The 113,582-nt window shown below is 33.0% G+C and overlaps 3 protein-coding genes across 6 annotated transcripts; 2 read left to right on the top strand and 1 right to left on the bottom strand.

The window, feature by feature from the left end:
- The first annotated feature begins 676 nt into the window (after nt 1-676).
- Nucleotides 677-15,263, top strand: LOC126704450 (inorganic pyrophosphatase TTM1). 3 transcript variants are annotated; one of them, XM_050403481.1, is made up of 14 exons: nt 677-951; nt 2,111-2,268; nt 2,850-3,216; nt 4,369-4,483; nt 4,870-5,065; nt 5,187-5,300; nt 5,417-5,590; nt 6,799-6,993; nt 9,070-9,192; nt 9,262-9,374; nt 10,605-10,728; nt 11,564-11,836; nt 12,865-13,045; nt 15,178-15,263. In XM_050403481.1, the coding sequence occupies exons 3-14, from the start codon at nt 2,877-2,879 to the stop codon at nt 15,213-15,215; spliced, it is 1,986 nt and encodes a 661-aa protein (XP_050259438.1). In that variant the 5' UTR covers nt 677-951; nt 2,111-2,268; nt 2,850-2,876; the 3' UTR covers nt 15,216-15,263. The 3 variants fall into 3 exon arrangements, with proteins under 3 accessions (XP_050259438.1, XP_050259436.1, XP_050259439.1); XM_050403479.1 differs by lacking the exon at nt 15,178-15,263 and having other exon boundaries at nt 12,865-13,487; XM_050403482.1 differs by lacking the exons at nt 2,111-2,268; nt 15,178-15,263 and having other exon boundaries at nt 750-951; nt 12,865-13,487.
- Nucleotides 15,264-16,106: 843 nt separating this feature from the next.
- On the bottom strand, nt 16,107-19,314 carry LOC126702726 (H/ACA ribonucleoprotein complex subunit 2-like protein). Its single transcript, XM_050401546.1, has 4 exons — nt 19,094-19,314; nt 18,080-18,149; nt 17,143-17,248; nt 16,107-16,527 (listed from the first exon to the last, which is right to left on the bottom strand). Exons 1-4 carry the CDS (start codon nt 19,227-19,229, stop codon nt 16,366-16,368), a joined length of 474 nt encoding a protein of 157 aa, XP_050257503.1. The 5' UTR covers nt 19,230-19,314; the 3' UTR covers nt 16,107-16,365.
- Nucleotides 19,315-25,998: 6,684 nt separating this feature from the next.
- LOC126701403 (phenylalanine--tRNA ligase beta subunit, cytoplasmic) lies at nt 25,999-43,770 on the top strand. Of its 2 annotated transcripts, none has more exons than XM_050399481.1 (21): nt 25,999-26,185; nt 26,622-26,700; nt 26,808-26,863; nt 26,956-27,053; nt 29,299-29,428; nt 29,535-29,650; nt 31,951-32,017; nt 32,679-32,720; nt 33,663-33,704; nt 33,875-33,951; nt 34,251-34,377; nt 34,470-34,637; nt 38,005-38,133; nt 38,242-38,376; nt 38,541-38,675; nt 39,342-39,416; nt 40,190-40,297; nt 41,384-41,473; nt 41,560-41,643; nt 43,208-43,294; nt 43,409-43,770. In XM_050399481.1, the coding sequence occupies exons 2-20, from the start codon at nt 26,643-26,645 to the stop codon at nt 43,274-43,276; spliced, it is 1,806 nt and encodes a 601-aa protein (XP_050255438.1). In that variant the 5' UTR covers nt 25,999-26,185; nt 26,622-26,642; the 3' UTR covers nt 43,277-43,294; nt 43,409-43,770. The 2 variants fall into 2 exon arrangements, with proteins under 2 accessions (XP_050255438.1, XP_050255439.1); XM_050399482.1 differs by having other exon boundaries at nt 43,208-43,298.
- Nucleotides 43,771-113,582: the final 69,812 nt, after the last annotated feature.

The following is a 113,582-nucleotide window of genomic DNA, read 5'->3' as shown; positions in this document are numbered from 1 at the left end:
TTTTTACCTATTAATAACAACTTATCACTTATGATTGTTGTAAAAATATTGTGACGTAACATTACTTTTAAAACATTTTTTTCAAAAAGAGTATTTTGGGTCTTATAATATCTTTTTATGGATAAAGTAGAATTTATTTATTTTATAGATAAATTAACTAGAACCAACAAATAAAATAAGATTTGAACGAATACAAATAAATTAATAAAAATATAAGTAATTAAAGAAAAAAACATATATTAAGGATATGTTTGGTAAGATTATTTTTGCCAACTTATTTTACTATTCAGTTTATTTTTACTACTATTCATGGGTTTCACTGCTTTTTTTGTCCTATTTATGAGTATTACTGTACTATTTCAGCTAACTTTTACTTTTATCTATACTACTTTTAGTAAAAATTATTTGTTTCAGCAAAATAAGCGGATCCCAAACAGATTTAAAGATGCTATATGAATGGGAGCGGGTCGAAGCTATTTATTTACTGTAGATATCTATCTCCCATGTGGAGCTTAATCTGATCTATTACCGTCATCTTTTCAAGCCCGTTTCAGGGGAAAATAAAATAAAATATTTTCAAGCCCCAAAACTAATAAATAAATAATAATAATAATAATAAAAGTTTATGGATAATGTTCCATACTTCCATGACCGTTGACTACCACTACTGCAGATATCTAAATTTTTCATCATTTATTTAGATAATTGTGATTTAGAGTCATATTCCCAATTTTTATGAAAAATGTTTTTTTTTTTTTTTTGGTCTTTAATTTGTACCATCTCTAAATTTCACACACACTTCTTGGTTGGACCCATAACATCTCACCACGTGTCAGTCCCCACTCTCTGATGAGAATCACAATTAATTCCATCCCAATGAAGAATATTTCCAGAACCATCTACTTCTGCCTGTATTGATTTCAAGAAAACTCAAAGAGCTTCATTTTCATGGTAATCTCAGTTATTCTTTGTTTTTTTTGTGAATTTAAATTCTGGGTCATTCTTATTTTTTGGATTCTTGTTCTGGGCAACTCTAGTTCCAGCTTTATTGCTGTTAAATTTGGCTGCTTTGGCTTTTAGCTTGATCAATTCCATAGAAAATTATTGGTTAACAATATTCTGACTATGTCACTTTCTTTTTTTTTTTCTTTTTTTTTTTGATGAACGACTATGTCACTTTCAAGAATAGTGTCATTGAGATGGTTTCTTGTGAAATTTTAGTTTAGCTAAGTAATCCATATTGGGTCTTAAGCTGTGAAAGTTTCAGTGGTACTAAGAAATTTTCTTTATTGGAATCTACATGTGGGTGTATTCTTTTGTAAAAAAAAAGGTGATTTTGTGCAATGTTTGAATCTTTGTTCTGCTTTGACAACAATCATATCAATGCAAGAAACACCATATGAATTTGATTGGTTTTAGTTGTATCTGTAGACAATTTATTTTATTCAAGTGTTACAAGTAATAATGTGATTTTTGAGAACTCTGGTGGATGAACCATTGGTACTTTTGTGGATCATCCGAGACATATTACTATTTTCTGTTTTACTAGTTTCTGAACTGTAAGAATGGCTGCATGTATGCCTCTCCTGAACATGGTATGATAGGGGGTTTGGTTTACTTCATCAATAATGTGGCACCTTCTCAATCAGTCCATTACAAGATTCACATTAATTTTGATTTTTTTTTTAAAACTAAAAAATTCATTAAAACAAAAAACGGGCACTACCCAAAAACACAGGCTGTATACAAAGAGTAAAGCATGAAAACAGAAAAGAAGGAACTATCAGAGAAAGAGACATGATAGAAAGCATAAAAATAAAAAACACAACTAGTGGAAGCTTCAAGGAATCCAGAAATTATAAGAATCCCACGACTGACACTGCAAGAGACTCCAAAGTCCAATCATAGAGAGACTGCAAAATAGATATTTCAGTTTCGCCACACTGTGACATCCATTTTAATTGATTGAAGATGACTGGTAGAAATGTGTCTTTTGTATGCTCAAATTCTTGTTCTTTTTTAACCTTTTAATGTGCTTTTGGTTCTTAATTGATGAATTTCCTTAACTCATGATTGCTAAATTACTATGCTGAATTTGATGTGGTAACAGCTTCTTGATTCATCTAGTACAAAAAGAAAGAAAGAAAAAGGGAAGAAGGCTTCTTGATTGTATTTTTGAAAGCCATTGGATACACAACTGGTGACTTCTCTGGACATCTAATTGATTAAATTCTCACTTTATGGATGAAGGAAGCATCCAAATCAGTGGTGGGTGTTATTCACCATTTGCCTTTTATAAATATTTGTTAATTGTTTTTTGTGCAAAGTTTGTATAATTTGGTAAAATGGTATACTGGAATGCAAATTCTATATATTTTGGTAAGAAGGTTACTAGGAAGGTCAAAGATGGAACAAGTCATCAATTTTAAATTCATCATACAGTTATTTGATTGATTTTGGTTTGAACCTGCAATAAAGTGTTAAAGGAACCTGCAATAAAGTGTTAAAGGCTGCATTTTCCAATCCCAAACCAATAGGCCCAGAAGAACTTTGATTCATTGATACAGGAAGGAGGAAGTTGATACCAATATTTATTCACACTAGCCTATTATCAATGTATGTGGATGCTTTATGCTTCCTCTATACTTATGGAATAGATTCCATGTATCTACTGATAAGTATGCATTCTGATATTCAATTAAGAACTTATATATCTTAGCCATGTATTTAAAATTACACTATAGTTTGCAGTTATGCAATTTCAATTGCTGTTTGATATGCATATATTAAATACATTCTAATTTTAGCTTTTTTATTTTATATACTTCTTCTTTTCTCTCTTTTTGCAGCTTGGAAGACGTATGTTTAGATTTTAGATGGCTCTAGATCCTTCTTCTGGTGCTGTTTCACCTCGGCGACGTTCGGGTCTCTTGCGGGATCAGGTCCAACTGGTTAAAAGAAAGGACTCTGACCGCTATGAAATCATCCCAATCCAAGATCAACTATCATTTGAGAAAGGTTTCTTCATTGTAATTCGTGCATGCCAGTTGCTGGCTCAAAAGAATAATGGGATAATATTAGTAGGAGTTGCAGGTCCTTCTGGAGCTGGGAAGACTGTGTTCACTGAGAAGGTGCTCAACTTTATGCCCAGCATTGCTGTCATAACAATGGACAACTACAATGACTCTAGTCGAATTATTGATGGGAACTTTGATGGTAAAGTTGAATTTCTTCTGTTCCCCCCCACACCCCCCCCCCCCCCCGCGGTACTTTTTGTACGTTGAAGTGACCAGCAATTATTGATGGGAAAAGTTGATGGATGCCCTAAGGACATTAGTTTAGGAAATATTTTTAGAAACTTTTTATAGGAAAAGAAAAAAACAACTGATTTTTTTGACAGCTTTCTGAATTTCCCATGAAATAGTATCAAAACTTTACTAAAATGGTCCATTAAGAAATGCCCTAAGGGCACCCATTAACAAGACCCTTTATTGATATCTGTGGATTTCTTACTGACAATTCTCTTGAAAGTACTTATAGGCATTAATTACTGTTACCTCTCAAGCAATTGCATTTTTATTCTACCATATTCCCATAGAGTGGGTGAAAATAAATGACATGCTTACTTTTTTTACATCTGGTTGAGGAACCCTCTAATTATTGGTGAAGTTGACTGTTAGGACTTCATAGATTCAAAGAATATGGGTGTACAACAAATAAATTAAAATTTTTAAGGATATCCCCAAGCTTACAGACTATTCAGATTGTTATTTGCCAATACAAAATTTGCATGATTGATTTAGAATCCATTTTCATCACTCTTGCTCCTACCATCTTTTTGTCCATCCCACTATACTGAGTGGCTGAGATATCACTAATATAAATAGGTTGTATACTCCTGGATTTGAAGGAGCATATCTCTAGTTTGAGTTTTACCCACAGTTCATGATGGTAAAACACTAAAACTGACTAGTTAACTTCCTTTACCCGGATCTGTGGTTATGACTTACCTTCATGCGTGCCAATTGTATGGTAAATTGATTTTATTCTATTTTTTCATTATTTCAGCAACACATTAAGATTAAATTCCAGTTGAAGTTTTCTTAAATACTTTCAGTGAAATATGTTGCAGACCATGAAGGATAATTTTGATCATATGCCTATCACCTGTTGTCTGACTTTGTGGAAATGTCATTCACTTTCCTTTATTTTAGTTCTCCTAAGTATATGTGTGTGTGTTTGTGTGTATTTTTTTTCTCCTCTTGGTCTTTCTCCAGAGCTTCTTAACTGCTTATCATTAAATTTGATGATTCAAGATGAGAAAAGAATGCATGATAGGGCTCTAATGGTTATCATGTTTTGTTACAGACCCACGCTTGACGGATTATGACACCTTGCTTGAGAACATTCATGATTTAAAAGCAGGGAAACCTACTCAGGTCCCTATATATGATTTCAAGACTAGTTCTCGCATTGGTTACAGGTTTTGTATTTCTCCAGTCTCTTTATCATAAAAACTCTTGTCTAGGAATTGTGCATCTTCAGATCTGCCTGCATGGAGAGGGAAATGTGATTTAAGAAAAAAAAAAAAAAAAAAGGAAATAAAAACTTAAATTAACTTCACTGTTTCCTAGTTGATTATGATGCATGACCAGAAAAGCTTGCCATTTAAGAAAATCTTTTGTGTCGATGTGTTATTTAGAGTTCTACTTATTTCATCATTCATGCATGAGCTCATATAATTTTCTTTGCTCATCATCATCATCTCTCTCTCTCTCTCTCTCTAGCTCATGTGCCTTTATAATTTAAACTGAGTCCAACATCTACATCTTAGTTCTCATTGCTTAGTCATGCTGATACTTCTTATAGGACAGTTGAAGTCCCCAGCTCCCGCATTACAATTATTGAAGGCATCTATGCCTTAAGTGAAAAATTGAGGCCTTTGCTAGATCTTCGCGTCTCTGTCACGGGTGGAGTTCATTTTGACCTTGTCAAACGTGTTTTACGGGACATTCAACGTGCTGGCCAAGAGCCTGAAGAAATAATTCATCAAATCTCTGAAACGGTTTTTTCACTGACCACATGCTAATTATTTTACTCAAGGGCTTTGACTGAGGTGCCTCAGTAACTAGATATTGAGCATTTGAAGCATCTGTAGTAATTCTTATAAATGTGTTCTTATACAGGTATATCCAATGTACAAGGCTTTTATTGAGCCAGATCTCCAAACAGCACATATAAGAATCATCAATAAGTTTAATCCATTCACTGGATTTCAGAACCCCACTTATATACTAAAGGTGAACCTTTAGTTTACTCATTCAACCTGCAGTTTTTATAGTTTATTTGTTAGAAGTGCCTCATGAATTTGTTTACTTCATCTAACTATTGCATTGAGGGCTTTCTATTATTGTAGTCAACAAGGGATGTGACAGTGGATCAAATAAAGGCTGCTATTTCTGGAGAATATAAGGAAACTACAGAGGAAACATATGACATATATCTTCTACCACCAGGTGAAGATACTGAAGCGTGTCAGTCATATCTGAGGATGAGGAACAGGGATGGCAAGTACAATCTCATGTTTGAGGTAGGGCAATTGTAAAAGATATACATATAAGGATTTGATTTAAGTTTTAGCTAAATCATACCTTTTGAATGCATTGTATTAGATTCTACACCTTAATTAGTTTTATTATTTTTTTTGTTTTTTACATTTCTACTGATTCATACCACCTGTCCATTAGTCAACTTCCTACTTTTACGTTTTTACTGTTTCGTCCCTTCTGACCATTAGTCACCTGTTGTATGTTCGGCCCTCACCTTTTGTATCGGTACATTAACAATGGGTCTCTATCAGACTTCTAGGGGCTACTTTATATTTTCTTCCACCTCTGATCAGGATAAAAGAATCTTCTGGACAGGCTTGAATTTAGGTACTCGTATGAAATTTGCGACACTTCAGACCTTATATGGCCTTTAACTGTATTATCTTGGATGCTACGCCTTATTTAGCTATTTGTTTACCTACTATTTGGTTTTATTTTTCTTCCATCCTAGCTGTTAGTTATGTGGTAGTCAACTGACGGACTGTTACAAAAGGCTGCGATGCCCTTCACCTCTTGTATAAAAGGCTGCACCTGACTTCAGTGGCTATGCATCACTTCACCTTCTCCTCATTGAGAAAGTAGATTCACTCATTATAGAGCCATGAAAGTTGTAGCATATACCATATATCGTACCTAAAGGCCTTCTGTTTTTTCCCTGCTTACTACAAAGCCAGTCTACTTAAAAATTAAGCAGTTTTTTTCTGTAATTATACCTTGGTATTCATATTTCTCCATTTCCACTGAAAATATTTGTATATTGGTGTTTAAGAAATGTTCTTATATTTTGGATTGTTTGATATTTTGCAATAGCAAACAATCATCACCTTTTGATAAGAAATTCTATAAAGCTTTTGGAACTATTTGTGGAAGGAAGTACGCCAAAAAAACTGAAGCAGGAAATCAAGATGAAAAAGTTTAACATTGCATTTTGGGAGCTAGATCCTGGGCACTTTTGTATTACGTGTCGAAATTTCATTCATGACACCATATGATTGTATTGAACTTTAAGAATCTATAAAGTATTGAACATGAGCAAAACTAATTTCATAAAGTGATTGTGTTCTTGAGTGGCCAACTGGGCTTTCTGATATGTTCTAACTTCATAATTTGAGTTTTTCTGAGAGACCTGTGAAGATTGTAAAATGTAGGAAAGTTAAGTGTTCTCACCATTTCTGCTTGTTGTTTCCAGGAATGGGTTACAGATAGTCCATTTATAATATCACCTAGAATCACATTTGAAGTCAGTGTGCGCCTTCTTGGAGGGCTCATGGCCTTGGGGTATACAATTGCAGCCATTCTGAAACGGAGCAGCCATGTCTTCTGCAATGATAGGGTGTACGTGAAAATTGATTGGTTAGAACAACTTAATCGCAAATATGTTCAGGTATTCTGCCAATTACTACATTTGTTTGTTTGAATTGATTTTGAGTCCATTATACTAATTCCACTCCTTATTAGTGTTGTGTTAGGTTCTTTTCTTGGTACCTGTTAATCATGCAATGATTAGTCTGGTTGAAATGTTTATGATAGTAAAATTATTGCATGACTTTACTATGATAACGGCTGACTTGCACTTAACCTATATGAGTTCCAAGTCAAGTCCTTGTGTTTGACATAGCTATGTTGTACAACTGTCCTTACTAGTGTTGTGTTAGGTTCTTTTCTTGGTACCTGTTAATCATGCAATGATTAGTCTGGTTGAAATGTTTATGATAGTAAAATTATTGCATGACTTTACTATGATAACGGCTGACTTGCACTTAACCTATATGAGTTCCAAGTCAAGTCCTTGTGTTTGACATAGCTATGTTGTACAACTGTCCTTACTAGCTCTCTCTCTCTCTCTCATGCTGCCTCATATTCACACACGTGTAAATTACAAGAACTGGGAGATATTCAAAATTGTACAAATTATCGTGAAATTAAGTTTATGAGTCATACTTAAAACTTTTGGAGAGAGTGATTGAACATAGGATAAGACATGAAACAACAATATCAAAGACGCAGTTTGGTTTTATGCTAGGGAAATCTACCATGGAAACTATTTTCTTACTTAAATGTCTAATGAAAAATTATAAATAAGCTCGTAAAGATCTTCATATGGTTTTGATTGACTTGGAAGTGTATGACAGGGTACTTAGAGAGGTTATGTGGTGGATTTTAGAACAGAAAGAAGTTCCTCTTAAGTATGTTAAGTTGATTAAGGATATGTACGACAAAATTGTAAATAGTGTGAGAACAAGGCATCACAATTGAGGTTCCTATTATAGGTTTGCATTAATGATTAGCATTAACATCTCTATGCATTAGTGATGGATGAGATCACAAGATCGATTCAAGATGAAGTCTCTTGGTATATGTTTTTTTGCATATGAAATAGTTTTGGTGGAAGAAATTAGACGCGGAGCTAATGAAATTTAGAAATTTGGAGAAATACTTTAGAATCTAAAAAGCTATCAGCTAAGTAGGACTAAAATTGAGTATATGGAATGTAAGTTTAGTTAAAGTTAAAAAAAATGATGTCAATGTAAGCCTTGATGGTCAAGAGATACTAAAGAGCAAGGGTTTTCGATGTCTTGGCTCAATAATTCATAAGGATGGAGAGATTGAAGAGGATGTAAATCATAGAAAAAGCAATATGGATGAAATAGAGAAGTGCATCAAGAGTCTTACCGCTATACTATGAAAGTTTATGTATTAAATTGGCTAAAATAAAAGAATAGGGAGTAGAAGTACAACTACCCCAAAGTTCAGGGGGTGTAAGTGCATTCACCCAAAATTTTATTGGACTGTTATAAGACCAGCTATGTTTTGTGGTACTGAATGTTGGGATGTTAAGAAGTAACATGTTTATAAAATAAATGTAGCTGAAATGAAAATGTTAAGATGGATTATTGGAAATAGAAGGAAATAAAGGATTTGATTAAGGAAATTTGCTTAAGATAGAAGTGATTCTTGTAGATGGAAAAATGAGTGAAAGTCACTTAAAATGGTTTGGTCATTTGGAGAGGAGATAGATTAGTGCATTAGTGTGGAAGAGTGAATTGATTCAAGCCAAGGGAACAAAAAAGGTTAATATATATATACCTAAAATAAGATTAGTAGAAGTAGTAAAAAAAACATATCACTGAAAGAGGTAACAAAGATTATGATTTTGGATAGAATAGAATGTGGAAACGAATGCATGTGACCAACCCAAATTAGTCTATTGAGAATCCATAACTGACTCAAAAATTTTGGAACAAAGGCTGGGTTGTTGTTATTGTTCGGAACTACTTTGAGGGGAAATATTGAATATCCTTGGCATAACAGTTGGACAGTTGAAGCCCATTGTATTAGTAATATGCAGGATTGGATATATTTGTGCTCAGCTGTAGAATTTTATGCATGAATTGTTGCTAATAGCTTATTAGGTGAATTTAAGCTTAGCAATAATGTTCTGCCTTTTCTTTGTATAAAGGTGCAGGGAAAAGATCGTTCATATGTTAAATATGTTGCAGAGCAACTGGGTTTGGATGGTTCATACGTTCCTCGCACTTACATAGAACAAATTCAGCTGGAGAAGCTTGTTAATGATGTCATGGTACGACTCTCTTAGCTGTGTGTGCATATATACCTGACTTGTGCATGGTCTTAACTGGTCAGTTTACAGGCATTGCCAGATGATTTGAAGTCAAAGCTCAGTATAGAAGATGATTTGGTTTCAAGCCCTAAAGAAGCCCTTTCTCGAGCCTCTGCAGATAGAAGAATGAAGTATCTCAACCGGTATTCTCTAGTTCTAGCAAAATTTTTATAGATCTGCAATATGAAATGGGAGATGTTAAAACATTTAATCAAAAAATTACTGAAGTAGGGAAAGAAATCACACAAAGAAGACATCTGTGTCGGTATTGATCATCTGTGTGATTAGTGATTTGTTACAGAACAGCCAGTGGTTCTAGTGGTTGCAACCAACTGGTTAATTACAAGTGATCATGCTTTTAGAAGCTCACATTCCCCCAAATTGCTCTATTTATATATTTCTCATTTTATTGTTGGGAAAGTTTTCATAACTATTTCATTCATGAAGAACAGGGACTGGTGAGGTCTCCTCTCACCATAGTTGTTAATATTTTATGATACATGTATCACATTTTTTATCATTTTGATACATATCTCATAAGTGTCCATAAGTGTTAGTGTACTGCACAATACAATGTACATATCTTATGGTCCAATACATAATATCGATACGTAGTGTATCACCCAATACACTCAACATGCTTGATATCACCTTTATGTTTTTGTCTGCTTCTTTTTTATATAAAAATTAATTAATTGTTTCTTTTGGAAAAATAAATTCAGATTTAATTATCACGATTAAGGTATTAAAATGTTCATTGTTAATTGTATAAAGTATTTTTAAAATTACTAAACATTTAATTTTACAATTTATAATGATTGAGAAGTATACAATAAGTAATTTCATACACAAGCATGTCATATATGTTATTATATGTAATGAAAGATAAATAGGAAAATAATGAAAAATATAATTAATAAAATAGAAAGAGTAAAACATTATAAATTGTGAAATGCTATTATTCTAATTAGTTTATGATGTTATCATTGTTTAAATTAGACACTGTCTAACATTAGTTTTGAGAGTGTTTGTATATTGTACAAAGAATCATAAAAACTGAAAAAAAAAAAATCGAGATTTGCTTTTTATGAATTATCAAAGTTGACAAGAAAAAAAAAGGAAATGAAGCAAAATCTGAAGCTACAAAAAAGAATTTAAGATATACTAAAAATAATAAGAGTTGAAGGCAGCATGAATGCTTTAATTTCTTTATATATATATATATATATATAAATTATAATATTTTATTAATTTTCAAGGTGCCTATATATCTTACTATACATGATACAAAAAATAATTAAATAAAGTCAATTCTTGGTATAGTTCACGAGTTTGCAACTATGCCTCATGATAATATGTTACGTGTTGAGCAGAAGTTTATCACATTCGTTCACAAGTCAACGGGACAAGAACCTGCCCAAGCTGACAAAACTTGCTATCAACAATAGAAGGTTTGATGGGAGAACTCCAGAATCACCTGCAACACTTGGAAACCAAGTGAGTGTTTTTCTGCCTTTAGAGTTGTCCAATGCTATTATTTCAGTCTCTTCTTTAACCACTTTGCAAGAACCTCCCAGTCTGTCTAGTTGTAGAGAATGGAATTGAGAAAGTTCTAGAAAAATGTGGATTCTTATCATTCTATTGTATGGTTACCAAGAAACTAAAAGAGAAAGAAGCACAGACAAGTTTAGATCAATTTTTCGTTGCCAACGAACTCTCTAGTTCAAACCGCACTCCCTTCCCCCATAATCAAGGCTGGATATATATATATATATATATATATGAGTATGAGTTGTGTTCAAGTTATACTTAGTATAACTTTAAGCAATGTTACACCATATAATAACCTTTATTGGATATATTTTGAAATCCCACCATTGAATTACATGTTCTCTATGTCCTCAATACACATGTCAAAGATCAAGATCATCAAAAATCAATAAATATGTCATCTATCAAATATTTAAATTTGAAGTTTTTGTATTTTTGAAACTACGTATAAAAGTTGAATTTAGGGATCGAATAGTAAATAACATCTAATTGGTACGAAATTTGGCACACATGTTAAGCACATAGAAAACATGTAATCCAACGGTGATTTATTAAAATTTTAATTCAATAAAAGTTATTAGGTGGTATAACATTATTTAAAGTTAAACAAGGTATAACTTGAACCCATCTACCCACATGATTGGTAAAAATATATTATTTTTTCCTGCAGATGGTTTTATTTCTTTTATTTTTTCTTCCCTAGTTCTTTCTTTTGCTGCCTTCACGACATCTATATGTGGCATTAGTTTTCACCCATCAATTTGTTTTTCAATTCCTTTAGGGAGTTATTACTCAACTCTCGGAACAAATTTCTACATTGAATGAGAGGATGGATGAGTTTACATCTCGTATTGAAGAGCTGAATTCGAAGATCTCCATCAGGAAAGTTTCAGCTAGTCAACAAAACTTGGCTATGCAGGCTGAAGCTTGCAATGGCTCTGGACCCACTTCTCTTTTTGCGACTGGCTTGGGGAATGGTTCATTGACTGGCACATTATTGCCCAATTCTTCATCTTCTTCCCAATTGGCTAGGGAGTCCCCACAAATGGAAGAGGTATAGTGAATATCATGTCTCCATACTTGGTGGAAAAAAAAAAGGAAAGAATATGTGACTATATTTTCATATATTATTTATGAAGTTCTTGTTTAATGAAATTTTAGCTGCCCAATGTTAAAATGCAGTAGATAGATTACAATCAGAACCTTCCTGAAAAAAATAAAGAAAAATAAAGTATTCTGTTTGAAAAGGAAAATCAAGGAATACTGAATATATCATAATAATTTTAAAGCAAGGTAGTGAATAACTCTGTAAGGATGAGACTTTAAAGTATTCCTTTTCTTATCAATAATGGATATAATATGCGACATTGGATTCAATTTTGCTAATAGTAGGCAAAGCAATTGTTTGGGTCAAATTATTATTGATATGTTCTGTTCTATGTGTACTTTTCTCGGAACATGACTTTTCTTTTGTTAAGTAATTAGAACATGAATCAAACAATAGAATGACATGTAAAAGATTCCTTTTAATGTGGAAGGATGGAAGTAAACACATATGGCTTTGAATTTGTTATACTAATAGAAAGCATTTTGGAATGAAATCTTTATTGGTTCATTCTATTCATTTACAAACAACAAAGCCATAAAAATGTAATAGCACCTGTAGAATAACCTTAAGCGGTCCCAGGTTTTTAAGTACCACATTTGAGGTTTTTTTGTGCTCTACTTCCCAAAGGAAGTTGATAGAGAACATTAGCAGACATTCAACAGGGACTTTTGTTGTCAGCCATTATTTATCCAAGAATTTAAGCATATAGGGAATTTCTTTTCTCTGGTTGTCTCTTCATCCTTAGACAATCAGGAGTCATGGGCATTGAGGCTATTTGTCTGTCTGTCTATGTATCTATCTAACTACCTGTGTGTCTAGAGTCAGATCCATCCATTGCATCAAATCCTACATGCCCCAAGTCACAGAAAAATGCTTTCCTTGGATGATTTTCTGTCATTGTTCATGTCTAAAATATGACTTTAGTTTAAATTTCCCTTGAACACTTGTGATTATTGGAACTGTTTCCTGAACAGATACTTCTTATTGCCCGATCACAACGTCAAATCATGCACCAAATAGACAGTCTGAGCAATCTTCTGAATGAGTCCTGGGGAGAGAGGTCACGAAATGGAAGATCAGATCAGACAAACAGAATGATTGATGTTGATTCCATTGGCATCCCTCTTATTCTAGCTTTGGCAATTGGTGGTTTAGGTGCCTTCTTGTTCAAGGGTTTGACATCACAGAAATAATTTTCTTGCCAAGTGCTTAATTTTCTGTATACAATGAACATTGACATTAGAACCCATTATGGTAGAGAGATATGTGAACATCAATAGGTCTAAAGTTTGAAAAGTTATAGCCAAGTCACATTTTTTTAGGTTTTATAATAGGGTGGTCCTATAGTATTATTATAAATGTTGAAAATCTTGCCCCCAAAAAAAGGGTGAATACCTGTAAGTTTCTAAATAAGTTCTTTTTCTTTCTTGCTGAATAAATGTACTACTGAGTACTGATGGCTGTATAAATATCACTGGTGACTTGGTGAGTGTTGTAAATATTGTATCTTCTCTAGTTTTCTAATACGGTTGTGGACACTCTTCCCTATCCTAGGCATTGCTTGGGCATAATAAAGCCAATATGATCTTCTTTGATACTTTGTTGTTGTTGTTGTTGTAGTAGTATAGTACGGAATGAGTGGATTAGTATCTTACTTTACTTTTACAATCTCTCTCACTCTCTCTCTCTCTCCCTCTCATTTGCTTTGTTGGAGTTGCTTTAAAGGTAATAGTGAGAGCTATTAGTTAATATTGTCAAGGCGGCTCAATAAGATTTAACTATTTAAGGTCTCAGACAATAAATAAACCTTAGCACATTAACTATCCAAACGCAACGGAAATAACTACGTAAAAAAAATATGTAGCTTTTTACTTTTTGCTTTATATTATACAAATAAACTACCTATAATAATAATAATAATAATAATAATACAATTACAAAAGTGAAAATATGTCACTCATCTAATTATTTTCGTTTGACTAAACTTTGCTTTTATCTAAATAAGTGACACTATAGAATACTTCTAATAAAACTATTAAGAGTATTTTGTCTACAAAAACTACAATTTTGCCTACCCAAAAAGGATAAAAATAAAAAATAAACGAAACTTAATCAAATAAAAAATTTAAGAAGATAGTGATCGGAAGAGATGAAAAATTGAACTAAAAATACAATGCTTGAAGAAGATGAAAGGTTAAACAAAGTAAAAATTGCAAAAACTAAATAATAAGAATCAGCTTTGTAAATTTTTTTTTTTTTTTGGGTGAGAAGAAGTTTTGTAAAAGTTATTGCAAAGCTTCCATTATTATATAATGGCTTAGATATATATGTATAGATATTGTTTGTGGTTTTAGATTATTCATTGATTTTATTGTTTAGTATAAATATCTAAATTAATGTAGATGAATATGTAAATGCAAAGTTATACATAAAGTTAAAACTGTTAAAGTTGAATGTGTAAAGTCAATATATATATATATATATTGTCAACAAAATTTAGGAATAAAAAATAAATAAGAAAAATAATAATTATGTAACCAATGATATGGCAGATGAAGTGGTGCAATATGAGCATAGTAACAATAAATGTTACACTTCAACTTTTAGATATATATAGAATAGACCAGCCTCATCACACGCGCGAAATGCAAGTGATGAGGCTCTTGTTTTTGGATTTAGTGTCATAATTTTTCATTCACAATCAAATTTTCTATTACATCTTTTATATAGTCGGGCATCATAGAAGATAATAAAGTTACCAATTCACAACACATATAGTTGATAAAGTACAATACACAATATGATTCAATTGAGAAAGTAGTATATAAATTTGTTCAAAAGCTTACCAATTTTGACATGAAAATGTCTTACCATTAAGAAGAATTCAGTATATAAAACAATAAGTGGAGAAGAAAATAGTGTCGGTTGGAAATCAGACAAAAGAATGAAAAAGAAGCTGAATGAATATTATGAGTTTAAAGTTTTTGGGATCTAATGTTATTAGCATTTTTTCTTATGCATTCCATAGTGTTGGAAAGGAGAAGAAATGAATAAATGAAAGGATAAGTTTTAGGAATTTTTTATTTTTTGTGTTTTCGATAGAACGTGGGAATGGGGTAGTTTTAGACAACATCAAATCATGCATCAATTAGAAAATCTGAGCAATCCTCTGCATGAGTCCTAGGGAGAGAGGTGGCAACATGAAAGAACAGATTAGACAAACAGATTGGTTGATGTTGATTTCATTGGCGTCCCTCTTAATCTAACTTTGGCAATTGGTGCTTTAGGTGTCTTCTTGTTCAAGGGTTTGACATCACAAAAGTAATTTTCTTGCCAAGCTGCTTAATTTTCTGTATACAATGAACATTTACGTCATAAGTTCATAACCCTTGATGTAGAGATCTGATTATCAATAGCTCCACAGTTCGAAAGTTATAGCCAAGTAACCTATTTATGTGTGCGTGTGTTAAGCTACTAAGCTAAGATGCTCGGCAGGAGCGATTTGCCACTTCCGCCTCTCTAGGTTTCACAATAACCTCCTATACAGAATGAAAAATGGGTCTTCTCCTCTCACCCCCTCCACCATATGAAATAGTGAAATACAAAAGGAATTTTCAATTCCAAAGAATTGCCCGTTTGTTTGAGGAGGGGGCTTCAAGTCCTGCATTGACAAATATCAGATAGGATCCTGCTGTGATCATTCGGAGCCAAGCATCGTCCATTGGTTCTATTCTCGATTCATGATATATAAATTGTCAAAACAAAATGGCTAAACAGATACCAACGACCCTAAGATTTTTGGCTTGAATGCATGCTTGTTTCCGGCATATTTAGAGTTATGTTACTGGCACTAATAAAATGTTTTGTTTCCAAATAAGGGGAACAAGAGTTGCAGATTATTATGAAATTGCAGAGGAGACCTGTTGGTGCAGACATTCAAAACTGCTAGTACAATCAAGTTGATGAGAATACATGTAGAATAGTCATGGTACATTGAAACTAATTTGATTAAAAAAAACAGAATCAAAACAAATAAAAAAAAAAAAGGAAATCAGTATCAATAAGTATATATTATATATATATTTTTTGATAGGTAATAAGTATATATTATATAATAAAAACAAATTCGTGCAACTTGAGATTTTCAGGTTAGAAATAAGAAAACTGCTTCTTGGGCTGTGCAAAATTGAGAAGATAACAAAAAGGACTGAAAAAATGAACATAATAAAGCTTTCTAGCCTCATATTTAAAAGTACGCGTCCAAGACAATTAGCTAGCACCAATGTGTTTATCTTAGTGATTCAAAAGTTGGATCTAAGCTCTATGAACCTACATTGCTTGCTCTTAACACACAAAAGACACCCCAAATGCTTGGACATATGGAAAACATCTCTACCTCTACCCACTTCAAAAGATTACATGAAACAGCAAGATATTCTACCAGCTTAAATAAAGTACAAATGCTTTGTTCTACTTCAGAAAATAGTTGATGCAAGTTCAGACACTTCCGCAGCAACCTGCTTATAGTCTTCATTTAGTTTTTCCTGTTCCTCTGCACCTAATTCTCCTTTTGTAGGCTTGGTTAGCACGAGAACACAGCATGTTGGCCTTTTAGTGGCCCCTGCATTTGCAAGGTCCTGAAAAACCATTAAATAAGAACGGTTAATGACTTAATGTAATTACAATCAACAAAATCACTACACATTCATATGGTAAGATATACTCAATAACCAAACTAATCAAAATAATTAAATAAAAGACTTAGTGATTTATCTGAAGGAACAAAAATGAGAGAAAATATCCGATTCAAAGAAAACCAGACAAACCAAATCCAACCAAGGATACACAGCATTTTACCAAGAATTCCTAATGCTAAACTTCTTTAAACCGGATTTGGTTCAGGAAACTTCTTTGAGCATACCTAAAGGCCTAGTCTATAAGCAATATTAAAACAAACAAGGTAGTAACATTCGATGCACAGGCCAAGATTCACCACTGTAAACAGAAGAGGACCATTCACAACAACTTCTAGTAAAAATTTGAGTTTTCAATGATATTTTTGAATGAAAATAGAAATAAATGATAATCCTACCGTAAAGGAAAATAAAACTTTCCCAAAAGCCAGAGAAGGAACAAGTAGAAGAAATTATTTGGACAAGTTTGCCATTCTCAAGATAGGAAGAAAACCACAAGGATGCAATGCCATGAAAAATATAGAGAAGAAGAAATTAAAGGAAATGCTGCAAACTTACTTCTTTTGAGGTAACGTATATATAGGGAATGTCAGCCTCTTCACATAAGATTGGAACATGAGTAATCACATCAATAGGTGATATGTTCCCAGCTATAACACATATTCTGCACTCAACATTGGGAACAAAACAATCAGTTACAAGTTCCCTGTAACAAAAAAATAAATTCCAGGAAACAATTTTGCATATCAAGCTAACTTTTGACTATGCAAAATCAATCAGCCGAGATGTCTTTATTTAGCAAGAATCTGAAAAGTAGGGAACTATCTCTCCCCACCCCACCCAAAAAAAAAAAAAAAAAAAAACCTCGTTTATCTTAACCTCTACACCCATTTTATGTGCTTTGCAAGATTTCTCTATCATCAGCAAAAATTTCGACTATCTTTGAACGGTATGTCCACCACTTACATTCAATTCATGTATTAATCTCTCATATCTCAAGAGATCTCACCAAGCTTCCACTTTCAATCTTGTTTTATGATCACATAAAAACAAAGTTATAAAATTTATTTACATGCTATATAAAAGACTGATACAGTTCTCGCACATTTGAACAGAACTGTTATCAACAGAAGTACTGAAAAAAAGTACATGCAATTATGCATGATACTAAACAAGAAGAATCATTTATATCAAGGAGATAACTAATAATTAAAGCGGAGCATGAGGTTTCTAACTCTTTAATTGACTTCACACACTGATCTTTTGCCACATCCTTTTGTTATTTATATCCTTAGAATAATTTAATGTCTTGGTAAAAGACATTTAGCTATGTTAAAGTACCCCTTTTCTATCGAAAAATGAGACTATGACACAAGGAGATGAAATGCAATCAATTTCTGTTCTTTCACTTTCTTTTTGAGAAAATTAGGCACCCTTCATTGACTTGAATTTTGAAAAGCCAACAGGAAGAAGAGGAATTTCACAGAAAACTGACCCTTTATGACCACGCCTGATACTCTTAACCACCTCCTTTACTCCTCTCTTCAAGCATTTGTGCTCAGCAGCTGGAAGAACAAATGTGAAATCAAGATAAATACAATAAACAACATACTAAAGAAAAACAATCAAAGTGGAGTTAATAACACACACATTGACTGGAAAATTACATACACCTTGTGCATTTCGATCTTGTAGGAGAAAGAGGTGATATTTTTGAGCTAAAGCTCATCGGCTAAAAGTCCATAACTTTTTTTATTTTTGGGTTAGTAAAATTCCACAATTTCATCACCAAATTCCTACCCTATAAATATACTATATCTCATACAGTTGCAGAAAATCAAGCAATAACATCTGAACATATGATAAAGGATTGTCAAGTGCCTTCATAGGATTGCTGCAACATCTACCAGATGGGCTATAACACAATGTTACATTGAAATCATTTTCAATCAGGCTTTTCAATTCACAATTTGGACAAAAGATAAATTCCATAAATCTAATAACAGTAATCTTCACACTCCCAAACCCGAGGTTAACACAAATTAACCACTTGGCTTAGCCTTATAATACCATTTTCCATGTACTCTTTTCAATTAAAAAGAAAGAAATAAACACAAAACCACAACAATTAGATCAATAAACACTCCTAAAAAGAAAATAAAATATAAGAACAACATCTTCGTACTAAAAATTATCTGAAAAATCAAACAAACCCCACATCTCCTTAATTTTAAGGATATAATAATTTCCAATCAGGCTTTTCAATCATCCAATCAAAACCCACATCTCCTATAATAATTTTCAATCAAAAAATAAAAAAAGATTTTCACATTGTTTAAAATACAACAGTGTTCAAAAATCCAACATGTGTTTCGATGTATACTAATTCTAAAAGGAACCAGCACAAAAGGAAAACAACCCATGTCTTTAGATCCTAAACCAAAAACAAATGACACAAACACACACACGTATATGTATGTAGTAGAGTTACATATATAAAGCTATATACCTCTGCGGACGAGCTTGAGGGTGCGCTTGCAGAGCTTCTTTCCAGCAAGGGGTTTGGCAATGGGGGCGAGGGCTAGAAGCTTCTTCCTCTCCTTCTCCTTCTGCTGCGTCTTCTCTGCTTCGCTATCGCTTCCCATTTTTTTTTTTTTTTTTTTTCTCTCTGAGGCTAAGCTTGGTGTGTAATGTATTAGCGGAGACACTGAAACTAGGGTTTTTGTTTCACCAACAACTGGGGTTTATCATTTATGTTATGAACTAGGGTATTCCTATTGCTTCCCACGTGTGTTGGGTACACGCACGTGCTAAGCTTAGTTTTGTGCTTTACTGAAATTTTTTATATATTTTTACAATTTCAATTATATTTTAATAATGCTTGCAAATGAGAAATAAAAATAAGTTTATATATTTTTACAATTTCAATTATATTTTAATAATGCTTGGATATGCAAGATAAGAAAATCAAATGGTTTTTTTTTTTTTTTGAGGTAAAAGGTAGAAAAACAAAATTAAATGTTGAAGCATAATAATAATAATAATAATAATAATTAGTCGCTAACTCATGCTATACACGGGAACCTACCTATTTGTGAGGTAGACTAAAATAATTTTATAAAAAATTTAAGAAACTACACCATTGCATGATTTGTTCTTGTATGACTTCAATTAGTGTTATAATTTGATGTAGAAGCCGTTGTTTGAACGTGCAATGACTTACAAAAAATTTGTTAAATTGTTTTAGATACTGCAAAAAAATAACTCAAAAATTCAGATATTAAAACTTCTGAAAGACCAAAAAATGTTAAAGAATCAAATAATCACTGCTTATAAATTATTGAAACAAAACAAAATATATATGACTAAACAATAGAGAAAGATGAGTTACATTCTAAAGAATAATTTTAATTATTGCAAACTTTTTTATCTTGTAAAAACCGGTTAAAGAGAGTTTGGTAGTTCATATACGAAAATTACTTTTTGAAAAATACATGAAAAACCATAAAATATATATATATATATATATATATATTTTTTTTTTTTAACAAAGTAGAGGAGAATAAAATAACATAAGAAGAGCTCATACCTCTACTAGGCTTTAGAAAAAAATATTGGGGTTTACTTTACTTTTATAGTGTTCATGATTAATCTCGCAAATTTGGAGATAAATTATCGATGTTTGAGTTTGAGTTCAAGTTAGACTTGTTAGAGAAATAGATATATATGACTAAACAATAGAGAAAGATGGATTACATTCGCAATAATAATTTTAATTATTGCAAGCTTTTTTATCTTGTAAAAATGGCTAAAGAGAGTTCGGTGGTTCATGTACGAAAATTACTTTTTAAAAAATACATGAAAAACCATAATATATATATATATATATATATATTAACAAAGTAGAAGAGAAGAAAATAACATAAGAAAACCTTATACCTCTACTTGGCTTTAGAAAAAAATATTGGGGTTTACTTTACTTTTATAGTGTTCATGATTAACCTCGTAAATTTGGAGATAAATTATCGATGTTTGAGTTTGAGTTTAAGTCAGACTTGTTAGAGAAATAGAGTTTCACTCCTAGTTAAGTTTGAGTTAAACAAAAATAATTTTGTTTAAAAAAAATGATAATGATGAGTTTGAGTTTAAGTTGGACTTGTTAGAGAGATACTCTGTTGGACTTGTTAGAGAGATAGAGTATCACTTTTTGTTAAGTTTGGACTAAACAAAAATAGTTTTATTTAAATATTATGCTGACGTGGAAAATTGTGAGAATTTCAAAAGTTTCAGTTATATATATATATATATATAAGGGTAAAATATTATTTTGGTCTCGAAATTTTACCAAAAGTTTGTTTTTCATTCCTAAACTTTAAAAAAATCATTTTTCATCCCTAAACTATTAAAAAATTCATATTTCATCCATAAAATATTGAAAAGGTTTTATTTATGTTTTAAAACTTTACTAGAAGTTTGTTTTTCATCTCTAAATTATTGAAAAAATTCTTTTTTCATCCTTATTTTTGTCTCTATACTATTTAAAAACTCTTCACAAAGTTTAGAGATGAAAAAAGAACTTTTTAAAGTTTAGGGACCAAAATAGTATTTTACTCTAATAACAACAACAACATAGATAAGGAAAATTCTTAGGTACTCTTGAAGCATGGAAAACCGGTGCGCTCTCCTTTCACATTCATGGTGGACCTTACCATGAATGTGAGAGAAATAAGTATCATTTTCTGTGCTCCAAATAACTTCTAACATTATTTTTTAATGTTAAAATTGTGAAATGACATCGTTTTAAGGGAGTTGATGGAATCGATTATGAATAAAACAACTAAAGTGACCACATTATCAAATTAATGGACTAAAATGAAAAAATAAATAAATTTATTAGGTGAAAATGACAATTGATCAAAATTATATTAAAGTGTGTTTTGCCAAATTTTTGTGTCATGTATGATGGTTAATTTTCATTGCTTATTAAGCACTAGTAAATAGTAGCTATTTTATTTATGTCTTTATTGTGTTTTGCTAACTTGTAAGCAAGGGTGTGCACGAGTTGGGTTGGGCGGGGTGGAGGGCAATATTTTTAACCAATGGCGGGTTGGAAAAATTCCAATCCGCCGTCAATCCATCGATCTATAAATCTAGTTGATCGGTTGAAAATTTTAACTATTTTAACTCGGTTGGTTAAGCAGGTTGGACAAGTTGGCAAATTCAATTGACTTGAATTTTTTTTCCCTGGAGAGAGAATAAATGAAATTATTTCAATTAGGATAATTGTTTTCTCCCTCAAATAAAAGAATAAAGAAAAAAATTGTAATTTTTATTAAAAATAATTACAAATATTACATTTTTTTTATTAAAACATTTCATAATCTGAAATTAGATGTGTACATAGAGAAGAATAATAATAAAGTATTAGAGAGTAGTTAGAGTTTATTATGGAAGAGAAATGTGAAAATGAAAAAAAAAAATGAAATTGAAAGAGATGAGAGAAATAAAGTGGGAGTGTGTGTAAGGTAGAATTTTGCAACATGACAAATTACATAAAAATAACACACACACACATGAGCGGATTGGGTTGTGGTGGGTTAGTGATATTTCAACCTATTATTCAACATAACCCACTAAAGTATTTATTTAACCCACCTAACCTAACTCGCCTCACTTAATAGATCTACATGGATTAGATTGAGTCGATGCAGATTGGACAGGTTGGCGGGCCTTTTGATTCAATCTGAAGACTCAAGGCTGCTTAGGATGAAAACTCAAGCTAAAGAGGACGTGTTCTGGGAAACCAGCACTGAATCAGTCATGGAGGTGGGTCAGTGGCTGTTGGTTGGAGAAGGATGTGTGAAGCAGGAGGCCACCGTCTTCAGCGGAGGGCGGCGGCGTCGCCAGTGCTAGGCCTTGGAACTGTTCATTCTCTCGTGGTTTGTAAATCAGATTGCAAATGGAGATTTTTTGTACTGGGTTATGCAAATTTGAATTGGAATGGGTCTAGTTTCTTTCTTGTGTAAATTTAATTTTGTAATTTTTTAATAAAAAGAAATGACATATCATTTAAAAAATGTCAAATCATTATTTCGTTAACCATATAAGTAACACTACTAATGGAAGTTAACGGAAAGACTTATATTGCTCATTTTAAAAACTTGAGGGACCAATTGTGTATACTTAAAACTTGAGAGACTAATTGCACGCATAGGGTAAACTTTAAGGACTAATAATGTAGTTTCACCTTTTAAATAACAATGACAAGTGGTAGTGGATCTTAATATCCACATTTTATTTAGTTAGTGGGTGATGTGACAATTTTTCATTAGAATAAAAGGAAATTCTAGGTAAAAAAATACTGGATATAAGCCAAACCTATATGAAGCCTTTTATATGTAAATATTAATTATTAATGTGAGTTCTAGTTAACTCAACTAGTAAAGTCTCTAATGGTTAAATAAGATATAGGGTTAAATCCTCGTCTACACTAAAAACTGATTGATGTCTTGGTTTGATGATAAAGAGTTATCATTAAGAGTGGACGTTATAGATTAAAACTTATTCTCTCAAAAAAAAAAAAAAGAATGTAAATATCAATTAAATAAAATTTATTCTTCTAAGAATTTATCATCCTTATTTTCAGTTATACTAATAGTTTTATTACCGTGGTGAATAACTAATCAATATCCCATAGATGTTTTAGGATATGCAATAATGTTCCTTTGAAATGGATTTACTATCTAATTTACCTCTTGTACTGTCGTTAGGGTTGGGGCCAAGGATATTAATGTCTTTTACTAAGCTAATACACCTAGTTCATTTCAGCCTTGCATGTATAGGCACCGTTAGAATGTTAAGGGCAGCATCAAAGGCACACCTTTTAGTCTGGAGTGCCAGAATAATGATTAAATTTATTATTAATTAATGACTTAGGTTTTCAATAATTTCATAGTCACCACCAGGAGTTTTGTAGCTCAACTAACATGTTTTAATTTTTCAAATAGGGATATTCAAGATTTAAATCTTTATTCTCTAAGTTCCCAAAATAATAATATTACCAGACCATAATCTAGAATTAATTCAGACAAACTCCAATTCATAGGCATGTAATACGTTGTACTAAGTCATTACTTAGAATCATAGTTATACAACTTAGAGTTGTTGTGAATTACACGTTAAACCATAAGATAGCAATGCCATAATTAATACACAAAACAATAACATGGTTCCGCTAACTTCACGCCTAAACTCACAGGCAATGCTAACCCAAATAAATCATTAATAACAAGAATTACAACTACAAATAAACTATTTGTGTGTCAGTAGTTGTGTATATATAATTCTATATATGCCAGGATATAGTCCCGTGCATATGTATGCGAATAATTAAAAACAATCATAATTATATAATTCAAATTATACATTTTGTTTTGAGAAGATGTTCAAATTATATATGATATTAACTGATATTACCTTACACTTTTTTAAATTATATATTTTTAAAATATGTAATGGTTTTTCATTATATATATAATTTAGAATTTAATTGTTTTAGACTTTTCGGTTTTTATACCTAATAATTCACTTGACACAAAATTTTAAAACTTAGATGGACACGTGACGGAAAATTGGACTCCAATTGAAATCCAATTTAGAATCTAATTGGATTTGGGCTTTTCGATTTTTACATCTAATAATTCACTTGACACAAAATTAAAAATTAAAAAGGACACATGGCGCGAAATTGAGAATCCAATTAAGATTTAATTGGGGTTTCTCTTTGAACTTTTATATATATATATATACATATTATAAAACTCTCAAACAATAATGGACCCAAAACTTTAATGCACTCAAAGTTGCCCTTGCACTAACACACTAGACAAAGCTTAGTCTTTAATACTCTTACACTTTTGAGTGTGCTTGCACTATCATACTAGACAAAGCTTAGACTTTAACCCTCTGAAAAGACAAAGTTTTGATTCTAACTCTCACATATTTTGTACGACATATATATATATATGTGTGTGTGTGTGAGTGAAAAATAATTTACCTTCTAGTGTTTGGTTAGTGGTTACAACTTTGAAAATGTTAAATATATTGTGATGGTGGTAATGGTTATGGTGTGGCCGTAGTAAAAGGCGATAGTGATGACATAGAGGCATTTCTGAACTCTAGACCATGGTTTTAAAAACTGAATTGGGCATCAAACCCTTTTTTTTTAAATTTTCGGTTCAACCCCGGTTTTTGCCATGTTTTGACCGGTTTTGGAGGTTTTAACCGGACCAGATTGACTCCGATTCCCGATTGAATTGGTCGGACCGACCGGTCTGGTCCGATTTTTAAAACTATGCTCTAGACCGTACTCTTCGAATTCAATTTTTCATTTCAAGCTAGTAATAGTACTTTAAATTTCATTTGGAACAAGGTTAATTAAAATATTGTTTCCTACTCAAACAAGAATAAATTTCTTTTCAACACTTCGAATCAAATTCACCGAAGTTATTACTTGTTCTAATGTATAAAAGTAAAGCCATGATATTCACTTTAAAAAAGAGAAAGATATTCTCAAAGTTATAAAAAAATCCCAAAACATTAAAACTAAAAACATGATATAACACTATAACAGACATATTCCTCGTACGCATATTTCCTTTTAAAAAGAGAAAAGAAAAGATAGAGAAGGATATAATTCCCATTATTTTAAAAAGAGAAAAGAAAAGAATATAATTCCCATTATTTTAGATTTTGTTCTACTACACTTGTATTACTTGTAAAACACAACTTATCTCCAAAGAAGTCTAGAGACACAAAATTTTGATAAAAAAATTTGGCATCTACTAATGTGATAGATATTAGTGGTAGGTAGAAAAAAAAATGATATTAATTGTGAGCTCATATAAAAACTAGTAAAAACTTAACAACTCAATGGGTATGAAAAAAATTGTCAAATAATCCTTATTTACTTAGAGTATTCGTATCAGTTTGTAAAAAAATTTCTATTTATTTTAGTATAAGAACTTACTTTCGATTTTACATATTCACTTTTCAAAACACTCTATATTAGATTATTTATTTTACACTATATTTTATTAAAATATCTAAATTTCTTGATTTTTTTTATTGTTTATCTTTTTTCACACATAACAATTGCAATCCACTTTCTTCCTTTATCTTCGTGATACATAAAGAAAGAATACAAAATTAAATATAAAATAAATAAAATCAGTATAAATTTATATAATTATTGTAACAACTTTATAAATTTACACAATTTTAGTTAGGACGTACCCAAAGAGCCCAACCCAAAAAAAAAAAAAAAAAAAAAAAAAAAAAAAAAAAAATCAGGGTAAGTTGGGTATTAAAGGCCCCCTCCCCTCCAAGACCATATCAGCCCAGGCCCCAGCCCATCATGGAAAGATACGCCGTTTAACCTAATTCCAAATTTAAAAAAAGAAAAAAGAAAAGAGAGACAGGCGACAGACAAGAGAGACTGAGGTATAGAGAGACCGGGAGATAATCAAGCATCAACCACCGGCGACTTATCCACCGACGCCGCCGGCCTCTCCAATCTCCATCCCAATTTACCCAATTTCAAGTATTTGCTATCTCTTTCAAAACCTAATACTGATATGATTTTTCTCTGATGCTCTTTCTCCACACCATACTTTTACAGTTTGTGTGAATATTTGATTATAGTGTGTGTGTTTTTTTTTGTTGTTGTTGTTGAGGATGATTGTGAATTGAATGTGGGAATAATTGATCTGTGTATCTGTGATTGTGTTTGTGAGTCTGTCACTCAGAGACTGAAAATCATTTTTGCCTGTAGTTCATTCTATCTGTTAGACTTTAAGGGTGGTCCAATAACTAAAACCGGCCCAAAGTTCAAAAACCACGATTCCTTTCCTCCTCGTCCAATTCACGCGAACAGAATCCGAACCACAGCAATAAAACCTGATCCTTATCTCTCTCTCTTTCCATCGGGTTAGGGTTTTTCAAAAACATTGTTCATTGTTATTCGTTTGCATATGCAGACTCAAATCCTGTAGTCCACCATGCCTACTGTCAGCATTGGAAGAGATCGTCTTTTCGAGGCTCTTGGAAAAACTTACAGTCAGCTCTCTCTCTCAACTTCCAATCACAAATTTTTTTATATTTAAATTCGTTTATAGGAGATGTTGATCACGTTGTGTTGGTTTGTATTGAATCAATCTCAACAGCGCAAGAAGAGTTCGAAGAGCTTTGCTTCAGTTTCGGGATTGAACTCGATGACGTCGTAAGCGCTTGCTTATCTTTCTCTTTTTGGCTATTAATTTTGAAATGCTTGATTTCTCTATTTTAATTATTATTTTTTTCTTTTTTTTAAAGACTACTGAGAAAGCAATTATGCGGAAGGAAAAGCATTTGGATGAAGAATCTGATGGCGATGAAGAAGTTATCTACAAAATTGAAGTACCTGCTAATAGGTATTTTATTATTTAATATACAAAAACAAAGAACTTTTCAATTCATATATATATGTATGCATGTATCTATATGGTTTTTTGTTTATTTGGGCAAATCCAAGTTAAAGTTGCTCTTTATTATCTCTTAATAGAAAATTAGATGTGCAGAATTCGAATTTTAGCTTCTGTATAAAATGTGTCCTAATTTTATGAAATTTGAATTTTAAACTTCTTAATTATTTAATTTGTGTTTTATTGTAATTTTCAATTAAATAATAAAAGTTAGATTTTTTTTGGAACTATAGAAAACTGGATACTAAAGAGTTTATTCCAATTCTATATAAATGATAGATAGATGATTTTTTGAAGAGGGTGAAAAATGAGGTGGTAAGTTCAAATTTCAAAGGAGTGTGTAACTTATCAATAAAAATGAAAGAAAATACTTTAATATATAGATTTGCTAAAATTTATATTAGTTTTTATGAGAGGGCTCTAAAATTGATTTATGGATACCATAAGAAAAGGATTATTCACATCAAATGTGAAATGTCATCAATTGGATGATTCTTCTTGATATATCTGACCATTTATGGACTAGTTGTGCATAACTTGGCTGAAGGAACTTAAACTAAGTTTTTACTCATTGATTCATAAGTTTTCATAACTACTAGTAGTTTGGCTGTGCAATATATGGATTAATTAAAAATTACATGTAAATATAAAAAAAAAATTTCTATTATTGTTGGAACTATCTCAAAGTTATTGAGCAAATTGAAGCTTTGATAGACTTTCTTCTAGTAAAATAAATAAATTACTTGATTCTTTTGATAATAGAATTTTAGTTTAAGCAAAATTTTTAAATTTTGAAACCTAGTTGAAAGAGTTTTACCAAGATTAAACTATCCTAACAATTAATAAGTCACTTGATATGTAATCGAGTTTAATTTAAGGTAAACTATCTTAATAATTAATGAGAATGTAGCCATTTGTTGCAAAGCAAAGATAGCCACCTGGATAGCCACTTAGCACAACCAAAACTTCTAATATCCAACTTTTATTTTTTCTATAGTATATATATGATGTTATTTTCACCAATAAATTTTACTTTTATTACTTTGTTATTATAAGTGATGTGTATATATATATATTTTGATAAGTAATAAGTTTATTAATGGGAGTGTACAAGGGGTCAAACAATTCAAGGACAAAAATTACAAGAATCTAGAAAATCAAGAAAAGAAAAAAATGATTGGTTTCGTAAAGCAGCCAACCAATCCATTAAAGTTCTAAAGAAAAATAACTTGATGTCTGGTATGGATCTCTCGATATCTTCAAAGCACCTACTATTTCTCTCCCTCCAAAGACACCACAATAAGCAATGGGGAACAATCAGCCAAATATACCCATTTTGATGACGACCAAATCTTAATTTGCCCTGCCAACATGCTAGAAGCCCCACTACAGATTGCAACATAACTTAGCTTACTCCAAACAAACCAAACACCATAGACCATAGGTCCATAGCAACTTCTTCTTCTATTTTTTCCCTTTGGAATATTTACTTCATACCAATTACCATACTACTATGTCTTCATATTCTTAGCTTATTCATGAAAAAAAAAAAGTATGATACAATATATTTGTGGTAATTGTTACGTCACTTTAGTAGTTGATGTTGAACATAGTAGACTAATTCTTAAAGACTTGTAGTCCATAAGTGATTAAATTATTAACTAATATTAGTAATTTGTCATAGGGCATTATGTCTATTTGAGATTTAAGAAAGGGTATTACATGGAAGTACTCATTTCTAGCTAATCCAAAAATTAAAATGACTTGACTTACAATTTTTGTGTTAAATTTGCAAAAGTAGGGCTTATATAAATGTTATATGAATTATATAAAATGTTTTATATCAATTTATATGATAATTTGATTGTGTGATTGTTGTATTTCTCATTAACAATTATTTTTAAATTTATTAAATTATTTTTTTAATATATGTGCTTCACTTCAATCAGGTGCGCACTTTGCACTTTGCGCCTAGGCTCTAAGAGGCCTTTGCGCTTATTGGCTTATGTGCTCACTGTGCTTTTACCAACACTGTTTTTGAGCTAACTCAATGTGGTTAATTAATTTTTAAAAAACCTTAGGAGTTAAGAGATTTTTATTTAATTTTTGTGGAATTGCTTGCTAGAATTTTTTTTTTTGATTATAAAAATTATGAGAGCAATATTAATTATACTCCTTTGATATACATGCACAGATATGATTTGCTTTGCCTTGAAGGGATTGCTCAAGCGCTTAGAATCTTCAACGGGCAGCAGGAGATACCGACATATAAAGCGGCTAACATCAGTACAAAATCAATGCTTAAGATGCATGTGAAGCCAGAGGTTATTATCTTAGAAATTCACTAGTCTATTGTGGAGAAAAATTGCCCCTTAAATGACCTAGTTGATTCTATGGTATTCAAACCCATTTTCTTTTTTCCCCTTGCAGACGTCTTCAATTCGTCCCTATGTTGTTTGTGCTGTTTTAAGAGGCGTAACATTTGATACTGCAAGTTATAACAGCTTTATTGATCTCCAAGACAAGCTTCATCAGAACATTTGTCGGTAATGAATTCTGAATTCCAGATTCACTTATCATTTGTAACTTGGCATACTGTGTCTTCTAGCTGATTGCACAACTGCAGATTGAAACATTTTTGAATGATTAAAAGTTAAAGATTTTTGCTGACTATTGATCATATTTTTCCACTAAATCTAAAAATGAAATGGTTAGTCATTTTTGGTTCTAGTTTTTTCACAGTTTGTTTCAAGGTTGATTTGCATGGTTTATGCATGGGATGTATAAACAACATGGTAATAACAAATAATGCAAACATCAGAATGTATAATGGTAATCTTATGAAATATTCACAATGGTTTGCTTAAATGCATGTGGTTTTATATTTACTCTCAATTTTTATCTAAACTTTGAAAGATATATTTGTGCCTCCATGCTGTCTAGTAGCCTTGCACTTTGATGTAGGTGTTTATGAGTTGGGTTTGGTTGGGTTTAGTATCAACCTACTATGCAACCCAGTTATGTCAAGTTGGGAAGTTAACAACCAGTGCTTACTGAAACAAGTGGATTACCAACTGAACATTGTTTTTTTTTTTTTTATAAGTAAGAAGAAAATATTATTAATGAAAGAAAAGCAAGAAAAATACAATGAGTTCACGGTAGTGAACGAAGGAAAAAGGAGCAAAAAGACAGAAGCAGCCCCTAAACATTGTTTTCAGGTTGGCTATTGCATCTGATTAGTTTTGTTAGCTTGGTAAGTCAACAATGACCACAAAGAGGACTCTTAAGGGGGGCGGGGGAGAGAATTGGAATTAAAAGAGGGAGAGAGGGGGCTGATGAAAGAAGCAACAATGAGGGTGTTGATCTTTTCATTGTAATAGGCAGCCCATGGACATGGCTCCCTGCACAAACTCATCGAAGATACAACTGCATGCGTGTCTATGGTGTGTCAGTTGATTATTATTATTATTTTATTTTCAAAATTTTGACCATAGTTAGGACATGATGGTTGCGACACAATTACTAGAAAATTGAGTAAAAAAAAAAGATGGATTTGAAAACCTGGCACATGTCAGAACTGTTGATAAACTCTATTTAGTTTTGGAGGGCTGGGGGGAGATATTTTCATTTAAAGATTTAACCTATTGAAGATGGGCTTAATGCCTCGAAAGGTTGATGGGATGGGAGAAACAAATTAGCTAAGAGAGGTAGAGATGACACTTATGAGCTCTAGCTTAAATGGCACTCCCTGTCTTAGTAATAATAAGGTGGAGGGTGAAGTCGACCTACCAATAAAACATAAGGAAAATCTTTGGATTTACTTTGTCTTCAGTTGTTGTGTGTCATTGAGTCAATGGTCTTCAAATTAATTTTCTTGATCATTTGACATCTTGTCTAAAGATTTGTTAAAATTAGCAAAAGAAAAATGATGCCTCAAAGCTTCTGTAATGACTACCTACATCATGATACATAATTACATTTCAACTGTATTTACAGTATCTTTCCTTGAACCTTTTGCATGTCCAAGTGGATAGCAAAACACTGGCATACACCTGCTTGAACCAGGTTCATTTACACAGTCAAAATGTTCTTTATTGGCTACAATGATGAAAGGCTGGGGTGGGTTAAACTATGTTATCCATGGGGAGATTTTTGCTCAAACATATGTTATATGTTATCCATGTGGTACTTATTTATCAAAAAAAAGAAAAATGTTATCCATGTGGTACCTTCACAGCTCATGTTAGGATAAAATTTCTTTGTATACACTGGACTAACAAGTAGTAATCATGCGTCTTCGCAACTTTGATTCTGATGCTAAGCTGTATTACACCTATCACTGTCTTTATTATGAGCAGAAACTTGTTTTTTCTGTGCCATGTTCTGGCTAACCTCATATTGTTATATGTCCAAATCGAAGTACTTTCGTTGTATTACTTATCCAAAAAAAAAGGTACCTGCATGGTGAACTTCTGTAGGATGTAGAGTTGTTTCAATTGCCAAAATGTTAAAAAATTGTTGGTATAAATACTATTAATTTCCTGTTGCTGCAACCTTGGTTTGTTGCAGTTGTTGATTGAAACTAAAATGGGGTTGGCTCTGTGAATTGTTTTACAACTACGGAGCATCTGTCATGTATCTTTTTCTGCTATTGTGTGTGTGTGTTGGTGACCCCACTTTAGTAGGGCTTAGTATTGTTTGAGCTGAGTTTATATTGCTTTGTCTTGACTTTATGTTAATTTGTTTAGTATCGTTTTTTTTTTCTTTTGACTTTTCAATTGGAAGGTTCTATTAATATTTTATGTAATTTGTCTTTTCACATGCTTGCCTTTAACATTTGTTTTAGGCGAAGAACCCTAGTAGCGATTGGGACTCATGACCTGGATACATTACATGGCCCTTTCACGTATGAGGTAGGTTTTCTTAATAATAATTCTCCTTTCTCATGGCATGTTACATGTTTTCTTGGTGTTTTGTATCATTTGGTATTGGAGTAGGAATGAAACTAGTTTTGAACGTATGGGTATGGTAGTTCTTTCATTTGAGTTCCTACCTTTGTAGAAGGAAGAGGGAAGTTCCATTTCCAAGCCAAGAGTTTTTCTGGACTTACCAACCCTCTGGTCCTCCAACACTTAAAAAGCTGCATATGGAGTGGAAATAAAACCGTACTGACTCTACCTCCCTTATGAGTAGTCTGTGTGGCCTAAATATGAGTTTTGAGTTAGGAACTTCTTATTCTGAATGGTTGAATTAATTTATTCCTCAATATTTTTTGGCTTTTCTGATCCTATGATAGTTAAATTGGTTTTTATATTGTTAGTTTGAGGGTCTTGAAGATATTTTTTGTTTTTTTTTTTTTTTTTTGTGACTGGCTGTGGGAGAGTTTAATAGTAGTTTGTTAAGCATATCCACAAACATTTTCTGCTTTGGCAAGTTCTCTCTTTCTCTCTCCCTCATATTTGTACTAGGTTGTTGTGCTTAAATCTGCTTTGTGCAAATGTTACTCGTAGGCTTCATGAAATGAGGTAAGACACATTACTGCATCAGTGACTCACAAGAATCTCTTTATTTCAGGCTTTGCCGCCGTCAAGTATAAATTTTGTTCCACTCAAGCAGGTAATGTTTATATTTTTAATTCAATTATTTACCAAGGACATAGTTTTCTGTTGTTACTTTGTCAGCAGGACTGGTACCTGATAGGGTCATGAAAAAAAAGATTTATGCTGGAGAGACTGAATGTCATTTTATGCTTCTGATTAACAGAATGTCATGAAATGCCTTACTTAAAGACACTGTAAAAGAATGACTTTTTCATGTAAAATATAATTCCAGGTTGTCTAATGTGGTTAGTTTGGCAGGAATGTAATAACCGTATCTTTGAAGATAATGAGAGATCCTTATATCTTTTAACACATCTTTTTGGTACTTTATTTCAGTTGGCTCAATTTATTTCAATTTCTGCTGTCTTACAATCTGTTAGCTTTAACTTGAGCTTTTTGTATTTTTTCATGTCTAGAGTGCTCATCGTCTTGAACACGATGTTCTTTTTATTCAATAAAAGTATTATTACCTATAAAAAAAATACGGAGTATGGAACCAATCTGGTTCCCACTGGTGTATTGCTTGACATCTAAGCTATCCTTTCTTCTGGTATGATATTCAATTATCCAAATCAAAAGTATCGAATCTCGTGGTAGACAGTTTCCCGAAGCAGATAGTTTTTTCTCAATTGTGAGCCTCTTTGTTTTTGTTTTGGTGACCTTTTTTTTGGTTGTTTTGGCATACTTCTAGTTTTTGCGTTTCCCTTTGCCAATAAGATTCAGTCTGTAATATTAGCGAATTAACCTTCATATTACTTGGTTATGAGTTTCACTTTATCTGATTTATTTGAGCACTTCCTGTCATACTGGAACTTCCCATACTTTCGTAGATAGCAAAGGTTTATGTAAATTTGCTTCTCACATTTTATATCTTATTTTGTTCTTTTAACGGAAAAATAATGAAGTCAATAAAGAATGTTTGAACTGATTGCTTGTAACTTCGTCTTTTGCAATTTAGGAGAAGAACTTCAGAGCTGATGAGCTGATGGAGTTTTACAAAGTGAGTCTTATATTGAGACTTTTTTTGTTAATATACCTTGACTTTGCAATATTAAATTATTGTAATATAGTCTTTGTGCATAATTCTCAGGAGCTTGAATATTTTATTTTACATCGTTCTTGATGGTATAATTGTTTCATTTCAAAATGTTTGTTTCACTGATTTGGCAGTCAGATTTGAAACTGAAGAAGTTTTTGCACATAATTGAGAACTCACCAGTGTTCCCTGTATTGTATGACAGTAGAAGGTATGATAGTTTCTTGATGTGTTTGCAAGTATAAGAATTCTTAGCTCTTTTACTGTACAGTTTATTTAAATTGCTGCTATTCCTTTATTATTCTATCAATTTCTTCCTCTTTTTTACTGTACAATTTATTGAAATTGCTGTTATTTAAATTGCAATTATGATGGTTTCTTGATGTGTTATTTTTTATATATTATTCTATCAATTTCTTTTAAATATTGTATTGGTAATATAAAGTTTGATGCATTAATGTTTTATTTCCCTTTTTCTTTCCTAAATGTATTTTACTATTTTTTATGCAGAACTGTTTTGTCTTTGCCTCCTATTATAAATGGGGCGCATTCAGCAATCAAATTAGAGACGAAGAATGTATTCATTGAATGTACTGCCACTGATCTGACAAAAGCCAAGATTGTTTTAAACACAATGGTAGGCAATTGAGATGTTCCTGTTCAAGTTTTTTTTGGATTGGAGATCTGATTTGTAGTAGTTTAATGAATGATCTTCCTCTGTTCTCTTAGGTGACAATGTTTTCAGAATATTGTGAAAGAAAGTTTGAAATTGAGCCAGTTGAAGTGATATATTCTGATGGCAAGTCATATATCTATCCTGATTTATCTGTCTACAATATGGAAGTTTCTCTTTCCTATATTACTGGTGCAATTGGAGTGCCCTTGAAGGCTGATGAGGTATTGCAATATCTGTCCAAATAATTATCTACTTTCTTGATTAATGAAAGTTTAAATGTGTCATTCAAGGTGGTAGTGGTGGTTGCTGTTTTTGGTGTGTGTCTGTGCTTATCTATTTATATTTAAATTTATTGGTGGGGTTGGGTAGCATCAATTTTATAAAAACTGTATCATACATTGAAAAGGATCGTAAACGGTAAATCACAGAATGTAAAATGAAGCAGAATGAATATATCATAAATCTTTACTTAATGTGACATTGGATATATAATTTTTGAACATCATAAATTTCGATCTAGTAAACTTGTAAATGAAATATGCATTAGACACCAGATGAAATCAATGATTTACCAGAATTTTCTAATCAATCTGCTTCATGATCGATTCATGCTAGAGGGCCAAGATGCTTTGATTTGTTACATTTTTTGTAAACAAAAGATTGAAGGGTGAAAAATAAGAGATGTCCACACTAAAAAAATTAAAAATTTGAGATGACTTTATAAAATAGAAACAGATTAGAGAGGGAGAGAGAGAAATTGTTTCAAATGCAGGCCTCAAATGCTCGTTTATGTAAAATGGGCATGGAGATTGGACACTGCAGCCAGCAAACGTTGCCAAAAAAACAAACCCTTAATACACCATACAGCTGGCTGCTTTTTGATGTGTTGTAGCACATGGTCAGGTAATCCCAAAAATTTTAAATAGATATTTGCTGGTACTCCCAAAAATTTTACAGCAAAACACATTGATCCAAAATCTTTATTCTTGTAGACATACTGTAAATGATCACTTAAACGATATTTGTAACTTTTTGTAGCATAGTATTTATCTAGAAAAAAACTTTGGGTAGCATAGTATTGTTTGCATGATATACTAGAGGCTGCTTTCACTCCAGTTCTTTATGTTGCTTTCACTGTTTGCTCTTTTTATGCGTTGCTTACTGGCAGCTTATATTTGTATATTTTCGGTCTGTTTCTTGTTTTTACCATTCCCTTTTCCATTCATGTTTTAGTTGAATGCTTACAGATTTACAATTGTTAAAAGGATTACTGATTTAATCATAAACTGTTCTTCTGTAATGTTGGTGAGGAAACATTTAAGCTTTGAAATAACATTCATAATTTTATATTAGACATTTATATGTGTTTTCTCTTTTGACATGTTGAGGCAGATATATCTTTTATAATATAGTTGGCCGAATATTCTTTTAATTGGTATTAAGTTTCTCCCATGATGGTAGTATCCTTGATAAGTGCATAATTGATGACGTTGGAAAATTGCTTGAGGTATTAGTGTTCCCTTTTGAGTTTTACTGTTGGCGGATTTGACTGTTCTTGACTCAATGTGACTTTTCCTATGCGCTTCATGGATACCATGTAAGATCCCTTTGTAGGTAATTTCTTATTTTTACTAGGATTATCTGATTATGTTCATCCACCATTTTTTTTAATCTAAAAAGAAACTTTTTGACGATGTTTAATCAATTCCATGGATGGTGTTGATGACCAAATATGTACTTTTTTTTGGTGTTTTTTGGGGGGGGGGGGGGGGGTCACAAAACGAGTGAAAAAGCCAACTGTGTACTTGTTTGAGCACTAATCAATCTGAAATCTGTAGAGCTTAAGCTTGTGCTGCATGCTCTAAGAGTTGCAGGTACATCAATGGGGTTTTGTGCTATAAATGTGGTGCGGTGGTTGGGTCCACCCCAAATTGAGCTTGAGATCAACTGTTTGAGCTTAATTTACTTAAAAAGAGGTTTATTGCAGCGCCCTGACTGTGAGGTCATTTGCAATGTACACGATCTACTACTAAATTTTGCAATTCAGACCTTGAGATTAATCTGCAACGTTCATTATTACTGAATTTTTAGTGTAGGGTGCATGTTGCAGGCGCCTCCTTAGTTGAGGGTGGGTGATTGCCATTAATCTATTTTTTTAGATCCTAATTTAAATGCTAAGGTGGACACTACAAATTATTTTTGAAGCATGGTGTTGATATTAGCATTTTGTAGTTTAGGATGTGTGTGCACCTTGGTATACTTGTTATTAACTCTAAAAAGTTTCATGTATAACAAATGCGTATTACACTAAAGAAATGCCGCAATTTAATTATGGATCACATTGATTGCTGATAACGAAAAATACACTTGGGGGGCTCAGATGCATGCCTTGTCGGTGAAGAAAGAAGTGATGCCTTTTCATAGGGTTCAAATCTAAGGACACTGGATTGTAGTGTGACTGTGAGAGCAGTAGCATTGGCATGTTGTGGCAGAGTATGTCTATGTTATTAGCTTTGTTAGTCTTAGCTTTTAAGTATATGCAAGGCTAGAATTCTTGTTGGTAGATAATGTTTTGTTACCATAAAAGATTAATGTTTCTATTTATTATAACTTCTACTGCTCTAGGTGTCAGAAATAGGATTGTAGGAACTTAATGGAAAACTTAATCTGGTAGTGAATTGTAATTACTGGCACAGGTGCAGATATTGCAAGAAGAAAAATGTGCAGTAAGTGAGAAGAACATGAAGTGGAGGATAGAACCACATGGGCAATAATGCTTGAACAAACCTTAATACTTCAATTTTCATTAACCAAAGTCTATCATTGTATTTATAAAAAATCAGATCTCTTTTTGTTTGGGTATGATGGAGCATGCTAATAGACTCTTATCCTTCCTATTATGTTAGAATTGGAACTTTTCATGGTGGTACTGCTAGATATAAGGAAGTTGGGAGTAATAAACCAAGCTTAAGGCCATAGTTATAGGGTCAGAACCAAGGCTAGGCCCACTGTCTTCTGATTTTTTTTGTCAAATTCTTCTAAGTAATTTTGGTTCCTACTAATGTTAGCATCAACGTCTGGCCAACATATTATCAATACAAGCATACTTTTTTTGAAATCTTATACTATGGTAGGAGGGATGGAAAGTAGGAGGATTTGAGAGGGGAAAAGAGGAAAGAGAGGATTCTACCTCCCTTCTATTTTGTTGACAAGGGGAGGGATGATGCAAGTGAAATTCTGGATGAGGGTATATTCTTAATTTATTCCCTTCTATCAAACTCTTCCTTTTTTAGTATATAAAAAGCCTAACCCTTCTCTGCCCCGCATGCTGTCAGATTTTTATGGATTGGAAATGGTGGAGCTGATGGGATTCATTCTTTCCCTTTTTCCCCCTAATCAATCAGAGGCTTTTTTTTACTTCCCCTCTCCCCTCCCTCCAAATTAACACGGCATTAGATTAGCAATTGTGTTTGTTCTATCATGTAGAATGTAGACACTTAGTTTATGTTTAATCAGGGTAACTGAATCATATGCAAGGCTTAGCTTGTTTTTTGCATTATCTTATCGCTTTCATTCTCTTTCTTTCAGGTCACTGGTTTATTAAATCGGATGCAATTGCGTGCTGAAAAGTCTCTTTCAGATGATAATGACTCCAAAATTACTGTATCTGTACCCCCTACTAGAAGTGATGTTCTTCATCCATGTGATGTAATGGAGGTATTTTTGGTTCTAGACCTGCGTATTTTTCTGATGTGTTTATCTGCATCAAATATGTTATGACATTCATACTTGTATTTTCATTGACAAGACATTTTTATTGCTAAGGATGTTGCGATTGCTTATGGGTTCAATAGTGTGAAAGATATTGCAATTGCTAAGGGTTACAATATCTCAAAGGGCAGAGCTGTGTCTTTGAAGCCACTGCGCTTGGAAGAGTTTAGTCATATTATCAGATTGGAGGTACAGAACAGAGAACACTCATGTATATATTCAAGTTAGAATAAGAAAAATAAGAATGTTGTGACCTTTTTTTGATTAATAATTCTATTCCTTGTATACAATCTTCTAAATCATTCTACTTGTTTATCTCCCCCTCCTCTTTTACTGTAAAATTTTCCTATCAGATGGCAATGTGCGGATTTACAGAGGTCTTGTCATTTATTTTGTGCTCACTTAATGATAATTTCGCAATGTTAAATCGTGAAGATGATAAATCAACTGCGGTGATTATTGGAAATCCTCGTTCCTCTGAAAATGAGGTTTGTATTCTCAATCTTTTGTGCTTAAATATACTCTGGCAATGTGGGATTTGTCTAGCATGATTTTATGAAGGGTATGAATGTTGCTTGTGATTGTTGTAACTCCTATCAATCTGCCTTTTCTTCTAATTTTGTGTTTGTTTACTCTACTTAGGATTTACTGAGTTTGTCTTTGGTCTCTCTCACTTTGACATATGTTTACTTTCTCCTACTTCTTTTTGAAAGTTTATTTTCTGTCCTTGCCATTATTCATTTTACTCTATTTGCTTTAATCTACACTTGACCACATTTCATGAACTCCTGCATTTCCTCTTGAAGCTAGTTGTGATTGAAGTGGATGCATTTGTTCCTAAGTTGCCATCAAAGTTTCTTTCCTGATCTAGTCCCCCATAGATTCCATTTTGCCATTTAAGTGCAGCCATTTTCTTGCTTGAACTAATTTAAGTGCAGGATATTGAAGTGTGTCTAGCCCTAATATTTTGCATAGTTATGTTAACTGCTTGGCTTAGTCTATTTCAGCTGTCCATACTTATCTCATGTGTCTCTTGAAGCTTTTAATGTGCAAACTAAATATTAAAAAATATCGTACAACATACTTTATATTATATATTATATTTCCTGTTTCTTTATTTAACTGAATTCTGACACGTTCCTCCATTTTGACAGACTGCTCGGACCAGTCTTATGCCCGGTATATTGAAAACTATTGGACAGAACAAAGCCCATCCGAAGCCCATAAAGGTACGTTGTAGTTTCTCAATGGACCATGTTAATAGAAAACCACATTTGTAAAAATATGAATGACATTTTAGATCTTTTATGCGTATCTTCTCATTACATTAGAGTGGTGAACATATTAGAAGCTTATATGGTTCTTAGAGGCCTTGTAAGTGGGTTGCCATATGCCAATAGTAGTAATATTTCAACATAGGGATGTTAAAATGATCAGAATTGTCTTTATATTGTTAAGTGGGGTTTCAAGGTTCTTTATTAAAGTATGGGTGGCAATATATAATGCCACATGATAATATTGCCAATACCTTCTGGCTTCTTCTGGCAATATATAATGCCACATGATATAATTAGAGTGGTATTAATCCATGTGTTGCAATATTTCTTGCAAATTTGGGGCTGTGATAACTGATACTCCCTCTGTCCCAAATTGATGGTCCAGTATTTGATTTTGGGATGTCCCAAAATTTTATCTAGCTTCTAAAATTAATACCCATTAATTTACTATTATGCCACTGCTAAACACAAGCACTTTAAACGAAATTTTTTTTGAGAACTTTGTTTAAGGGTAATTTTGGAAGCTGCTATCTTCTTAATTAAGAGACAAGACAATAAATGATCCCTTAAAAAGTTGGGTTTCCTAAACAAGACCAACAATTTGATTCAAGCATGCTGATTCCTGCATTTTTTTGTATATTTAATGAAAATGTTCCCTTAATTCTTAATAAAATTATCCATTTTCTTTTCAAAAGATGTTCCCTTATATCTAATTTTGGCTTTAGATTTTTGAAGTGGGTGACATAGTGCTGTTGGATAATACTAAAGATGTAGGTGCAACAAATCGTCGCCACCTGGCTGCACTATATTGTGGTGCTACTGCAGGATATGAGGTATATTGATGTCAATGTACTCAATTTGGTCATTACCATTTGTATATCAAGTTGCGATTAAAGAGTGAATCAGCACAATTTTATTTTATATGACTAACCTTTTTTTGTTATTATTTATCATTTGAAAACTTGGTTTTCTGGTACTGCATAATTTATATTTTAAGTAGACTTTTTGGATTTTTTTATGTTTACTTTGCACCTGAGTTTTGAGTGTCGAAACTGAGTATTGGTTATGGCTACTCTACATAATCAAGACATGGTTTACTCAGATACTCTTTCTGTAAGAAAACTCTCAAAAGTTAGTAGACATATTTAGATCTTAGTTTGCCCCAGTTGTTCTTGTTGAACTCTTCTAAATTTGTAGATCATGACTACTTAAGATTATCAACTCGACACGAGATAGACTTAGTTTAAAATCTCAAAAAAGGGAGAAAGAATAACGAAAACTAGAAAGCATTAAGACATTAAATGCAAGTGTAAAATATAAAATTAATCCTTGTAGTGATCCCATGTATGGCTCCTATCATTATCCTGTTTCTGCTTTTACTAGTTTATTACTTTTCAAAAAAGAAGGGTAGAGGAAAAAGGAGGTTTGATAACTGCAGATCCTTCTTTTTTGGACAAACACCAGCCCTTAATACAATTGAATCATCTCCTACAATGTTTTCCTTTGTGTCTTTCTATCAGTCCTTGTCTCTAGATTATGCTATCTGGCTTGCCCACTTCTTTTTTTCCTCCAACGTTCCTACACGGTAAATAAATTGGTGAATTTCCTTATGGGGTGGTATAGGGGAAGATTTAAATTTCATCAGGTGGATTGGAATTGGGTCCTATATGGGGTTTAGGGGGTAAGAAAATTGAACACTTAAACATGGTAGGCAAAGGCTAGTCAAGTGCTTGCCTAAATGTCCAGGTGGGTTACCTTTAGAGCCTAGGCGAGGAAAGGGACTCAGGGTTTTTTTTTTTTTTTTTTTAAATAAATTATTATTATTATTATTTTTAAGAACACCCAAAAGATTATATTGTTCTTTTTGTTTCTTGGTAAATTGGTTCTGTTTTTTTAAACCTTTCAACTATAATGGGCAGGTAATTCATGGTCTGGTGGTGAGAATTATGCAAGTGATAGGGCTTGTTCCACCTGATGACAATACAACATACTACCTAAAGCCTTCTGAAGTAAGGGTTCATCTCTCTCCTGCCTATTGATGTTTCTTTTTGCTACTTTTGTTGGGTGATGAATTATTGCTTGATTTCTTTTGAAGGAACCTGAGTTTCTTTTGGGTACACAAGCTAGCATCATTTACAAAGGAAAGCAAATAGGAACTTCTGGCATTGTGCACCCTGAGGTAATTATTATTCTTTTTGACCTTGTGTTCTAAGGATTATATACTATGGATTAATTGTTGCAGCATAAAACTGCCTTGTTTTTGCTCTAAAAAACTCAGTAGCTTACAGAGTGCTTTGACAGTTGTGAATGTGCTTATAGTTTATTGAAAACCTGAACTACATGTACTGTATTGTAGTTCTGTGATAAACTGTTTGGGTTTGCATTATTTTTGAGGGACCCACAATGGACATACCTGTGAGGTGGAATTCCCTACCTAAGTATTATTTTTTGACATTTATTCAGCAGTTGCTGCATGATGTATTACTTTACAAGACAGGTCCACAATCGCCTATATGGACTTGATAATTTTGGTTCTTCCAACTTAGGGATGTATGCGCCTATGTGGTTGGTTTTCAGTTTTTGCTAAATAGACTCAATCTGTTTGAGAAAGTCCCAAACTGATGCTGATCAGTGAACCGGGATCCTCCAAAAACGGAATCAACTGGTTTGAAGAATGGGAGGAAATACTAATTAATTATATTTTAAAAAAAAAAGAATGGGAGGAAGGACATATGTGGAGGTGGAATTAGGGACGAAGGACTGGATCTGAGATGGTGGTGCATAGATCAAGGTCATTACAGAGCAGATCTGAGATGCGGATTGGGGCTGTGACAAAGCAGATCAACACCACATAGAGCTTTGTCCTGATGGAATGAAAGATGTTTAAGGGATTGAAGGATGGGATGAGAAAATTGAGGCTTATCATCTTAGAGAAGAGAGATGAACTCGAAAGATGTAGAGGGAGGCTGTGACAAGGTGAGAAATGAATGGTGGGATACCTAGGGTATTGCACTGTGTGCAATTGCTCTCAATGGCTGAGATTGAGAGTTAAAAAAGAAACTTTTAATCACAACCCTTGAATTAAATAAGCTTAAAATAATTAAAAAAGTGAAAAGTTAAAAAAGAGAAAAGTAAAAAAATTGAGAGTAATGAGGGGTAATTGCACCGGTGCAATACCACAGGATCCTAATCCTATCTTACATGAATCTTTGCACCTGTCAGGGTGCCACCTAGTAGTGGGGAGGCTTGGAGTTGTAGACTGTTGACATGACCTAGACCCAGACATCCTGGGTTTGTATCCTCACTAAAAGTTCCCTTGGATTGTCTGATACAGAAGGCCTTGTCTTGTTAGGTTCCATGTTCTTATAAAAAAATTAATATTTTGTAGGCATATAGACCATATTCTGAACAGATGTTATTTGGATTTTTTTGGTCCTCTTTCTAAGCTGAACGAAAAAACTGACATGTCGAAATTGAACAGTTGCACCCCTTACCCCTATCAGCCAACCTTTTTATTTCCTCTTAATTCATATTTAGGATATGTAATATTTTACTCTTTACAAGCATGCAAGTAATGTTTTGCGATGAATTTCATCTTTTCTGTATTTGTATCAGAACACTATTTTGTGTTAGGATTTCTTGCAATTGTTTTGTAAAGTCAATTGTTGACATCGTTTATCTCCTTTGTGGTTATGCACAATGACATTGAACTTATTTGAGAATATGTTATATGTGGCTTTCAGGTTTTGAACAAGTTTGACATTTCCGATCCTTGCTCATATTTTGAGCTCGACATTGCGTGCTTTTTGTAGGATTCTATAACAGCAGATGTATGTATTTTCAATCATTTATTCCTCTACTCAACTTTCTTAGGTTTTTACTAAATTTGAATATTTATCATTTTATTTATGATTCCAATGCTCTATATATGTTAATAACTACAGGTACTTTGGCCTCGCATCCTGTGCTACATCATTTTGCAGCTTATCTTTGGTCTCTCAGCAAAATACATGGTGCTCTTGAGTTTGGAGCAATGCTAGGATGAGGGGGAAGAAATTGTTTTCAGTTGCCCAGGATTGGGTCTTGATATAATATAATTAATTAGACATATTTAAGGATTTTTTTTTAATGTTTATAGTTGTTTGTCTTGTGAACATCGTAAGCTATATATTGTTGGCAAACTAGTATATTGATTTTGATTAGAAGATTTTGTAGCCCTCTTCACAAGCTGGATGGATGCCTTTACTGGCCTTGAATACTTTGAAGGGGCTTTAAGGTGGAGAATTAAAGGTATACTTTTGTGTTACGTACATAATGTGGCCTTTAGAATCGGTGCCTTGTGTAGTGGTCTCGAGGCCAGGAAAGTTTATAGGTGTGCACAGATGTAGATCCAATGGAATATGTTGGAAAAAAACAAACCTAAAAGGTTCTAAAACCTAATTATGTTTTTGTTGGCTTAGATCGAGTAAAAGTTAACAGAGGTATAAAACTAACATGACCATCTCTTTCTCTAAAATAATAATAATTATATTTTTGACATTGTCATTTTTATTTATGAACCCGTAAAGCTTTTAGTAAGAAACCAAAAATTAGGAATGAGTTATTCACAATTCTCTTTTGTTATTTCACGTGACATATCCAACATTCCCCCTAACCAACATTTTTATTCACGCAATTGCATCGTTTAAACTTTAAATTTCAACTTTGCACTGAACACCTTTGAAGTTCAACTTTGCACTAAACACCGTTTAAAGAAATAAATAGACGGCTCACACTAACACAATTTCACTATTTAAAGATATAAATGGAAAGTTAGAATGAGAAAAGTTAGTTGAGACAGAGCAAGAGGATTAGAGAGACTTGTTTTCTTATTAAGGTTTTGCTTTAAAATTGGTTTTGATCAACGGTCACAATCATAATTAGAGAAGAAGAGAAACTAGGTGGAGCAAACACAGTCAAAGAAGGGAAAATATTTTTTATTTTTTCAAATCCACAATTCTTACAAGGTTGCCAACGACTCATTCACCAACAGGCATAACCCCAAAAATTGAAAACAATTCGTTGTATGGTGTTGCATTTTGCTAAATGAATGAAATAATTAATTTTTGAATGTGAGTTTTAAAATATTCTTATGTATTTCTGTTTTATTTAATAAAGCCCAATTACTGGATCTGTAAATTCAAATGCTATTTGGGAAGAATAGAAAGTAGTTTGTTCCTCTTAATATTACCCAAATTCTGTTTTTAAATTTTAAATATGCTTGATTAGTTTTTTTACCTCCCTGTAATTGATGCTTTGATTTTAGTATTTTGTCTGTTTATCTGTTATTAATTGTTCAATCTACCTAGAGAAGTGTCATTAATTTTTCGTTGGTTGGAGTACTTGGTAGACCCCATAGCATTCTGCTGCTAAACAGGTTGAAATTCTTCTTTTTCCTTTCTTATTTGGGACATTCGGTACTTTTTCCAATTTGTTTGTAGGACTTACATTCATTCTAATAAATAAATGTTTCTTTACACAACTTATTTTATGTCATTTTCTGAGTTTGTGGCTATAATTACTTCTTACAGCTTTGCTTGACTTTCAAGGCCTTGAACAATTTCTAGAACAAGTGGCTTACATGAATTATGAAGTAGCTCCTTAGGGATTAATTTATAGAAATTTGATCAAGAACAGTAGGTCCTAATATATCATCATCCTCAATAGAAAGAATACTTGCTGAATATCTTCCATCGACAACTGACAGAATTGTTGAAGACTTAGATTCAAATGTTTAGACAGTGCTAACATACCACTCCAAATGATTTACAATGTCATCAAGCTGCTAAACACAATGCATGGGAATAAGGCTCATCCACTAAAACACCCTATTATGCTACAAAACGGCATGAACCAAAATGTTCATGTTTTGCTACACTTCGTACTTTTAATCTTTCTATAAAAATTCTATGTAATTCTGTATGAATTTATATTTTTTGTATTTAATCTTGCTTTATTTGTGTTTGTGTTTGTGCTCTGTTGGTTATATTTGTACTGCTCTCAGCTACAATAGATGGTTTGCAGTTCGCAATTTTTTTGTTGTTCGTTCATGAACTACTCTGGACCGGAGCAATATGTTTTTTTATTGTTCTATTCATCATGGTCTCTTAAACTATAATTTATAAACATATATATTTTTTTATAATTCAATTTTTTTTGTAAATATTAAGTATATGTGTTTGGCTAAACTTTTCTTAATACAGCGACCCACACATAGTGTGGGTTATAGGCTAGTTTTTGTAATTAACGAAGTATGTAGTGGTATTGTATTTATAGACTATGAAGCACATAAGAAGGTCACTTTTTCCACTCTCACGTTTGACTGCCTCACACGATCCAGTTTTTCTCTTCTTTTTTATTTTATTTATATTACATGTGTTCATATCATATGAGCACCCATGCCCCCTGAGCTGTATGTAATTATGTGTTCTTATAACATTATGTCGAAGAGTTCCAATTTTTTTACCAAGGCAATATATAATGAAATGGGTGGTGTATTTCACACTTGTTATTGCTAGAAGATGGTACACCGAGTCATCATTAAATCTTTTACCAGAAAGAACATAAAGCCAACAAGAAAAGTTAGATGATGACTTGGTAGCCCACCCTAAATTGCTGATAACAATTGAAAACCGGTGTTTCGGGGTGACTCTAAAATGGATTTGTGTCCCTCCCATGCTTGCTTTGTCACTTTACAATAATGGGTTTGATTGGCAGTAGTGCTTCAATGCCAATTATAACAAAGCTACATATAAATAAATTATAACAAAGTTTATCTACATTTTCATCCCACTTCCTTGGCCACTTGGGGACTTAATTACGTTGCCTATAAATACCAGTGTGGATTGCTATTGTTATTCATTCAAGAGATGGCTATAATCTATGTCCCTACAAGGCTTTCCATGTTCTCCATTTTTATCCTTTTCAATCAAACTTAGTCTGTATTCACAACCAAAAAAAAACCAATTGTACCCCTTAGCAAAAACAAAAATTCCTAATATTCAACTTGAGCATTGATTTTTTTTTTTTCCCAACTATGTTAGAAATTTCTTCATAGGAATACAATGGATTGAATAATGAATGTGGCCATGTGTGACTTGCAAGACTTGTCAATCTGTCAAGCACGTCACAAAGGAACGTTGAATGTGGCCATGTAGAAAAAAAAACAATTGATGACTATCTGAGACACTCTTCATTACGCTTTTCCAAGTAATTGTATTGGCGGGTTCATGATAGTGACAAGGGTCACTTGCATGTGGAGTGTGGACCTTGGTTACAAAGTCTAGCAATCGTTTAGCACTACTCCTCCGCTGGCTCTTTCTTTGGTTTTTGAGAAGCTCCAGTTGCCACCAGGTGTCGGTCCTGAGTCTTATGCCTTTAAAGGCATAAGACAAGCCAAATTTGGCTTGTTGGGTGTACTCTATACGGGTGTATATGACGGTCGATTTCTCACATCTCAAGGAGGAACCGCTAATTTCACAGATTTTGCCTTCACTGCACCAAATAGGTTGGTTTTATATATAAGATCTTCCATTACTTCACTAAAAGGAAAAGGATGTTTCATAAAAGAAACTAGACATAAGAAATAAAGTTATAATTGTATTTGGGATAAAGATTGAGTCTTGTGCACTAACACTTGCTCACTTTTGACCATGTGTCATTTTCACGGATTCTTGAGCACTAGAATCAAGCCAATTTTCCTTTGAAATATGACACCAGATGGAATGCTTTTACAATGGATGTTGCTTTAAGCTCAAAATAGGACGTGAAGAGTCACACCAAAGTGTTAGTAAAGCCTTAGATATTGCACTTAATAAAATTTTTGTCGTTAATCTGATTCAGGTCGAAGGCAGCATGTGATGGCCAAACTAATGTAGATTTGCAACCCAAGTGTGGGAGGCCATTAGGTTTGGAATTCAGCATTTCAACGAACCAGCTCTACGTAGCTGATGCATATTTTGGGCTTTCGGTTGCCGGACCTAAAGGAATGCTTACAACCCAACTCGCCAACAGTGTAAATGGTGTGCCCTTTCGCTTTCTTGACGGTTTGGGACTCCACCCGATTACAGGAGATGTTTACTTCACACAGTTCAGTGCTACCTACCAGCTAAGGTACTTTCTACTGGTAATACTTTCCTAGACTCGGCTTTCCTCCCGTACACTGGAGCTGACGTGATTCTGACACATGTTATTGCATCATGTTTGAATCGTGTCGGCGCTAATACACAGGAACCAAGGCTTACACTACTTTTCTCACTTCTAAAAGAATTGAGCATGGAAGCCAGTTACAAGAATTGGAAATAATAAAGTCTATAAATATACAATAAATTTTGTAATATTTTTCACAACAATTAAGATGGTCGTAGATTGTAATTAGTGTATATTAACAATAATGTTAATAAGAGTACTAATAATGAAAATGATGTTGCATGCATAATCACAATCTATATACCACCCTAATAAAATTATGAAATTTGTTCTATAGCATTGCTGATAATTTTATCTTTGTAATAATTGCTCTAAACAGCATACATAATACAAAGGTTTGTACTCGACCATGTGCAAACCCAAATTTCAATTTACCCTCCGTTTCTGCCCAATTTTCACTAACCCCAAATCTATGACCCATACTAAAGAAATTTATGGTTTTAATACTTTCAGTTTTATTTTTTATTTTTTATTTTATGTATAACCATGGTATCAATTTTAAAAAATAATTTAATAATCATAATTATCACTAAGCATTCATCCATTCTTTTAATTAAATTCTTTTGTGAGTGTGTGTGTGTGGTGGGGGGGGGGGGGGTCTTTGTTTAGAAATTCCTAAATCTACCATACTCCTACCCACCCAATTTGTAGAAATCGGAAACCTTGCTCACACCTAGTCACTTAGTACCTAGGGTGGAGACATTAGACCGGTGAGTTCAATTGAAATTAAATTCTGGTCTTAAAACATATATCAACGGAATTTTCGAATTAAAATTAATTTATCATGCTCACATCGTTTAGGCATTGATTACAAGGGTTTATTTTGATCGTAAAATTTGATCTTTTGTGATGGGGTTCTTTGATCTTTGCATCCAGTGCATCACTTAGATCATTGTGAAATTCGATGTTTTTGCAATTCATTTTAGAAAAGGCTTCAATGACATTTACACTTATCTAAAGGAAACTTAGGATTTTGACCTTGTGAGGATCCTTGGTTTCAAAACGAGGTGTCTACAAAATGATTCTCACTGGTGTAATTGGGAAGGTGAAAGTCATTTTTTGATAGAGGATGGTGAATTGGCGAGTATATGGACAATTACGATAGGCCAAATATCCGTCATCTTATTTAAAGATATAGGTAAATTTTGGTTTAGAGGAATTCATTTGCGCTAACAAAACACTACTCTAAAATTGAATAAAAGAGTTACCAGAAATAAAATTAGAAAGGATGATACTTTGTGATTGAGAGTACCTTTGTTGTTACAAGCATAAATATGTTTGAGTACAATACAATCATGACTATTATGTGACGACATATGATTTTGCCAGTTGGTGGATTGTTTGATAATTCATTAATCAAACCTTCCACCCCATCTTTTAACGAATGTCTTGTGTCTGTCTTCATTGAAAAGGAAATAGGCACTATTCATTAAAATTCTGCCTCGTAAAAGGTTTTATCAAGTTATTCATCTTAGTCTTAACCTTCACAAGAGTATTAAAGAATTATCTATTATTTTTTAAATGCACTAGGGAATAATTTTTTTCCATGTACATAAATCACAATAGATTTTCAACAATAACTCTGTAGGATTTATATTTAAATTTCAACAATAAAATTACCAAAAAGAAGTCATTCAAAATGGAAATACCTTGTGATTGAGATTACCAAGGATTTTTTGACCAAATATTGTTTGGTTACTATAAAAATATATTACCTTTATTATCTAATACTTGGGCTTATAAATAAGGTTTGTGAACAATAGTGTGAAAACATCATTCCAACAACCACTTTGTTAAATTATAGCAGGCAAAATGTTTGACTCGATAAATAGAAAGACGATCATTGTCATGTTATTTGTTTTCCTCTCACTTTTCTTCATGAGCTCAAGTGCTAGAATATCACAGTGGACCGATCCACAAAAAAATCTTCCAACAAGAAACAACCAAAATGTACCAGAAGGACCCAATTCTATACATAATCCAATCACTGCATGGACCGATTCTCTACAAAATATTCATGCAAGAATCAAGCACGATGTACCGGAAGGACCTAGTCCAATAGGTAATCCAATCGGAACATGGATTGATTCTCTACAAAATATTCAAGCAAGAATCAACCACGAGGTACCGGAAGGACCTAGTCCAATAGGTAATCCACTCGGAACATGGACTGATTCCCTACAAAATATTCAAGCAAGAATCAACCACGATGTACCTGAAGGACCTAGTCCAATAGGTAATCCAGTCAGCACAGGGATCGATCCTAAAAAAAATCATCTAGTAAGAAACAACCAAAATGTACTAGGAGGAACCAATTCTATACATAATCCAATCACTGCATGGACTGATTCTCTACAAAATATTCAAGCAAGAATCAACCATGATGTACCGGAAGGACCCAGTCCAATAGGTAATCCTGTCAGAACATGGACCGATTCTCTACAAAATATTCAAGCAAGAATCAACCACGATGTGCCGGAAGGACCCAGTCCAATAGGTAATCCAGTTAGCACAGGGATCAATCCACAAAAAAATCATCCTGCAAGAAACAACCAAAATGTACCAAGAGGACCAAATTCTATACCGAATCCAGTCACTGCATGGACCGATTCTCTACAAAATATTCAAGCAAGAATCAACCACGATGTGCCAGAAGGACCCAGTCCAATAGGTAATCCAGTTAGCACATTGATCGATCCTCTACAAAATAATTGTGCAAGAGTCAAAGTTGATTTTTTCCCAAAATTTCAACCCCATTAATTGCAACATGGGACTGAAGACCAGCTAATCGGCAATAAACTTGTCCAATTAAATTTTAATATCAATAAAATTCATGGAAAATATAGCTATCCAAATTAAATCGTGTACATTCAATTGCATGATTAATTTCAAATTGATTATGAACATAACTAATTTGAATTAATTCAGAGAGGCTTTGGTCAATCGAAAACAAAAAAGTTTCGAACGAAAGATCTTGGACTCGGAAGTTTGGATACGTGTGGGGAAGGTGTTAGGCACCCCACAACACCTATTCGAACATAGTTCCTCATTTTAATTTATTTCAAACATTATGTTTTTGGGAAGAAATAGTATACTTGGCATTTTGAAAATTTTTTTGAAAAATATTTTGTTTTTTTGAAAACAATATACATAAATAGATGTAAGTAAATATTTACATATAGCAAACATGTGAATATTAACTCCAAAGAATATTTGCAATCAAGACATGTGAGGTATGTACGTAAGTAACATGTGAGAGAACATTCAAAACATGTGAATAGAATATTTAATATATACATAGCATGTGAGTACTAGCTATCATAAGTAGGCAAGCTAATAACTCAACAAAGAGAGAGGGAGTTGAAAGAATATCACCTTGTTGTCATCCATAGTTTTCTCATTTTCATCATGCAAAAAAAAAAAAAAAAAAAATTTGACAAATATAGCTCATTAGTGCCGAAGAAAATGATAGGGATAATGTAAACTTATAAGGTGTTCAAAGACTCGAGAGAAGTGAGCCATGAACACAAATCTTTAACTACAACAATTCTAAGAAAATGCTCAAAATTAAAAGTATGAAAAAATTACAACGTCAACTTTGATTAGTTTAGAAAAGAACGTTTCTTTTTTTTTAAAAAAATGTTTTATTGTGAAGTTTTTGAGAAAAACACTTTTTTGAAAAAAAGGCCCTTATTTTTTTTTTTAAAGAAATCCAACGTGGTAAAAGTACTATTTTTTTCTAAAGACAATTTTTAGGATTTTTAATAAAAAAGATGAGGTTATTTGAAACATTTTTCTTTAAAAACATTTTTTAATATGGTAAAAACACTTTATCTTTGCAGGATATTTTTTGCATTTTTAAAAAGAAGGGAGAAAACATTTCCTTGTAGGGAAATTTGACGTGGTAAAACACATTTTTTGAAAACATAGATTTTTTGAAGAAACATCCATTTGAAAACACTTTTTTTTGTATAGAACAAACGTTTTTGAAAACATATTAATTTTGTATTTCCCTTTTTTTAAAAGAAAAGATTTTATTTTTATTTTTTGAAAATTCTTTAAAAAGAAGGGTTATTTAGAAAAGCATCTTTTTTTGAAAACACTCTTTTTTATTTGAGTGACTTCATTTTTTTGAAAAAAGGTTTGTGATAGGCCACAAACTGAATGATCCCTTGTGATAGAAATTAATTAATTAATTAGCCAAATTATTAATTAATCAATTTATCATGCAAACGTGTGGTAGCACAAACAAATCATCAATAAACTAAATATGCAGCAGAAAATAAATAACACGGTGATTTGTTTACGAATGGGGAAAATCTAATGGCAAAAACCTCACCTGGTGATTTTCAGGTCACCACTCCCGAAACTCCACTATTATCACAACAAGCGGTTACAAGTAAAGGAATCCAAGTACTTACCAATCTACAGTTGAACCCTTACCCCAATACCCAATTGGACTTGTTCTGTAGTGACAATTCCCCTTTCTGATGCACGGCTCCCAAGTACGTGACTAATCAATTTGATGCGCGGATCCCAATACGCGGCTTACTCCTTTGCACGAATCTCAGTTCGTGACTAACTCCACAGCAACCTTTTGATTGTTGTAGTTGATTTGCAACAGCTTCACATAGAATCACCAATAAGATCTTTAATGTTGGTGTAAGAGACTTTGCTTGGTTACAAAACCCAAAGGCGTACAAGAAACGCAGCAAGGACTCTTTCTTCTGTAGAAGGAGGCTAGGGTTTCAAAAAGAAAACCTTATGAAGCTCTCTAGGGTTAGGTTTTTCTTTTTCCAACCTCCTTTAAATAGGAGCTTAATGGGCTCTCCTATTCCAAATAGGTTTACATAAACCTTGGGTTTTCCTAGTCCAATAAGGATTATACAAACCCATAAACAAATAGCCTTTTAGAATAAAAACATTTCTGGCTATATTCTGAAAAACCCGTAAGCTCGATCGATCGAGACATCTGTCGAGCTTTAATGAATTTCGACAGATCGAGCTTCTGTCGAGGAGGTATCGAGGCCTGCAAATTTGCCATTTTCTTGGGCAGTTCTTAAGTAGTCTTCATGTCTTCAATTTAACCACTTGTAATGATCATCTTGAACCTACTTAGATTTACCCAAATACAAATAAAGTACGTTTTGTCAAAGGATATGCCAATTACATAAAAATATGTCCCCAACAGTCTGGAAAAGATTTTTAAAAAGCATTTCCTTATAATAGTGTGTAGAGGAGTTGTTTTACTCAAGCATATTTATTTTATGGCAACATTATTAATGATGAGAAATGTAAAGAGACAATAATAATAAAATGCAAAAAATAAATTGCAAGGAAAGTAAAGTAGAGAAATTTAAATGACATAAAAGTAAAGTGCTGAAATATTGAAAAGGTGGATTGCAAAGGTTTTTTTATGTCACCCTTAAATAAATTTTAATCTCTTTCAAGCCTTATGGGTTCTTCATCATAAAGAAGTGGGAGTTCTAAGCCATCAACCATTCTAATGAGACATACCCACATTGTGCTTTATTTGAGGTTTAAAAACCATTTAAGAATGATGAAATAGATAATATTTTTTATTTAGGTGTCTAGGTATAGGGTATTATTAAAGAACATAGAACATATTATTAAAGAACGCAAAAAAAATGGATCATAGATTTATAGTTTGAGAAATTTGACCCAGATTTTACTTATAAATTGGAAACTTGATAGAATTGGATCCTTTCGATCGCAATGATTCGATAAACCGCCAGTTGGGATAGATGTACATGAATAATATCCATCCTATATAGGTATAATAGGTTTCCACCTTGTGTGGCTAGAGGAAATTCGAAATTATGCGTATGAATAGAATTTTTAATTAATAATTTCAAGTTGATCCATAAAAATTAGAAATAATGAAATCAATTAAATATGATTTAAATACTTTTCATTATTCCAAATATATATCCGGAAAAGAAAACAAAATCATTTGTGGTCTCGTCCTCTTCACTCAAGCTAGATAATGCGTAAATAATTTTTCTTGCAAAACGAAATGAATGTGTAATAGAGAAAAATAAATTATGTTATATGTTTTTTCACCTCATATCTCAAAACAATTTTTTTTTAAAAAAATAATATGCCTAGGCCAAACATGGAGGCCTACGTAACTTTTTGAGGATGGATCGGTCATCACATTGTTAAAAGATGCTATGGTTGTTTTTGTTTGTCTAAATTTTTGGTTAAAATGCTCTCCTGGGTTTTCTATTGACCAAAGCCTCTCACAATTAATTTGGATTAATTATGTTTATAATCTATTTGAAATTAATCATGTGATTGCATGTACACGATTTAATTTGGATATATAGCTAACATTTAATACTTTTCAAGAATTTTAATGATATTAAAATTTAGTTGGAAAAGTTTAGTGTTGATTAGCTGGTCCTGGGTCCCATGTTGAAATTAATGGGGTTCAAATTTGGGAAAAAAATCGACAATTTAACAGGAAAATACAGGGCCAAAAAAAAAAAAAGATTGACCTTGGCCAAATTGCTGATCGACCTATGGTCCCTGAGGGTACAAGCAAAACTTATAAATAAGAGTTTTATGTTTATTTTACAATCATAAACTTTTTTTTTTTCATATTATTTTCACACCCGACTACAATGTATGAGTTAGTCACCTGACAACTGCCGTAACCCATGATTTTCAACTTACAAGTGTGTAATACCCTACTAATAAAGTTCAAAATTATTCTGCACTAGAAATTTAATAGCAAAAAAAAAAAAAAACCTTTCACTATTCTCTTGAAAAAAAAAAAAAATACAATTCAAAATCTTCCACATATATAAATTACAAAAAGAAATTTCTTTCGAAATTGCAACTAGAAATAATGTTCACAAATTTAAATCTTCTAACAATTACTAAATGCTACTGTTAAATCTTAATATTTTTCTTTATATCCATAACACTTATGTCAAATCTTGTATCAATTGGATGTTATTTATTATTTGATTCATAAGCTTATTTTTTATGTATAATTTTAGATTACAAAAACTTGAAACTTAAACTATTGATTCATAGCTATTACTCTTTGATATTCTAAAAATTTTGCAAACATGAAAGATATAAAAAGCAAATGTAATCCAATGATGAATTTGTCAAAATTCACATCCAATAAAAAGATATTACATAAAGTTGTAATCATTAGCTACAACTAAGTTTGTAGCCAATCTTTGCCCTTCTATCTTAGTTAAATTGAAAAATTAACATATAATTGGCAATAATTCCAAAACATCAAAAAATTCATCTGACTTGAAACAATGCACATATCTAATCAAATTTCATACTTTTCAATTTTTATAACTATAATCAGGCTATATCCCTATAACTAGGACCATACATAAGCCATTGATAAGCCTTAGAAGAAACTAGTTTTTATCCAATATATACCCCCCATTGGTGGAGTATAAAACTTAGTCAAATTGTACAATTAATTTCTAGAATATGTCCAATTTCAATTAAGCTCAAAAAAAAAAAAAATCATATATCAGAATATCACATTTTGAAACATTTTATTCGTTTCACAAAATCTACAAATTCTTGATTCAAGTTTGAAAGAAATAAAAACTTTTTGAATAATCGATTGAATCAAATAAATACATAATATTTTAATAAGGATGAAATTCTAGTTATTTTTTTTTTTCATATTAACGAAGCTAAAATAATAAAATAAAAATTTATGTGGAAAGATAAAGGAATATTTCATAAATAAAATATAACTAGCCAATAGAAAAAGTTACTAACATCATTCGATGCCTACACAAAAATACTATACTATAACCTAGAATCCATCGTAATCAATTCAATTACCAAGAAGTGGTTCCAAAGAAGTACTCAAATAAAATTATCTCAGGGTCAAACTATTTTAAACTACTAGATCAACAATAAAATAAAGATATCTAAGCTGTTTGCTAAAAACTAGGACTATATATTACTAATAAGTATAAGGACAACTAAGGTTTCTAACGTATAATATATTACTAAACCAATGTCAAATTCACTATAAGTTAGTTTAGCTATTTGGTGATTGCCAGAATGAAGTTGGGGGAACATTATTTGAAGGTACTCCAAACGATCGATATTTTGGCAAATTAAAGTACTTCAAGGGCAGTCCAGAATTTTGAAACCAATACAGTGTATAATGAAAATGGCGGTTTTTATTTCACACTTGTTATTGCACACAAACGTGGACACACTTTGTGTACTGAAATGTTATTTTATAGAATTTCAAAGGAGATGTTACACCGAGTCATCATTAAATTAATCTTACTAGAAAGAACAAAAAGCCAACATGAAAAAGTTAGATGATGACTTGGTAGCCCACCCTAAATTGCTAATAATAAATGGAAACCGGTGTTTTGAGGCGACACTAATAAAATGGCCATGGATTTGAGTTCCCTGAGGCGGAGTTAAGGGGGTGCGAAGGGAGGCCATGCCCCCTATAACTTTTGAAATTTTCATTAATCTTCTTTTATATTTAGTAATAAATCTAAAAATTACACAAAAATTTATTCACTGGCTTTTTCTAGAAAATTTCCTGGCTCCGCCAACACTTCCCTCCATGCTTGCTTTGTCATTTTATAATTGAGTTTGATTGGCAGTAGTGCTTCAATGCTTCTCTCTCTAGCTAGTAATGCAAAATTATCTGAAACTTTATACAACCAGACATCCTTTCACAACTCACACTACCTCGTCTTGATATTAAAACCTTTATAGGATGAACATGCATGCATCATGTGAATCTGTCTCCTCAATTTCCGAATTAAAAAGACGCAATGGATGACAATGTATGTGGACAAAGAGATAGCACATCAGTCAAAGATCCATTGAAACTGAAAGATAAGCAGTTATCTTTGATGAGCTAAAAATAGCAAAAATTCTATCGTAAGGAGACACAGGTGGCAAAGCTCAGCCTTCAACACAGACGTCTTTGCCGTCAATCCTTTGAAGCCTTTCTTAATTTATCATCTCCATTGTCTCCCTATTTCTCTTCGGGTTAGGCTGCTGATGTCTACACTCCACGGTAGGATTAAATTATATTCCAAATTCGATCCCAAGTTCATCAAAACTAGTTCTCTTGTGAGTTCTAGTTAGCTCAATTAATATAGTTTTTTGTGATCGAATAAGATATTTATGGTTCAATTCGTGCTTACACAAAAACCAATTAGTGTTTTGGTCTGATGATAAAGAACAATCATTAAAAGCGGATGCCGTAGGTTAAAACTACTTCTAAAACAAAACAAAAAAAAAATGTCAAAATTCCAAATTCTGTCAAACTTAAAAAAATAAAATAAAATAGAGGTAATAAATAAACTTATATAGTTGGTGGGTGGAGTTGGGACAGATGGGTTGAAAACACTATCAACCTGAACCCGACCCCACCCAAGGCTCAAAATAATATGTCAATTCAACCCAATGCATCAACCCACAATAACCGACCCTAAATTTATGAATTTGAGACTAGTTCACTAAATTAATAATGGCCTATAAAGAATTAGTTATGTTAGTGGCATTGATGGATCTTCTTTATAAGGATAATTAAAGTTTGAATCTCCAGTTTATAATCCCAGTTTACAACTACAAATGTTAGACCATTTTGTAATTATACTATGATTATGTAATGTATTATAAACTCGGTTTAAAACACTATTATTACTATTTTCGTGTATGTTCTAATAAGTATTATTATTTATTCAAAAAAAAAAAGGTTTGAATCTCCAAACAACTACTTAGTGCAACAATTAAATTTATATAATTAAATTAAAACGGACTTACAAGTTTAAGGAATGATGACAACTAACATCTAATTATATAATTTCTGGATCAGTATTCTCATGATTAGAAGTTTAATTATATACAATTGTAGTTGTCAAGTACCTCTTTTTGGTTGCTCATGAATTTTAGGAAACATTAAATGAAATAGAAATACAATCAATTTTAGGAGAAATTATAAGGTTATCATGGTGGACAAGTGACGTGGTTCACCATTCTACTAAAAGACTTTTACTTGTTTAAAATTACTGAGTTAGAAATTTTTTTTAAACAGAAATTGATTACTGACTCAGCAATTTTAAACAAGTGAGTCTTTTAGTGGAATGGTAGATAAGTGACGTAGTCTACAAGAGGACTGTATAATTTCTTCAATTTTAGGGATGTGAATCAAACCCATCAACCTGACAAAACTAACCCAACTCAATACATAGGGTTGAGTTGAAATTTTATTTTGACCCTTGGGTTGGGTTCAAGTTGATAGATTTTTAAACCCATCTGACCCAACTCCACTCACCATTTATCTATAAGTTTATTTATTACCCTTGTTTTAATTTTTTTAGTTTAATTGATTTTGATCTTTTGAGAACTAGTTTTGATGAACTTGGGAATTTGGAATATAATTTAAGTATATTATATGAACTATACAATTTAATGAAAAAAGTGTTTAAATAATTGATGAAAACCAAATTTTTTTCAAGGCATAAAACATGTATGTATAACCCATTGACCCAAGCCATGTGGGTTGGGTTGATTTCTATACATGTGATGGGTTGGTTGGAATGAGAATTTTTCAATCCAACAAGGTCAAGTTGGTTTGAAAAAACCCTCTAACCTGACCCATGCACATCTCTATTAAGAAGCATTAATAATGTAAGAAAATTAAAAAGGAAAAATTACACTAACTTCGCTAAGATTTACTCAAATAATATTGACCTCCCTCCTAATGAAAATTAGGATGCATTTATAATGAATCTATTTCATGGCTCAGATTAAATATTATAAATAAAAAATTCTATCTAGAAAATAAAATCTTAATCATGAATTTTTTTTTGAGAGACTTAATCATGAAATTGAGTCTAGATAGAATTTTAGATTTATATTTAATATGAACCATGAAATATATTCATTTTAAATTACTTTTAATTTTCACTAGGAGGTTGGAGGTCAGTGATATTCTCAATTGCATATTAAAGATTTTATTTTCTAGATAGAATTTTAGATTTATATTTAATATGAATCATGAAATAGATTCATTTTAAATTATTCTTGATTTTCACTAGGAAGTTGGAGGTCAGTGATATTTAAGTAAACCTTAAGGGAGATTAGTGCAATTTCAACATTTAATTTTCCTACATTATAAATGCTTCTTCACGTCCACCATAGAATCTAATCAAAACCAAATAGCTACCAAAATTATATTGCACATTCAGCTCCTATCTAATTGAATCATTCTATGTTGCATCAACTGTGTTGTCTTATGCTCCATTTATTTTAACGTTAATGTTTTCTAAAGAATGAGTCATTTTCAAAAATTATTTTTTTTGGAAAAATATCTAATTTTCATTTATTTGGTAGTGACCTTAAAATGAGATAGAATTATTTTCAATAGTTTCTATATTGCCTCTTCACTTTCTTTATTTAGCGTGAGGTGAGATAAAGTTGCTTTTAGAAATTTTTTTAGTAAAAACAGTCTCTAAAAAAGTAAGTCATATTTTTAATAGGATTTTCCGTTGACCAAAGATAGTATTCCTCTGATTTATTTATTTTTTGATGCTACCAAACATAAGAAAATTAAAAAAAAAAAACTATATTCACAAAATGTTTTTCATCAAAACAAATGGAGCATAAAATGAAAAATTTCATGTGGATTTCGGTTAACTTTCAACTGGTAAAGTCTCTTGTAGTTAAATACAAGATCTAGGGTTTAAACCTCGTTTAGACCAAAAACCAATTAGACATTTATAAATAAAAATCTTATTACATATTTTAGACTTTTATTAACAATAAAGTTAGGGACATAACAAAAACTCACAACATTGTTTTACTTCGCCAACTAGCTCAAACATGGGCCTATTTTTTTTTTTTTTTTTTTGGATTCATCAATAATTAGGGGTGAAGGGATTTGAATCTTAAATGCATCCATTATAAACACCAAGAATTGCCCACCAATTGAGTTACAAGACTTTTGGCAATGACGCAATAGGCTAGCTAACTTGGGAAAGTTATGAAATTATTGTGTCATTAACATCACTTTCTAATTTCTCTTTCTTTTATTGCATTATTTTAAATCCCCCCCCCCCCCCCCCCCAATTTCTATAAATGTTTACCGATGTCCACCTTTTAAAAAAAAAAAAAAATTATTTTTTATTTAAATGGTAAGATATTTTACTACATTACCTGCCAAAGTGCCATTGTAAATCCATCTGCCAAAATTATATCACACATCACGTTCATTCCAAACTGAAGCATTCTATCTTGCAAAACTTAAAGCTTTAAATATAGAATTAGTTCATCTTCTTAAATCAACAAAGCCATTGTAAGTACTCCAATTGGTGCAAATTGTTTTCTCCCCGTTAGAGTATTCTCTATAATGCAATCACTTAAATCTACTTTCTACTTTACATTGAGTCTCTTTGTTTTCCTAAATGTGTCCAAGGCACAAACGAACAGTACTAAGACCATTATGGTTGATCAGTCAGGCAAAGGAAATTTTATCCATGTGCAACAAGCCATTGATTCAATCCCATCAAATAATAAAGAATGGATAATTATCCATCTTAAACCCGGTGTTTACAAGTAAGCATTAGTATATTAGTATAAACTACATAACTCCATTTTTCATTTATAAGTTATCCAATCTATTCAATCACTAATTTTCCTTTTCTTTTCTGTCTAGTGAAAAAGTTGAAATCTCTAAAGACAAACCATATATTATTCTTGAAGGAGAGAGTCGTTCGCGGACTGTGATCCAATGGGGTGATTTTGGGAGCTCGTTGGGAAGTTCAACCTTCAAGTTGTACGCAAATAATTTTATGGCTCGTGGAATTACATTCAAGGTTAAGTAATTCAAAATTTATTTTTCTTCATAAAATGTGTGTTTGGATTATCATTTTTGGACGAAGTTTTATTCATTTATTTGCAAATGTTCTCAAAAATAATATTTAGAAAAATTGACGTTTTAAAAATATGTACATAGAGTAAGATTATAAACTAATTAAAGGAAAAAAAAAAACGCTAATATAAACACACATTTTTAGCCACCAAAATAACATTTTATCTCTTGATTTTCCTAATTAACAGAATACATTCAACCGTCTTATACCAAGGGATTTGTTGAGAAATAATGTTACATGGGCACCAGCAGCTTTTGTTCAAGGAGACAAAGTATCATTTTATCGTTGCGGCTTTATTGGCCTGCAAGATACGCTGACTGACTGGGAAGGTCGTCACTATTTTGAGAAATGCTACTTTGAAGGTGCCATAGATTTCATCTGGGGTCGTGGCCAGTCAATTTTTCAGGTTTGATATTTCTTTCACTAATACATATGTGAATTTGTAGTTACCTATATATGCATACTTTTAAAATTACACAACACTATTTAGACCGAAGAATGAAAATGCCCAAACGACTAGTCTAGTAAGTGGGTTGATGACTCTTCATTTTCCATAATAAAAATGCACACTTTTTGGCTAGTTCATTAAGTGGGTTAATGACTTTTTATTTTTCATGATAAAAATGGGACACTATTTAGACTAAAGAATGAAAAGGCCCAAACAGCTAGTCCATTAAGTGGGTTAATAACTGTTCATTTTTCATAATAAAAATAGAGTATTAATATCTTCCCCCTTCACCTCTTCCTTACGAATGTATCTAGTCCAATATCTGAATCAATTCATATTAGCTCATTAATCACCAAATGTAAAAAAATAAAAATAAAATAACCCCTCTTATTTTTAATGTGAGATTAAATATTTTCACTAACTACTTATCTTCCATATAAACTCTCACATCTTTACATTTACGTTGTAATATAAATTAATTTTAATTAATTAATATTAAAATGCTCCAACACATTATTACACGTTTTATTTACGTATTAAAAATATGAAATAGCGTTGATTCATCAAAAAATGTATATATTTAGACTTAATATTTTGGGTGCAGGCTAGCACAATAAATGTAACCGCATCACTTTTGAATGTTGGGACTGCTTATATCACAGCTCAAAGTCGAAACAGTGACAACGAAACCAATGGTTTTGTGTTCAAATTTTGTACAATAACTGGAACTGGGCCTGCATTTTTAGGGAGAGCACATGGAAACCATTCGAGAGTAGTGTTTTACGGATCAGTGTTTGATGGTATAATTACCCCAAAAGGTTGGAATGCGTGGCACTCTATCGGAAAAGAGTAAGAAATCGTTTTCATTCTACATTCATCGTTTTTGTAAACAATATCGATCGGTCCGAATTAAACAAAGAGTCCAGGTCCTAATACCGTTTGGATTAGGATAACACAATTTTCACAATAAAATCTAAGATATATAATAAGTTATCATTGGTTTTTATTTAAGTCCACCATTGACATCATTTTTTTATTCACCGATAAAAACTTGCACATAAAATTTGTTGAATGCAACATTTTCCATGATGAGTTTGTGAACAAGACTCTCTCTCTCTCTCTCTCCTTAAGTTTTCAATTTTTTGTTGTGTAGGGAAACAATCACATATGCAGAGATAGGTTGCACAGGACCTGGGGCAGACATGTCAAAGCGTGTGAAATGGATGAAGAACTTATCAAAGGAAGAAGCGCAGCAACTTGTCAGTGCACGTCGGTTCATAAACCAGGAAATGTGGTTGCAAGAACAGCTCATGCACTAATATTCTCAGTTTCCCATACGTAATTCCCATTTGTTTTGGGTCATTTTCTGTCAAGAATCAGTTTTTTGTTTTTGTTTTTTTTTTGTTTTTTGGTTTTTGTGTGTTTGTATTTTTAGTCTTTTAATTATGAGCTAGTTTACAGTCATAAAAGCCGAGTCAAATTCGGACTCTTCATAACTAATTGAGAGTTCTTTGACAAAAAATTTAACTTAATTAATCCATTTGCATTCAATTAGATTCCTTGATAGTATCTTTGTAAGTTTCAACATTCATCTTACAAATCCAAAATTGTCAAAACTTTTATATAAAGTTTTTTTTTTAGTAGGTATTCCACAATGTAATTAAGTTTGAAATTTATAATCATAAATATTTCTTACATTAAGAACTTAACGAACAATTTTCCTCAAAAAAAGAAAAAAAGAAGTTAATGTACAAAATTGGCGAAAAATATTCACTTAGACCCCAAACAATGTCCCACACTTATTGTAAAAGGAGAGTGGGTACTCCTTTCGTAGGAGTAAATAATTTTTACGAAATTGATAATTTATTTGATAATGACTCCTTTCCTTATGTCATTAAAGTGATAAAGTAACTACCGCGCACTTTTGGTGTGGTGGTCACTTCATAAGTATAAGTGCTTATGGGGTGTGGGGGGTAAGGGATAGGGTTCAAGTTTCTAAGAGGGAGTTTCACATACATATACACTTGGTTTATGCAAGAATAGAATTTCTATCTTGTATTAAAAAAAAAAGAAAAAAAAAGTGATAAAATAACTAACCAGGATATAAGAGAAGTAAAACCACTGGAAGTTTCCTGAAGTTATTATTGGAAAAACAAATGTGACCTACATGGTAAAAAAACTAATAAGATAATCCTTATTGAAGGAGAAAAAGTTAATATAGGAAAATATTTTATATTAAAAAAAAATATAACTAGCCAATAGAAAAAGTTACTATCATCATCATTTGCTGCCTACTCAAAAATTTGTTGCAACTCCAAAAAAACTCTACTATAACCTAGAATCCATCATAATCAATTCAATTACGAAGAAGATGTTCAAAGAAGTACTCAAATCAATTATATCAGGGTCTAACTATTTTAAACTACAAGATCAACAATAAAAAAATGGATTTCTAAGATGTTTGCTAAAAACTAAGAGTATATTACTATAATTAAATCAGGGTCTAACTATTTTAAAACAAGATTGTTAGGTTATAAAAGTTTAAAACAATTGGCAAACCGTGAGTACAAACTTGTCTAGGTATAGATTATAGAGTCTATAAGGAATGATTAGACAATGATCAAGGTGCTGCAAGTCAGAATACAAGAATAAGGATGTTGCAGGTTTAGGAATTCGAAACATGCCAAGTTCGACTGATCAAGAGAATCTGGCATGTTTCGAATTGTTTCATATGCTACAAGTCTTGATAAATTGTTTCATATGCTTTTGGAAAATTTAAGCTTGTTGGCTTGTGAAAGGAAAATGTAGGATTTTCGTTTCTCATGGTTTTTCACCTACAAAGCCGAAAACACGTGATGTATGGATGAGAAAAGATTTGCTAAGGTGAGTGTTGTTTACTTGTCCTTGATTTAATTCTTTCAATGATTTGTGGACATATTTACTTTCTGTTTTTGGCTGTCTTGTTTCTTAAGTTGTTTTGTTTATTCAAAAAAAAAAAAAAAAAAAAATCCAAAAACATTGAAAAATTTCAAAAAGACAAAAATATTTTATTTTGGGTCTTTTTTTTTTTTTTAGGATTACATGAATTAAATATCTCTCTTTTGGCTTAGAACATGCTTGGTATTGTGGAGAAACATAAAAGGTATGTGTTGCATAACTGAGTGTTGAGCTATTTCTGATTATGTTTGAGTATGTGCTAGTTTATACATTTACTCATGAGTTAATTAAGAAATTTGATATTTCTTATTTGTGTATATTCTATAGCTTATTGAGCACTATCATGCATTGTTGCTGCATTTTATTCATTTAGCATAATGTGTGCTTTTTGATTATTGGTCATAACATAAAAACATAAAAAGATTTTTATTTTTATTTTTGTATTGCACACCACTAAGTGTGTAATTAAGGCTGGCCAATGAAATTTGCATTTCATGACTATGTACATTGTTTAGCTTTGATGAGTTATTTTCTGCACTTTGCTAGTTTGTGCTATGTAGTGCTTACTTGTGTGAGTTGTTTATGGTTTTTTAAAAAATGATCTTGATTTTGATGTCACATATTTTGATCGTAAGGACTAGAAAATCCTAGGATAAAGGCATAAATAACCATTTCATTACTGTTACTCGCCAATCATAAACACCTGTGTGCAAATCATAAAAGCCGTGATCAGTAAGGTGTAGCATTTGCACAGTAAGATTAAACGAGGTGTAATTCTCAAAAGAATAAAAAATGTGTAATAAAGGTATTTTCTTTTCTATCTCTTATATGCCTATGCATGATATCTTTGATTGTGCTCAAAAGAAAAAAAAGAAAAAAAGAAAAAAAAAAAAGGCAAAAAGAAACAATATGCTTTTTCATGATTGCAAGCATGTTTTCTAGGAAATGTGAGAGTTATATGATAGGTGATAATCACTTTCAAACCAATGTGATTGATGATGTAGAAAATTTGTTTGATTACTATCTATATATCACATTTTCTGTACTTTGTACACTTACTAGTTGCACACACTACACGCAAATCTTTGTTAAATTCTATACATATGATTATGTGTTGACTAATGTAGCCATCTTTAATTGCATATGATCTATTGTGTAAATGAAAATTTTGTTTTGAGTCATGTTTTAAAAAAAATTTTGGATCATGTTTAATTACATTGAGTCTCAAAAACTGCTTTCAAGTTGTTTTTTCTACATAAAAATTTTTCAATTTTTTAAAGTTTTATATTTACATTGTTCGATCGATCAAAGATATTCTCGACCGATCAAAAATGTTTAGATTTTAGGCTAAAAGTTTCTGCCTAATTCGATTGATGTCCGATCGATGTTTGATCGATCGAAATTTCCTAGGAATTTTCTTCGATTCCTCTCAATCAATTAAAGTGCAAAAATAATTTTTTCTCCTAATGGATCAGTTTTTTTTTTTTTTTTTTTTTTTTTTTTTTTTAAATTTTTTTTTATGCATCAATTGTGTTTGGATTCACATGCACTGCATTGTTTTCTTTATCCATCTTGCATTTTTGCAATCATATCTCTCATTGGTTTCACACGCAACACGCATACACTTTGCTAAATTGAGTACTCAACTTGATTTAAAAATTGATTGATTAATTTTTGAGTTCTATATATTTTAGTATATGCTATTTTTTCTTGATGTGTGAACTGCTGAAAATTGGATTTTTTTTTTAGAGATATAATGGATAATAAATGTGCAAATATTTTCTCTACTCTTAAGGTTAATTTGAGTTGAAAATACCTTGACATATGAAAAGGCTTTGCATGCTAAATTTTTATATCATTGACATCTATATTGTATAGTAGTCTTAACTGATTGTGCTTGAAATGCTTACAGGCATTTGTTTATGGGTCACATAGTGTCAAGTTTGCATATGTTGAAAGAGAGAATATTTGTATTCATGTGTATCCTTAACTTATTTTTTAAGTTTGGTTTTTGTTGCTTTATTTTTGCTCACCTCCTAAATTTTCCCCAAAACTGTTTTTCCCAAAACTTGTTTTGTTTTTTCAATTTTTATAGGGGGAGAAAGTTGTTTTTACAATTCATACTGTTCATAAGGGGAGTTTTTGCTTTTCATAGGGAGAGTTGCCTCTATTTTCTATAGAGCTGAATTATTTTGTATGTCCTTGATTCTCTATCTTCTCTTAACCTCTGTTGTGTATGTTTACTGTCTACCTTCTGATTGGGTTGTCTTTGTCAATACATGACAAAAAGGGGGAGAAATAGATGAAATTTGGAAAAGGTTTTAATTGCGTTTTAACTATTTTTGTTTAGGGGGAGATGAAATTGTTTTTGAACGGGGGAGAAAATAAAAAGTTTTTGATGTATCTAACTTAGGGGGAGAGTTAGTTTGCATGCTTGTTATTTGCTGTTGTTGCATATTTGTTACTTATTATTTATCTGTCTTTATTTTCACACATGCGTTGATGTGCTCTTTTGAGTGTTTCAGGAAAGATAAGTACATTCTGATCTAGATCTTCTACCTCTTCTAGCAACTTTTGGGTTAGAAGTATTAGATTGGAATTTGTGATGTATTTGAGCATTTTATTGTAATAGGGCTATTCTTTTATTTAAGCATTTCATTTTGTATGTAATTTTTTTCACGGATTGCCAAATGGGGAGATCATTAAGTTCTAAAAGTTTAAAACAATTGACAAACTATAAGCACAAACTTGTCTAGGTATAGATCATAGAGTCTATAAGGTATGATTAGACAATGCTTAAGCTGCTGCAGGTTAAATTACAAGAATAAGGAAGCTGCAGGTTCAGGAATTCGAAACCTGCCAGGTTTGACCGATCGAGAGATTAGATTCGATCTATTCAAAGACAAATTCTGTAGAATTTAATTAAAGCCCAACAGCCCGTTAAGCCCATTAAGTGATTAGGGTTTCAGATCTAATTCTCATAGTATATAAAGGAAACCCTAATGCACATTTTGAATGACTTTGGAGGTGTTCTTTTGAGTTCCAAAAGGTACTGTACCTTCTCTTTTCAAAGTCACTACTGGAAATTATTCTCATACCATTAGAATCAGTAGATCTAAATTGCTGCTAGAAGATCAACAACTGCTGATGATTTTATCCTTTGAGTGGGATCTCAAAGTCACAAATGTGGTAGTTTATGTTTAGCAAATTCAAGATAGAAGAGTTCGTGGAGTTGGAGCTGCACGTGGTCGTGTTAGTAAATTCTATAAGAGGTAGCTTTAAATTTAGGGTTTAAATCTATTGTAATTTTCCATTCTATCATAGTGGATTGTTTACCTTGAGGATAGCTAAGTTAAATCATTCCCAGGTTTTTTTTACCTTGAAACGGTTAGTTTCATTGGTTTTCTTGGGTCATCATATTACTGTTTTCTTTACTTTTCTGTATTGCACATTGATTACCCCTGTGGCTCGTGAACTTGCTCAACACGCCAGGAGATCCGGAACTCTGCAGCTTTGGCAAGGCGTTACCTTCCATCTGTAGCTTCTTTTCTCCCCCTCACATGTGGGGTCCACCCCCTTGTGAGAGGGAGGATGCATGTTTCCAAAACATGCAATACCTTCTTCAAACACTCCCCTCTACTCGAAATCATTACCTGGGATTGATACTATCCGCAATAATAATAAACGGTCGGGATTAAAATTTACTTTTTCTAACTCTTAATCCCAACCATTTATTTCTGACACTGGGGGACACCCTTTTGTCAGGGGGAGGATGCATGTTTCCGAAACATGTTAAACTTTCTCAAAGTGTTTGCGTGAAAATGGGAAACCATGCTATGCTAGAGGCTATATATATGTCAAACTAGAGGAGGGCGAAATGTTGTGCTGTATTGCGCATTGATTACCTCTGTAGCCCATGAACTTGCTCAACACGGTAGGAGATCCGGAACTCAGTAGCTTTGGCAAGGCATTACCCACCATTTGTAGCTTCTTTTCTCCCCCTTACATGTGGGGTTCATCCCCTTGTGATGGGTAGGATGCATGTTTCCGAAACATGCATTGAAGTTTGCTTTATAAAAACCCATTGGAGGCGGTGACCATCGAACCCGAGGAGTTTCTGGCACTGAGCGTGGGTCCTATTCGTGAGTGTCGAAGAACTCCACCACCAACTCCTTTGTTTTGTTCCCGATCTCATGGAGAGGCCACGACGGCTGGTTCTCTCTAATTCTATTTCTTCTCTCCCATAAACTCCATGCAATGGTGGAGAATAACGCCACTGTGAATGCTGGCCCTTGCTCCATTACAACCTCAACAATATCCATGATTGATCTGAAATTCCTTTGATACAACTTCGCAAAATAGAGCACCGATTTCCATACTGCCTTAGCATGATCACACAGCCACAAAGCATGCAATATTGTTTCTTGGTGCTCATTACAGAGGGAACACGTCTCGTCTACCTTGATTTGTTGTCGAACTAAGTTTTTCCTTGAAGGTAGGGAGTCCTTGACCACTCTCCATATAAAGTGTCTAATTTTTGGAGGAACTTTTATCTTCCAAATACCATTCCATAACTTCTTTCACGTCCCGTCAAATGAAGAAGGAGACAAGTTGAGGGCCTCATTTGCAAGCATTTGGTAAGCCGATTTCACCGAGTAACTTCCATCAAGTGACCAAGGCCACACTAGGCAGTCCTCATGGCACAGACTACTCACATAGATTCTTCTGATCACCTCCACTTCCCAAGGATAAAAGAGAGTCTCCAACAGCTCAACATTCCACATCTTGGTATTTGGGTAAAAAAGATCACAAACTTTATCCAAACCTCCCCCTAGTTTCAGTGATATCACCTTTCTTCCACCAGGTTCAGGTAGCTAGTTATGGTCCCAAATACTTATAGAACGACCATCCCCAATCCTTCAAACCGCCCCCTTTTAGATCACCTCCCTGGACTACAAAATGCTCCGCCATGCATAGGAGCATTTTGAAGAGACAGAAGCCTCCATGATGTTCCCCTCCAAAAAATATTTGGAGCTGAAAAATATACAGCAGAGTATCCCTTTTATGGTGCAACCGCCAGACCTGCTTGGCAAGCATAGCCTTATTAATTTTTTTTTAAAATTTTTTTATTTCTATTAATTTAACAATCTAACATAATTTTTTTAGCTTAAAAAAAAGCATAGGAAGGGAAAGTGGACGTTAGGCAAATATTTATAGAAAAAAGAAAAGAAAAAATTTATGAAATTTCATAGCATTGTCCTCACAAAGACTAAACCAAAAGCATATTTAGAAAAAGGAAAAAGAACATTGGTTGACACTAAAATAAAGATGTAGCCAACATAAAGCATTCCCAAATCCATTCCTATAGATGACTTTAAGCATTTCATATGGATATGAGCAATTGATACATTGTATGAACTTTTTTTTTTTGAGAAAAATATTGTATGAACTTAGATTAAGAGGATGTGCCACATTAAGGAGAAAGAGTACGTAATAGAAGAATTATTCAGAATCCTTGAATCAAACAACTCGTCTGATTCTTTGAAAGATGATTTTTCTATCTTTTCCTTTCTTTTTTCTTTCCTCTTTATCTTATCTTTCTTTATTTTGCTCTTCGCCTTATATTTTTCTGCATAAGGCAATGTTCTTCAATATATATCCTTATTACTTATAAAAAAAAAAGGGTAAATATTTTACAATTTCTCCACTCTCCCATTCCCACCCTGCTCTCTCCATCTCTCACTACTCTCTCCCTCTTCTATCCCATAGACCAGCCCAGTACTCAGCCACCAAGTAGTGCAGCAACCATCAGAGGAACCATCTTTCATCAGCGCCACTCATCATTGGCTCCACTGTTGTCGGCGCCACTCATCATCAGCTCCACCATTGTTAGCACCACCGCCAGTTCTCTTCTTAGGTTCATGACCCAAATGCCAATTCGACCCAAACACAAATGCCACCCACCTCTCCCACCCTCTCAAGCTGACAGGTTCTGATTTCTGATCTGGGTTCGTGGGTTTTTTTTTGGCTATCTGATTTGAAATTTTGGGTGATGGTTTGGTTGTTATTTGGGTGGTTGATGGTGGTTCTGGGTGGGCTGGTGGTGATTTCTGTCAGGGTTTGTGGGTGGTTGGTGGTGGTTTCAGACTGGGCTTGTGGGTTGATGGTGGTTTCAGAGTGGATTTGATGAAGGTTGGTGGGGGTTTCAGAGTGGGTTTTTGGGTGGCTGCGGTGACTGTTTTTCTTCCCAATCTAGATTTTTGGGTCATCAGTGGTGGTTTGTGCAACTGTACTTGCATTTCATGTGTCTTGAGAACTAGGAAATTTTTTTTCATTGTACAAGAAACAAACATTGAAAAATGAATTCCACTGCATTTTCAAGCACATGACCATTGTAAAATGAAGATGTTTTACTGAAATGTTTCTCATTAGAGTGTTAAGCTATCATTTGGCACAATAACAACAATGTTTTTAGTGGAACGTCTTCAAAATCCCTAGAAAGATAGTTCACTAGAAAATGATTCCTTTATCCACTTCATGCTCTTTCCCTAGACAAAACTAAGCATCCATATATCTTCATGGGAAGAAGGCACTCAAACATAGTTACAATCTCATTAATGTATTAATTCTAGAAGCACAAAGAAAATTTTATTTTAATTTAGTCTTATTTGATTTTGGAGTCAATTGTAATTATTAGGTCAATCATATTTTTATTTTCAGTATTAGTAGATAATTATGATTATTAGTATTTTTAATTAATTTTATAGAGAAGGGCATTTTTGTAATTCAATAATTGGGATTTCACGAGTCATTTACATTTAAGATTCCTATGTCAATTACAATTAGGGTTTCCTGTTTGCAGTTAGAATTAGGTTTAGTATTCTTTATAAGCATAATAATGCACTATGGAGGGGATTATTTCACATTAAAAAAAATTTATTTTGAAATTGTCCTAATGGTTTATTGCTGACTCCAGACAACCTTAGGTGAAAACTCTTAACGGTTTCCAGTTCCACTTGCTTGCTGTCAACTCCAAGCAAGCCTAGATGCTTACTCCTAGATCATCTATCTTTTATTTTTAGGTTCTTCGATTTGTTGCGTGGTTTTGATTTGTCTTGTGCCATATATCCTATCATAGGACTCGAGGCCTTTTACATAAATCACTTTAGCAACTCTAGATGTATGAGGGTTCTTGATAACTTAAGTTCTTAAGGATTATTGAATAGGGTTTAATATATAAGGATTTAGGAAGGTTTTGGTAAATAAAAATTGAATCTTGACTAAATCTTGAGGGAATTTAATGGGTATATAGTATAGAAACAAAGAATTTGTGAAGTCCAACCTATGAGGAGAGAGTATTAGAGGATTCCTTATAGGTTTTGGAATCCCACACAAGTTAGAAGAATAATAAGTAGGTTCATTAATTCCTATTAGTAGTGTTACCATATTAATAAGAAAAGTAGGGAGATACAATAGTCCCTATAAATTGAGTGTTGGTATAGCTTTTGTAGTGTGAAATTTTAAAGAGAATGCTTCATCTAATGAGAGAGTTAAGTGACAAAGCTTTGACTAGTGTGTTAATGTGAGAACACCTTGGGGTGTTTTAAAATTTAGGTTAGTTTTTAATTGTGGGAGAGTGAGAATTTGTGAGTAGTAATCCTTATAGGGAGGATAAAATGAGCTGGAAACCAGATAGAAATAAGGGATTCATGGTTAAAGATTATTACAGGCTTCTAGTGGGCTCTAATGATTTTTGTTTCCCTTGGAAAAGCATTTGGGAGAAGAAGATCCCTTCTAGAGTGGCTTTATTTGTTTGGACTGCTACCTTGAGGAAATGTTTGACGATTGACAATTTATGAAAAATGAAGGTGTGGATATTGGATTGGTGTTATATGTGCAATTGTAATGGTGAAATGGTTGACCATCTTTTCCTTCATTGTCAGGTTGCTAGGGATTTGTGGTCTATGGTTTTGTATTTATTTGGAGTAAGTTGGGTCATGCCTAAGTCAGTTGTGGGTTCCTTGCTTGCTGGCAAGGCTGAGTTGGTCGTCAATGAAATGGTCATATATGGATAATTGTTCCCCATTGTTTAATGTGATGTCTTTAGAGGGAAAGAAATAATAGGTGTTTTGAAGATTCTAAGAGATCCATTCCTTACCTCAAGTTATTTTTCTTTAGAATTTTTTTGGATTGATTGTCTACCTTGCGGAACCAATCATTCTCTTCTATCTTTGATTTTCTTAATTCTTGTAATTTCTGTATTTGACCCTTGTAATTCTTTTCCATTTTTTTGTATCAATAAATCTTATTACTTATCAATAAATCCCTCCCACTATTATTTGTTCTTCTCTTGGAAATCCCAGCCTTATAGTAAACATTGATGATCAAATTTATTGATGCCAAGTAACCTCTTGACTCTAAGATACATTTGGCTTTCTACAAACGACTGCCATGCCATCACTCTGATCTCCTAAAACAGCTTCAATTGCACATACAAGTCCGTAATCTCCTCCTCAAACCCATCATAGGAGGTTCCCAAGAACTTACTAAACCCTTTGGATTTCCTCATCACCTAGCTCAAGTGCTTCTTTGGTCTAGGTGGGTTCTCTACTATTGCCTTTTTTATTTCCTCCCCTCATCAAAAACAGGGAGTGTTGCTCAACCCACAATAGATCATCATTAAAATGCCCAACTAAACCAAATCTAAAGTCAATTTTTTTTTTTTTTTTTTTTTTTTTTCTACAAGATAGAATTTCTACTCTAGCCTAATCTAAGTGTATATGTGTGTGAAACTTCCTCCTAGAGACTTGAACCCTGGCCCTTGCCCCCCCCCCCCATAAACATTTATACTTGTAGAGTGACCACTGCACCAAGGGTGTGTGGTGGTAAGTCAAGAATATTAAAGCAAAGGCCTTGTTGCATCCCTCATTGTTCGCATCAAACTTTTTTTTTTTTTTTTTTTGATAGTCAAACACAGATAGCTTTCATTAATTTGAACACTGGTTCATCAAGAGTACATCTCTATGCACTTGGCATTGAATCATTGGTGGGGTATCTTCTACCCACACTACACAATCAGGTATAAACTTGGCATTCTGAGCCATTACATGAGCAGCCCAATTTCTTGTTCTACGGACGTAGCTAGCTTTCCATTCCTGGACTGTTTGCCTCCAGCGTCTAGCACCAGTAATAATCATTTGAATTGAGGTTGGCGGCAAGCACTTACCCAGCAGAGCATTGGTAACAATTTGAGCATCACCTTCCAAAATTATTTGCTTCAGTCCAAGGTCCCCTGCTAGCAGTAATCCTTCCTCAAACGCTTTCGCTTCTACTTCCGTTTTCCTCTTCATATCACTCCTTGTACTTTTCCGACACCTCACCAAACTCTGCCAGTGCTTTCCCCCTTTTGTGGAGATCTAGCATCACTCTAGTCCTAGGAGGAGGTAGTGGGAGCTTTGACAGCACCATTGGGCCACATCAAAAATCCACCAGTAGCAAGATCTTCCTCACATCGCGCAGTTACAATGGCCATGTATGCAACTGACATTGACCATCACAAGGGGTCCTAGGTGGTAGAGTGTCGCCACTCACCAAGCTTGGCTCATTCACATCCAACTCAAGTGGTAATGGTTTTGAAATGGGCTCAAGAAGTTTTGAGGTGTTTTTCCCTAGACCCACAACTAGCAAGTCGGGATTGGTTTGATGGTCCTTCGGCTAATTTGGGTCCCTAGTAGTCAAGCCCCAAGGAGTTGACCCGTGAGACCATTGTGGTCTCCAAATCATCTTGGGCTCCAAGAGAGGGGTGCTAATAATTGGGCCTTTGCCCATTTGAGATATGTTTGGGACCTTTGACGAGGCTTTAATTTGAGTAAAGGCCCGATATAGACACTCTATCTCCATTGGCCCACACTCCCAAATCACCTTCAAATTTAATTCCCACATGCGTGGACTTCAAACCTACCCCTAAATTTTACTCCATGCAAATTTTGTCTCCATCAAACTCTTGTATCCCTGGGATAAGGTCTCCATTAATTACAAAAACTTGAAAGGATTGGTTTGGGATTCTGTCTATGAGCGTGTGACTTGTAGCCCCACGATTGACTTTGGGGAGGTTCTTGCAGTGGCTGTACTCTGGAATCCGTTGTGAAGTTGCTACTTGACCCTTTGGTGAGAACATTACTAGTCCTTTGATCACTTGCAGTGGCTGTGCTACGGAATCAGGAGCGATATTATTAATGCTATTCCTCCCCCATTCAATGATGCGTAACCCATGCATCCTCTTGCTCTCTTTGAAGATAACTTCAAAGGATTTCAATTGAACATTAAAAAAAAATATCTTCCTCCCATTTCTTAGACTCAGGCAAAGTTCTAAATGTTTGGTTCTGTCTGTATATCTCTCATCTCCCTGTGCATCACTAAATCTATGAATTCTTTTTTTGATAAGCACTAAATTTAGGATTCACTGTAACTTCAGGGCTTTATTTATTGTGGTTGCTACGGAACTGTGGTCTCTTATTCTATGTTTGTGTGGGAAGAGTTGGGTAAATCCTATACCCCCCCCCCCCCCCCCCCCCCCCAAAAAAAAAAAAAAAAAAAAACCCTAAACCCTAGTTCAAAAATAGACATTTATCCATTATTTTTAAATAAACTGGCTAATCTAAACGAGAAGAAAAGATATACGAAAAGAAAAGCTAACAATTTGTGCAACTCCTAAGCCATAAGAACAACACCCGACCCCCAACAGAATACAAGGAATCTTTAAACTTGATATTTCACTATTTGTCAGATCAAAACTTATATTAGAACAGATTTAACACACCTTAAAATACAACCCTTTACAAGGATTTTTCTTAGTTTTCCTAATAGAATTAGTATGTAAATCATGTAAATAGAAATTTTTTGTTTATATAAAATACAATTATAGATTTTCTCATATAAAATAGAAAAGGCAACACCACCTTAAGAGCATTAAGCAATCAAAATTTTGTTCTTTTAAATTTGAAGGCAAAAGTGACACCTACGAGAAAACAAGAAAGGCCCTAGATATGAGCACAATCAACAAGAACCAAAATAAAGTAACAGATTTACAAACCTCTCTTAAAATTACGGCATTCTTCCTTTTGTTGGAGGTAGCTATCACAGGAACTGGCGGTCGCACGGGTCATGCTCATGCACTGCATAAAAGACCAAAGAAAAATTATGGAAAACCTGCCCTGTACTTAGGAGTAGAACCAAAGTAAACGAGAAATTATAAAGAAAAAAAAAAAAAAAAACATAGCATTTTTTTTTTTTTTCAAGTCCATTAACATAAGTTTTCACCCATTTCAACCTCTGTAGTCCTATAATTTGGCATGTTTTCAGATTAAATGACAATAACAAAATTTTCAGACAGTTAAGCGGGCAAACATAAAAAAAAAAAATCTATCATAGAGATAAAAGTGAATATATTTGTACTAGGAAATTAAATTGAAATATAAATTATAAGAATGAACAATAGTACCTAGTCATAGAGTTCAAGTATAATCTCACAATAGTACCTTGTCATAGAGTACACACACACACTTGTTAACCCATGTTAGACACGGGTTTTTATTTTATTCATAAATTTGTATTTATTAGTCCTTAAATAATTACTACATTAATTTTAATGTGAATTATTTAAGAAATATAATGAGTCTTATCATTTTTTATTGATAATAATTATAAAAACTTATGATGTCTATTTCATAAAATTCATTACTCAGTAGAAGTTTATATTAAACTTTTACGTATGAACCAATTTTTTTTTAAAATAAAAATTAAAAAGAAGATTTCAACTGTTAATCAACATGAAAGTAAATCCTATGATTATATATCCACCATCTCTCATTTAGCAAACTAAGGGGAATTTGAGAAGATTTGTTTATATACAAATGGGATATATAGTTATGTTTTATACTAAATTTTTTCATGTTAATTATGATTAATTTTTTTTATAACTTGGACTTCCCAAAATGTCTAAGAAAATTTTGACATAAGAAAATATTTCATTTTATGAATGAACATATTTCTATATTCACTGTTAATTTTTTTTTTAATTTTTTTTTTTTCACATTTAGACTATCAAAAACATTTCCCTCATCATTGGAATCTATAATTATATTTTATATTTCCATATTATTTTTTTTTTAACATATTCACTGTTTTTTTTTCCATACACACACCAAAATATTTGTACTACCAATAATGTATATGGGAGTAAATTAATTATCTTCATCATTGTCTCATTATGGGATATAATTATAAAAAAATTTAAAGATTATATGAAAATTAAGGAAAGAAATATTTATTAATCACCTCAACTCTATAGTACTTATCATTTGAAAAGTTTAATATCTTGGATAGTTTTAATGGGGAACAATAACGATAATAACCTATCAAATTATTGTAAAATGAAAATATTGAGAAAAAAAAATGATGGTATCATGTGTTGTTTAAGGAAAATATTAATAATTCAACCATGGAAAAGACTTTTCTTTTTCTCTCATTTTGTAGTACCTCCATGATAATAGCAACACCTTAATTAAAAACAATTTCTATCAACATAATATTGAAATCATGGAAGAAAAGAAAGATCTAGGCCGAAGACATACCATTTCTCACATCAATTATTGTACCTACAGGTACCAAAACCTCTCACTTCATCAACACACACACACACAATATATATATATATATATATATTTATATATATATATATATATATTTATATATATATCCAAATGCAAATTGAATCTAAAAACAAATAAATTTAAAGAGAAAAAAATAAAAGTTTCTTAATGTCAAAATCTTCTCTTATTTCTCCCTTGTGAACTTTAGGCCATTATGCTTAGGGTGGGTCAATCATTAAGCATAAAGATCAAGTAAATTATGGCTCTTGCTCTCCGTAGCATGTAGATCAAGGAGGTTGCACACTTACACCGCGCCCAAAAAGATTAACCTAAAGTATAACAATCAAAACACCAAATTTCAAGAATAGTGAATGTTGGAGCTTTCTAATATTAATTAATTAAAATGGAAATATATTACAACATAAATGTAAAGATGTGGGAATTAATATGAAATATAAGGAGTTAGTGGAATATTTAATCCCACATTAAAAAGGAGAGTGACTCTTTTATTCTTTTTAATTGCGGCGATTAATGAGCTAATATGTATTGATTTAGATATTGAGCTAGATACATTCAGAATCATTTCCATATCCATTAGTAAGTAAATGACAATTTTTATTATGGAAAATGAAGAGTCATTTACTCACTTAATGGATTAGCTGTTAGACCTCTTTATTCCTTCAGAAACTCCTTATCTCATCCATTAATTGTGTAACTCTAGCCCATCAGGTTTATGTCCGGCAATTAATTTTGTAACACCCACTATATCAGATTTATGGACTTAATTAATCAAATTAATTTGGGTAATAATTTCATGAGGCTCATTGAGCCTATAAATAGACTCTCTCAGACCCATACAAGTAACATAATTACAACACCAAAAAATCTAGCAACTGCAAGCATTCTTGTACACTAAAAAAATAGAGAGGTTTTTGGCAAGGAATTGTGTTCTTTCTAGCAGAGTTTCGGGCTTAAACACTTTGTGCAGAGGTTGTTCTAGCCATACAATATTTATTAGGCTGTTGTATCCTTGGAGGAGACAAAGGTCTACACCAATTACAAAATTTAGCCAACCAAGGATTTGAATCTCCTTAAAGAGAGCGAGTGTCGACACACCTCAGTCCAAATTAGTGTTGTGTATTTTCTAATATCAAATATATAATATTCAATTTCTCTTTGTGTTATTTCCATTATTATTGTGAATTGTACCAACAATAAAAAATAATAATCAATCTTTAACTGCAAAATGATCGTTCAACCTTAGTTATCATAAGCAAAGAAAGTAATCTATGAAAACATAGCATTAAAACAAATCATAGATCAAGAATATAGAGAAATCGAAATATGAGATATATATATATACACTCCTTTGATAGTAGATATAAAAAACAAACATGTAGTGATAAAAAAAAAAATGTAAATATAAAACTATGTGTAGAAAGAGAAAAGAGTATTCATGATTCAAAAGTGTTGAGGGAGGGGAAAGGTTGGAAAAGAGGAAGATACCTTGAATGTTTTGGTAATTGAAAATTTTATTTGTAATTGTTAAGTTGCATAATTAATGTGATGATGTGTGTGTCTATATATATACACACATAATACTCAAGTTTCATGCAGAGGAAATCAAATAAATGTCATTGTATCCTAGTTAAATAAGAGAAGGTTATTCAAACCTTGAAGATTTGCTAGATATGTAAGAATTTACTGTTATTTGTATTCAAGAAGATTTTTGTTCTTCTCTTCACTCATATCTTGAGTATTGTGAGAATCCAAGGGTCAAGCATCAAGGATAAGGAGAGAAAAATAATTTACTTTAAAAATAAGAAGAAATAACCCCAAAATTACTTTATATACACTATAATAACAACAACAACAACAATGATTAATAATAATCTCTTCAAAAAACTTGATATAGGCTTGATAATAAACTTGATGTAGGCTTGATAATATACTTGTGTTGAATCTCAAGCTCAAAAACATGATATTGAGCTTGAGTTTGGGCTTGATATTGAGCTCGAGCTTGGCTTGACCAATGAATCAAGCCAACTCAGGCCCAACCAAGTTCAAGCTTTTATATTTTATAACAAGCTCAAGCTTGAACTTTATTTGTAGGCTCATATCAAGCTCAAGCCAAATTTGAACATTTTACTTTTGATGTCAAGTCGAGCTTGAACATTCACTACTCGACAAAGCCTGGCTCGTTTATAGCCCTAAACCCAGCCAATCAATTGGAGAGGTGAACAAGTGGTTTATGAAGGTCCTTTATTGCTCAGATTATGTGACTGAGGTCATACAACTTTGTTCATTTGCCATTGGTGGGAAGAAAATTAATCAAAAATAGGAACAAACACAAAAAAACAAACTTCTTAATGTGACATACGGTCACACACAAACACAAAAACAAAAATAGGAACAACTGAGTAATACCTTGATCTAGGTTTATTATTGAGGCATACATCATACATGACAAACTTCTTAATTAGATGTTATAACTTATAACCTTAGCATGTCAAACATAGAGTAAATGATTAAACATACTCCTAGTATATAAAACCAACACAACTTTACGCTACTAGGAATACAGACCTCTCAGCCCTAAGAAATTTTTGCTAACTCACATAGGGAAACATATCCCCAAAGGCCCCATTGTTTTCTCAATTTACATCTGGTTATATGTGTTCTTATTACTAAATGCCAAAGAGTCTTAGAGTTCATGTTACTATTTTGCAGAATGTGGAATTACTGTTAAAGCCTTTGAATTTACATCCAGTCCAGTCAAAGACGATAATTGACAAGTTTGCTGCTGTGGGAATACTCCAGGTAATATTCATTCTTCTATACATTCCATCAAAAATTCAAATGGTTCACTGTGCTTTACATATTTAACACGGAATTCATCAATGTAAAATGCAATGGACTCCAATTGTTATATTAAGCACAATGTACTCATCCATGTGCTGTCAGACAACAAACTGGTATGATTAGAGATCAAGATATTAATGTCTATTTAAAATGTAATACATTCAAGATTTACCCTAGTAGGATTAGAGATTTACATATTAAAAAATGTATAAATTGTAATATAGGCACGAGGTGACTAAAATGTACTGAGTTTGATTACTGAAACTAAAAAAGTCGGAATAACGCTGGCAATAAGACAGCAGGCCATAGTAATTATTATTATTATTATTATTTGGGGGTATCTTGCTTATAGAGCTTTCAACATTCTGAAAAGCTAAAGATCTTTTGAAGTCTTAAATAAACTAATGGCCTGTTTGGATGGAGGAGAGAAGGAGGGGGAGTAAAGGGGAGTAGAGTAGAATTGGTCAAAAATAAGCTAATTTTATGCTAAATTTACTCTACTCTACTCTATTCCCACTCCTTCTCCCTCAATCCAAACGGACCATAAATCTAAGAATAGTTATGCAATATTTGAACAGTTAGTTTGAAGGTATTTTCAGAGCAGTTATTCTGAATTCAGAGCTGTCTCATATGCTGGCATTTTGGGCAGGGATACCTGGATTATGTTAACAGGAAGATGAAGTTGAAAGCAGCAGAGTAAGATGTCTCTAAATGGATGTAAGTTGCTTGTTATTCATGTACATAACAGGACTGTTTAATGAATGTTGAACTCACAAGTCACAACACAAATGTACCTCTGTTTTTGAGTTTCACAATTTCCTTAGCTTTGCTTTATTATTTTTTGAACGGCTTGTGTTCATCATCATGAACATGACCCGTTTGGTAATCCTACTCAACACACATTTTTTTGCATTTCAAACACAATTACATACATTTCAACACACTTTTTCACTCACACGTATATTAAAAATACTCAAAATTCCTTACTCAAATTTAGTTACCAAACAGGTCCAATTTTTCTCATTTTTTAATAGATCTATTCTACTTATAAAAAAATAGAGAAAAAAGTCACAAGTCACAACATAGTTGTTGAAGCAATATTATGTGACAATTTAGTTCATTGTCATGTTTCACTCGAGTTGCCCTGAAATCATGGTCCTACCAGAATAAAAAATTGCAATTTAAAAAAAAAAAAAAAAAAAAACCTGTCTATTCATTAAAATTACATGTCTTTGATATTTTAATCTGATGAATTACTATAGGCTATAGCTCAAGGTAGTCAATACCGTACCGGTACCGGCCGATACGGCCGGTATGTACCGTACTGGTATGCATATCGGTATCGAAACATCAACGTTTCGTACCGGTTTAAATACCGGGCGGACCGGCCATGTACCGGCCATACTGGCCAATTTCGGGCAATACCGGGCGTATCGGCCGATACAGAAAAAAGTTTTTTTTTTTTTTTTTTTTAAGTTTTGTAATTTTTGAATTTTTGTTAGGACAAAATGGTAACTTATTTGCATTAACTTATTAGTATTATTTGTTTTCTTAGTATGCAATGGTAACTTTTAAGCTTTCTATTTTTTATATTGTGTTTTTTCTTTTTTATTTTAATTGATACTAAAGTCTAAAACCATGAATAATTAGTTCTGAATTGAGGAAATGTTTTATGGTAAACTTTTATGTTTATTATAATATATACACACACACATTCATACATACATATATATATATATATATATATATTTATTTATTTATTTATAAATATAAAAAATAACGGTAAACCCGAAACGGTACATCGGTATTGACCGGTATCCGAAATATATCGTACCGTTGGCCAAACCGGTACAGCTTTCAGTACGGTATTGACTTCCTTGCTATAGCTCACTACAAGGCAGGCATCGGGGGGCAAAAAAAGGATGGAACTATGGATGCATGGAGCATTTATTGAGGACAGCTACAAACCAAGTGGATTATTTAAATCTTTACATGCTCTATAATTTGTTGTAAAATTTGTAAATGAATGTGATGGGAACTTTATGAATGTAACTATTTTTTTTTATAAAAAATTCTATTAGAAATAAAAAGGCTCCCTCAAAAATTTAAAAATTGCACCTGTCACTCGGTCAAAAAGAAATTTTGGTTCTCTTTTTTTTCTTGAATATTTTATTGTCTTTTTTGATTCAAGGATGAATTCCTAACTTTGTTATTAAATCTTCAATTTTGTAGTCATTCCGACAAATTGATATCAAATAAAATCTCTTATTTATCTATATATAATTTGTAGGGGTAAGGGCCCAAGATCATATATTGGGCTTTGGGCTTCACCTAGGATGATTGACAAGTCTGAGGAGAGGCAAATAGTTGTTAAGGGATTTTCAGTTAAAGTCTCATAAGCAGGGAATGAATGGAAGATGATCCGAGGAGGAATACCTCCTCGGATGCGACGAATGTAACTCAAGTGTGTACTCTAGCAATTAGAAGGACCCTCAAAAAGGCTTTAGCGATAGGAATGTGACTCATGAACATACGAGAAAGAAGGAAACTCAAAATATCTAAGGAAAAGCTGCTACCACCGCATTAAATGTATTGCAGCTAGTTTTCTGACCGCATTTATGTGAAGAAGACCTCTGAACAATGCTACCTTAGCTACCACAACTCACAAAAGGCTGAAAGGGGTGTCTGATGGGATGGGCACTCAAGTAGAGACTCAGATGATCAACAAGTGTAGTATCAAGATGGTCCAAAATGGACTATATAATGTGAGAGACCCTTCATGAGAATGGGGGATCGGAAAATAGAGAGAGAAAATAGTATAGCAATCTAAATCATTCTGATATCTAAGAGTGATCATTATATACAGGTTTAACCTTCTCGGACTAAAGTTTATTGATATTAGCATCCTTTATTTGTATTTGATCGTCATGCAATTCAATACTAGCCATTGTGCAACTCATTAGGACCTAGTTCTTTGACCCATTCTCTACAAATTCATTGTATTGGGCTCACTGGACCAAGACTCCATACATTTCAGGCTTGGACCCCAAATTGTAACCCTACATAATTTATATAGTAAAAATATATAATAGTTAAAGAGTATCATTTATTGTTGCTACATTTCTGTTGAGATACATTAGTGGTCATGTTATCATTTTCTTTTCATCCTTAAAAAGAGAAATTTATTAATGTATACAATATTGTATTATGTCTTTATACATTTTCAAAACTAATTGTAACTTACCAATCATGATAAAATAATCACTTTTTACTACCATGATTTTATACATTCTTGAACCTTTTCATTTTTGGAGAAAATATGCATTCTTGAACTTAAATGTTAATTACAATAAAAAAAAAAAAAAAAATACATGGTAAATACCTTGGGCGAAGTCACTATTTATTTATTTATTTTGTTTATACTCACCCGGAAAAAAAAAAAATTCTTATTTCACCATTGTATTCATAATCATATGCTACTACAGCATTCAGGACTAGGTTGAAAGGTTCAGTTCCGCTCCTACATAGTAAACCATATGTCATTTTCATTAATTTTAAGAGATAGAGATGATAAATACCTAGTTCAATCCATTTTGGGTGAGTATAAACTAAAAATAAATAAAGTTGTTATCTTTATTGTCTCCATACCTTAAAGTTGATGAAAATAACTTATGGTTCTTTAAGCTTTAAATTGGACTCTTCAACCTTGCATTGAATAATAAATTTGAAACTTAAAAATTTTAGTTCTACCAAAAGAAATTAAGAAAATATAATATATAATAACAATAGTTAAAAGAATATGGACCATATCAAAAAGAATAATATCAATCAAAAACATCAAAAATAATAAAATTATATATTTGTAAAGTAGAGAGATAGAAATTAATTTTATAAATTGTTTAATTTTAGAGAGAACAAATTATCCACTTAAAGAAAAAAATTATACATTATACCACATCTCAAAATAATTATATATTCAAGCTGAAGCGTAGCATTTATTTTTGTTGCACCCTTATTGAGCCATAGCATTTTAGTTCAATATTTTGGTCTACTTAGGTCCATTTCAGTCCACTTATGAATAAAAAAAAGCTAAGTTACAAAAAAAAAAATGTAATTTTAGATTGAGAGTACCTATTCTAATATAAATCTATTAAAAAATATACATCTCAAACTCATATTCCATTAGAATTGATTTGGCGTTGGATGCTAGTACTAAATGCTGTTTCAAATCCTTCTAGCCGTCATTACCAACCATGGGGATATAACTAGAAATTATACCAAATGCAGACTTCTAAGTTCTAGCAAGAGGATAAATAATAATAATAACAACAAAAACAATAAATGCCAAAATAAAGGAAATTTAGGAATCGGGACAAACCAAATTCATTACATACAAGAAAGAAAAAAATGAGGACAGTATATAAGTCATTGTAGGAAATAGAAAAAGCATATCAAGAAACTTTGATATGTTCTAAGTTCTAGCAAGAGGAAAAATAATAATAACAACAACAACAACAATAAATGCCAAAATAGAGGAAATTTAGGAATCAGGACAACCCAAATTCATTACATACAAAAAAAAAAAAATAAAAAAACAAGGATAGTATATAAGTCATTTTAGGGTTGCAAACGAATTAACCATTGAAAATTGTCCATATAGGTGTGAACATAGTACAACATGAAATAAACTCTATATAATTTAAAATTGTAACATATTTCTATCTTTCCCTTCAAAGAATGTAATATATTAAACTATTTGAAGTAACAAATTAAACAAGGATGATTGGAAGGATAGCAAATTAAATTCTTAGTCCATAGTAAACCACATATGCTAATGTTGTTTCACTTAAATGGATTGAGACTTATTTTGTTGATATTGATTGAGGGCTTAATATGGGTAAAATGATTTGTTATTTTGAAATTACATCATTTGATTTGTTACACTCCTAAACTATATCCGTTAGGAGGATTCCAAGATGTTGGTTATCAAAGTTGAATAAAGATCTCATGAACCACATTAGATGCTTCTAAGATGTTAGCTATCAAAGTTGAATAAAGACCTAATGAATCACATTAGATGATTCCAAGATGTTTCAGTACCTTTACTCTTAGTCCGTTAGTAGCGGATTGGTCTATCTGGACTTTAATAGGTAACATTGCTGGTCTTGCTGTGTCTTTTAATAGTTTTTTTTTGGGGTCAAATCCTTTACTCGTTATTCTTTTTGTTGGGTCAAGAGAATTTGTAACAACTTTGCACATTCCACGGCTAATATCAAGCAAGTGGATCAATTTGACAATCAACTTTCCAGCAAGAACTTACATTGTAGGAAATATAAGTCATTGTAGGACAGTATAAACATGTTATTCATATTTTATTATGTTCTATATTACCATCTTGTTTCATAAGAGACTCATCCCCTATAGTAAAGAGTCCAAAATCCAAATACATAGGTACATACCAAATCAAAAACTCCAAACCAACCAACCAATCAAACTCACTAGCAGTCTCACAAAATGACTATCAAGATGGCAATAGCTTAGAGAAATTGCAATTTAAATGGCACAACACTTTGAATAGGAAAGAAAGAAAAAATGCTAGATAGAAAAAAATATCATATAATTGTATTCTTGACATTAAAGCCACAAATTACAAATTCCATCAAATAAAATATCTTGAACCAAACACAGACATTTAAACATGCTTTTATTTAGAAACAGAATAACAAAAGACCTAAAGAAAGCATACTTAAAAGCCATTTCCTATAGGACCAAATAACCTAACAAGAACTATGTTGGGGATAATACACAAAGTATTCAGAAAGAACAAAGTGAATAATAAAAATAAAAAAATAAAAAACAGAAAATAGAAAATAGATATTTTCTAGCAACAATAAACCCATACTCAAATTTATAACAATAAACCAATACTCAAATTTCTAACAATAAACCCATTCAAACCCGTTCCTCATTTCTCAATTCTCTATAAATGAACATAAAAATGAGAAAGCATACCTTCAAACTTGAAAAAATTTGAACTTCTGTTGGTAGGGACAAAAGGGATTTTGAAGGTATGGGTAAGGGGATCATCTGAAGCCAATTGTGAGGAAAGAGGAGAGCGCTTGAGGGTGAGGGTGAGTTTTGTTGCACGCCGAGAGGTTGATGGTGACTGATTTGGGTGTGTGAGGGTGAGTTTTGTTGCATGCCAAGGAGTTGAGGGTGACCGATTTGGGTGTTTGAGTGAGAGTGTTTGAACTTTGAGAGAGTGTTTGACTGAGAGTGTTTGAAAGTGGCTGCATTTTTCGTTTAGAGTGTGCAAATTTCGAGTCTTATAAACTCGATTTCTATGTGGCTAAATTTAGTCCAAGTGGAAAATTTGTCCACGTAAGGGTATGACAAACACCAGAAATCGAGTTCTAAAAGCTCGAGTTGTAACCGGATCTCGAGTTTTAAAAACTCGAGATGTTAGTTTCCAATATTGTAACGTGACAACTAACAAAAATGTTTGATATTTAAGGCCATTTGGGAAAAAAAATTCTTGCTTCTTTCAAAATAATTCAAGTTGTTTAGTTTTATATAATCGTATTATAAGTAATGTTCTTAACCCCAACAATGTACAGTATACAAGGAAAGAATGAAGTTATTTCTATTTCATACATTTTACATCCCTAATCCTAGGTTTTCATTTTTGTAATATATTACATCTTGAAGTTATTCTATACTAAAAGAGTCAAAATTTGTCAGACTATAGGAATGCACTAAAAGGACAAGACAACAAAGCAACGTATTCAATTCCATGTAAATTTCAGAATGTAAAGGGCAACATAGCCTGGATATTTTCTTTTCTTTTCTATTCTTTTTGATAAGTAACATACAAATTTTATTTTAAAAAAAAAAAAAAAAAAAAAAAACACAGCCCAGTACATAGGAAAAGTACTAAAGAGGCAAAAACATCAAGAAACTAAATTACAATGATCAAGCAAAACAGTAAGGGAAAGACAAGAAAAAGATGGTAAAACTAAACACTATTCAAGAAGAGTAAAAAAGAAAAAAGATTTAAACTTAAGAATGGACCATTTGCATCCCTCAAAACTTCTAGTATTCCGTTCCCGCCAGATACACCACATCAAACAATGCGGCACAATCCTCCATATAGCTATATTGCGATGTTGCCTGAAATTGCATGACCAAGAATCCAACAAATCCACTACCCTTTGCAGCATCACCCAACACCTTTTGCACATAGAACCCACTCAAGAAGAAGAAAATGCCTCTTCCAAAGAGTATCCATAGTTAGAATCTTGCCTAAAGCAGCTGTCCAAGAGTAAAAAGCTACCCGGGGAGGAACCTTCAATTGCCACACCATTTTCCACAGGAAAGATACCACAGTAGAAGGGGATAGAGAATGATAATATCCACTAAACTCGAAACCTCAACCGTTGACTAGCTTCCAACAAAGTTTGTCAAAACCAACACCCCACACTTTCTTGGAATAGATCAAAAGCATAAACGAATCTAATTCTTGATCATTCACTGAACAACGAAATTGTAAGTCCCAAAATATTCTCCCATTTGCGTAACACATAATCTCAAAGACTGAAACATCCCTTATCCTACTAATATTATATAAATCTGGAAACGCCTCCTTAAGAGGACAATCCTTACACCACACATTATCCCAAAACTTTACTTGAGTATATCCTCCTTCCCACTTCTGAAACCCATAGCTTAAAAAATAAAAAAAACCATGGCTGGGGCTTTCACATTGTTGAATTATTAACAATGTCGGGTCAAAAAATTACATTTTGCCAAAAAGCATTCCCCGTAGAGTTAAAGTAATAAAGACATGTTCACCAAAAATAAAAGTAATAAAAACATTGTTGAATGATTGGCAATTCGGGGTCAAGTCAACCACGCGGTAGCCGGTAAGGTGGTCCCATGTGCAACTATGAACGCATGAACCTAATCTAATGACTAGTAGAACTGCATCTACTTAAATGTGGTATAAGAACTAAGAACTGCACAGGCTTTCACCCCACAAGCAAAAACCTATCTCTTTTAGTTTCCTGGAGTTACTCACTTTGTCAATTTATTTCCATTGCAAAAAAGAAAATCATGGCTGCTGAACTAGTAGAAGAAGCATTTCTGTCTGCAACCCTTCAAATGTTATTTGACAGGATGGCATCTCAGGAGGTCGTGAAGTTCATCCGGGGAAGAAAAGTCCCTGCTACACTACTAACAAAGCTGAAGACATGGTGTCTTACCCTCAGCAAAGTGCTCAATGACGCAGAGGAAAAGAAAATCACAGACACATATATTGCCAAAGAATGGCTTGATGAGCTTAAGGATGCTGTCTATAACACAGAGGACCTTTTGGATGAGATCGCTACTGAAGCTTTGCGGTGCCAGGTGGAAGCTGATTTTGGTACCTCTACGAGTAAGGTACGTAACTTCATCTCTACTTCATTTGATCGGTCTGGGAGAAAACTAGAATCAAAGATACAAGAAGTCTTAGAGAAGCTGGAATATCTAGCTTTACAAAAAAATGTTATAGGTCTGAGAGAAGGTGTTGAAGGGAGATCTTCCCATAGAGTGCCCACAACTTCTCTGGTAGATCCAGAAACTATAATTTACGGTAGGGATGATGATCAAAGGGCAATAGTCAACTTGCTGCTCTCAAAGGATGTAGCCAGCAACAACCACTCGGGTGTGATTCCCATTGTGGGCATGGGTGGGGTTGGAAAGACAACCCTTGCTCGGCACATCTACAACAACCAAAAAATCATAGAACATTTCAGCCTTAGAGCATGGGTTTGTGTTTCAAAAGAATTTGACGTTCCTAAGATAACTAAAAAATATTCTTGAGGCCGTCAGTTCACAAACATATAATACCACTGATTTTGATACTATCCAAACTAAATTGAGGGATTATTTGATGGGAAAGAAATTTTTACTGATTCTTGATGATGTATGGAATGACAAAAGGGATGCTTGGGAGCTCTTGAAGGAACCCTTTAAACATGGAACATCGGGATGTAGAATTATCGTGACAACACGCAACGAAAGTGTTGCATTGATCACGCGCCCTATTCAAATTTTTAATCTTTACAAATTATCAGAAGAAGATTGTTGGCTATTATTTGCAAATCATGCCTTTGAAAAGGGAAAATCTAATGCATATCCAGAATTAAAAAGAATTGGTGAAGAAATCATTAAGAAGTGTGACGGTCTACCATTAGCAGCAAAAGCACTTGGTTGTCTATCGCAATCTACAATAGATGTAGAGGACTGGAATAAAATTTTTAAAAGTGAAATTTGGAGTCTGCCTATTGATGGGGTGATATTCTTCCAGCTTTAAGAATAAGTTACAATCACCTACCCTCACATTTAAAGCGATGTTTTGCATATTTTTCGATCTTCCCAAAAAATTATCTATTCACAAAAGAAGGACTTGTTCAGGGATGGATGGGAGAGGGTTTCCTGCAACAACACAACAAGAATGAAGAAATGGAAGTTATAGGCCAAAATATTTTGATAGAACTTGACTTGGAGATTATATTAAGACCAAAATATATCATAATCATGAATTTGCACTCCCACTAGGCCACTACTACTATTACCAAAGAAACTATAATTTTTTTTGACCACTTTGCTAGGGGCAAAAAGGTAAACTACGCTGGATTTGGATTCAAGTATTTTGGTACAATGTTTTTTTTTTTTTTTTAAATACAACTTCGAGATTATATTAAGACCAAAATATATCATGGATTTGCACTCCCACTACTGGTACTACTATTATTACAGTATTTCCAAAGAAGCTATAATTGTTTTGACCATATTGCTAGGACGAAAAGGTAAACTATGCCGGATTTGGACTTTTCAAGTTTGGGAAAGAAAAAAAATTTTAAGTAATTCAACAGTAGAAAGAGAAATATTTGAATTATGTACTGAATGAACTAAAGGATGTATCAAGACACCTTTCTTGTATGTGTTATTTGATGTATATGATAAACTTTTCTTTCAAATTTGTATCAAGTTTTTTGCTATTCATGTGTAGTTAGTAGTTACTACTTACTGCATGGCTCATTATCTTTTATGTTTGAATTAAAAGAGTCTTAAGTTTATTATATCACAAAAAAAAAAAAAAAAATTGTTGGAATTAGAGATGTTCATCACTTGAGTGAATTTAGATTGAGGAAGGAGGATCAATTTGTCAACCAACATGTGTCTTATTGGGTTTGAAATTGCACAATATATCAAACATACTAATAGAAAAAGGATTAGCTTATTAACTGTTTTTTTTTTTTTTTTTTTTTTACTTAGAGTTTGCAACCATCAATTTCAAGACTTTAAAAGACCTAAACAAATAATCTGGCAATCACTCAAAACTCACAACACAATGGCATGATGAAGCAAAAAAAATGAGAAAAACTCAAACAAATACTTTAATGACAATTCACAACAATAATTTAGCTCGATGGCGATAACTAGGTCAAAAATAATAGATTTTTTGGCGACAAGTCTAAATTTATAGATGGTCATGAAATTTAGGGTATATTTAACCCTATTTTTATTAAATAGATTTTTGAAACTAGCCATGGCCTTTCAAGTCAAATTGGGCCAATCAACACGTTTCATGTTTTTGTTTCATCTTGTCTTTTAACAGTCCGTTAAATAATTTGTTGTTCTTAGAGTCTATTTAGATACTGCTTATTTTGCTGAAAACTGAAAACACTGTAACAAAATAATTTTTAAATGTGTGAATAGTGTCGTGAGACTCATTTTTTATAAAAAATTTGCTGAAAAAAGATGTTTGTGAGTCTCGTAAACAGTGCATAGGACCCACTGGTGTGACATAAAGTCACAGAAACATGCTTCTCCCCAAAAAAAAAAAAAAAGGTTGCAACACTGACGCAAGACGCAGACGCAATCCAAATGTGTACTTAGTGTCCAAGTTTATTAGGTGTGCAATATTTTGTTATTTTAAAACTTAACAATATTGTATACCTTAATTGCTTTTGACATACTAGTAGTGTCTCCTACTACCCAATTGTGTAGGATGATTTTGGGCCAACCCTAGAAGTCAATAATTATAAAAGAATAATTACATAGAATTTATTTGGTAATAAAACATCATTTTTTTCTACTGTAACTCAACAAATTAGAAAATAACTCAATTCAAACGTACAATATTTTAACAATAGTGGAAGTTTTTGAAAATGGTTCATAGGTATGATGAAAATATACATTTTTATGAGAGTAAATGTGCTAATTTTCTATACATTGATGCCTTAGAATTTTCATAGTTGAAGACTTATTTTTCACCATTCTATTTTGTTTTTAGCAACCCTAGCCTATGGAAAATTATTGTATAGTTAGAGACTATAAAATAACAGCCATAGTCTATGGAAAATTATTGTATAGTCTCGGACAATACTCCTTTATTCACACGATTTTGTTAATGATAAATAAAAAAATTATGTTAATAGTAAATACATATATTAGAAGTAATTAAAACTTGTTAATTAATTTTGTTGTGAAATTGTTGTGTAAACATAACCCTATTTTAATTACCTTTTCTGTCTTTACTGTCATTGCCAAAAATTTGAGAAAACCATACACTACACCATTTTTATGTGAGCTAACCAAAGAACATCCTAAAGTGACATGTGGTCTGTCACCATTACCCTGCTAATATTTGTCTTTCACGTCTTATAAAAATATCACCACTAGCTCTTGTAGAGCTACACAGCCTACACTACACTACTAACAAACCTTCACACTCACACTCACACTCACACATTTCATGTTTCATGTTTCATGTTTGTGTTCCATCTTATCTTTTAACAATCCATTAAATAAATTTAGCTTTGTTGTTCTTAGTGTCCAAGTTTATTAGGTGTGCAATATTTTCTTATTATTAAACTTAACATTATTGTATACCTTAATTGCTCTTGACATAAAGGTAGTGTCAATATTCTTTTAACTCCATAATTTTTCCCTAGTATGAAGGAGATGAATTGCCTATAAGTTAATCACCAATAAACTCCTAGTACCCAATTGTGGAGGATGATTTTAAGCCAACCATAAAAGTCAATAATTATAAAAATTAAAAAAAATTAAAAAAATAGTTACATAGAATTTATATTGTATTAAAACCTCTCTTTTTTTCTAGTGTAACTCAACAAATTAGAAAATAAGTCAATTCAAATGTACAATAATTTCACAATTGTGGAAGCTTTTGAGAATGGTTCATAAGTATGATGAAAATTGTAGGGACACGGTTTTTAACGGCCCAATAATGACGTTGGGCTCGTATGTAAAGGGCCCTAACAATATGATTTATAGAGAGTGGGCTTGAAAGGCATGACCTTGGGCACAGGTGAGCGGTTTAGTCGTAGCTTCTATGGGAGCTTATGTACGGACGGACTTGGCTTGACTAGTTAAACCCTCCATTAGTACGGGTTGTAGGACTTAAGTCCTCGGACAGTGTCCGAGGAGCCTTGTATCCTTCCTTTTCTCCCTTTTGCAGGGATCTTCCCTCCTCTTGGGGGTGGGAGTCCTGCTTCTTCCTTGGCTTTCTTTTCCTTTTATACTAGTGTTCGTTTCCCCTTTTAGGGTCCACGTGTAAGTTTTACTTTCTGGGGTGCAGACCTGTCCTGTCAACCCATACCTAGAGTGGTTAGGGGTCGTTGGGAAAGTTAAAGGGCATGGTTTAGAGTATGGGCTTGTCAGATACAGGGTTTTGTATTATGATGTTTGCAGCTTTTTCCCTTGTCCTGCCCCTATACTGTGTTTGTTCCTTTCTTCAGGCATTTTGTGAGGTGCTGAGCATGAGGTCATCCTCGGCAATATCCTTATGCTCCTTTTGGGATTTCATTAGGCGTCCTCGGCAATGGCTCTCCTCGGCTTGGGCCTTGGGCCCTAATGTTGAGTGGGCCTGGGCCGTGAATTCTCTAGCCCTACAATAGCCCCTCAAAATCCTGCTGCCCGACTTTTTAGTTGGGGAGGAGGGTTTTGGTAATGTTGGGCCTACATCATAGCTCGCTCAAATTCTGTACTCTACTAATATTTGTGTTTTTCCATTTACATGGGAGACGTGCCAAATTAAAAGGCATTCCTTTATCCACTCACGCGGAGTCCTTTGACGCTTCAATACTCGAGGCGCGCCTTCACGAGGATCTTCAGATCCTACGGTTGTGAATGGTGTTGGAAATTGAGCTAAATCTGCCTTGTTCGTAGCATTCCTTGGAAAGCTGCGCAAATTGAATGCCACCACCTTACCTTTTATATAAGTAGGATAGGAGGTTATCCTCCTTATATACAAACCCTTCGGCTCTCTTCAAAATCATAATCCTTCAGCTATAATCACAATTTTCATATTCAGTGCTATCCACCCTTTGTGCAATATGTTTGTGACATGGGCAGGGGTAAAGGAACTACATCCGCCATAGAGGCGCCGGGTCCTTCCGAGGCTCAAGGTGGCGTGGTCTAGACAGGGAAGGCACAGATTCAAGATAATCTTTCATCTTGACAAGGGGGAAATTGTATTTCTCCCTCTTTCAGTCAAAATCTGAAGCAGGTACTGGTCGCACCAGATTCTTGGTGCGTTAGGAGTAATGTTTTCCGCCATCAGCGCCGTCTGCTCTATCGCAGGCGTGGTTACATGGAGGCTCATCAACTTCCGGCTCCCTGCACCTTTTCTTCAACGGTGCTTGCCTCAAGTTGGGCTCCCTGCACCTTTTCTTCAACGGTGCTAGCCCGAAGTCGAGCTCTCTGCACCTTTTCTTCAACGGTGCAAGCCCCAAGTTGGGCTCTTTTGCTGCCTGAGTTATAGGCATGTAAAAGTATTGAGGAATGGTTTCCTTAGACAAAATTTTGGAACGGCAGCACGTCTCTTCTCTGCACTTCTTCTTCGGCTTTTTCTTCACTCCCTTGTATCTTTTCTTTTCGCTAATGTAGTTAGTTTCAGTATGAGCTTATTTAGGCTCTTTCATTGTACGCTGTACTGTTTCTTTGTCTTAATAAGAAATGAATTTTCTTCCTCTCAAATACTTTTCTTTTCTGCAACAACTACTTTGTGAATGGGATATTACATGTGTATTTTCCTTTAATGATGCTTAGAGTAGGAAAAACCTTGAAACAGAATCCTACCAATTTTGAACTTATCGACATTATCAAGTATAATAATGATAATTCCCAGTAGATTAAACTCATGAAACTAACCGAGATAACGGCTGAGTGCTTCATAATGCATGCGAGGCGGCCGTCCGAGAACGATAAACTCTAAATAATCCGTCCGAAAGGGTAGCCGAGCAGTGAGGGACTTTGACCGTGTTTTTGACAACATCTGACCCTATAACTATTGCATCAGTTCCCTTGGTATTGAGGATCCGAGGGTAGACTGGGGTTCCACTTACTCTAGGGATTAACCCAACTATCAATGAGGAACTCTTCTTCGGGGTAGATTTTAAGGGCCATATAACTTCCAGGTTGTGTCCAAACCCCGTATTGTCTCTTCTAAGTAGTTGGTTTCCCCAGAGGCTTGAGTCCGAGGACCATACAAGGCCTTGATTCTGTCCAAAACTTGTATTTTTCTTCCAAGTAGTTGGTTTCCCCAGAGGCTTGAGTCTGAAGACCATACAAGGCCTTGGTTCTGTCCAAAACTTGTAGTTTTCTTCCAAGTAGTTGGTTTCCCCAGAGGCTTGAGTTCGAGGACCATACAAGGCCTTGGTTCTGTCCAAAACTTGTATTTTTCTTCCAAGTAGTTGGTTTCCCCAGAGGCTTGAGTCCGAGGACAATACAAGGCCTTGGTTCTGTCCAAAACTTGTATTTTTCTTCTAAGTAGTTGGTTTCCCCAGAGGCTTGAGTCCGAGGACCATACAAGGCCTTGGTTCTGTCCAAAACTTGTATTTTTCTTCCAAGTAGTTGGTTTCCCCAGAGGCTTGAGTCCGAGGACCATACAAGGTCTTGGTTCTGTCCAAAACTTGTATTTTTCTTCTAAGTAGTTGGTTTCCCCAGAGGCTTGAGTCCGAGGACCATACAAGGCCTTGGTTCTGTCCAAAACTTGTATTTTTCTTCCAAGTAGTTGGTTTCCCCAGAGGCTTGAGTCCGAGGACCATACAAGGCCTTGGTTCTGTCCAAAACTTGTAGTTTTCTTCTAAGTAGTTGGTTTCCCCAGAGGCTTGAGTCCGAGGACCATACAAGGCTTTGGTTCTGTCCAAAACTTGTATTCGTTTATTTATTGATTTATTTTCCAAAGGTTAGCCCCTTGATCAAGGTGGGGGGATTTAGCTTCATGTTAGAAGCCCCTAGGATTGCCCGTGCCATTGGCACTGTGAGGTGTAGCCCCTAGCGGAGATTTATGTCGGAGAAACAACAGCACGTCGCTGGAAATGTAGGAACCTTCACAGACCTTTGCTCGACAGAGGCTCAACTCCACCACCACCTGTGCCAACGCGCAAGCCATCCACACAGACGGCGCCAATTGTAGGGACACGGTTTTTAACGGCCCAATAATGACGTTGGGCTCGTATGTAAAGGGCCCTAACAATATGATTTATAGAGAATGGGCTTGAAAGGCATGACCTTGGGCACAGGTGAGCGGTTTAGTCGTAGCTTCTACGGGAGCTTATGTACGGACGGACTTGGCTTGGCTAGCTAAACCCTCCATTAGTACGGGTTGTAGGACTTAAGTCCTCGGGCAGTGTCCGAGGAGCCTTGTATCCTTCCTTTTCTCCCTTTTGCAGGGATCTTCCCTCCTCCTGGGGGGTGGGAGTCCTGCTTCTTCCTTGGCTTTCTTTTCCTTTTATACTAGTGTTCGTTTCCCCTTTTAGGGTCCACGTGTAAGTTTTACTTTCTGGGGTGCAGACCTGTCCTGTCAACCCATACCTAGAGTGGTTAGGGGTCGTTGGGGAAGTTAAAGGGCATGGTTTAGAGTATGGGCTTGTCAGATACAGGGTTTTGTATTATGATGTTGGCAGCTTTTTCTCTTGTCCTGCCCCTATACTGTGTTTGTCCCTTTCTTCAGGCATTTTGTGAGGTACTGAGCATGAGGTCGTCCTCGGCAATATCCTTATGCTCCTTTTGGGATTTCATTAGGCGTCCTCGGCAATGGCTCTCCTCGGCTTGGGCCTTGGGCCCTAATGTTGAGTGGGCCTGGGCCGTGAATTCTCTGGCCCCACAAAAATAGACTCTCTTTTTTTTAATGAGAGAAAATGGGCTGATTTTCTATACATTTGATGCCTTAGAATTTCATAGTTGAAGATTTTATTTTTCACCAGTCTATATTGTTTTTTTTTGCATTCTTTGAACTTATTATTTTACATTTTACTTTTCTATGAAAGATAATTGACGTTTTCAGGTAATGTCTTGATATGTCTGAATTCTCTAATTTTTTTTTTCCCTTTGTATGTGTCTTAGGAGATGCTAGGTCTGCCACATCCTTGAAAGATATTAGCATAAAAACTATTTACTCAGAATTCATGAGTCAGCTTTTTTTTAACCTAAAAAAAATTATGTTAGGTTGTTAAATTAATAGATTGGAATTATCACAATAGATTGCGTTGTGCCCTTGTGAGCCTCACGGACGCACACAAGGGAACTCCAACATTGAAGGAGGTGAAAATTGGAATTATCACAATTTTCATTTCTTTCACAGACCCACCAACAATGGTATCAGGTTTGAAGTTCCACTCCTCTTTTCTCTGCACCCTAGAGGTAATAAATGCGCACTAAAGACCCTCTAGGCTTAGCACAACATTTCGCCCTCAAATTGCTGTTGATTGTTTTTTGTTTTTTTTTTTTTAATATATTTGTCATTGCCAATTTTTGGGAGTACTATACCAACAATGCCTAGAGTGACACGTGTTATGTCTCTTCACGTCCTTATTTCATATTAGCTCTGGCTCTATATATGGCCTCCACTACACTCATACACTTACACTCTTACACTCTCTGATTGTCATTCTCTTGCTCCCTCTCTCTCCTATTGGTCTTTTTTTTTTTTTTCAAAATCTTCACCCTCACCATGACCCGCCTAGGAAGGATGGCCGAAGCCTGGAATATCTTGAACAAGAACGAAGGTATTATAAATCATATTCTTCTTCTTCTCTTCTTTATCATCTTTTTTTTTTTTTTTTTTGGTTGGTTTTTTACTAAGTTTTGTTTTTTCTTTTTAAAACAGGTTGGGACTTCACCGAGTGCAGGATGAAGTTGAAAAAATTTCTTTATGGAAATAAATATCAAACTCATGGTTTTTTTTTTTTTTTAATTTTTTTTCCTTCTTTTTACTAATTTTTTTTTCGTTCTGCTTTATTTCTTTTTTGTATAGAGTGTCTTGCAAAAAGTATAGAAAAAAAGGTCGAAAAATTCTTGTTTGGAACGAAATATATGGGAAAAGTTCAAGGGACTGACGTTTCTCCTAGGGTGGAGAAGGTGGATGCTGGTTCAGGAGATCATCAAGAAGATGCAAAGAAGAAAAAAGGCAAATTAGTGAATCAGTTCTTTTTTGTAGTTGTTATTTTGGCTTCATTTGGAAACGTTTTGGTGTTATATTTGCAATGTGTACTGGTTTTTTTTGTAGGCGCAGGGGTCATGCCATTACTTTACAACGTCATGGTTGTTGAAGGTGCTGTCGAGATCAACTTAAAAGGAGTCGGGAAGATTGTGAGTGTCCATGATAAGAGCCTGATGGCTGGCACTGCAAAGATTGGCAGCTCAATGCTTGGCTTGGATGGCATTGAGACCATGGAAAACGTGAAACAAATTTTTTCAAAAGTGCAAAAGCTAGAGGGTAAGATGGATGCCAGATTTCAAAGAATGGACCACAAAATAGAGGAGGAGTTTAGAAGATTGGAGCTTTTGATCAAAAGCAAATGTGGAGGAATAATTATTCAATTTGTAATTATTATAGGTTAATCATTTTTTTTTTTAGTATTAGTAGTTAATTATGTTTATTAGTATTTTTAGGTTCTTCAATTTGTTGTCTAGTTTTGGTGTTTGTCTTGTTCTTGTATCTTACCAAATTATTCTTTCCAAACAATAACTTTTTGACATTTTTTTATACTTATTCTACAAAACATTCTATAAAAAAAAGAAAAAAATGTAGTAACCGGAAGGAAAAAAAATTTATACCATAGGTTTGATATTTCTCCCCATATAGATAAACTTTTTCAGCTTCATATAAAGATTTCATAATTTGTACTGGAAAAAAAGAAAAAAAGAAAAGAAAAAAAAAACTATTGTTCAAGAGTATAGTTCGGAACTATACTTGGGACTATACTTATAAGTATAGTTTGAGTCAATTGTAATTATTATAGGTCAATCTTTTTTTTTCTTCAGTATTAGTAGTTAATTATGTTTATTCGTTTTTTTAGATTCTTCAATTTGTTGTCTAGTTTTGGTTTGTCTTGTTCCTGTTTCTTACTAGATTATTCTTTCCAAACAATAACTTTTTGACATTTTTTTTCTACTTATTCTACTTATTCTACAGAACATTCTATAAAAATAAAAAATTAAAAAAAAATGAATGAAAAAAATATAGTAACAGAAAGGAAAAAAAGTTTATACCATAGGTTTGATATTTCTCCACGTAGAGAAACTTTTTCAGCTTCATATAAAGATTTCATAATTTGTACTAGAAAAAAAAACTATTGTTCATGAGTATAGTTCGGAACTATACTTAGGACTATACTTATAAGTATAGTTCGAGACTATACAATAACGGCTCTTCAAAAGATAGTCATTGGAAGTAAAAAATTGATGGAATTTGTTTTAATCTTGAAACGTAGGCTTTTAAGCAATTGCAGCTTTGTAGATTTTGTAGTCTTTGCATCTGGTTACTGGTAGTATAAGTAGAATATTCTATACGATTTTAAATGCCACTGTTGATTGTTTTGATGGGCAAATTGGGCAATTGCTATTTGGTTCTGTAAGTGTTTTTATGATGTCATTTCTAGACTAGTCAACATGACTATGCATTGTTTTAATTAGGATGTAGAAAATGTTGGAATAGTAAACAGAGCTAATTTGAGATTTATCACTTAAAATACCTTTTAGCTTTAAATCAGAGGGTTTTTCCAAATTCTTTTTCAAAAAATCATTGATCTCTTGATCTCTTTTTGAAATACTTTCAGATCCAGCAAAGGAATGTCTTCCTTCGTTGATCCTCAAAGGTGGATTGTTTTGAAAACTTGTTTTAACAGTACCATCAAAATATTGTTGAATATGGGTGAGATCTAGTTCATCAAAAATAGGTTTAGCATGAGGGGATTCTTGTTCCAACAACCAAGAATCTTGATATTCATCATGTGGATGAACTGAAGAATCTTGCAACCAACATCCTTCTCAAGTTGGTGTGTTAGTCACATATTGGGATCTGTGCATCGATTGGTTAGTCATGTACCTGGAGCTGTGCATTGAAAGGAAAGATTGTCACTACATTACAAGTCCAATTGTGTATTTGGGTAAGGGTTCAACTGTAAGTTGGTATAAGGTACTGGGATTCATTTACTTGTAACCGCTTGTTTTGATAATAGTGGATTCTCGAGACAGGTGATCTTAAATTCACTCGATGGGGTTTTGTTTTGGTGGTTTTTCTCATTCGTAAACAAATCACCCGTGCCAAATTTAATTTCCGCTGCATTTAATTATTTGGTGATTTGTTTGTGTTACCACGCATACTACATGTTAAATTGACTTAATTAATTCACTTGGCTAATTAATTTGGCTTACTTCAATTACTTTTTTAACTGAAATCTTCTTTTGTTTTAATGAGAAACTGTCACATCATCAATTAACTAAATAAAATGTAAAGATTAAAACTTACTACCACTTGTCATTGTATATTTAAAACAAAAGGAGGTCTCTAATAAAAAAAAATACTGAAAGTAAGCCAAACCCTAATTCATTAAACTTTAAACAATGCATATATCTGATCAAATTTCACACTTTGCAATTTTTATGACTATAATCGCACCATATTCCTATAACTAAACCAAGGACCACACATATGTCAGTGATAAGTCTTAGAAGAAACTACTTTTTATGCAATATATACCCCCCATTGTGGAGTATAAAACGTAGTCAAATTGTATATCCAATTTCAGATCAGTTTATCAAAAAATCATATATCATAATATCACATTTTGAAACAAATATTTTATTCAAATTTTTAGTTCCTTGCACAAAATTTACAAATTCTTGATTCAAGTTTGAGACAAATAAAAACTTTTTGAATAATAAATTGAATCAATTAAAATCATAATATCTCAGTAAGGATGATATTCTAGTTATTTTCTTTATATTAACGAAACCTAAACTAATTAAATAAAAAATTATGAGGAAACATAAAGGAATATTTAATAAATAAAATATTTGCATTAAGAAAAATATAACTAGCCAACAGAAAAAGTTACTAACATCATTTGATGTCTACTCAAAAATTTATTGCAAGTTTGCAACTCCTCAAAAATACTCTTCTATAACCTAGAATCCATTGTAATCAATTCAATTACTACGAAGATGTTTCAAAGAAGTAATCAAATCAATTATCTCAGGGTCTAACTATTTTAAACTACTAGATCAACAATAAAAAAGGATTTCTAATTTGCTTACTAAAGAGTAGTATATTACTAATTAGTATACAGACAGCTAAGGTTTTTAACGTATACTGTATAGTATATTACTAAACCAATGTCAAATTTACTATAAGTTATCCCCTTTTATAAAAACTCCTTAAAAAAAAAAAATTGGGTATCATAATTATGCTTCACGATTTTTGGTGATTGCCAAAATGAAGTTGGGGGAAGAAGGTACTCCAAATAAATGTATAATCAATGTTTTGGCAAAAGTCCTTCAAGAGAAGTTCAGAATTTTGAAACTAAGAGAATGTATAATGAAAGTGGTGGTGTTTATTTCATACTTGTTATTGCACAAACGTACAAATACTTTTTTGCATTGAAATGTTATTTCTTAAAACTTGAAAAGAAGGTGCTACACCGAGTCATCATTAAATCATACCAGAAAGAACATAAAGCGAGAGCAAGAAAAGTTAGATGATGACTTGGTAGCCACCCTAAATTTCTAAAAATAATTGAAAACCGGTGTTTCAAGGTGAAGCTAAGAAAATGGACTAGTGTCCCTCCCATGCTTGCTTTGTCATTTTATAATTGAGTTCGATTGGAGGTAGTGCTTCGATGCTTCTCTCTCTCTAGCTAGTAATGCAAAATCTGAAACTTTCTACAACCAGATATCCTTTCATTCACACCAGCTCGTCTAGATATTAAAACCTAGGATGAACATGCATGCATCATGTGAATCTGTCTCCTGATCAATTTCCGAAATAAAAAAGACACTCCGGATAAGAAAATAGCACATCAGTCAAAGATCCATTGAAATCGAAAGATAAGCAGTTATCTTATGATGAGCAAAAAATAGTAAAAATTCTATAGTAAGAAGAAGTTATTGCTGTTAAACCTTTGAAGCCGCTCTTAATTTGTCATTCCCATTGTCTCCCTCTTTAATTCTCTGCGAGTTACACTACAAAAAAATCGTTCTGTCCCAGCGTTTTTTTCCTAGCGTTTTTACAAACCGCCGTAATAGATAAGTCTGTACCAGCGCTTTTTGAAAACGTTGGTATAGGAAATTCTATTACGGCGGCTCAAAACCAGCGCTTTATAAAGCGCTGCAATAGGAGGCCTATAGCGGCATTTTTCAAAAACGCTGTTATAGGAAGCCCAAAAACGCTGGGATAAGGTTACTGATTTCCCTTAGGGGGAAAAACCTATCCCAGCGCTTCTAAAAGCGCTGGAATAAGGTCGACCCTATTCCAGCGCTTCAAAAAGCGCTGGGATAGGTCTTTCCCCATAAGGGAATGAGGGACCTGTCCCTGCACTTTTGAAAGCGCTGGGATAGGTGGACCCTATTCCAGCGCTTTCAAAAGCGCTGGGACAAGTCCCTACGTTCCCTTATGGAGAAAGACCTATCCCAGCGCTTCTAAAAGCGCTGGAATAAGGTCGACCCTATTCCAGCGCTTTCAAAAGTGCAGGGACAGGTCCCTCATTCCCTTATGGAGAAAGACCTATACCAGCGCTTTTGGAAGCGTTGGAATAGGGTCGACCTTATTCCAGCGCTTTTAGAAGCGCTGGGATAGGTCCTTCCATTCCTTTAGGGAGAAAGACCTATCCCAGTGCTTTTGGAAGCGCTGGAATAGGTCAACCTATTCCAGCGCTTCAAAAAGCGCTGGGATAGGTCTTTCTCCCTAAAGGAATGGAAGGACCTGTCCCAGCGCTTTCAAAAGCGCTGGAATAGGTCACCTATAGGTTTTTTTTAATTTTTTTTTTTTTTTTAACACAAGATAGAATTTCTACTATAGCCTAATTTAAATGTATATGTGTATGGAATTTCCTCCTGGAGATTTGAACCCCGACACTTGCCCCTCACATCCCACAAACACTTATACTTGTGGAGGGATTTGTTAATTATCAAATGACCAATACTTTCCTAAACCTAAAAAAAGACCAAAGTACCCCCCAAAACATTGAAAAAGAGCAAAAACACCCCGATACCTAGAAAAAGAATAATATACCCCCGAAACCTAATAAATGACTAAAATAACCCCAAAACATCAAAAATGACCTAAGCACCCCCTAAGGCATTAAAAATGACTAGAGTACCCCTTGTGTCTAAAACTAGCCAAAATACCCTCGATTACTTAAATAAGAACAAAATACCCCTATAAGTCAAATAAATGACCAAAATGCCCCTAGAAAGACAAAAAATGTCCAAAACACGCCTGACACCCATAAAAGGATTGATACACCCCCGAAACATAAAAAATGACCGAAATATCCCCAAAACATTGAAATGAATCCTAAAAACTAGAAAATGACAAAAGCACCCCCCATGCATATAAAAGGTGGAAAACCCCCTTGATTATTTGAATAACACTAGGGGTGGCAAAATCAACCTAAATCCATTTGCCCACCCAAACCCGCCTACTTAAATGAGACTCAAACCCACTCAATTATTAATTGGGTGAAATGAGTATTAACCCAATTAAACCCAATTAATATTAATGTTTATTGCGTTTTAAATGGGTACCTAATTATGATCCAAGTATCATTTCTACAAATCAACCAACTTTAAAATACCCCAAAACCACTAAAATGAACAAAATACCCCTTAAACATAAAAAATGACCAAGATACCCTAAAAAAAAAATAACAAAATAACCCCGAAACCCAAAAAATTACCAAAATACCTCTAAAACCTAAAAATAAAATACCCCCGAAACATAAAAAAATGACTAAAATACTCCCTGAAACCAAAAAAACGAACAAAATACTTCCAAAACCCAAAAAATGACCAAAATACCCCCAAAGTCCAAAAAATGACCAAAATATCCCTAAAGTCCAAAAAATGACCAAAATACCCTCAAAACCTAAAAATTACCAGAATACCCCCAAAACCTAAAAAATGATCGAAATACCCCTGAAGTCCATAAAATGACCAAAATACCCCTGGTCGTTTTTTGGGTTTCGGGGATATTTTGGTCATTTTTAGGTTTTAGGGGTATTTTTGTCATTTTGTAGGTTTCATGATTATTTTGGGTATTTTTTGGTTTTGGGGGTATTTTAGTCATTTTTAAGGTTTTAAGGGTATTTTTGGTCTTTTTTTGGTTTTTGGCGGGTATTTTGGTCATTTTAAGGTTTTGGGGGGTATTTTTGTCAAATTTTGGTTTTTGGGAGTTATTTTGGTCTTTTTTTGGGTTTTTGGGATATTTTGGTCATTTTTTTATTTTGGGGATATTTTGGTCATTTTTTTTTGGTTTTTGGGGTATTTTGGTTATTTAGTAGGTTTCATGGTTATATTTTAATATTGTTGGTCCTCGAGTCACATCTTACAAATTTTTTTTAGCTATCACATTATATTTTAGTAATTTTTAGTGAGGAATTATATTTTATTAATTTGAAGTATTAAATTAAAATATATTAAATTAGTTTGAATTATTAAATTCAATTTTGTTAAATTGAATTATTAAAAAATATTTTTATTGATTAATATAATTTATTTTATTAATTTATTAAAAAATATTTTTATTAATTAATATAATTTTTATTAATCAAGAAAATGCTAATGGAAAGACCTATCCCAGCGCTTTTAAAAGCGCTGGAATAGGATCAACCTATTCCAACGCTTTAAAAAGCGCTGGGATAGGCCTCTCTACATAAGGGAATGGAGAGACCTGTCCCAGCGCTTTTGAAAGCGCTGGAATAGGTGGACCTTATTCCAGCGCTTCAAAAAGCGCTGGGATAGGCCTCTCTCCATGAAGGAATGGAGGGACCTGTCCCAGCGCTTTTGGAAGCGCTGGAATAGGTGGACCTTATTCCAGCGCTTTCAAAAGCGCCGGGATAGGATCACTTATTCTTTTATGGGGATAGACCTGTTCCAGCGCTTTTGAAAGCGCTGGAATAGGTGGACCCTATTCCAGCGCTTCCAAAAGTGCTGGGATAGGTCTCCAAAAACGCTGGGATAGGTCCCTCGTACCACTTAAAAATTTTCAGACTTCCCACTTATTTTTTTCACCTTCCCACCATTTTGGTCTCTCATTTTTGGTCTCCCACTTCTTTAGTTCAGCTGTTTTCCTCTCACCCACATTTTTTCTCCCTCTCCCTCTTCCTTAACCCACTTCCCCTCCTCCTCTCTTCTTCTTTACTCAAAACCCACCATTTCTTTTCCAAAATTTTAAGCACAAAAATACTACCCAAAACCACAGACCCTATCCAAAGCAAGGTAAGTCTCTCTAGCTCTCATTTATATTTCGTAGCAATATTTGTATATATATTTGTTGTTAAATTTCTAGTTTTTTAGTTTTGATTTTGGTTGAAGTTTGGTTTGGGTTATGTGTATATTTTTGTGTAACTATTGGTTGATTGTGTGGGTTTTAGTTTTGGATTTGGTTTTGGTTAAAGTTTACCCAAAGCAAGGTAAGTCTCTCTAGCTCTCATTTCTATTTTGTAGCAATATTTGTATATATATTTGTTGTTAAATTTCTGGTTTTTTAGTTTTGATTTTGGTTGAAGTTTGGTTTGGGTTATGTGTATTTTTTTGGGTAACTATTGGTTGATTGTGTGGGTTTTGATTTTGGTTGAAGTTTGGTTTGGGTTATGTGTATATTTTTGTGTAACTATTGGTTGATTGTGTGGGTTTCAGTTTTGGATTTGGTTTTGATTAAAGTTTACCCAAAGCAAGGTAAGTCTCTCTAGCTCTCATTTCTATTTTGTAGCAATATTTGTATATATATTTGATGTTAAATTTCTGGTTTTTTAGTAATTAGAAAACTTTTTCAAATGTTAGTGAGATTCTAAAACTATCAATTGCTTGTATATATTTCCTTATTAAACGATTCATTGTTAAATGTTTTTAAATCATTAATAGGAATTGATATTTGTATTGATTATATATTGCCAAGATTAACAAATCTTACTAACTTTACTAGGCCATTTCTTGTTGATTTGATTAGTCAAAGCACATTTTTAAATCGTTAATATGGGAATTGATATTTGTATTGATTATATATTACCAAGATCAACAATCATATTAATGTTACCGGGCTATTTACTATTGATTTCATTAATCAAAGCAATAAAAAGAGTGGGGACGGCTTGCAAAACTTTCTTATTTCCTAAATATATAGTTAGATAGTTGAGTTAGTTGTATCTAGGGAGTGGGAACTGCTTGCAAATCTTTTTGATATGTTACATGGAGGCAAGACTTTTGAGCAATAATTTCGTCAAAATTGATATATTTTAAAATCTTAAAATTTAAGTAACTAGAACTTTGGACACAAGATTTAGCAAGGGTGTACATAGAATTATTAACTAGAGCTTTCTTCTTCTCTCTTGCATCCTAGCTCCTGCTCCCTTTTTTATCTTCATAGAATTATAACACTTCCAATGGAATTTTTCTTAAAACTGCAAAAGAATGGGTATAAGTTATGGTGCAACAAACCTTCTGGTGCTTGCTTTCAAATTTCTTGGGAATGAAAATTGAATTGTCTTTTTGGGTTGGACTATAATCATATGTTTGGCTTAGCTATAGATGCTTGTCACTTAAGGCTATTAGCTTGATGCTTAAGAAGAGCTTGACAATCTTATTAAGTGAGAAGGAATTTTGATTTTTAATAGAAATGGAATCAATTTGCACCAACTTCGATCTCCATTCTGCTCTCACAAAGGTATACCCTTTTTCCTTTTCTATTTTTTTTTTTAATTTTATTTGGAAACTATGTTCGAAATGTTATATTTTCACCATATGCGAATCAGATTGTAACCATGTAATTTTTTTATTTTGAGTTTACGATTCTAATAAAGCCATTTAAAGCCATTTGTATTTTTTTTTCCTAATAATGAATTTGGGTTAGTATTTAGTGAGAAGTTAAACCTTAAGTGTGTAAAATTTAGTTGTATTTGATTTTTTAACAATGCAGAGAAAATGTGAGTTACTTTGAATTTTATAGTAGTGAATTTTGGGATATTTATAGGTATTGGAACAAGTGGGGTTTGAGGTAATTGATGGTGGAGAATGGAAGTTTTGGAAGTATGTGGAGGAAGCTGAGTTTGGACTAGGGCTGCCGGTTCATACTATTTTCATTATGGGAAAACTGCTGGTAGGGGATCGAAATTTACTAGGTTTGTGTGTATATATATATGCTTTATTAATTTTTTTTAATTATCATATACAAGTTTAATTTTTTTTTTTTTTGCAATGCTAAATATGAGGGATGTCTTCATTGGGTCTTACATTAAACACATTTGAGAAACAAACTATTTTTTTTTTAGTGCTTGCTTTAAGAGCTTGTCTATTCATGCAGCGGTCTTTGACACTTTTATACCTTGATTTAATTGTGAGAATTTCTTAATCACATGAAAAATTTCTAAGTGATGTCCACTTTAGTTATGCCTACAAATTTTATTTCTTTACCTCTATAGTTTTACTTGTGTTTAGGATCAACAAAGTAGGGAGCTTTCTCAATGTCATGTATCTAAGCTAGCCAAGAAACTGAGGGTGAAGGTATGAGTGATGAGTTGGTACTTTTCACCCTTATTTATGATATTACTAAGTTCATTTGTATTATTGCTATTGTTGTATTTCTTTTGCAAGTTTAGTGTGAAGTTTTTTTTAACCCTTAACTACAATCTTGTTTTAGTCATTTAATTTTACCAATTATTTAGTTTTTATTTGTTGATTGTTTTTCAGGAAGAAGAGGTAAAATTGAAGCCTGTTATTCTATTCGATTATGGTATGGTCTTCTTATAAGAGTTCTTTCAATGATTTTTAGTTACATCTTGATGTAATTGAGATGTGAAAAGGCTAATGCATTCAGTACTAATAACTGAACGGTTTTCTGATTTTGGTCCTTTCATTTCATGGCCTAAAATGTGGCCGTTTCTTTTATTAGTAGATTTTTAGGTTATGGGTCAAATGTCCTTGTCTCACCATCCTTATTGAGTATCTAGACTTGGCTACGTTATATATATATATATATATATATATATATATGTATATTCCCCCCCCCCCTCTTTTTTGCCAACATGGTACTTTGCAGGGCATTTTTGTCAAACTGAAGGCTTTCATTCATCTATGTCAATTCATGTCTGGTTTCTTAGCCAACCATTTCGTCTGAAGTGGACCCAACTCATTGAATTTTATTTTTTGAGTGCTTAATGTAGCATTGACCAAGTATACTAGTACTAAAAATATAGCTAACATTTACAAACAGCTAGTTCCAAATAACAATCTAAATTGACCTGAATGACAATAATGTATAAATACTATTATTTAATATGTAACATGCCTTTGCAATTTGACAATTAAATAATTTCTACCATTTTTATTCCTTTTGAATTGATGAGTGAGTTTTGCTCTTGACTTCTTGCAATCTTTTTTTTTTTTTAATTTTTTTTATACTAAAAATACTTGCATAGTGTAAGAGAGTGCAAGATTTTAGATACATCATCTATCAATATATATCCCAAGAGAGAAAGAGAGAGAGAGCTACAACTACAACTAGAACTACAAGTCTATTATGGCACGTCTAATTTATCAATATTTCAAACATGAATCAAGCAAGTGCCTTTAACAATGCTTCTATGTATTAATCTTTCCACTCAATTTAGTTGATAATTTTATTTTACTTTGTCATTGTATTTTTTATTAAAATAAAAAACAACTCAATTCTGACTGTTGGATTTGTTAAATTGCTAGATTAAACATTTGGTGGCTACTGCAATATCTTTAGCATCCCCTATGGAGCAAAGCAAGGTAGCAACTAGTAAGTTAACCTCTCATTCTCTGACTACGTATGATTAAATTATTAAATAGCTCATGTTTACTGTGGAACAAATGCAAACTAGCAAAATATTGGAGCTTATCTTCTAGTTTGTATATCTTTGTACACCTCTCCCAGTTTATAGTTTGTTCTCTCAATGTACTTAGTTTAGTAGTTTCTTCTCTTTTTACATGATTTTGGACGTGAAGTCACCTAATTTACGTCTTTTAAGTGATCTTAGTAGTCTATAATTTAGACTTAGATTTTGTAAGATTAGCAGCTCATTGTAAGTTTGAGTTCCTCTTTCTGGGAGCAAACCAATGAATTGCTCAAGGGAGAGTAAAATCTACTTCAAAATACCCTATTAGTATATAATTATATGTCAAATTTTTTGTTGTGGTGAGTTGTTGATTTGGAGCAAGTGGGTGGCTTGCACGGTGATATAAGGTGGTTTACTTTTCATTATTGGGAGTGTTGATTGTCTTGTGAATATTGTGATATTATTGTTCAACTATGTGTGAATTTATTTTATCTCCTCTTAGTAAATTCAAATATTCTACTGTGGTAGGTTGTTGATTTGGAGCAAGCGGGTTGTTTGCACGAAGATATAAGATAGTGTATTTTATTTTGGGAGTGTTGATTGTGTTGTTCCTATTGTGCAATAATTATTGATAATGAACTTAGTCATTCTTGCTGGAATTTCCTTAATAATTCTACCTTTTATGTGATCATCTAAGTTTACTTTTTATCTATTGCTACTTGAGTAATACTCATGCATTGGTGTGTTCAGTGATTAGCCCTAGGCAAACCAAGTATGGATCTAACTTGACTTAGACTTATATTTTTTAGTTTCGTGAACACTAGGTTCCTAGGTGATTGGAGTGGTCTAGCATCTTAAAGCTTTTTCAACATAAGCTATGGAGTCAAATTCAAGGCATTCTTGATTATTACCCATGATTAAGTTCAGATTTTTCATCATCGATAAGTATATGTATGGCTCCTTTGGAAGAATGGGCATGGCAATTTATGGTACAAGGACAATTACTTAATGCCCTTGATGAGAGATTGAGGGCTAGAGGTGGGTTTGATGAGGGGAAGATTGAGTTGGATGAGTTAGAAAGTGAGGACATGGATATATATTTGCTCCAAAAAATGAAATCCAAGAATATGTGGTCTGAGTTTGAACAAAATTATGGCTCTTCATTATAGCCAACATTTGAAGATATTCTTGATTATTACCCATGATTAAGTTCAGATTTTTCAACATTTGAAGATTTTTCATCATTAATAAGTATTGCATTTGCTATTGTAAATAATTATAAGTAGATATATTTAATTTGTTGGTTTAATGTGGTATTGTATTTGCTATTGGAAAATACGAATTATGATTCATTACAGGTGTTATAAAATAAGTATTGAAAAATATGTATTTTAGGTACATTACAGGTGCTAAAATTTTTTTTTTAAAAAAGGACCTATACCAGCGCTTTTGAAAGCGCTGGCATAGGTCCTTTCAAATTATACTGATTCACGACCTATAACAGCGCTTTTGTGAGCGCTAGAATAGGTATAGTCTATGCCAGCGCTTTCAAAAGCGCTGGTATAGGCCTTTTAAATTATATTGATTTAAGACCTATACCAGCGCTTTTGAAAGCGCTGGCATAGGTAGTACCTATTCCAGCGCTTTCAAAAGCGCTGGTATAGGTCTTGAATCAATATGATTTAAAAGGCCTATACCAACACTTCAAAAGCGCTGGTATAGGGCATATGCCTTTCCCAGCGCTTTTGAAAAGCGCCGGGACAGGTCCGTCGACCCTATACCCACATTCACTGCGCGGCGGTTTGAAGCGCTGGGAAAAAAAACGCCGGGATAGGAATTTTGACCCTATCCCAGCGCTTTCTGGGGCTATCCCAGCGGTTTTGAAAACGCTGGGATAGCCCTGTTTTTTTGTAGTGTTAGGCTGTTGATGCCTACACTATACAGTAGTACGGTAGGATTCTCAAGTGACAAGGATTATATAAATTTCCAAATTTGAGAGCACTTCCCAAATTAATATGAGGTTAAATTTTGTAAGATTATGGTGTAAAACCTATGTTTTATTCTTCCAATTCCAACATATTATATCAGTTTATCACATATTTAAGAATAGAGATTAAATTCAATAAGGACAGAATGTAAAACCCCTTATTTACACCATCCAATAAACAAATGTCATAAACTTTTTAAAATAGGGCATCAAGGACTAATACATCTGGTAACACATGATTAAAGCCCAAAAACCCCATTCATCGTCTCTCTCAAACCCATTCTTTGACCACAAAAACCATTGGCCATGGCTGAGCAACCCTTGCTCACTGTTGCCGTTGCTCACCAGTGATCACCATCATCGATCTCTTGCCCATACCGGTCTTGTCTCTCTCTCCTCTTCTCTGTTCCCACGACAGTGAATCTCATCTTATATGAATGAACCTCAAATCTTTAGTGTGATTGTTCTAACATGGGTTTTCCACCACAATAGGTTTTCTTTAATTAATTAAATAAGTAGAAGAAGAAAATTTGAGTTTCAGATTCTTATTTGGAGTGATGGGTATGAATCTCAAATCTCAATGTATCTTAGTGTGATTGGGTATGATTTCGTACTTGGAGTATTGTTAATCTAAGTTTTCTTCTTTATTTCATTTGTTTATTACAGATTACTTAGAAGACTTCCATGAAAGTCTTGGACAAAAACATTTTATTTGAGTTTTGTCATATAAAAACACATTTCAGTCTTAGTCGGTTTCAGGCGACTTCTCCAGTTCGGCAAGGCAGTGTGTTCAAACCTCACACAGCAATAGGTTTTCTTTTTTATTTGCTTTTTTTTTTTTAGTAAATAATGAATTATACTGGTTTTTAATGGGTTGTTCGGCGAGATAGTACGGCTGCAAATGGAGGTCTAGCGAGACTGAGATTTTAGGGAAAACGTGAAATAGAGTTTTTTTTTTTTTTTTTTTTTGAGATGTTATTTGGTGTATTAGGATGTATTGATTTTACAATAAATTTAAGTAAAAATATGATGTGGCATGTCCTTATTGGCTAGTTTAAACCAAAGGATTTACATCCCGTCCTTATTGAATTTAATCTCTTAAGAAAAAACACAACAACACCCAATCAATTCTAATACCCATATATAAAACCAACCAAATTAGGAGTTTATTGAGATATTATTAGATGCGGTAAGATGTACTGAATTTTAAGTAAAATGATAATGTGACAATCTCTTATTGGATGGTGTAAAACATGAGTTTTATATCTCATCCTTACCAAATTCGGACTCAATTAATAATGGCTTATAAGTAATGTGAAGCATCATATATTTTAGTAGCATTGATCAATGGATCATTGTTATAACGAAAATCGGAGTTTGAATCTCCAAACCATTGCATAAAAAGACTTATAGGTAAGGATGACAACTAACATCTAATTATATAATTTTTGAATCAATATTATAGTTTAATTTTCTTTTTCTTTTTCTTTTTTTTTGGGGGGGGGGGGGGGGGGTGTTGTTAGGAATAAGGATATTTGTTAAATGTTGTAAGTCCCTTTTCAAGACTCACTTGGTCATGCAATACATATCCATATCATGTGAAAATTTTATACCATATATGTCTTTTAAAGCAACCCTAATCACGAATTTTAAGACATTAAGTAAAATGGAGAGTCAATTTTTAAAAGGGTGTATCAAACCCACCAGTCCAACAAAATTGACCCAAACCAATGCCTCAAGTTGGTTATCATGGGTTGAGGGGTTGGATTGGATTTGAATTTTATTTTGAGCCTTGGGTTGGGTTGGCTGGGTTTAGGTTAATAGTTTTTTCAACCCATCTAACCTAGCTCAGCCCATTATTTATATAAGTTTATTTATTACTCCTATTTTAATATTTTAGTTTGAATGATTTTGGAATTTTGAGAACTAGTTTGGATGAACTTGGGAATTTGGAATATAATTTAAATATATTATATGAATTATAAAATTTAATGAAAAAAAGTGTTTAAATAATTAATGAAAACCCAATTTTTTACAAGACATAAACACATGTATGTACAATCTACTGACCCAAGCCAAACAAACCAGACCTATGTGGGTTGGGTTGGGTTCTATACATGTGATGGGTTTGTTAGATTGGGAATGATAAAACTACAAAAAGAAGTTCAAACTTTTGCTACAAATCCATGCGTGGCGAGTTGTAAATAGTGTAGGTGTGGACTCAATACTTAACTTCCACCACTCACAACTTGCCACGCTCATAACTTGCCACGCGGTGAGTTGTGACAAAAATTGTGAACTTTTTTGTGTTCCTAGCATCATACATTTTATTGCCATGTGTTTTTTGCTCATTCTCTATCAAGTATCACATTATTTTTATTTTTATTTTTGTATTTTTAGTTTTTCAATTATGAGCTAGTTTATATGCATTCAATTAGATTTCTTGTTCGTATCTTTGTAAGTTTCAACATTGATCCTACAAATCCAATATTGTCAAAGCTTATTCTATGAAGTTCTGTTCTTATAACCATAAATATTTTCTTATATTAAGAAGTTAACGTACAAATTGACGCGAAATTATTCATTCTTATGGGAAGAGTCTTCCCTTCTCTCACCAGAGTGTGAGCCTTGCCATGAGTCCCACATAGGGACACTCATTGTTAGAGCAAGGAGGAGCCTTCCATAGGAGTAAATAATTTCTCGAGATTGATAGCTTGTTTGATAACGACTACCTTCCTCATGTCATTAAAAGTGATAAAGTTGCTACTAATTGGGATAAGATAAATAAAACCACGATTCATGAACTTAACATAAGAAAAAAGACGAAACTTAGGTACAGTACTTAAGTGTTGTTCCTTAAGTTTTCCTCTTAAAATTTAGTCATGTGAGTTATTTCTCATGGGATGGAAGTGTATTTTTAATTAAGTACAACCACATAGTTGAATCTTAAGAAAGAAACCTAAAAAACAACACCTAAGTACTATACTTAAGTTTTGCCCTAAAAAAATGTGACCTATATGGCAAAATAACTAATATATATATATATATATAACAAATTAAAAAAAAAAAAAACTAATAAGGTATAGATTAGTTTCCCTAGCTTATAAAGAATAGAACTGATTATTTTATTTTCCTTTAACAAAATCAATTATATTACTTTAATGGTCACGTCAGCATTTAACATGTCAGCATTATACTCTATTTGCTATGTAGGATATTTATGTTATGTGAGTAACAATAGGAACTAAAATGAGACTCATTTTTCATTTAGGGACTAAAAGCGGTAAAATGAAAATATAGAAACCAAAATAAAAAAAGTCCAAAATATAGAGACAAAAAATGCACTTATGCCTTCAATGAAAGGTAGTAGCTATTGCCACTAATATTCAAGCTTGGGGCAGTAGAGTCCGCAATTCCTGACCAAAAACTACTGATTATAAGATGGCATGAAACCCCGAGTCAGGTGCAACCTAAAGATGGCTGACTTTAAGTTTACTCATCCATGTCAAGAGGCCGTGGATCTTCTTCATGGACCTGATTCTATTGGTTCAGAAAATCCACGTATCCAATCTTGAAGCCCAACATAAGTTCCGAACTAATAGAATCTGGTCCATGATGAACTTCCTGATTCTATTGGTTCAGAACTGATTCTATTGGTTCCTCGTCATTATACTAATCAATGTATGTA

Source organism: Quercus robur, chromosome 10 (assembly GCF_932294415.1).
Source record: "Quercus robur chromosome 10, dhQueRobu3.1, whole genome shotgun sequence".
Lineage (NCBI taxonomy): Eukaryota > Viridiplantae > Streptophyta > Magnoliopsida > Fagales > Fagaceae > Quercus > Quercus robur.
Note: the sequence above shows the minus strand (reverse complement) of the source record. Positions and strands in the feature narration are given on the sequence as shown.

Bases quoted from the DNA above. Each gene is read 5' to 3' on its own strand.
- LOC126704450 (XM_050403481.1), top strand. From the start codon at position 2,877: ATGGCTCTAGATCCTTCTTCTGGTGCTGTTTCACCTCGGCGACGTTCG. The intron at 9,375-10,604 runs GTATTCTCTAGT...CGTGTTGAGCAG, and splicing joins AGAATGAAGTATCTCAACCG to AAGTTTATCACATTCGTTCA. The intron at 11,837-12,864 runs GTATAGTGAATA...TTTCCTGAACAG, and splicing joins AGTCCCCACAAATGGAAGAG to ATACTTCTTATTGCCCGATC.
- LOC126701403 (XM_050399481.1), top strand. From the start codon at position 26,643: ATGCCTACTGTCAGCATTGGAAGAGATCGTCTTTTCGAGGCTCTTGGA. The intron at 27,054-29,298 runs GTATTTTATTAT...ATACATGCACAG, and splicing joins ATTGAAGTACCTGCTAATAG to ATATGATTTGCTTTGCCTTG. The intron at 38,676-39,341 runs GTTTGTATTCTC...CCATTTTGACAG, and splicing joins CTCGTTCCTCTGAAAATGAG to ACTGCTCGGACCAGTCTTAT.
- LOC126702726 (XM_050401546.1), bottom strand. From the start codon at position 19,229: ATGGGAAGCGATAGCGAAGCAGAGAAGACGCAGCAGAAGGAGAAGGAG. The intron at 18,150-19,093 runs GTATATAGCTTT...TTGTTCTTCCAG, and splicing joins CCTCAAGCTCGTCCGCAGAG to CTGCTGAGCACAAATGCTTG. The intron at 16,528-17,142 runs GTAAGTTTGCAG...ATGGTTTTTCAG, and splicing joins TATACGTTACCTCAAAAGAA to GACCTTGCAAATGCAGGGGC.